At 33.8% G+C, this 108157-nt stretch overlaps 1 protein-coding gene across 5 annotated transcripts; it reads left to right on the top strand.

Annotated features, from left to right (window-relative positions):
* The first annotated feature begins 19664 nt into the window (after positions 1 to 19664).
* LOC140063656 (corticotropin-releasing factor receptor 1-like) lies at positions 19665 to 107900 on the top strand. 5 transcript variants are annotated; one of them, XM_072110096.1, is made up of 15 exons: positions 19665 to 19740; positions 64841 to 64905; positions 84560 to 84695; positions 85267 to 85401; positions 85615 to 85724; positions 86585 to 86667; positions 87434 to 87542; positions 91928 to 92093; positions 94795 to 94888; positions 95871 to 95918; positions 96444 to 96506; positions 98079 to 98151; positions 98354 to 98439; positions 98778 to 99078; positions 103715 to 107900. In XM_072110096.1, exons 3-15 carry the CDS (start codon positions 84587 to 84589, stop codon positions 104105 to 104107), a joined length of 1770 nt encoding a protein of 589 aa, XP_071966197.1. In that variant the 5' UTR covers positions 19665 to 19740; positions 64841 to 64905; positions 84560 to 84586; the 3' UTR covers positions 104108 to 107900. The 5 variants fall into 5 exon arrangements, 4 of the variants coding, with proteins under 4 accessions (XP_071966197.1, XP_071966196.1, XP_071966198.1 ...); XM_072110095.1 differs by lacking the exon at positions 19665 to 19740 and adding an exon at positions 48283 to 48356; XR_011847655.1 differs by lacking the exon at positions 19665 to 19740 and adding an exon at positions 48289 to 48538 and having other exon boundaries at positions 98778 to 100192; positions 103715 to 103777.
* Positions 107901 to 108157: the final 257 nt, after the last annotated feature.

The raw sequence follows: 108157 nt of genomic DNA, 5'->3' as shown, positions 1-108157 counted from the left end.
GGAAGAGGATTATTTTTGTGTTTGTTAAATATTTTGTTGAATTTCAAAACTACCGTACGTACCATAGTTGTTTATATTGCTGTTGTCCTACCTCGCATGCTTCACATGGTGTTTTTCTCCTCTCCAGAAGAGTTCCCAACTCGTAAAAACAAATTGCTATATGCCTATTCTCTCTAATGAGATACCGGGATAATTCATTATTATAATAAAAACAGTCAACAAAAAGTAGGGGTCACATAGTTGGAATAAGTGATAATATTAATAATTTAAAAAAATAAAATAAAACCATGCTAAAAGAAAAGAAATTAATATATTTACTTTAAGAATAAAATGCGAAGAGTTAAGAAATGCTGGTGGATGAATGGATTGACTTTCAACGTAATAATGTGACATATGAAAAGAAAGGCAAATACAATAACAAGGCCTGTCTCCTCTAAGTCATTTTATATCTATTCATGTTTTGATAAAGTAAATCATTAAGCTCTGTACACTCTCAAACTTTATGTGACAACAAAATATGATGTGCCATAGGCATATATGGTCATGATTATGTCATCTACCGTATTTGGGTATATCACTACAACAATTTAGGCACATCACACTTTTTGGTCGAACTAGTATGATAGTGTAGACAGAGCTTAGGAAAGTGATACTTATCTGCAAGTCAGTGATCCAAACAAATCATTTTGTGAAGAATTATCGAACGTCGTCTGTTCTAATAATTGAGACTGTGACTGTCTGTAGAAGCGCGCGTCGAATTCGTCTGCCTAGAGTAGAGATGGAAGGAAGATAACACCTGAATCGACCGTCATTAACTATACAGTATTAGTTGATGACACTTCAATTGTAAGAATGTTAATAACAAAATTGATCAACGTTGCTGCATCACACCACTATAACAATCAGAAGTTAGGTTAAGACACTCATTTTAATTGCTTTAAATGCAAAGTACAAATCAATATTGGCACACCGATATACTATTACTTATCACTCGATGAATCGTGAAGGAATTTTATATTATTAAAAAAAAAACAAAAACAGTTACATACCATAGGAGGCTTAATTAAATCCTGCTTATATATTTATGAACCCCGTCTTATAATATTTGTTTTGTTAAAATTATAATTACTATATTTTTAGGGACCACATTGGAATTAAGTTGTTTTACTTTAAACGACTTTATGTGTTTTCCCGTGCATCGTCAGACTTCATTAATCCCGCCATTTTTATTTGCTTTTTTGATGTATTTTAATATTTAAGGTGATTATATATATTATTGATGTATTTTTAATGTTATTTATTGAGATGCCAAATAAATGAAAGAAAGAAAAAAAAACGCATTTTTTGCTGTCGACATGCGAATTTGGTTAGTGTAGACCTTACGCTATACTTTAAAACATCGAACTCATTACTCGTTAATGTTGGAGTATTATATCAGGGAGTTGTAGAACTCCCTGATTATACTGTGTAATACTAAAATGCATGGTGTTTAAAAGGCTTTCAATTCAAACCGTGGAATGAATTTACATTTTAAACCTACACTTTCACTCTTTTTGTCTAATTGTTAAATTAAATCCGGCATAACAATGAATTGTCAGCCTCAAATGATATATTTCAATTAAAAAATGAAACTTAAACACACAAAAAACAACTTTAGGCACATCGGCTCAAGGTTGGCACGTCGGGTTTACGAAAAGGGCAGGTAAAAAAAATACATGACAGATATTTTCGTGCGTCCTTGTTTGTCAATACGTAATGTCGTTGACGATCGTTATTAATAGTCTTTAAATTTAATCTTAATTTTCTTCTAAATCATATCGCAAGAATACCTATACTGCATGTATATTTTATAATTTGCCATAGGCTAATTATTTACTTCAATTCTGCTGCTTCGCCAAACATTAAAATTTCCTAACAATATCTCGCTTTTAAACAAAAATATGATGTTAACGAACGGAGGATGAGATGTCTTTAAGCATACTTTAAGTTTAACGTACTGATTATTAAAATATGTTTTCGTCGAAATCTGATTTTTAATCGAAAATGCATAAAAATAGAATTTCTAGGAATATATAATTTTTTAATTTGATTTAGGTTTGTTTTCTCATCTAATTTAAAATGGCATAAAATGAATTCATCGCTTTAACACTAAAGCTAAACTACAGTACTTATATTAGCACACGTTGAGACTGAAGTATAAGTTTCTTACAATAAATAGTTTATAAATACAACCCTGTAGGATACAGTTACAAAACGGTTTAAAGAAAAACACAAAAAATAAAATGTCAACTATAGTTTAAATCAAGATATTACGATCACATTAGTATAGGCTTGAGAACAACATAATATTTGTTTATTTTATTCAATTATTTCAACAATGTTTAATGAGGCTGATTTTTAGGGACCCTCGAAACAAATTTAACAAATAAAATATAACAGTTGACAACAATCTGTGAGAATTAATTAAATATAACCGAACCCTTTTGTAACTTTTTGTATTATCTGTATTTTCTCATGTTTTACTTTTGAAGAATATCAAGGTTTAATATTGAGATCTAAACTGAGACTTGTTATTCTAAAGTCATAAAATCGTCATCATAACATGTAAGAAATTTAACACGTCATAACCATGTTTAAATGTGCAATAAACGCGTCAAAAACTATTTAAACGCGTTATAATTCATAGTATGAGTGGCAAATCACAAATGTGCTACAACGCTTTATGGGATTTCAAATCAGAATTCCGTTACAGATTTATTAAACATGCCAAAGTGAAGAATGGCCTTGATACTATTATTCATAGAAAATAATAGTCTAGTTTCAAAATAGATTTTATAAATTTATGTTGAATATATCTTGTTTATTTAATATAACTAGGCCTATGCCTCAGCGAAGACAAATCTACGTTGATACTGATTTAATGAATATTTATAGAATAATGAGTAAATATATTTCAAATATAACATTATTGATTTAATAAAATTGTCTCGTCTAAGTACGATGGCGATTCGGTTACATGTTTATCGAAAATAAAGCATATGCGGTTAGTGTATTTATTGTTTTGAATATAAATAATTTCAATGTTGATATGATATACCATACCTCGTAGTAAGGGTGGATGTACGCGTTGTTTCATCACATAAAAAACAAGCTATTAACCATCCAGGTGTCGTAATTTATAAAACAACCAGACAACCCAAGGAAAACAAACAAAAATCAACCATGAAAAACCACCAAGAATGTAATCTAACAACCAGGCAACCTGTGCAAGCAGACAGCAATCAACCAGATAGTAGTAGTCCGGTTGTTGGTCATTGGCTTCCTTGTTGCTAGATTAGGCTACCTGATTGGTTGGTTGTCTGGTTGATTACTGTCTGTCTAATTATGTTATCTGGTTGCATGTTGGTTGTCTGGTTGGTAGATTACCTGCTTGGTTGATTTTTGATTAATGTCTGTCTACATGCTTTGGCTTGTCTGGATGTTTGATGACACGGCCGTTCACCTGTATGTTGTCTTGCTTTTATAGATTACCTGCTGTATTGGTTGTTGATTACTGTCTGTCTACATGCTTTGGCTTGTCTGGTTGTTTGATTGCCTTGCTTTTATAGATTACCTGATTGGTTGGTTGATTGTTGATTACTGTCTGTCTACATGCTTTGGCTTGTCTGGTTGTTTGATTGCCTTGTTTTTATAGATTACCTGCTTGGTTGGTTGATTGTTGATTACTGTCTGTCTACATGCTTTGGCTTGTGTGGTTATTTGATTCCCTTGTTTTTATAGATTACCTGCTTGGTTGGTTGATTGTTGATTACTGTCTGTCTACATGCTTTGGCTTGTCTGGTTGTTTGATTGCCTTGTTTTTATAGATTACCTGCTTGGTTGGTTGATTGTTGATTACTGTCTGTCTACATGCTTTGGCTTGTCTGGTTGTTTGATTGCCTTGTTTTTATAGATTACCTGCTTGGTTGGCCGATTACTGTTTGTTTTCTTGCTTTTGGTTACCTGCTGGTTGTTGGATCACATCTTTGGTTGCCCGGTTCTTAAATTACTTGATGGTTGGTTGGTTGTCTGGTTGATTACTGTTTGTTTTCTTGCGTTGTGTTATCTGTTGGTTGTTGGGTTGGTTGCCTGGTTGTTAAATTACCTGCTTGGTTGGTTGTCTGGTTGATTGTTACTTATGGTGCCTAGTTCTTTGATTATCTGCTCGGTTGGTTGCCTGGTTGTTAGATTGCCACCAGACAAAACAAAACCAATTCTACCAACAAACTAACATTTAACCAAAGCATCTATACAGTATATAAATTATGGTTAATTCTGACATAGGCGAGAACAATGGAAAAACTTCGAGACAAATCTCCGCCTTGGATACCTACCTTATCTATCTCAGATGTACCACGAAACGTAGATTTGATAACATTAGTTTCCACTATTACAATATTGTTCCATATTTCTATCTTAGGAAGATATATAAAGGGTTTTTATAACAACATTTTTTTATTTCATTGGTAGATTTTTAACTCTACCCGCGGTAGAAGTACAAATTTCCGGGTTCACGGTAAGGTGTGTCAATTACCTTGCAACTTCCGGCATGGTAGGTTTCAATTAAGTTGGCCGTTGGTGGCGATAGCCATTTTAGTTTTTTGTTTATTTTCGGACCGCGCGTGTGAAGGTACAGTAGTACATTAATAAAGATCAAATTAAATATATTTATAAAAAAAAAAAGAGTATATTGTGGGGAATAAGTATATAAAATTACATCGCGAGAACTGAGATGATAACAGCTTTTGTTTGAAATCGAATGAAATAGCCGAGTTGTGACAGCACTTTATGTATACTGTGCGCTACCTGTGTCCCGTTAGGACCCCGGGATACTTCTGCCCATGTTGCAAGCAGTCTAAAACGTCTTCCTTCTTATGCTAACACGGCTCACTGTGTCGCGGAATAATGTATTAATTATACCAATTCGGACAGTATTTATTTGAATAGTACATTTCATCGGACTGTTATCTACAATTTAGCAAGCATAAACGTCGATTCTTTTATGAACCATGTTTTATATCGTTGATTTCTTTCTTTTTGGTCTTACATTTTTAACGTATCCCCTCTAATTTATAACACATTGATCCAAACAAAATCAAACAATCAAAACGATTAAAATAAAACACATCGAATGCATGAACTTAACATAACCGAAACCGCTATCTGAGTGAAACTGCATGACAATGGTATACATTAGATGATACATCCAATTATAGGGTGTTATTTTGACGCCCATAGGATACACTTTACCATCAACTCTTCTATGGAATCCCATTAGTGATAAGTTTCAAATGAACAGAGGGGTTATGGATTGTTCTCTAGGCGGCTAGCTAATCGACATTAGTCTGGCTACAAACCAAACCTGTCAGCTTGAAATAACACCATTACATTAAACACACAAATATATTATTGTTAATTCTTACCTTTAATTTAGGTTCATGAGTCTATAGGTGATGCTAGAGGAAACTGTAATTCATGTAATTTAGAATGTATTCTCGGGCCTAAGTGTCTCCTCAAGATACATATGGCATTTCTGAATCATTGAACGATTCTGAATAATTGTGGATGATATTTTGAACAAGTTTATGAATGACACTAGCGTAATTGATGCTTGTTTACCAATTCCTTGATTTATATTCTGATTTTGTACCCTTTCAGTGAAAGAAAAACCCTCAAACCAGCCAGTAGGCTTACTGTAGCAACTTTTTCCAGAGGCTTATACGCAAATTCCTTGATATAGTATCTCATGTGTTTCTCATGTGACGTCTGTATCCTTATACATGACTCATATGGAATTAGCATAATGGAAAATGTTGGAGTATACTTTACATAATTATTGAATTAGTAGAAATTACTAGTTTATTTTCCTATATTCCGTCTCATGTACATTTTGATCGCACCAGTGCAACTCATCTCGACGTCATTTGTAAGTGTAAAGCTCAGATTCGCTTTCAAAAGTTAATCTGATATGATCCGAATAGTACATTAATTGATTGTACTTTGTAATTCTATGAAGCTGGATAACGTATTTTTAATAATCCCATAATTAGATCAGATACATATTTTTTAGCTCATAGCCTGAAATGCTTAACATCAATGAGGTTGTCAATCGTCAAATGCTTAGTTGACTTTGAATAATTTAAAACAAAACGGCTTCTTTCTTCAGTCGGGGTTACACGGCGTAATACCCCTAAATTGTGTATTAGTATTTTTTTATTTATTCAATAAAAAAAATAAATTATGGGATGAAGTACCCTGAGTATTGCCATTCGTCAGACTTTTCTTAAAATATTGTTGATACATTAGAATAAAACTGTACGTTACTGTGTACTTAACATGTTATGTAAAATAAGTTTCCGCTTGTTTGAATATCATACAATACACAGCAAGAACAAAAATGAAGAAACCACCAGAAAGGCATCGTCAATGGAATAATCATGGTCTCTCCGATTCCTTAATATCGGAGAATCTCCGCCTCATTTTGATATGGATCTACAATGTTAGCAGGAAAATCAATTCATAGTAAAGACCTACAGAAGTAATACTTATTTTCGTCGAGTGGTTTCCGTTTTTTATTATTTAATTTTGCTAATTGGAAAACAATTATATTTTTGTAGTGATATTGGTTAATTGAACAAACTTACGTTTAACAGTAATGATAATATTAGGTTTTATGTATAGAATGTGAAGAAAAACACGTTCATGAATAATACATTATTGTTGGTAAAAGAAAATGCAGATGACTTTGAACATTGTATCCTAATACCCCGAGTTTGTAGAACTCTTGAAAGTTAATTCCGTTTCGGTGTCGTCAAACAGTAGAGATAGATTCATGATGATGTAATTGTTCACAAACCTCATCAATCCAACCTGAAACACGTTCCAAGTCTGTATGTATTTACCGTAATGTAATACCAAAATACATTTCTGAAAGATCAAACGTACACGCCATTGCTGATTAAACTCAGACAATCACGCACAGTATCAAATCGTCGACTCATAATTCAAATGTTAAACTCTACTTATTAATTTCTCTAGATTACCACAGTATTTTAGTCTGTCGTTTATCATCATAAATTTAGATAACACGTGACTTTCAACCGATTATCAACGTGATTTCATCAGGCGCTGTTTTTTGTCCTTTGTGCATGTAGACATTATTTACATATCTTTTTTTTTAATCGCTCTCTTGAAAAGATGTTTTAAAGACATTATTTGTTTGTTTATTGAATAAGATTTGTTCACCAATTTTTTTTATCTTGACGTTTTATACATTAGCTGTCTTTTCTATTCCAAAACTGATTGTTCTTGCTTTGTAAATACTGCAATGTGATAAAGTGAAATAATGGATGAACATTGCGCCACTTTTAACGTCAAGCAACAATTTTTATGTGATGGTAATAATAATAATACTGAAAATGGAAATAATATGCTGCAGTGTCCATTCACACTATGGCTATGAAAGAAAAAAAACTTACCGAAAACTAGCATTCTTCATCAAGTGGCATATAAAATAAGAGAAGAGAATTCCTTTACAAATAAAGTAGAATTTAAGTTATTTATTTAATTCATCACATTTGTGATTCATGAATATGGCTATACATGAGTTTAAGGTGGAACTGGTATATTCTAAGCTGGATTTTTTAGCAGCTGCTTTTTGAACCATACAATTATTCTAGTTAAAACACTAAACACGAATCAACAATAATAATGAATGAACAAGTGGAAGATAAACAAATTATTTGATAGAAAAAACATATTGATCAAGAATGTTTAATAATTATTCTGAACTTTCATTATATGTAGAGCGTTTCTGAGCTAGGATTTAACGTTATTGCTATTTTCTTGAACATTGTTAGTGATGGTTGATATATATATACTACGGTACTTTAACACTAATAACGCATCTAAAACGAATTACCTGCGTCTATGCGTTCATTATGTTTACATAAAACTAAACATCGTTTTATTAACATTACATTGCAAATAAACATCACAATACCATTGGAAAATGTTTACAAATAATATACTAATTACTGCGCATGGTTGACATATTGCAGTGGAAGCAACAATTAGGTCTATATATAGGCCTAAACGAGGGAAAGATTTTATCGAACTTAAACGGCTTAAACAGATTTCAAGCAATATATTTCTTTAAACGAGTCAATTTCGACTTCTCTGTATTTCAATACTTATTTGCTTACCATGAACCGCATCAATTCTTCTAAAACATTCTTACGAATTAAATGCTTTACATTCATGTTTTAAGCCGTATTTGTCTCAAAATAATGTTCTTACTAAGAACACCAGAGATTCTCTCAAGTACAAATATATTTATTTCAAGCAATATTTTGCTTTAAAAAGAAAGAATTTTCCGTGTTTTATTTTATAGAATTTTTAAAAGCAAATTTGTTAGCCGATTTTTATTTATAGAATTCTTGTTTTAAAGAAAATTAAAAAAAATATATATATATTATTAATAATATTGCTAAATACACAAATGTAAAATTCGAATTACTCTCTAGAAAACAATTCAACGTTTCAAAGTACGATGAATAATATAATATGCTACTATACCTACTAGCTCATTATCGGTCCTTATTAGGCATTATTGTTATAATATAAAATTGTTCCAGGTCTTACAAACTTTTCATATTTCCTATTTGCATGTCTATTTACTAGTATGACCAAATATGGAAAAAAAAAACCAAAAAAAAAACAACAAAAAAAACCCATACAAACATGTCAAGAAATTGCATATCGAATGGTCGAAATAATGATTGAGTGAATCACATTAAGATACAAGACGAATGCTGTCTGATTCACCCAGACCTACATAACCAGTCTGTATCGTTGACATTATCCCATTATCAGTTTAATAAACGTAGCGTATCATTTTACTGATAGACATTGAGCAATTACAATTGTTTGTAGTTATTTGTAAAACTGTTTTATTACCTCTTGGTTCCATAAACAACACACTTTAAGACATTATAACTACTGTAATACTTAGACTGTTAGTATTTCAAACATCATCGTTCTCCGTTATCTCATAATAAACCAATTATTTGACGTCAATGTTTAAACTCTATAAGGAGAGTCAAAATAGGTTTTATTGCGTAAGTTAGGATGAACAATCAATGATAACTGCTCTAAATGAAGGACGTTTTTAAGCAAAATAACATTAACGTATGGAATTCCTTTAGTTATAATGATCTACTGTATGTTGTCACAAACAATGATCGAAAAGCGTTTAGTATGCATAATAATGCATATAGTTATTATTTGTTTTAATGTTGCGCCTGCGATCCAATCCAGTTTGTCTATTTATTAATGATAATGATGGACATATCACAGTAAGATAATCATTAATTACAAGCAAAACTCTGTAAGTAAAGTGAATCGGCTTTGGCAAAGTCCAAGCCTTGTAGCTGCTTGCTACAGCCGTTAATGTAAAACAGTCCACCGCTAATGTAGTAAAACCTTCAGCTAATGAGTAAATACAAAACCAACACCAGATAAGGTAGAACGGTCAACAGCTAATTTAGAAACAAAAATTGTCTCACAGCATGACTACGCACTTACGAGAGGTGTTGGTCGTTTAATAGAGGTAGATTATGTGAGGCGTTTTCTTAATAGAGACGGTGGTCGTTACGAAAGGTGGTCGATTATGAGAAGCGGCCTCTTAAGAGAGGTGGTCGCTAACGAGTGTGGTTGCTCACAATGTATGGTCGTTCTGGGGAGGTGGTGGCTTACGAGATGGCCGATTTTTGAAAATCAGTCGCTTACGAGAGGTGGATAGACTGAATATGCATTTACACACATTAAGGCATAGGCTTGAAAATATATAAGTTGTTTCTACATTAGCACTTGTTATGAGTAAAAACTCGATTCATGCAAACTTGATGACCAGGCTTGGGCTAAATGAGTGTAAAGTGTCACTAATTGAAAGAGCAACGTTTGTGGCGATGTAATGTAACATCATCACACATAAACGTAAACACTAAATCCACGCTTAACACCTAAACTTATTGATTTAATTCGTTCGATAACTGTTTTTTTATTTATCAATAGCAATACAAATCAGTGGTGTTCACCATTCAAACTTGGTTAAGACGAACATTCTCCTGAATTTAATTAAAAATATGACTCACCCATTTTGAATTCTAAAACGTTATCTTGGGATTTCTAGTTTGTTTTCGACTAGGCGAATTTCGCGCGCATCACATTTGTGAGTTATGATTGGTCGTACACTTGTTCTTGTCAAAAATGTATATTAGTTGGAAAGTATGTACTGAAAATGTAACTTAACTATACGATTACATGTTATTGATACACTATTATAATAATCAACGTTTGTAAGGTTTGCATTTAAGAAATAGGACAGGTCATTGAGTTTGGCATTATCATAACCGACTATTATCTAACAGATTTGTTTCGCATACACGAATTCAAGTACAGTGCACCCAATGAACCAACTTTTAGAATTTATTTACATATACATCATATACAATATGAACGAATTTGTTTGTCCGTGCTGTTTAAATTCATTCATAACACACGAACTATAGGTCTACTCAGGTAAGAGTGAAAATAATTATTTCCACTATTCCTTGGCCTACTGTCATGTATCTTTTCAAGTGATCAAGGTATTACAATCTATATATATACACACATTTCTGGTATTTTGTAGTGTTACGTTCGTTTGTAACACCTATTTGTGCTTATCACGTTTGGTGTTGCCAGGTCCTAAACTGATATCAATATCAATATTAATATGGCGTTTCATACGTATATAATTAGCTCAAAAACTCATGTATTTTTCGGACAGGACAGGTGGACTAACATAACAAAACATAAAATTAGTCTTGCCAAATAGGCCTAAACTACGCGATATAAACATTTTGCATCAAACAATAACGATTATCCCAATTATTGTTAATTGTTTAGTTTATAATTTTAAGATTTTTCATGATTTTTTTAATGTTTTGTTTCGTTTCACATAATCTATCAATCGTGGGAGGCTGATTTTCTCTATGTAATATAATATAATATTCATTTATTATTTTGATTCATATAATTTTCGTTTTTTATCGCAACAAAATATTATGCATGATTTTGGCCTTCGATTTATAAAATAAAAATGAACAATGCATGGCCTCTGTTAAACACCAGACGCTTTAATAATTCTGTTCTCCTATAACTATAATCAACATAAGTGTTTTCCTCGTTTAAAAAAAAATAAAATTATGCTTTAAATGTTAAATGTCATTACATTTGCATCAAAATCAAGCAATTTTTTTTTTTGGCAATCAAATTCACATGAATCCAACTGAATTTTAATACCTCAACATTCTGATGTATATTTTATTTATCTTCATTCTCATGAGAAACATTCTTATGATTTTACAATTAGTTATCAAAGTCTTACCGAATACCTGATTGTTTAAAAAAAACTATTAATATTAAATGGCATCGGGTGATGTTAGTATTTTAATGTAACATACATTAGGCCTAATTTTTAATGTAAAAATCATATAACAAACATCACTAGATTTATAATATTATCTATTGTTAGTCCTAATGTAGGTCTAATGTACAATAATGCGAGCCCGGGCCATTATGTTGCAAGGTAGACACTTCATAAGGAGTTTAAAATTATCTGATATTCTATAATTGTGTATTCGCGACTTTCAAATGATCCTGTGTGTTATTTTCCAAAATTAAACCAGATTCCGACTGTAGATACAGTACGGTATACCGAGGCAATACGGGTTCTTTGAACAATCCTCAATCACTTCTTAAAACATTCATTTTTGCTTTATTATTTCTGCATTGATAGTTAATGGTCTTCATCATGCGTTGCTTTAATAAGATCTACTTTTAACTATTTAATAATTAACGTACTTATCTGTATTATCAAGTGCAAATATTTTGCATTACAAGACTTACCCCAGTCGGCGTTTCGATTTGGTTCATAGTAGTAAAGGTAAGAAACGCCATACGTGCCAAAATATGTATCTTTTTACTAATATTAAGTTTACACAATGGAACGAGTTGACAAAGATCCGTAACATTTAATATCTGTACACCAGTATTATTCGCACGCACTATGCAACTTATAAATAATTGAATAGGCCTATGTACCAAAATGGTCGATCTGACTTTGGTGGATAGGAACCAAATTACCCGGGTAAAACACGGTAAGTTTTGTATTTCAAACACATTTGTTTTCCAATATCTTTAATAGTGATGATCAATGAGACAATATGAGCCGAGATCGTAACACAAATTTGTGATTACAGTACTACAGCAATAACGTGAATCTTCTAATTAAATCTCATGTGGAAATAAAATTGCTGAATTAGGATCAAAATCATTAACTGGCAATTACAGGTAGCAGGAAACAAAGTGGAGTGTTGATTAGTAATCACGCAATTACAGTTAAACAGAAATCGAATCGCTTTATCTCTTCTCGCAAATGCGTTTTCCTCAAAAGTATCTCCTCCAATGAAGGACATTTTATTCAAAATAATGAACATACAGCACATAACAGTCACAATGCACACCAGGTGCGTAAGATTAGACCTAAAACGAAATTGACATTCAGGAGCAGGAAAGTGGAGTGTTAATTGGCAGATCGAATTGTTTTATCTCTTCTCGCAAACGCGTTTTTCCCCAACCAAATGATCTCTTCGAATAATGGACATTTTATTCAAAATGAACATACAGTACATACATCAACATAGTAATACACAGCAGGCACAATGCATGTCCGTAAGATTAGGCCTAAAACGAAATTGACTTGACTTGACTTAATGTTAAGCGTCGCGCCGATCTATTTTACTTTTTCAAATTCAGTTTCAAGGGCGCGCGTTTAAACAGACGTAGACCTAGGTTTTTATGAAAATATAAATAATAGTATTCGGATAAAAAGCAGGTGCTGTGTATTTCGATACTGAATGTTAAATATCGATAATTTTGCAAGGGTAAGCTTACCGTACATCGGGAAGGACGGATGATGTTATGAATATTGAGACAGATCTTCACAACAAGACGAGGCCGGTTATCCCAATGGTTGGGAATAATATCTTCATCAGACATCATTTTGACTGTGAGCTAGAACTTCATAGGCATACTGATAGTATGTAGTAGTAGTTGTTTTATGATGTCCTTGTTCCGGGTGTCACTAAATAGGTTAGGTAGGCCTATACAACCCGGTGTGTCTATTTATGATACCAAAATAGCTGTCTCCATATAAATAATATTACTATTATTCAACTTATAATATTATTAATATAATCATCAGAAGCCCAAGCTCTGTAATCATAGATTTTGCGTATTATTATAAAACACGTTCCTTCGTATCATTCGTTTAGTCCCGTTCATTAACGCGTTTCACACACACTTCCGTGGGCGTACACCCCGAAACGCATTAATCTAGTACAAAAACATCACACCACAATACTTGACGACGGGCGCGAGTTCTAAAAGTAAGGTTACACATTACTAATATACTTATTGTTCAACAACCAGGCCTAGCTAGGCCCTATAGAATAATTTTAGACTTGAGTGAGAAGATGGTTAGCCCCTAGCCTGATATTAATAAGAAACGGCCTGCCATTACTACCTACTAATAGTAGTAATACTAAAACTAGGCTAGCCTAGCCTAGCTAGTAGTAGCCCACACCAGGCCAGCCAGGCCCTCTGCAGGCATAGCCCCCTACTTAGACTAGGTCCTATAGCTAGCTATAGTAGTAATAGTACGCTAGGCCCTAGTAGTAGGCCTTTTGCTCCTCAGTGTCTCTCGAGCTTACCCATTAAAAAAAAACCTTCACCCGCTGGTGAGTGACCGACCTTGAAATGCTAATAATAATATATTATAGGGCCTAAACCCTAGCTAGTTATTAGGTGCAAAAAGTACAGTGGTAGCGCTGGCTGGGCCAGGCAGCCTCTCTCTAGTCTGGCTAAAGTAGGATATGTCTAGGCTAGGCCTAGTTATTGTATAGTAACAGTACAGTAGTGTAGATAGGTTAAATAGTATCCCTTACCAAATCTAGCCTAAAGCCTACATACTCCTATGACTGAGGCCTCCTATTCTATGATATTTGTTTAATAATAATGTTTTGCAGTAGACACTGGTTCATAATCTGTCTATTCTATAGGCATAGTATCAATAATATATTTGCAAGTCTGCCAACACGCCTTCCTTAAAAAAATACTCTCACTCACCGTAGAGATGGAACAGTCTACTCATTTTTCACGTTAGACTCAATGCCTTTTAGTATCCCCATTTTACACTTTCTCTGAGAAAAAATTAGAAACAAGTGTTTCTCAACTGATTTGTGTCATTTGGGGTCTATATATCCACCAAAAAAAAGTTCCAGCTCATCTGGCCTGGGGAAAGTCGCTATTTTGGATTTTTAAAATGGCCGCCATAAATTACATATTTTTGCTCATAACTCAGCTTCTACATCATGTATGGACTTGATTTTGGTGGTAAAGTATATGTTTGTAGGGTCAAGGAATCCAAATACAGCATTTTGAAGATTACTCAATGGCCGCCATTTTGTTTTTTAAAATGGCCGCCATAAAATACAGATTTTCTCATATCTCAGCTTCTACAAATTATATGGATGTGATTTTGGTGGCAAAGTGTATGTTTTGAGGGTCAAGGAATGCAAATAAATCATTTTTAAGTTCACTAAATGACCGCCATTTTGTTTTTCAACATGGCTGCCATAGCATTTACAGAATTTTCCACATATCTCAACTTCTATCATCATATCTGATTTGGTTGACTAGGCCTAAGTCTATGGTTACAGAATAAACATTTTCAAAATCTTATACCTTGCCATATTAGAGTTCAAAATGGCCGCCATATTGTATTGCACAGTATATAGTTTTTGGGTTTCGAAATACAAATACACTATTCTGAAATGTTTTTTTGTACAATTGCTATTTTTTATCTTTAAAAATGGAAATGGTCATGTAGTCCGTGGATTCATAACATATAGCATTAAAATCCATGTAATGTGAATATCTACAATAAAATGGCCACAATAAACATACAGCTTATTAATTGTCAGCTATCGAGCAATCGTCATCACTTTCCTCGTATGTTCCTTTACCATTAGAGCAGTGACCACTGCAATAACCACACGCAGCAACACATGCTATAGAGTACTTTCTACAGCTGCATTTGTTTGTGCTGCATAGGTTTCCTCCTTTGCAGTTACAGCATATTGATTTCAGTAAAGATTGAGGTGCAATATCATCGTCTGTCATGATTGGAGATAATTGTCATAAATCCTCCAGCCTCTTTCATCGGGTTTATAGCATTTGTATTCAAGAGCTTCCATGTAATAACTTGCTGATGAGAGTGCTTTATAGTAGTCTGTCTGGATTTAGTTTACCCTTTGCTGCCTGTCGCACAAATTAGTCATGTCTTGCCTTGGACAAGATATCTGGATTCAGACCATGTAATCACCGTAGCCTTAATACCATATATTTACTAACATTTTTTATGCTTGATAGCGGGTTGGTGAAAATCGATACAACAGTAGGAGGGAATTTCTTCTTGTAAATGTAGTTGGTTTAGTGTATCCACATATAGATGATACAGTGTCACATACAGACCATGCATAATTAAAAAGAAATTCATCAAGGTCAGCGATTAAACCAGTAATAGACGATATGTTAAAGATTCAGTTACTTATTTGAAAAAAGAGCTTTGGTTGGACAATGGTAGCATAAAAGAAGTAACACATCTGTATCTTCTGCAACTACAACCGCATTTGTATCAGAACAATTGGTTTGAGATATAGCTTCTTTAACCATTACCGTGTCTGCATCTTCATCAGCTTGGATGGTTTTAATACCACATCTTTCCATTTCCTGAGAGAGTAATGTTATGAAAGATGCTTCCTCTCGTTCTGATTAAACCTTGGTATCTAGAGTAATGTTCACATTACTGCTTGTTTTCTTCTGGAATGTTTTTCGATGATGCTCGTAGCCTTTGGTTTGCTAGGATATCCATCCCAAACAACTATACACCACCATTAAATTTCCTCTGGAAGGGGCCTATGTAGGACATCACAACATCAGAAAAGTAACCACTTTATTCCATGGTGCTTGGTGTAAGAACCAACCACCATCAACAATGTGAACAGATACGGCATCTATTGTGGTGGTGTTGGTAACATTCTCCTTCAGAATTCGACAAAATTTTGATTTTTCTGGCTTTCTCATAAATTTGTCCATCTTAAACAAAGCTTTTGGAACAGGTGTCAGTTCATATCCAAATGCCGTTTCGATGTCTCCGTCTCTTTCAGAGAGAACAATAAGTCTGTTGAAGAGAACCGTTTTTTTGAAAGAAATCTTCTTTGTTCCAACTTTTACATGAGTTTCAAGAGAACTTAGTAGTTTTACTTTCATAGGTGAGTGGCATCGTCCAAGCTTTCTTGGATGTCTTGGCCAATGTTCCAAGCTTGTTCACAACTGGTTTGTGTCGGTTATATTCAATCCAGTTGAGAGTGAAGCTATCACAAGAGGATCGCTTACCACTATAAATGGTCTTTCTGTAGACGTACTTTCCCGAAATCTTTGTTACTTCGTTTGTCTCTCTTTAACCGACCCTTTCATCCATCATCATTTCCAGATGCGTTAAGTGCGATAAGCTAGAAACCCACACTTTTTTACTGAATTCGTATGACGAAGTCTGCCACGTGTGAGACCGCCACTTTATTTGTCTTTTCGCATTAGGGTTCCTCTATTGTCATGTCTGAAAACTTGTCATCACTATAACACGTTGTGTGATATACATTCTTATGGAACATCTCATATGTATGTGGAAATTTGTGTTTCAGCTCAAGCATTTTCTGTAGATATAACATTCCACTCTTGGCATATTGTCCATGATCAGCTGCTGCAAATATGTAAAGCATAGATGATACTGTCTGAAGATAGAGCGTATTTCCTAACAAGTGATACCATCTCGTGATATAAAGCCCACAACTTAGATGTTCTTGATACCTGTTTGATCTTCCCGATTGTTCTATTTACTGTGTCTATATCTGGATTCAAAACATCTTCATCCTGTGTCATCATTGTATGATAAAACAGCTGAATCTGCTAAAAATGCGCTCTGAGAGCTTTTGAATATGCAGCTCCCTTTAAAATGTAAGTGACAGTATTTGGTTCATAAAGTAAGCAAAGCACATCTTCCAAACCCGAACCAGTCATTATATGTACAATACAACCCAGGATGCTCTTGAGAAGATTGAATCATCCAAGCCTGACAACAACTGGCAGGCATGACTTTTCTTAACTGTATTGTTTTAACCCACAGTGGTTGATTATGTGAAGAGCTATAAGATATACATTTACAGAGTGTAGTATACACTGTCGAATTATCATTTGGGTCATTTAGAATGATCGGCAGAAACTCTATTGTCGACTTCTCCACTGATCCAGTACTTACTTGTGCATAAATCCAGACCAGTTAGGATGACCAGTGCTGGTCTCCGACTCCGGTGTATTTGGTAACCATCCATTCACCACATAAGACGCTGCTTTAAATAGGATCTCTTTTGTCACAAAAAGCATATATGATGATAAAAGCTGAGATATGAACAAAATTCTGTAAATTTTATGGCAGCCATTTTGAAAAACAATATGGCGACCATAGAGTGAACTAATTTATTTGAATTCATTGACCCTCAAAACATACATTTTGCCACCAAAATCACATCCATTTATTTTGTAGAAGCTGAGATATGAGAAAATCTGTATTTCATGGCGGCCATTTTGAAAAACAAAATGGCGGCCATTGAGTGAACTTCAAAATGCTGTATTTGGATTCCTTGACCCTAAAAACATATACTTTACCACCAAAATCATGTCCATACACGATGTATAAGCTGAGTTATGAACAAAAATCTGTAATTTATGGCGGCCATTTTAAAAATCCAAAATGGCGACTTTCCCCAGGTCAGATGAGCTGGAACTTTTTTTTGGTGGATATATAGACCCCAAATGACACAAATCAGTTGAGAAACATTTGTTTCTAATTTTTTCCCAGATTGGCCCTTTTTAGACTTAATTTAGGGATACTATTTATAAAAAATCATTAAATACAATAATGTCGTATGTATAGGCCTATGCTGATACATCATTTTTTATAATCAACATTGCATCTGTTTTTCTCTATCTATTATAGCGACAGTCTGAAATTCCAAATCAATTTAGAATATACAACATTACATGTTCTCACGTTTTGCACGTACACGAAAATAGCGAAAGAGACTCAAAAGCAGTTAGCATGATAGATTAGCTCTAAACACACACAACAATACGATTTACTTTAAAAAAAACCAACACAACTTATTATTCTATTCTCTCTATTAATATTATATAAATTACAAATTCTTAATTGTGAATATTCTTTTAAGAGAAAGTCATGTTTTTTTTCCTGCTGTGATTTATTGTACGTTTTAAAACATGTTATATCTTATAATGACTCGGACGGGCCTAGACTCCTGTAGCTGGGTTTTGAAATTAAATGTTTCAGAGTGTACATATTAATTTTATGTCAAACAGTTAATACAACGAGTTACATGATATTGTAACATTAAAAGGTTAGTATAATATTGATGGTATGCATTCATTGTGCAAGGAGATACCGGTGATATTGTACGAAAGCCTAATCCTGCCACATGAGTAGGCCTATATTATCAATGCTCGATATATCCAACATAGCTATGTTTAAACTTTAAAATAGAAATTTTCGACATAGCTAGGAAGTTAAAAAAAAAGAAGAAAAAGGAAGAAACAATTAGACTTTATCTATAAAAAAAAACAAGGCCATATGCATGGCTGCAGTCGCGTTCTCGAATTTGAGTTACTGTTTACCGATCGATCGACCGACCAACCGACCGACATAGTGAGCTATAGAGTCGCGTTTGCACGCAAAAAAAAAAAAATACAGTGCACATTGGCCGCCGTCATTTTAGCCGCCAAGTACAGTTATAACGAACGCCTAAAGTCCCAGTGTCTAATAATAGGCCCTAGTGTTTAAAAAAAGAAGTAAATTTCATAACGACTGTTTGCTAAATTCAAATAAAAGGTTGTCTCTCATCTCAATCCTCGTCTGTAGCGTCTCAGAGATACAGTATAGATCCCCGGGCTAGGCCTACATTACTACCCGTCCCCACAGCTTGGACGCAATGCAAGTGATTTGGCCAATCACAAACAATGTATAATCCGAACTGTCAACTGGTCAACTAGCTTTTATTAGACACGTTGTATAAAGATTGGTGTCAGGATGGAGAGTGTGTACCGATAGTCCATACTAAATTTCTCACGCGCTTATCATGCGGCATAGAATAATTACAGTATTAAAAATCAAATACAAAGTAAACAGAATAGATTGTTTTTTTGTAGATTCTGTATCCACTGATGTGTGACAGATATATATTGGATGAATCGTAGAGAGCAGAAGTTCATTATTTGGAAAATAATATTTCGTTGTTGAAGGTCGATAAAGCAGAACAACTGATATTTAACAATATCATAGACTGAAGCTCGTTTCCGCGTGTGTGTCATCATTATCGTGTTCATCCGCCCGGGCACGGTTACTTCCCCTGGACAGCTTTTAATCCCTCTGTGCGGTCATGCCATTACAAGATTGATATAAACAAGGTAAGCCAACATTAATGTTTAACATTCCAATTAATGTAGTGTATAGTAATTAAAATGTGTGTTGATGGATTCACTTGAGAGATACCTGCACTGGATTTGTAATGTAGGCCTACTCATTCTACCAGTAGACCTACTAACTACACTATCTATTTAACTACAGTTAAACCACTCATGTTGGGACACCTGTATTCAGGGGCCACCCCTATAATTATAAATACTAATTATAAGGAGACAATTTACTGTGAAACGAACAAGGAGCAATATGTCTTAACATTATGGCGAACCCCCATTCAAGGAAACCTCTATTAAGAGGTTACGAGGCGTTCTACTGTATTCATGCTATATGTTTATCCACAATAATCCCGTGTTGTCGGATCCAACGCCGCAGCCCCCTTTAAATTATTGCCGTTCTTACAGCGGACAATCAATACATTATTTGGACGAAGCGTACAAGTGTGTAACGTGGAAACGGACGTTAGCATTTAGTGAACGTATTATTTTGCGTGATGCCATTGCATCTCAATTAAAAAGAAAAAAAAACCACATTATTATTTTTATACTTCAATTCCTAGCATTTCATTAGGAATATCGATATCAATATTATAATAATTATTTAAGACTGTTGTATATTTGTGGAATAGGCATTGCTTTTACAAATTTTGTTTAAAATATATGCTCAGAATGATAAAATTTTCTAATTTTATATGTTTAATACATTTTGAACAACTGCTGTCTTCTAACCATAAGTAGTGTAATAATAGTAATACGAAACGAATACACGGCTAATTGCCTGCTATTCTACTATACAGTATTAACTGAGTTAATCAAAATGACCACGGATGAAAGCTCTGGATTAATTATATACTGGTCAAAAGTGCTCACCCTATCTGTATTACATTTGTATGCGTTTGTGTATTCATTGCAGATGAAACGTTGTGTGATGATACACATCATGTGTGTTGGTGAATGTGTCTATTAAGTGTTGTTTAATTGTCAAATTCAATTACATGCATTATCTTTTTGATTGTTGTGTACTAATCGAATACAGCACATCAATGTATTGTGAGCTTATTGCTGTACCTCATTATACGCAATACATTATAATTATGTACGTGCATTATTAATATACTAATCGATGAATATTATACCGTACAGAATGCAGTATAACCTTTATAATCGGGAACTCGGATCGTGTCCCGTTGATAGAGGTATAACCTAAGGGTTCGTTTTCCCCTCGTTTGTCCCAGGTGACTATAAGTACAGTCTCCACTGTACCGGGGTGTCCCAAAAACGATAAATTTTATTTAATAACTATTTTTAAAGTGACAGTCCTCTCGAGTCGTGTTTGATGTTATTAATTTGTTTAAAAACTTAGAAATTCCATCGATCAAATGACCAATTGGTCAATAAACAATAAACAAAAAGTAGGCCTAATGACATCGTCGAAGTCTTTTTGCGTCACAGTAAGCCTGTTTGCGTCTACAGTATGTATTTTTGCGTCTAAAGTAAGGATGTTTGCGTCTCCATTAAAAAAAGAAGATATGTTTGCTTTTATACGTCTACATCGGATTGTTAAGTAACACTCCACTACTTTTCAATAGAAAAATAGTTATTTACAATGTAAATTTCTCATTGACCACAGTAAAATACTCGTTTGCATTTTCAGACCTCACAGACTCTAAAGCCCTGTCTCAAAAGAGTTGTTTGAATAAATACGAATATAAAAGTTTTTATTTCTTTTGATATTTCTTTCATTTCATGCTATACTTCTACAAAATGGTGAGTACATAATATTGTAATTCATACCGATGTCTTCAGTGCTTTATGAAACATAAATGAGACTGAGAGGCCGAAAATTAGTATTTATTCTACTTCGTCTTGTACTATAGTTTACTCTACTATTTTTTCATAAAAATATAGGCCTAAATATTTTATTGCAAATACCCCGAACAGTTACTTATATCTGAACGTTTCAATTTCATGTAAGAATTTCTCCAACTTTCTTCCCGTACCTGTCACATTGCCCTCCCCTCTTTTGGCGCGCTACACTAATTGGAGTACATAGGCCCTACACTATTATTGTATTTATTTTATTTTTAGTAACAATGCAAATTGAGTTTACTGACATTGCCAGAAATTAATCATCACATTTAAGTTGACCTGTTGTTAACAGTTGTGATATTACTCAAGTCACTCGTCAGTTTGCTTAATAGTGGAGTGATACAAACACATTGCCTTAATAATACGGTTTTGATGTAGTATAAAGTCAAAACCATTTCCAAAAATCCGGCTGTAAGTAGTATAGCATTTTCTCCCATCTAAGCCGAAGAGAATTTGCATTAGGCCTATATCATAATTCTCTGTATCGGTTTCCCAGTCAAACAAGTTATGGTTTATACACACCATAAAATGAAAATAGTGTAGGCCCTAATACACATCAGTAACGACAATATCATGGAGGCTACTGAGCAGTGTTTGAATTGACAACGTAGGCCGCCTAATTTTTTTTATATATTGAGTGAGATTTATTGTTATGCCTATACAACTCGCATAAAACACTTTTAAAACCATTTCAAGTTCATCAATTTATTTGAATAGAGTGCCTCTTTAACTTATGGGAATATTTTACGATAGACAGTTTTATTACGATAACATTTGTCTACTTTGTTGTAATATGTCAGCGTGAACTTTCCCATAATAATATCAGTTTTGATGTGTCATGAGATTTATAACTTAGCGTATGTCGATATAGAGTTAGAATATCACCTATATTCAATATATAAGACACATATACATTTTTGTAAACACAATTGTATCCTACAATGCGTTGACCTGTCTATTAAAATGCACAAACAAAAATTGGTATCGATATGATAAATATGACTATTAAAACGTTAACATAATATAAGGGTATATGTGCATGTGACATGTGTTGTAATTTGTATGATCGCCTGTGTTAGAGTGAACGAGGTTGCTGCGTGGTGGTGGTTGTAAAGGTGACGGCTTGGCGAGGGTGGAGATGTGGTGGTGCATAGTTGACAAGTGAGGGTGAGGTGGTGCTTGTGAGACATGCTGAAGGTGAATGATATGAGGTGGCGGTTGTGATGTATGCTGAGGGTAATATAGAGATGAGGTGGTGCTTGTGAGACATGCTAAGGGTGATGGATGAGGTGGCGGTTGTGATGTATGCTGAGGGTGATGGAGATGAGGTGTTGCTTGTGAGACATGCTGAGGGTGATGGAGATGAGGTGGTGCTTGTGAGCCACGCTGAGGGTGATGGAGATGAGGTGGTGCTTGTGAGACATGTTGAGGGTGATGGATATGAGGTGGCGGTTGTGATGTATGCTGAGGGTGATGGAGATAAGGTGTTGCTTGTGATACATGCTGAGGGTGATGGAGATGAGGTGGCGGTTGTGATGTAAGCTGAGGGTGATAGAGATGAGGTGGTGGTTGTAATGTAAGCTGAGGGTGATGGAGATGAGGTGGCGGTTGTGATGTATGCTGAGGGTGATGGAGATAAGGTGTTGCTTGTGAGACATGTTGAGGGTGATGGAGATGAGGTGGCGGTTGTGATGTAAGCTGAGGGTGATGGAGATGAGGTGGTGCTTTTGCGACATGCAGAGGGTGATGGAGATGAGGTGGCGGGTGTGATGTATGCTGAGGGTGATGGAGATGAGGTGGTGCTTGTGAGACATGCTGAGGGTAATGGAGATGATGTGGCGGTTATGAGACATACTGAGGGTGATGGAGATGAGGTGGTGCTTGTGAGACATGCTGAGGGTGATGGAGATGAGGTGGTGCTTGTGAGACATGCTGAGGGTGATGGAGATGAGGGGTTGCTTGTGAGACATGCTGAGGGTGAATGATATGAGGTGGCGGTTGTGATGTATGCCGAGGGTGATGGAGATGAGGTGGTGCTTGTGAGACATGCTGAGGGCGATGGAGACGAGGTGGTGGTTGTGATGTATGCCGAGGGTGATGGAGATGAGGTGGTGCTTGTGATGTATGATGAGGTTGATGGAGATGAGGTGGTGATCAAAACCATTTGGATACGCAAAATCAAAATGGCCTATTCGACATCAATTGTTAAACAATTTTATTTTATCTTTAAGATTAATGTATTCACATATCAAGTACTGTCACCCATTTCCTGTACTCTTCACACATTTGATACATCTAACCTTCTCACAACATATCGATTATACTGTGAATTAATCAACATCTTACTTTTTGTTATTGAACGTATATAATTTCTTTGAAACATATCTTACATAGTTTTTGCCTTTTCAAAAATATGTTGGCGATTAAAATAAAAGATAAAACGCATTGGATACTTTATCATTTAGTGACCTTGTTTCATTGACTAGTCCTAATGAAATGTTGTCTTTATTTTTCATCTGAGGAGATATTGAGTGTACTGATTTGCTCATTAGCTATGTTACATAAAACAATATTTTGATATATAAAATTAAAGAAACATCTAACAGTGTATAGTTATTAATGAGATAGTTACTTTAATGCCCGTTTATGATTGATAGCCATCGTCGATAATAGAAACATACACTTTTTTTTACATAAAGCAAAAGAAATTAGAAATGTTCATTCTAATAACTGGTTATGCTGGTTTATTTAAAAAAGCCAGTCAAGTGACGTCAGGATCAATCATTGCTCCTACAACTATGACGTCATAATTAGAGGTTTTGAAATATTATTTTCATCAAAGCTAGTAAGGGGGTTTTCCTATAGTTACAGATGAACACTTTTTAGATTGCTTTTGTTTATGTATATGACAAAATGCATAATCCATTCATTATCGATCGTTATAGACCTAGTGTAAATGGGCCTTTAGTGACGTCGAAACCGATGGCAGAATTTTTTACAGGACAGGTCTCGTATGATCATGTCTCTTGATAGGACTAAGCACCCGACAGTCTCCGTATATAAATCATTCGTCACAAGTTAAAACTGTCAGAGGAATAGTATTACATATACAGTAATACAATTGTGAATTTGCCGATGATAATCCTCATTACTTGTCAATGTACAATTAAGGGAAAAAATACAAAAACACTTTTCCATACCCATTTCCAATTTTACAACATTGATCCCAAGTGCCACTCCTTGTTCTTGAACTAATTACCTGTTTTCTAACCTCTCACATTATAAAGTGCTTAATGTATACATTGTACATAAAGTCTTACACTTTTCTGCTAGAACTTTACTTATGTAATGGTGTAGGCCAATATATATATATATATATACATACTGTATAAAGCAAACTCCGTGAAGTATTTTGGTATTATTATCCGGATGAGTATCAGTTTCAAAACAGTCATTCAATTATCCAGGTTAGTGTTATTTTGATAAGAACCCTGGGTTTGTGGAAGTTGTGTGAGTTAACCATCTCTTTAAATATAGGAAATTAAATTAGTTACGTGACCGGAGTTTAGTATTTATTTTCAACATGGATGAAAAACTTGAGAGAAGTTTAGTTACAAAATGTAATTCTAGCTAAATTAAATTAATAACAACTTGTTGATCTGATTAAATAACTATATTGTAAAGAAACATTACAGTAACATTAAAATAAATAAATAAACTAAAAACTAAACAAAATGATTACAGTACGATTACCAGAAGCAATGCGTTTCCGTTTGGTGAGTTAAAAATAGCACAATGTTAAAGTTGTGAACTTGGTCAATGTGTATACGGTTGTACTACAAATCGGAAGTAGGCCTAGACCATAACTATGGGAGTATTGGGAGACACATGTCAGTGCCTATCAGTACCAATGTGCACGAAGTTAAATTGACATATAAACCAGACTTTAATACAAACTTTAAAATAGTACTTGGCTCTATCTCTCTCTGTTGTGTATTTTTTTAAGCAGGTGGTTGAATATCTCTTTGTGTAGGCCTAGACTGCTTATAATACTTCCTAATCTCATGGACCCCGGTTCAAATCTTGTATTCACCATTTGCACTTTGACACAATAAACATCCTTGGTGAATTCGGTTACTGACATTCAAAGCAAATTAAACATCTTGACTAGGGATTCTTGTCTTACAGTAGGCGTGATGTTTTATTTTATTTTATGCCTAGCGTTAGGAAGGGTGTTTTGTTGCGGGAAGGGGAGGGGGAATTCGAAAAAAACAAGGCAAAATAGCACAGATATATTCTATTTATTTGAACACAATATATAACAAGAAATGCTGACGATGATGTTCGTCGGTATAAGAAGCTGATTTAACAATTATTAGAAAACTTTCACCTTAAACAGGAAAGCGAATGCGTGTGGTTGGATTACTTTTATTTATTATCGAATAAATTCTAGTTTTCATGACAAATATCTCTATAGCATCGGTCAGTGCAAGTTATTGCTGTCGGCGTTACGTATTCCTGCGTGCCGTCACGCCTCACCCAGGGGAACCACATTTTAAACACAGACATTTCTCGTATAATACTCTAGAGTAACAACATGAGTTCAGGGAAATTTTTGAAATGCATAGGCATGTACAATGCAAAACTGTGATATTGAAAATAAATTTGCAGCATTGATATAAGTATAATTACATATTGTATTCTTTTATAAGATGTCGACTGCGTGACTCTATCGTTTGAGATGGCTAAATAAATTGAAATATTGTATTTATTTGCTCTAGGGAATAGATGTTGATAACTAAGGTACATACACGATTCACTGGAAATCAGGTTCAACATTGACAACTTGCTAGAGTAGCTCAGCTCTTCGAACAAGAAGTTGAGTATTGATAAAATACTGTATTTTAATTATATTTTCGAATTATTTATAGGTGGAAAAATAATAAATTTAATCAGAATAACGTAAACTAGATTAACTCGTCACCGGGTCGAGTTAGGTGATCCACGCGAACGTAACGCTAAAATATAAACAAGAACATAACAAATGCATCTATTTTTAAGATGTTAGCTATAGACATTTTTTTTATCACATATCTTGTTTTAAACAAAATAGGCCTAATATCGATATTTTGTAGTATCAACATCTTTGAATTAAATAATTGCCGATTAAAATAGATATCACCGTTCTTTCAAAATTAATGGTTACCAGGATATATTAAATTATAATATATTTTCCGAAATTACACATTTGAGCTAATTAATTTGCATACTGTATATTTTGTAGTATGAGGTGTCATTTATTCACTAAGTGTTATACTAGAATACTCCCAACTACGATCGCCATAAAATAGAATTAACATAGTCTGTATCTCTGTTATCCAAACCTTCCATATTCATCAAAGTTGAATTCGCCTAATTCTACAGGCGTACGTATAGGCCTACTCATTCGTTAGGAAATCTGGATTAAATAATCCTCCATGACGCCAATATGATTAGTTTCCGCGCATTGATATATCGCCCTCTATAATTAAACTTTTTGAAAAGGTATTCATACAAGTGTCGCTGGAACATTTGTCATTTTTCAAAGCAACTATCGTTGTATAATTCTGTTTCGACACTACACAAGTTGTAATACAGGATTTATTTCATTCAAATGTGACAAAAATCTGTCCAAAACTGTGCCCCTTAACGTCATATTATTTTGGTACACTATTTACCTATATATGTAGAACGCCGCCAGTAACTTTGCTCATATTGATAGTTTATCAAACGATTTACTGCGATGATGCTATTTCTACTCCTTTCATTCATTTAAATAGTATCATTTAGCGTTTTTTCCTGTTGATATTTAAAACATTAGGCTTTTGGCTAACATTTACTGACACACGCCAATGGTATAATGACGTCGTTGGTCTGATTTTAAACTTTGATTGGCAATAAATGAAAGCTATTTTTTAGGCTAACTGATTATTACCTTATTCACGTTGATTTAAAAAAAAAATCACGAATCTGCCTATCTTCTGTAAATGAACACATTGACATGCTAATCAATATTAAGTTTTACATAGGCCTAATCATATAAATTATAATTTTAGACCTATTAAGGAGAAAAAGTATAACACACAGTATTCATGTCACTGTGCAATAAATAGTAGGAGTCCGCTCATTATGTATTTCTTGGTAGGTATAGTTAAAGTTGACGTCAGAACTCAGGCATGCGCCTAGCCATTGTAAAATCTTTTTTTGCTTGTTTTGTGGTTTTCCCTGTTTCATTTCTTATCAGATTAACAATGTTACAAATTTACTTTATTGTGTCATTCCATGCTTGAAATGTAATAAAAAAAATTAAATTATAGTAATGCTGGGGTTTATAGAAATATTTATAAAGGTCATTTACAGGTGTTAATTTAATTGGAAAGAATTACGGCGACAAATATCTTAAGACTGAAATAATTAGTACGCGAAGCGTCCAATGACCGTATTGTCGACGCAACAGACGATTTCAGTGAACATCAAATCGAACGCCGGTGATTTTTAACTTCAACGCGGTGAATTCGGAATTCGCTAAGTCTACGCCCGTGGATTTGCTTGCTTGACTTGCTCCATTGACAACTTATCACTATTATTAATATTATACCGGACCCTTAGTGATATCACTCAACATTTCTTTCAGTAATCTACCATCAGTTCACTCGATAAAGTTTCGTTATTGCTGTGCTGTTTTTCAAATAATCAATTCTTAAAAAAAAAAATTATATGGAAATTAAGGTTTTTGTAAAGATCAAAGTTTTGAATGTGTTTATTTAGAGTAACATGTTTCTTATTTTGTTTGAAGTGTGTAAGTTATCCAAAAATGCCTTAATGCTAAATATAATTCATAGTTATGTCATCACTTGTCGATCTTAATTTATAGGATTGAGTAGTAGAAACAATCAACGATGTATTACTAACCCAATTGTTATAACCTTTAGCCTACTTAACGCAACTTATATTTTACTCGTATATTATTATACGTTTTCATGAAACGCACGATTGGGTTTCTCATGTCACGTGATGTCTGAAACCCTAGTCGTTTTTGCTAGCAGCTTTTTGAGAATTTGAAACGATTCAATTCTAATTTAGGAGCAGATTAGTATGGCTGTCCTGGATTCGGTTTGAGAAACGAACGTTAGTTCAATGGGAAAATGAAAACGTATAAGAGAAAAAAATATAACATTAACAATTGGCATGATATTAATTCGCGCGACGTGCGAAAAGAGGTTAACTTAGAACTACGTTTAGAAAAGGAAAACTGGGAAAACAATCATTATCGTGTCCGATACGTATTTTTCCCAACGTGTTAAGGCAGAATCCTGTAAGAATGTAAATGCTTAATGTGTCTCTTTAATAGAGGTGTTTTCTTAATAACCGTCCCAAAGAAGGGGTTCTACAACAAATTAATGTCAGCATTATAGGTTTTTCAACCACAACCGAGTGAAGGCATATAATTATGTCCGCGTTGAATAGTACTTAATGCACCATTTATGCAATACCTTTTGAAAAGAAATGCACACCTGTAAGTGGACTCCCGGCTAAGTTTCTTCTGGTCATGAATTGGTAGGGTAAAACAACAGAAACCTCTGGCAAAAGCGATGTTTAAATACATTGAATAGTTGTTTCTAGCCTGTAGAAAGGCCCCTGTTGCATCTTCAAATCACCGTTCGACAGCGCGCGGGCCCCGCTGTTATTACTTTTAAAACTCCCAAATAATTGATTCAATACGGTATACCTTATCACCATGATGCATAGATATCCCCTGTCAAATCAAGAGGACTTTTAATATCATCTGCACGTTTGTCATCAAATTGAAATTTTCATATCCAGTCAATCACTGTGATATCAAAGTTATTAGCAACTGATAATATAACTTAACCATTAAAATGACTTTGGAATTAAAAACCAATTTTATATTAAACTTTTAGTAGAGTCATCCGTTAGTGAGGTAACGATAACTTTTGAAACACATAATAATAAGGTCTATAGTTGTTAGGCACTTGCACTAACAGTCATGAAGAAGGGGCACACTCCCTTCCCCATAATCATAAATGCTTTACAAACAATATTCAATTATAAGTGCATAGCTCAATAATCCTATTCGATATTTTATTTATGTACTTTTTTTTTCAAGGCACGTTAATCATTATAGAAAAAAATTCCATTACATTAAAATTTTAAAAATAACGCTGAAAAGCAAATCGAAAAAAAAAATTATGATATGATATCGGTATTGCTAATCAATTATTAAGTAAGTTGATAACATTCTAACTTGTCATGGCTATTATTAGACATGTTAGACATGTAAATGTATGATGTTTCCTGTTCCAAAGATACGACTAATTAAAACCATTTTAAATAGTTTGAATACGATAACGAATGACGGTTCAACTACCTTATGATGATTATAGACTGTATTATACAGTTTATATACGGTATTCGTTTATAAAACCTATAGGAAGTATGTTTGCTCAATTTTCTTAAGGTGATTAAGCACCTCCCATTTTTTACATTAGTTGTATAGTATGTATCACGTGCCATGGATTATTTGAATCCATCAGGTGGTACATGTTTTATTTTTATTTTATTTCATTCCAGACCAACAGTCACTAACACTACAGGCTGGTTAAAATAATAAAAATTACTTTCGATAAAAAAAAAATATTATACAGACAGTTCAGGATTGTGCTAAAAACTACAATGTATAACACGATGTTTGTGATTGTTTCGCGTTCATAACCAAACTTGTATGTGCCGTCTAATAACGGTTCTACCCGGCGGCCACATTCCGATCACCATATTTCTATATGGGCCTACGGTATATTGCTTGACATTTACAGTAGTTCATTTATAAAACAAATAATAAATGTTTTGTATTCGTGGAATGTATAGAAATTTTATTCGGTAAATTATAGACCTGTTACTCTTATAATTTTTCTCGTACATTCATTATTTGTGGTATCATCTTAAGAGAGTATTAGGCTCCTGTTTGGTGATCTGTACCATGCATGTAAATACATTTTAAAGGCAAATATTTTATAATATCGATATATGATTTCATTGATGTACGCACTCAGAACCCCTATTAAGGGGATACCTTCAGGACCCAACAAATTGTACCCTTAATAGAGGTGTCCCATAAATAAGGGTTGGCCAAGTGTTAACAAATATTGCTTCTTGTTCGTTTCATGAAAGCGTTCCCCCTAAATAGGGTTGTCCCATAGGAAGAGTGATGTTTTTATAGATTTGCACAAGAACTGGCGATTTGGTATGGAATAACACAATTCAACCGTAGTAAATACCGGTAAGCTTCCTTGTGATAAAGTTTCATAATGCTTCCTGAATAAAACTGCCTGCACGGCACGGCACGAATAAAACAAGATTTGTTAAAAAAAAACAACATAAATTATAATTTCACGAGTTAAAAAACAACGGATTTGTAGAAAATACGAGTAGCCTACCAGCCAACCTGTTTTATTAGCATGTTTTTTTACCATTAAACTAACCACCAATACAGTAACGAATAAGAATGGATTGGCAATTATATCCCATATTTTTTATAGTGGTAAGTTTGTATGTCATTATGTTGAATGATTGTTTGTCTTGTCTCTAAAAAAAAAAAAGCCTCATTCCTATTTCCAATACTTTTAAATAATAATTTCTCAAAATTAATACATTATCATTCATCATGTAAATATTCCATTTAATCCGTTCTACAGCAGCATTATGAATTAACGCAATTAAATCCACCTGTAATGTCTCACCTGTAAAATGTCTCCTTTCAAATACCGACCGGTAGTTTACAACATCCCGGGAAACATTAGTTGTCTTGGCAACAGCGTACGGCAGTATGTGACAACATCAGGTGACTTTCTGCTCTTGTCTACGAAATATTATTTCGATGACATTCCTTTGAGGCGCTGCCGTTTGATGACATTTATTATAGTTGACGTTTTTTATTTAATATGCTCCCAAAGGGCTTTTGTAGTCATAATTCACTTTTTGATATAACTTGTGTTTCAAAAGTTAAAAATATTTAGGCCTGCTAGGAAAAAATATATTATTCGTTATTCGGGATGAATATTTTCACCGTGTATCAGAATTTGTAATTCCTGTAAACCTAATACAACCCAATAATAAGTTGTTACAAATTGCGCCCGTTTCTGCATCTGTCACAGACAGTTTCTAACCGACTATCGCAAGTCATTTAGAATCGAGTCTAGTTACTGTATTTTATAATTTATCCGCAGACAAGGAGGTTATATTTTTCTTTTTGTACGATTGACGATTTCAGTCGCAAAACGTTAAGTGTAATATTTCACTTTAACGAATACCTTTTAAGATTGAGAATTGATTAATTAGCAAGATGAATTTAGCCTCGTAACACAAAAAAAGAGAGTTTGTAGGCTATAGAGGCCGGAATGTGTTCAGTCTATGGGGAAGATGTGTACACATTTACCGTGACGAGACGCGTACGTATAAGAACTTTTATTGGAATAGAAATTTAATTTACTGAACTGTAATGTTGTAGAGCTATAGAATCAGCGTAGACCGTGTTTCCACAGCCAACAATTAACCGGTAATTAACCGATAAAAATTAAATGATAGACTGCCTGCGGAAACGGGGTTTAACCGATTCTACTGAAGAAAAATTAACCTATAATTAACGCATTTAAATCGGATAATTGTCGGATAAATGCAATAATTTTAGCCTTTGATCTGGAGGACAAATTGTTGCGTTGTGATTGGGCATCTGGTTGGTTGCTTTGGTAATAACTGATCATGCGAAATGTATTGGTAAAAAAATTAACAGATAATTTTGTTTTCGCTGAGTATTCTTTTCTGTAAACCCGCTTGCTTCTATTAATTATGTTGTATTTGGTATTATATTCAGACGCGAAGCTGTAGTATTTATTTCTCACAATACGAAAATGTATCAATCTCTTTAAAAAAATGTATGTTCACGTACGAAGATGCATTCGTAGAAAAACGCTGTTTTCCACACTACAGGCTTACTAATCCGTACACTATAATGTTATACACCACGGAAAAGTTAGGCATATTTGTAGGCGTCAGAACTCAACCGAAGCAGGCCTATTTCAGTGGAATACCGTTCAGATTTGACCACTAGTGTCCTTTTAACCCCAGTTGATTGTACCATATACCCTGCACCAGTTCATGTTCTATTACATTAGAATGTTGTTTTCCGATACTGCGTTGTAAGGGACTGTAATTGAGTTGAAAGGGACAGACAGCTATAACGACAGTCTACTTCTTAATTATATATCGTTTTTTGAACCCTGTAGGCCTATATATTTACATATAGTATTTACTTTACGAGGCACTTTGTATAAAATAACTTGAATAAAATAATTCACATGAATTTGTTAACCCCTTTACGTATCAAACATTTTAAACTTAACATTTGGGTAAATATATTAACATTTAGTATGCTATCGTTTCTTAAGCTGCTTTCACATCTCGGCCGGATTTAGTCCGGCGCGCCTGAGAAAAATATAATAATAATGATAATGGGTGAAGCATAGGATTGTTACACCAAAATCGTACCATGAATCCGTACCGTACCCTGATTCGGATCAAGATCAATAAGCCATTTGTTTCCTGAAATCGTACGATTTTTTTTCTTTTGACCAATCAACAGTGAGCATGAATGACCTCGCTTGACACGTTCAACGCTCGCGATATTTTCCTCAGGTCGGCAGACCGAATCGTGATGTGAAGCAGCTTTAGGTCTTCAAAAAAGACCAATTCAATTGACAATTTTTTCATCAAATTTTTACTCTAAAATTCCTAAGCGAAACCAAAAAATGTTAATTCATTTTTGTAAAAATAAAATTTATGCAATCTCATAATTTTACAGGTTTAAATGTCTTTTGTTTGAAAGTAGCTCATCCGATAAATTAAATACCAAAGCATAAATTAATGATTAATTATCATGAATTAAAAACGTCAGTTGGAAAGGTTATAACCATTTAGATATGTAAAGTTAAGGTGTAAAATTCTGAATTTTATTAGAGTTTTGCGTGGTATTAACAAGCTCGATAATATACTTTCCATAACAGTTTTTAGTCGCGTGGACGCGACTCTATAGTTCACTATGTCGGTCGGTCGGTTGGTCGGTCTGTCGGTCTGGTATCACTATGCGTTTTATCGCTTTCTGACCTTATCTTGATATCAGTTTAATCTAGCTAAGTCAATTTTTCACAGTATATTCCTTATGGCCAGGAATCGATGTGGTTATGTTTTCACGGTGCGCAATAAAAAATTACGTGGTGTACGAAATCACGTTTGTAATCATATCTTCACAACCATGAATCACAATTAAATAAAATTTGGTACTCATAAATTTCAGGGCATAAATCATCATATGGCAATACAATTACGTGCGTAGCGCATGTAACGCATGCATACGCGCGCTTAAAATTTTCAAAATTTATTTTCGATGAAATAAGAGTAGGCCTACGTTTCAGGCAATTTTAAGCGTTTACAAAATCGCAGATTTTTGCGTTAAATGTTATTGCGCACTCTTTTTGCCCGATTTCTGTTTTCTTGACTTACTTTTTAACTCGAAATTACGTTATACGAGCACGTCAAAAGTGACAGGCTACGCACGTGTAAATTAAAAAAAATGTAAATGTTTTTAAACATTTCAACATTTTTAAACATGTTCAGTAATTTCGGTCAGTTGGTAGGTTGGTCGGTCGGTCGGTAAACACTAATGGGCACGCGACTGCAGCCATCTATATGGCCTTGTATAGGTTTTGTTTTTCAGGGAACATAAAACCGACTGACTATAATATAGACCATATTGTTGAATATGGCATTTTATGTCAATATGTTTTTTTTTCCGAGTGTAATAAATTACCATTCCCTAACATATAGAGTAACATAGTATTTACATGAACATTCTAGAATAAGATGTTTTGATTTAAGAAACCATGTATAATTAATAAGAACAATCAAGAACATTCCAGAAGTGCTATTAATAGAAACTGTAATCATGTAATAATGAGAAGTATAAAGAATGATCTAGAAGGATAGGAGCATCTTGTATATAAAGGGATGTAAACTATTGTAAGGTTGTTGGATTAGAGGTTGGATTAGAGGTTGGATTAGAGGTTGGATGTTATATTGTAAAGTCATTGTGAAGCTGTTGTTTAAAGTGCTTACTGGATTGTTAAAAGTTGAAGTTGATTGAAATTAAAGCTTTGTTTTTGAGTTATTTTACAACTTTGTGGATTTTGTGTGTATACTTTTATGTCACAAGGGAGTTCCTAAAGTATTTTCAACCGCTCGGAAACATACGTGAGAGGAGTTCGTGACATAATTTGGTGGCAGCGGTGTTCAGCCTAATTTGGTGGCAGCGGTTATTTCGATCTACTGTTCGACTTAACTGTGTTTTTATCTACAGTACTGTTGTGATATTTTGTGGTAGCAGTTTGATCTACTGTATTTTGCCATAGATTGGTGGCTGTTTAGGATCAACTGTACTTTTATTGATATTTTGAGGAAGCGGTACTTACGATACTGAGATATTTTACGGAAGCCGTGGTGCTACGTTTTGTTTAATCGTAAGTACACAAACATTGTTTTAAGAACAGTACATTATTTATTTGGAACAGTAGACTTGTGAACGTCTCGGTAACTACGATTAACTAGTAACAAGACCCTCATCCAGATTTAAAATGGCTGATAAACAATCAACAACAAGATCCGGTAAAGAATACAGCGGCGGCGATGAAACTGATTCGGATGTAGAATCAGTTCAATCAATACAACCTGAACAACAGGCAGAAGAGTCTGGACCAACCAGTGGACATAACCCTACAGGGGCTGACTCATTTTCAAAAAATTTTTTGTTGTTGATGCAGCAGCAAATGCAACAGCAGAATATTATGATGCAGCAGATGATGAAACAACAAGAACGTTTACGTCAAGAAGATAATGAAAGACGTCGGGAAGATATAGAGAAACAAGAACGTTTACGTCAAGAAGATAATGAAAGACGTCGGGAAGATATGGAGAAACAGCAAGCATTGGTAATGGCGTTAATGGATAAGCAAAAGGACAGTGAGGAGAAACGATTAAAAGATATAATGAGATTGAAGGAAGTTCAGATTGCAAAACTTTCTGATAGTGATGATATTGAAAATTATCTCACTACGTTTGAACGAATTGCTAACACCTATGAGTGGCGAAAAGAACACTGGGTAGTAAAACTGATACCACATTTGACAGGCAAAGCAAGAGCAGCCTATGCATCACTACCAGTGACAGAAAGTAACCAGTACGACATAGTGAAGAAAGCAATATTACAAAGGTATGACATAACTGAAGAGACATATAGACAAAGGTTTAGGTCAATTAAAAAGAAAAGTGAAGAAAGTTATAGAGAAATGTATGTTAGGTTAAAAGATTTATTTACTAAGTGGGCTAGGCCTGCTGATAAAAGCAAAGATGATTTAGCTGAAATTGTTATTTTAGAGCAATTGATAGATATTATGCCCACAGGGGTACAAATTTGGGTTAAAGAACATAAACCAGATTCTGGATTAAATGCTGCAGAATTAGCAGATAATTATTTTCAAGCTAGAAAAGGTATCGATTTTGAGAAAAAGTTTCAAAATAGAAAACACGAAAATAGAAACAACCAGGAGAAAACAGTGAAAGGCACTCCTGAAGTTGACAGTAATGGTAATAATAATCCCCCTGATAACTTTCATAAATCACAATCTGACGCTAGACAACCTCTCGTTTGTAGACGGTGCAAAAAAGTAGGCCACATAGAACGATTTTGTCGAAGTAAGGATGGCTTTTTGTCGACAAAGACAGATACTGTTTCAAAACCATGTACACCTTACGTTTGTAGAGGCCTAGTTGAAGGATGTGATTGTGAAATTTTGATAGACTCTGGATGTGATATGACACTTGTTCATTCTGATTTAGTAGCGGCTAAGAAAATTAATCGCGCGGAGCAAGCTAAAATTACATGCAGGTGCGTCCATGACCATGTCCAAGCCTATCCTACTGCATTCGTCAATATTAAGGTTAATAACGAAGACCATAATTTGTTGGTTGGCGTTTGCAGCGATTTACCAAGAGATGTAATTCTTGGTAGGGACTTTCCTAACTTTGGAGACTTATTAGGGAAGGGGAATAAGAATCATGATAGGCATAGTTTTGTTGCCACTAGAGATCATGCTAGAAAAGAAAAACTAAGGGAGGAAAACGAATTAAAGTCGGAAAAAGCTTCTGGGGTTATTTCACGTCAGTTAGATGATGTGGTTAATTTTCAAGAAGAATTTGGCCATTTAGATGGCCAACTACTCAGTGACAACCCTCCCAAGGAAAAAGTTCATAAAACCAGAAGTGAGAAACGAAAAGTTAGGAAAGAGTTTGCAAAAACAAAGGAAGCTCAATCTAGCCAAGATAGTGAATTAGACATTTTAGATATTGGCAGAGATAAAATTAAGGATTATCAGGTTAAGGATAGAACTTTAATTTCACTTCGAGAACAGATGTTAGTACAGAAAGATGATGACACTATAAAGATAGTCTGTAAGGATGGAATTTTATTTAGACAGGTTTTCACTAAACACCAGACAGAACCAATAGAGCAATTAGTAGTTCCATACCCTTGCCGTAATAGTGTTTTTGAAATTTTCACATGATATTTCATTGAAAGAGTATTGTAAAGCCTCAACGTATAAAACTAAATTTAAGGCCCCGATGATTTCTATGTCAGTAATTGTTAGTGAACCATTCCGACAAATTGACATGAATATTGTTGGTTCATTATTAGTAATTATTAATAATTATGTTCTATGTTATTATGGTGTAATTAAGTTTTATAGACTAGGAGTGGGTTAAGTTTTGACACGTCCGTGTATACTAGCCCCTCAAAACTCCAAGAAAGAGTTTTGAGCTCAGAAAGAGGGGGGAGTGTAATAAATTACCATTCCCTAACATATAGAGTAACATAGTATTTACATGAACATTCTAGAATAAGATGTTTTGATTTAAGAAACCATGTATAATTAATAAGAACAATCAAGAACATTCCAGAAGTGCTATTAATAGAAACTGTAATCATGTAATAATGAGAAGTATAAAGAATGATCTAGAAGGATAGGAGCATCTTGTATATAAAGGGATGTAAACTATTGTAAGGTTGTTGGATTAGAGGTTGGATTAGAGGTTGGATTAGAGGTTGGATGTTATATTGTAAAGTCATTGTGAAGCTGTTGTTTAAAGTGCTTACTGGATTGTTAAAAGTTGAAGTTGATTGAAATTAAAGCTTTGTTTTTGAGTTATTTTACAACTTTGTGGATTTTGTGTGTATACTTTTATGTCACAAGGGAGTTCCTAAAGTATTTTCAACCGCTCGGAAACATACGTGAGAGGAGTTCGTGACACCGAGAAGAAAACATATTTATTATAGTAAAACCATAATTTAGCCCAAATGGATAAGAAGTCAATGGGGTAAGTTTAGCTAAACTGTTTTAGTATTTATAGGCCTAAGCGAGGTTATTATTATTCTCTCTTTTTAAAAAAGTGAATAACTATATAATAATACAAATGGCCTATTCACATTTTATTTTATTCACATTTTAGTTGTTCATGTTTTATGCGGACAATACCTCTTTAAATAATTGATGTTATAATGATTTTAAATTAAGACCGCCTATTCGATCATTTTACGGTAAATTATCGATTTAATGATTTGTTTGTTGATCTTTTCTTTCCCTTTCGCTTACATAACTCGGCATTTATATTATTGTATTAATTATTAATGCTGCTTATATAAATGTATTGCTTATCACTGATATGCATACGAGCAACAATAACGGCGAAGAGCACTGTAATGTTACAGCAAAAGATAATATGATATACACATGGGAAACTGTACAGAAGATTTTTTGCAAAGTTTTGAGTTGTTTAAAAAAAAAAATTATTATGTCGATGCACTCGAAATATACAATCTAAAGTATGCATAGCTTTGATCTGTGTAGGCCTTTGATTTGTGTAGGCATGGAGAGCTGCTTAGGTTGGTGTATCGGCTCCTTATGTACGAGTCCATCACTCCAGATTCCGTTATATTTTTATGTAAACCATGTTTATTCTCGGGTCAGTGAAAATGGATATTAAAAATAAAATTGCTTTAAGATTACAAATAATAAATAAATATTGCACTAGTCAATCAGTCCACTGCTTGACAGTCATAAACATCATCACCGTATTGACTGTAGTGACTACTTGCTATTTAGCCCAATAGTAACCGATATAGTTTATGGTTTAATGTTTGAACTATATGTAGTAAATCCACGTTCTAAATTGATATAATATGTTTTTATTTATAGTACATGTCTATACGACATCGTTCAATGTTTCAATCCATCAGTGATTTGAAACAGTATACCGTTAAGTACACATGTTTAGTATATCATTGTACACTAACAGCTTATATCGATGACACATTTATGCTTTAACAAATGTTTGAAATAAAACAAGTAGGCCAGCCTTTGAAAAAAGTATGTGGTTTTACCGTTTTTGAGTGATACAGTGTTGACAAATGTCACAGCAGAAAATTATTTTTTTTCTTCATTTAGGCCTATTACCGTATTTATTTAAGAATTTTTTTGTTCAATCTGACGTGAAGGAATGTTATTGTTGATAAACAATTATGTATTTAATTTCTTTTATTTTATTACATCGAGTTATTTTGACGTCAAAAAATCACGTCTAGTTTATAATAAAAATGCTTTTACAATATAGTTGGGTATACCATCATAATACCCGTTTGGGGCGCTAGTTTCTCTATAATTATGCTTACTATAGTGCTTTCTCCTTTATGTTGCAAAATATTGCTGGTGTACTTCCAACGCAAGTTAAAATTTCAAAAAGTGTTACCAAACTTTTAAAAATGTACTCAACCTGATGACAGCTTTAAATGTTAAGAAGAGTATATAAAAAAGTTAACCATTTACATTGTAAGAGACGTTATGTATAGTTTCTCACTGCAAGATTGTTAAACAACTTGTTTTTTTTTAAATCTAACTTCACAAGAACACAAGGAATCTTTTGGAATCTATTCTAACCTGATCAGTTCAACCAACATTTACTGAAAAAAGCGTATGGAAAAGGCAAAGTGAATGTGATATTGCGACAACCCTCTAGCTCCATATCGCAATACCTTCAGACTACTGGTGCGACAACCCTCTAGCTCCATATCGCAATACATTCAGACTACTGGTGGTACAACCCTCTAGCTCCATATCGCAATACCTTCAGACTACTGGTGGTACAACCCCCTAGCTCCATATCGCAATACCTTCATACTACTGGTGCGGCAATCCTCTAGCTCCATATCGCAATACATTCAGACTACTGGTGGTACAACCCTCTAGCTCCATATCGCAATACCTTCAGACTACTGGTGGTACAACCCCCTAGCTCCATATCGCAATACCTTCAGACTACTGGTGGTACAACCCTCTAGCTCCATATCGCAATACCTTCAGACTACTGGTGGTACAACCCTCTAGCTCCATATCGCAATACCTTCAGACTACTGGTGGTACAACCCTCTAGCTCCAAATCGCAATACCTTCAGACTACTGGTGCGACAACCCTCTAGCTCCATATCGCAATACCTTCAGACTACTGGTGCGACAACCCTCTAGCTCCATATCGCAATACCTTCAGACTACTGGTGGTACAACCCCCTAGCTCCATATCGCAATACATTCAGACTACTGGTGCGACAACCCTCTAGCTCCATATCGCAATACCTTCAGACTACTGGTGGTACAACCCTCTAGCTCCATATCGCAATACCTTCAGACTACTGGTGGTACAACCCTCTAGCTCCATATCGCAATACCTTCAGACTACTGGTGCGACAACCCTCTAGCTCCATATCGCAATACCTTCAGACTACTGGTGGTACAACCCTCTAGCTCCATATCGCAATACCTTCAGACTACTGGTGCGACAACCCTCTAGCTCCATATCGCAATACCTTCAGACTACTGGTGGTACAACCCTCTAGCTCCATATCGCAATACCTTCAGACTACTGGTGGTACAACCCTCTAGCTCCATATCGCAATACCTTCAGACTACTGGTGGTACAACCCCCTAGCTCCATATCGCAATACCTTCATACTACTGGTGGTATGACCCTCTAGCTCCATATCGCAATACCTTCAGACTACTGGTGGTACAACCCTGTAGCTCCATATCGCAATACCTTCATACTACTGGTGGTACAACCCTCTAGCTCCATATCGCAATACCTTCAGACTACTGGTGGTACAACCCTCTAGCTCCATATCGCAATACCTTCAGACTACTGGTGCGACAACCCTCTAGCTCCATATCGCAATACCTTCAGACTACTGGTGGTACAACCCTCTAGCTCCATATCGCAATACCTTCAGATTACTGGTGCGACAACCCTCTAGCTCCATATCGCAATACCTTCAGACTACTGGTGGTACAACCCTCTAGCTCCATATCGCAATACCTTCAGACTACTGGTGGTACAACCCTCTAGCTCCATATCGCAATTCCTTCAGACTACTGGTGGTACAACCCCCTAGCTCCATATCGCAATACCTTCATACTACTGGTGGTATGACCCTCTAGCTCCATATCGCAATACCTTCAGACTACTGGTGGTACAACCCTGTAGCTCCATATCGCAATACCTTCATACTACTGGTGCGACAACCCTCTAGCTCCATATCGCAATACCTTCAGACTACTGGTGCGACAACCCTCTAGCTCCATATCTCAATACCTTCATACTACTGGTGCGACAACCCTCTAGCTCCATATATCGCAATACCTTCAGACTACTGGTGGTACAACACCCTAGCTCCATATCGCAATACCTTCAGACTACTGGTGGTACAACCCTCTAGCTCCATATCGCAATACCTTCAGACTACTGGTGCGACAACCCTCTAGCTCCATATCGCAATACCTTCAGACTACTGGTGGTACTGCAAAATAAGTTTACTATTATGTGCAGGGCTTGTAATTGTTTTTGTTGTATTCCTGAGGTGCGATATTTCTTTTCGTACATAAGTTGGGGACCCCTCATGAAACGTCACAAAATAAACATGAACATTCATAGTACACACATATCGTACACATTTTCCCGATTTTAGCTCGAGAAAGTGCCAAATTCATATGTATGGTAGCCTTTGCCACCAATTTGAAACTGTAAAACTGGTACACACAAAAATGACTTCTGTGAAACCTAAATGGAACCGAAAAACAGTAATAATGAAATGTAATATGTAATTCCTTGATAATAGTTAGTCAGTCATTCACCCAATAAAAGTGACGTCATTAATGTGATTGGATTTTGATGATTTATGTGATACAAGTTTAACCAAAATAACCCTATAATCGAATTGAATCTTGTATCGAGTCTTTATGGTGAAGCATGAGAAGCTAATTGAAGATGATTATGATATTTGATGCAGATGGGATGTGGTGGTTACCACACGATAATTTGAAGTCAACGTCATACTTTAAGCTAGATTCACACTTGTTTAGACAAACTCACGTGATGTTGCCCACGATAATTTGAAGTCAGCGTCATGCTTAAAGGCCCATTTACACTACGATAACGATCGACGATAAATATAATAAGCATGCTTTTTTGTTTGCATAAAACAAAAGAAATTAGAAAGATTTCGTTCTAGTACTATAGGAAAATCATTTATGCTGTCTTTGATGATGATAAATAAAAACAATAAAATAGTTGTATTGTCACGATATTATTGGTCTTACTTATCATGATGTCATTTGATTGGACGTGTAAAATATCATTTTCTTTAAAGGAAGCATAGATGGTTATTCTATAGTTCTACAATGAAAAGTGTTTTGTTTTTGGTGGAAAAATGCATATTTGTATATTTATCATTGATCGTTATCATGGGCCCTTAAGCTAGATTCACACTTGTTTAGACACTCATACTAAAACGGAACAAAGTGTAAATGATAGCTTCATAATATCAGTGCAAGATGACCAGAAATTGGAAGCACAACTTATGCTATAGGATACCTGTAGACGTAGACTAATATGCGCCTTTAGACAGTTATATTCGGAAGCTGAACAAAACTAGGAATTTGGACTGGGCATGCGCAAACCCCAACGCACGTCTGGGAGAAGAGAGTCTTTGCATAAATTAGTCTGCAAGTCACGTTCGATAATCAATTACTTCGTTTTGGCTGAACGTTGGCCGGGTATAATTACCGCCAGTGGTCAGTAGTGGTCAAAACCTTTCTTCCTCTATGGAAATAATTAAGCGAATGGTTTGTAAAGATGAAGAATTGTTTGACTAGTGAGTACTTTTGTCGGTGGCTGTACGACAAAGGTTCGTGAAAAAAAAAATTGTTTACTGGAATGTTTATGTGCTTGTGCAGGGTCAGAAGACTTTGGGGAGAATGAATGTCCTTTTTCCAGAATATTCACACTACAACTGTACTATGTTAATTTAGGATTATATTTTTGTTTTCTACAGAGGCCACGGACTACACAACACATTTATATTTATTTATTAATATTAATAATTAAATATTTCAGACTATATATGTTTACTTCTTTGTTAAACAAAAATAATTGATAACACATAGATATTTGTTTGAATTATTACTTAGATAGAATATCAATACAAAAAAAAAACATCATTTCATGAAGCAAGAAAAACAATAATTAAAACTAGACTCTGAAAAAGTCGAGCGGTGTTTTTTAAGAAATTATTTTTGGTGCCAGAAAGCATACCCGATTTGGCCATTGTGGATCAGTACCTGGAGTAACGACAGTTTTTACACTTATGTTTTATTTTATACAGTATTTGAAGCCAGGTCACCTCTGGTCACTCGTTCAAAACAATTGTTATTGTTATGATAATTATAATCGCCTTACTGACGATAATTAGAAAGCCTGCAGTTTATGTTAGGTCGATTCATCTGTTTACAAAATGCACACGTTTAGTTGATGTGTAGTGTTCATCATACAATTATTCATGAGTAAAACCACTGGGCACAATGAAATGTTCACAAACCCAGAAAATTGTTGTTTTCGTTAAATGCGACTTCAGTCTTCAACATTTACTTGCAATGCTAACGTTGGTATGTTTATCCATGGAGGTACTAATTCATCGGTACTATACCATGCGCGTATCGATTATTCCGGTAGATGAACATGTGTCGGAATTTGTATAATTGTTTTGTCTTATTCAAGACTATTGGTCTGACGTTCAATGAACCACATTATACACATTTGCATCAGACATTTAACCGAAACAAAATATTGTCATTGTCATGTTGTAATTTTTAGCAAAATATATTGTCTGCAACTGTGTTCACTTTCTGTTGTTGATGGTTTCTCTTCAGGCGTCATGTGATAACATGGACCAATTTCAACGGTGTTGAATACATGTTTATTGTGACCTTTCATTGTTAATGAACTGCATATTATTGTTGATTAATATTCCCAATACTGGTTGTCAACTCCTCGCACAACCAACTCACAATCATCGACCACATCATCAAATCTACAAAAGCAATGCAATATTAATGTTCACTATAGTACGCGTTTGTGATGCAGCTACTTTGGCTGTCACAACAAACAACTTTTGCACTGTAGGCCTAGGTCTAAAGTTTACCTCAATAATTACATTATTTTAGACAATTATATAATATAGTGTTTGTTCAGTGTTGCATTAAACAAAAAAAGTACAAAGGGTAACATTATTCGCTTAATTAAACGGGTATTCGTTTATTCATATATGTTCGAATGTCGCTGCCATTTAGTATACAGCACATTACAATTTCAATCTAAACAATGTTTTTTTATATGTTTTTTTGTTGTCAATAATTATGTCTAGTTGATCATGGACTGGAACAACATATGGTTTAATGCGTGTTGTACACTTTAATTTATTATTATTAGCAAATCCTCCGTGCATACATTTTTTTCTGCTTCGATGTCCATTATGGCCTCACGCTGTCCAGTGTATGGAAGGCCAAATAGGCAAGACACTGCGTTATCTAAACAACCAGAGTTAAAAGAGTGTGTTTTTAAAGCAATGTTGTCCTCCGTGGATGTTAATATTAATAAACTATTATACATTTTTTTTAGGATCAGTCAAATATATTAGGTTGTTTTATTCTCAATTTGTATTAAGTTTTACATAACCAGTGTACGATTCATACTGTATGCCTACACTATTTTCAATTCATTAATTGCTGTACTTACGCCTACTACTACAAAATAACCCATTGAACTAACACTAGGGACCCCATGCTTTAACCTTCGAATACCTCACAGTAATAGCTTGCCTTTATTATACTGCTGCGATAAATTATATTAAAATAATGTGTCAAAACCTAGGTTTAGCCTAACATTTGTTCATAAAATGTCGCAGCGTGATGTGAATGGCCTCAAGGAATATAAATATATACCTTAGTTTTCTTTTTGCAATATTCAATGCAATCGCAGGGGATTTCGATTCGAATATGCAGTCTGCGTTATATAAGCAAGTATAAAGAGTTGCTCCATCACCACCTTCTTAAACTATGATTATACGCTTTAGCTTAAAACATTGGCTGATTGTTTCGGTGTATACATCCATAATTTAATAAAGCTTCTGTATGTAATCCATATTTTATATCAGTAATTGGAATCAGTGCTGTTTACTCGTAGAGTCCATTCTCCAATCGATGCCCAGAAGCCAAAGCCAACGTCTGTAAGGATAACGAGGACTTGTCATCTATTAGTTTCGATTTTCATATCAACTGTTTATGTTAGACCTAGAACGACACGTAAATCTGTGTTTCAGTATTTTAAACTCCATAATATAAACATGAAGAAGCCTAAAATTCACACTGAATAATAGAAAAAGAATTATGATGTCGGGTCTGACAAGTAGGCTTACATAATAATGACAATCTGTTAAACAAATTTGAACATTATTATATTTACATCACGCTTGTTAGCATACTCGCAATGGAAACCGAGTACCTATCTTTCTCCATATTTATGTATTGTATGCATTACGTTCGAGTAATCATGCATAACCGAGTGTAACTAGCGCCATCACAGAAGAAGAAAAGAAAAAGTCACTAGAAATAAAACTCTTTTAAAACTAAAGTCACAATGTCATTAATAATGTAAGATGTCCATCTGCTTTACAGTTTTTTAGGTAAATATTTTTTGTTCGATAACATTTTTGGTCAAAGTGAATAATTATTATATTGCATTAAAATGGCATTAGAAATACAAATGTATCTTTTGAGGTATAAACTAAATACTATACGATAAACGTAAAACCAGAAGAAAAAAAGCGAAAGGTGGGTGTACGCTCAAAAAATAAATTAAAAAATAAAATAAAAACCGGCGTACAATTAGTAATACACTTTACAGAATGGCAGTGAATTTTAATTGAGTTGTTCAGCGAAATTGAATTTTAATGCAATTATTCTGTAGGCTTTATCGGATTAACGCCGATTTTATGAACAGAATTTCCAAACACCCTGGGACTTAACATTCGATTAATGTAAAACAGAGTTTGTAGTAATATAATGAATTTATAGAAATAACAGTTCTCGTAATTCAATTTGAATGTGACACCTAAAAGTAAGTTTTAATTTTTCTATTGACCTAATATTCATTTTTGTCGTATATAGTTAGCAGTCCGATTTCGGAGTTTTATTTATTTATTGCTTTTTTTTCGCACTGTGTGTATTTGTTACCAACAGCGAGGGATTAATCTTCTTCAAGGGGTTACAAATGTCATGATTACATTATTACCGCGGCCTAAATACCGTTATTGATTCCTATTATTACTCATTTTATGTTCCAGATTGTTTACTGTAAGGGGCACATAATAGACTAAAAATAGAAACCACACTAACACTACTGTACTACTCTAGGCAAAAAAAAAAACAACCTTGCATGGTTTTGCGAATTGTGCGACGACACAAACAAATGAAAGCTAAGTGGAGACCCACGGGATAACCCCCTGGATCTGGTTCCAAGGAGGCATGACATCCAAATACCACCCGTGTCTAATCTACAAATATACAGTACTATTTCCTTTCCGGGGGATCAGCTTATTGTGTAGGCCTAACTTGTTACCAGAATTACCGCTGGGATACCATTTTATAGACGAAAAACAGACTACAACCTAGACTAGGATATTCCAATATTGGTCTAATATATGATTGTTAAATGTTGATAACATATTTATATGCGTTTTACCTTTATTTCATTGGGTATAGCAAGTGAAAAATTTTTTTAAATTTATTTACTTATAATAATATTTGGCCTTAGTGGAATTGTGAAACTGCATTTTGCCAGAAGAAGAACCATGCTGTCTATTATCATGAAAAGGAAATAGCCATTCATTATTGTAGCGTGATTCAGTTTGACCAACGGAAAGAGTGACATTCATATTATAGAGTATTGTTATATACCACTTTGTTAAGATACGCATGCTCAATATTGAAAACACTGTTAAATATATTTGCACTGATGAAGGGCTAGTGTTGCCCGAAAGCTCTGCTAACTTTTCTGGCTGTTTTACTTCTCGTTTTGATATATATATAAATCCAAAGGCAAATTACTGAAAAAATGACAATGCTGTGGGTATCTATCAGTGGCTGGATCTCAATGGAGATACAAAAAAAAGCGAAAAGCTAAATCAAAACGATAAAGTTATATATATACAGATATTATCAACTATTTTTCCATTTCGTATCATTTTCATGGTCAAATTATTTCCTTCAAACGTAGATTTAGTATTTAGTTTTTCTATTGAACTGTTATCCATGATTACCGTTGGAAAGACGTCATCATTTTAAATTCAGTAAATTAAGTGACGTAGGTGACTTTATATAACTTATATAATGGAAACGTTTTTAAAAAGAAGATAATTACTATCTAAAATTCCTTGTAAGGTTTCTCAATATACTCTGTATTCAACTGTAGAAGTATGTACCACCAATGCCCTTCAAAAACTGTTTTATTTATTATATGAAAATATATTATTATTTGCTCATTTGTACGAAGACTCCAAGTGAACCAAGTGTAAAAAAAACCATTCAAACATTGTTTCAATTCAATTTTGTTCAGAAGCTGCGTCAGATGCACATCACCTTAATTTCAACATATTGTCTATGTTTGTGCGAACACAATCATTTGAATAAAACTGAATAAAACAATTGTGTTATAGGCCTATAACATGTATAATAAGTATTGCATTTGTATTTTGGGCAAAATAGGAGATCATATGAAACAAATATTATAAACTTCCACTAGAAGAATTATATGGCAGTTAAGTTGTATTTATGTCAATAGGATCCATGAAATCAATTTCAATTTACTGTGCACATGATTGGTTGGTTGTAAAAAGTCGTTGATTGGCCAAATCTACCATGGAAGTATCTACAGCTGTTGCGATACGTCCCTTAAAATGGCCTAGATAGAGTTCAAGGGTCATTACTTGTTGCCTAACCACGTGATAGTATACATGGGTAGTTAGATAGAATATTGTATTGTTTGTATCATATTTACGTAGTCGATCAGCAAGAGTACAGCTTGAGTATTGCACATATATGAATAGAGGAATTGTGAATAATAACTGTGTTTTAGTAGAAGTAAGTAACAGCAGCTGTTTTAAAAATACTCTTTTACAACGAGGACTGTTAACGTGTAGACTATTATTGGTAGTCTAATCTAATGCCTACTGCATTTTCTGAATGAATAATACGTTTACGGTTTAAGCTCAACTTGCGTACAACAAACAGGCAATAGGATTTATAGCCGGACGGACCTGTCTGTAAGTAAAGCCTCTTTGGTTAGGTCACTTTGTTTTGTACATTATTGCCCTAGACATTTCAAACTAACTGTCGAAATAACTGTTATTAACAACAGTTATCAAATCAACGAGTAGCCATGGCTGCGTCATACCCGAGTGCTTATACGTACCGTGCTTATAGTAGGTCAGTCATTGTTAGTTCGTACGGTGGGGCCTACACACACGATTGAGTTTTAATAATGAAAAAAGTAATATAGAGTGTCTAGTTTTTAAAATTAAAAACGAGTTGTGTACATATTGTGCTGTGTCTGTGTATTTACGTGAACGCACATGTCACATATTTGTATATATTGAATAGTAGGTTTATTTGTGACTTTGTTGGTAAGCCTATAGTACCTATTAATTGTGACCATGCATTGTGTTATACTACAGTCAATGTAGTTTAGTTTTGCAGGAAATATGATAATAAAATACATTTATAAACAATTATGTAAAAATATAATCATAGATTAGTTCTATTAGGACATTAGTGCTTAATTCGATTTCGTGCCCATATCATCGTATAATAATCAATAATGCAACGAAAGAAGCAAAGTGATGTGCTTTGTTTGTTGTAAAGTATACGGTAACGGTACCAGCATACTATACACAACGAACAGACTTACAACAACGTATCACAATATTATATAGCATTGAATAATGTCAAGGACGCGCGCGTACACAATATGTGATGCTTTCATCAGTTTTGACGCGCGCGAAAAAATAACGTAATGTTTTTCATCACATTATGGACGCGCGTTACATATTGGTCCACCAATTCCACGGGAGTTTTTATTCTATTGCTTTAAAAGAAATACTAATTTGGGGTTGTTAAGACTAACATAAGGGTGGCTGTAGCAAACATCTAAATAAATAGTTTTTCCATTATTTTCCATTAGTTCTTGCTCAATAAAGCTCGGTCCAGACTATCAAATTTTATGTCACAACGAAATGTGATGTGCCATGGACATGATGTCATATCACTACCATTCCTATTTGGGAATATCACTACCATATGTGGGCATATCACACGTACATTTTGTTGTAAAACTAGTTTGATAGTGTATACAGAGCTTAACGTTCACAATATTTTGACCCACTATATGCAAACCAAGTACAAAGTCGTTGCTATGCAAACACTGTAGACCGACAAGGTTGAACGTTTAAAGGTCTAGGTTTCGTTTGTTTTGAAGGCTGCAGGCCTACTTCAAATCCAATCCGTTATTATAATGTTAATATTAGAAACTACACAGAACCCCTTCTTTGAGAAACCTCTATTTAATGGATACCTCTACAATGGGGACACATTTTTCTTGTGAAGTTTACCATTACGACAAAATCCTATATTATTATAGAGCAGTTGGTTGGGTCCTGAAGCGTGGTTCCCACTAGCGACGCAACACAAGGACGTAACACAACGCGAGTGAATTGACCAATCACAAGCGATGGCTTATTCGCTTGTGATTGCTAACTGTCTATAACTTCGCTTGTCATTGGTTAAAACGCTTGCGTTGCGTTTACGTCCTTGCGTTACGTTCTAGTGGGAACCAAGCTTTAAGGTGTCCACTAATTGTCCTGTGTTCTACTGTATGTTATTTTATTTATTTTTTATTTTATGTCTTTAGGCACTGTGGCCAAGGATTACCAATAGTGAATTAATCACTGTCCTATCAGATAGGTGGTAATCCTCCTGATACAGGGGCTATTTTGTGAACCAGTTCACCGGGGTAACCCCCTACTCTTTTCGAATAATGAACTGGGTTCTTTAAAGTGCACACAGGTTATAACTGTGTACACTGGACCTACGGTTTATAGTCCTTATCCGAGAAGACTTGTTCCACCACCAGAACTTGGAGCGAGTCGGCCTCGAACCCTTGCCGATGTTGTTGGCTCTTTAGGTACGGTAAACGGCGCCCCTGCCTTAACCGCTCGGCCATTTGTTAATACAAATAAAACGGATAAACTAATCAGGAGATGATTACTGTTTTTAAATATTTCTAATAGTTTAGTGTGTAATACTTATCATAGATTAGAACCATTATTGTTTTACAACGATTTGTATAGTTTGTAGTTATAGTTGGTATTATTTGAAAACGGGTCAGGTTCTCCGTTTGTTCTTGTATTTTATGCTCGTTGTCTTGACACGTACGTGGAATGTAATATCAAACTTCCGTTTTACAACAAGGCCTACATACAGCCTACAGTAAAGTATCGTGGATTGTTCTATAGAAACACCAGTTTATTTATAATTTTAGACAGTACACATTTCATGTATTTTTGGATGATAGTTTTGGCCATTCTTTATTTATGGCAATTGACCTTGACTGGTCCTTCATGAGATGTTTAAAAATATGCTTGAAGGTCCTTTAGTTAAAATACAACCATTAGATTAGACATCGTTTCGTCTCTAACTCGTCACATTAAGTATCGTACATTCAAGAAAATTATGAAAAACAAAGAGTAATTATGTGAATGTAATTATTAAGATGAACGAATAAAAGTGGTAAGTTACACCACAAAAAAGGAAATAAACTCGCCACATTAAGTGGATGACATTAATTGGCAATTTATTAGTTCTTTTAATTAGTATTATTAGAGCGTTTATTGTATGTACTACTAAAATAATCATTGCACTCACTACTAATACTATAATCAATTTCCTATGTCAATGACATAACAAATTATTAGTGAATAAAAATGGTTATTGTATTTATAATTTATAAAGTCATTGGCATCTGGTTAACCTAATTGGTGTTTAATTTAATAGCTTGAAGATAAGAGACGTATACAATAGAATGATGTACGGTATGACTGTATCGTAGATAAAACAGCCTTAAATAGCATGATTAACAGGTTAAAGGTATGGCATATAAAATAGAAATCAATCAAAGATAATAATATTTACTTGGCATGTCATTTGATTGGAACTTCATTTTTAATATTTTACGTTGTTTGTTTCACAAAAAGATAAGCGCGCACATACTGTATGTAAACAGATTACTGTATCTGTAGGACCGCAAACTGTTTTATATTTCCACAATAACAAAAATAACATAATTAAACAGCACAGAAAATAAAACAAAAAAGAGCCCCAACTACCCCCCCCCCCCTCCCTCCCCCAACCGCACACAATTTTGTAGACACACCTATTTAGAACTCGGGAATCTACCTCGGGAACAACCCTCGGGAACATTTTTCTCGCTCCCGTAGGTATCCCCTTGAAAGGGGTTCTATGTACATGATTTTGAATACCTTTCCGTCATTAAAATAAGTGATTCACATTTAATAATTATTCATAACAATATGATAAGCATCATTATAAATATGAATTTCATTTGCTGTTGTCCGCATGTATTCATTTCAACTCAATACTTGCATAATGACCGAGGTCACAATAGAAATCCAAAACTAAAGAACAATAAACGAAACAGGTTCACAATACGGTTAATAAACTCGGACGTTAATAAATAATAGATTCTATCCATTTAAAATGCGTTCACTAGGCGTAATAATGACAATGGCATGAGCCTCCGATTAAATTAACGCCAGACGGATATAATAATGAACAACCCTTCTGTTATAATCATAATAATAGGCCTTACATCCAAAGCTAAATATTATCAGTAACAGTGTTAGACCAACGTCCAACCTAGAATCGTGGTAAAGTAAATCGAGTGATATATTTATTTATATACTATATTTGTTATTGTTTAAACTACCGATAGTGGTGATGGGAAGTAACCAGCAGTTAAATTCATTTGGTTAATAGAGAACTTCTACCTATACCACGGCCTACAAACTTACGCACCTATATAGCCTAATCCGCACACAAGTTGTGTCGAAAATTGAGCGAGAGGCCGAGATTGTCCTCACATGCCCTCAATTGACATAACGTATAGTTGCTAGGTCCTCTAGCTAGAGGCGCTTCCTATATAATGGTACATGCTATATAATTTTGTATTAGCTCATTAAATCGATTTTAGTAATATTAGGCCTACGCGTTCTGTCTCGTAAAACGTAGTATAAAACAAGTATAAGACAACAAAGTTAAATTCATTCATACTAACGGTACAACAATGCGAAAATATTTTGCATATCATCACTGATTCCATTCAACGGTAAACAGCCAGGAAACGATAAAATAAGTGGTTTTTTTAAAATAAAATTCATTACATTCTTCTTTCTGTTCCATTCCACGAGAAATCTATAAAACAAAACACCTCAAGCCAGCCCTACATGATATAAACTATAAGTTTGTATTCGTAGACAGATTGTGGATTGCAATATAAATACGGAGTGTTTATTTAGAGTTAAATTCATAAGTTATTCATTTTTTATATACATGTTCTGAAGTTGGTAATGATTCAGCACGAACAGCTCAGTAGACCAGTATAAGGCATAAATGCAAACAACAAGTGTGTTGATTATTGGCAGTTTAAACAAATTTAACCTCACCGAGGTCTAAGCACACTGTGCCCTCCGAAAAACGTTCTTGACATTTTCTGAAGTGTGGACACATTTGGTTGTTATTCCGATTATACTCAAACAAAATAAAGAAAGTTGACTCGTACTCGTGACGTACACTAATTTAATTCTATCATGTTCACAAATGCTTGAATGATTGCTCACGCGTCAGTTTGGTTCCACACGCGTCAGAGAGGATGCACACACGAAGGAATTATCTATATCGTTTTATACATGAATGACAATTGTGTATGTCGCGTTCCCTTAACTTTGTTTGTTTTACCTGGTCATTCTTAATTAATATAGACCAGGCACCTTTGTTAAACTAAAACAAAACAAACACACACACACACACATCGATTTTTCTTGACCATGAACCGATAAACTTTACTTAAGTTCTCCATGTTGCTTGCAGCCGCTCACAGAGTAGTGCCGAAAGGCGCGTATTATGGAAATGTATGCGTTGTGGTACCGGACCCGGTCCCACAAACTTCTAACCCGTTCTTGGTACCGGACCCGGTCCCACAAACTTCTAACCCGTTCGACAGTTCGTAATATTCAGAAATAAGTAGCCTGAAAGAATGCACAACAATTGAAATGGCAGGGGAAATCTCTAATGACCGAATCCTAAAATATGTATTTTCAAATATGCAAATTGGGGAAGAAGATTGGTATATAAATTATTCCGTTGATTAATAGGCTATACTTTGATTTTAAGGTTGGTTCCCACTCGGAGGCAAAACAACGGCTACTCAAAACGCATGAGTAGTTGTGATTAGTAAACTTAACTTGCGGTGCGCTTTACGTCCTTGCGTTATTTCTATCCGAGTGGGAAGCACGCTTTAGAACTTCATCGTCTCTCAACCACCTCTGATAGCCGTGTCGGCTTTTGATCCCTTTACATTAGTCCCACATGTCCCTATGTAAGCGTTTAATGGATGTCAAATCTCCCGTTCAAATAAATGTTTCAGTAAAAGATTGAAAGGTGTTAGAATAAATCTGGTACAAATGATGATTATATGTTGTGTAATAAAAACTGTCATATCGTCAGCTTATTATAAGGAACGGACCAGACGATATATCAAAAGCGTTAATACACGACGCAATATAAGCTAAGGTAATACATGTCACGTAATCGCAACGCTTATTTTGCTTACGTTTCCATTTTGCGCGCAATCCCATTTGTGGAACATATACATTGTTGACACAAAGCGTTCACAATCGCGTGAGACGTCAGCATAGGCCTAATCACATGACATTGCGTTGGCGTAAGCGTAATTTGACAGCGGACATATCTGTCTTTAGAATAGTTAGCCGCTATAATAAGTAAGATGTTTCATCACAGGGTCAGGTAAGCTACAATGACCTATGTGTAAATAAGAAATAATCATGAATACGATGCACTTGTTATAAACTAGAATTAAAATAGTTTTGCGTGGAATATGGAACGTGTGTAATATAACTGCAGCGTATACGCTATTCTTTCGAAATTGAGACTGAAATTGAACATCGTCCGAATTCAAGTACAGAAACACGTTTATCTGAAGAAGATTGGCAATACATACGAACATGTCCTCTTTAATTAATATACAATCTTCGCTGCCAAATAATATAATTAACAATGATACACACGCATTGACACTGGCTTTAGACGTCAGCCTGTCGTCAGTTTGCCAACCAAATCTAATAACATATATGTTAACAAAGAATCATAATTGCATTATTGAGCCTGGATAGAAAGAGGAGTATATTATCATTGTGAAACCATTGCTGATAGTTCAATTTCAATGATACACCTACTCAGTGTTAAAGCTTGTTGTAGCTTGTTTAGTGTGGAACAATAGCCACTCTTGTGACTAAAAGACCGAAACGTTAACTTTATTCACCCTTATACTTTTCCTTTCTTTTAAAACGTTTTATAAGTCATCTTTTAGCTTGGTTAATAGACCAAAACAAGTACCGTATACAGTACAGCCAACATAGGTAAAATGGATCCATTTTAATTTTGTATTGGCCTAACAATAGACCTATACGTTTGAAAGATATGTGTTAATAGACAATTACGTTGAATTGAGAAATATAGGCACGTTTTAATAGTTAATAATATTGTGTTGTACGTAAACACGTTCAACATTTTCCCATCCAAGGCCAAGATGTTATTTTGACCTGTATAGCCTTCATTTTCGTATACTTCTTATTGTCCTTATCTTGGCCTTTATTTATACAAATATGTTATTTGAACTTGAAACCAGCACCTACACGTTTCTAACCACAGGTGTTTTTATTGTTTGTAGTGGCTTGTGGTCGATCATTAAAACATGATTAGAACATGAATGTCATAGTATGTGGTAGTATAATGTATGTACAGTTATGTCCTGCGTACGTACATACTTTGCCGTCAGTTTTATATTCCGTAATCCGTCCGTGAGCTAGTGATGTTTTTACATTTTTTTTTGTGCATCACGTTACTGACCATGGGCGACCATTAACTCCAAACACCTTAAATTGTTGCGGCCCAGCTCGCCATATATTGTTATGCACGACGCGTATACAAGTCTCGCTATTTATTTCATAATCAACCATACTGTAGAGGAACAACAACCACCAACTTCAACGAAAAAGGACATAACACTTATACGTCGTGTATGTTTCCTCAGTTATCGTCTGTATAACTGTAATATTAGTTTGCTGTTTGCTATTGTATCAGGCAATCCACCGTGAGGTCTCGAACGCTTACTTGGTCAAGGTTGACTAACCGCCGGCGATTATACAATTTTCATGTATAAACATGTTCCTGACCCTTATATCAATGTGTTTACCTTTTCCTCGAATCATGTCATGTTTAATGCCCAATTAAACCCCAAAACCGAAACGATATCTAGAGAAAATCCATCCTATATTGTTTCTTTAAAAATAAAATCATTTGGGAGGGCCTGCTAGTGGCCTCGTGGACATCACAGCTTGAGTTTACGCGGCAAACCTTGTTGCAGGCTATCGTTCTTTCTTGTCAGTGTGAATCCGATAGTTAACTCTACAGGTGATTGTCAAACTAGTTGGTTTATATCAGTTTGTTTTGATTAACACTAAATTCATCCAATCTGGAGTATCATTAAATTGCTATCCATTGCTAACACAGAAACGCCAGACCGAACCCAATTAGTTTCTCTGAACTTGAAGTCACTGTTGACTAGAAATACATGATTTTACCCAGTATTGTAATTATTTTGCGTTTATTTATATAGCAAAATGGGTAAGTGCTCCTACTAGGTTGTACTACTAGCTGTTTTTGTTTTGTTGGGTTAGTTGTTGCCCTCTATGTGAGGTTGACGAACTTCATCCTCGAACTTTACTTTGGTATCGGACAAACATTATGTTTGGTTGGGCAGAATCAGATCAGATTCAGATCAGATTCAGACTCTTGGGTAGCGGCTCGTGTTCTCAGTGTGGGAATAAAGCCAAACACTGACCGCCATCGGGCCCCTGCGTGTAAAATCTACGTGTACAGTCACACTGGCTGTAAGACCCATAACTCGCCATCAGCAACTGTGTATTTCCTGTATATTCTCACTAATGCGTGAATCATTCAGTTTGAAAAATACACCAAGGTTTCCTCCAGTCCTGATCCGGCGGATTATTTAGCAAATACCAAGCTAAATGACTGCTGTAACCAAGCCTACACTAACTATCGGCTATATGCCCGTATTGTTGGACTCTACCAGCGTATTGAATCTACAGTAAGAACTAGGTTATTCTTTTTTTGTGCAACGGAGTACTAACCAGTAGAGGCTATAGGTACGTATGTATATTTTCCTTTACTGTAAGTGGGACTTAATTCGTTAGTGCACACTACGATCAAGTTATATTTTTAAGTGAACCACCAACCAATGACGTTTCCTCGCCCATAAAGCAACAGATAGAAGTGTTCAATTAAAGTACATATAAGATAGCATTTCAAATTAATGTGAAGATTATAAGTAATATGAAGGGCTTTCTATTGACATAATGAACTTTCTTTCTCATAATGGTACTCATATTAAGAGATCGAGTGTTTAAACGCCGTATGTTTATTATGAACTACTCATCAACCAATTTAAACAATATTGATTAACAATTTGCAGCTAATAACTTATTGCAGCATGTTACGCACTGCGTATGAGGTTTTTTTAATAGTTGCTACATTATTATCTCAACATTATTAAAGCTACCACCAAAGTCAAACACATTGATTTTTGTTCTAAAGAAAGCATTTGCATTTGTGGTAACATTGAAATTTTGCCGATGTGGCGTTCCATACTACTATCCATGGATTTTTGGCACACTACATGATATTGCAACAATTTGTAATCCGACATATGCCGTATTGTGCATTCTGTTTACCATAATCGTAATTTCTATCTCAAAGAAAATACTATTAAAAATGCTGGTATATACTGTATAGCAGGTATTACGTCTGGTGATATATTAAATCGTTAACTAATTTAGTAGGGCTAAATATAATTATAACCAATTATGCACGTGGTATTGTTATGGTATAATAATTTGGTTACAATGTTTTTGCAGCTTTATTATAGGCAATTCGAAATATTCGTCATTGTTTTCTTGTTGTAATGCTGAGATTAATAGAATTATTGTTGATTGATATTGCAAAATTGTGAAGGTCAAGTCCACAGTTTATTTAGTGTCAATGAAGAGTAATTGTATACGGTAGTAGTATGATTGATTAGTTGAATGTGATTTACCTTTTCTGGTAATAATTACTGGCAATAATTATCAATGTTAATTCAAAATGTCGCCTTTATAGACGAGTATTATCGATTAAATATAACATAGCGGTATGGTAGCGGTGCCGCGGTGTACCGTCTGCCATGTAAGTAGGGAAATCCCCGGATGAGTTTAGCTTGCACAATAATTAGTAGAATTTTATGATTTGATAAAGAGGCCCGCTTGAGGCCCACGGCTCTTAAATCCCAGAAAAAAAGTGACGCCACGAAGTGACAACCGCGTAAAGCTTGGTTTCCACTACAACGTAACGCAAGGACGTAAACGCAACGCAAGCGTTTTAACCAATGACAAGCGAAGTTATAGACAGTTAGCAAACACAAGCGAATAAGCCATCGCTTGTGATTGGTCAATTCATTTGCGTTGCGTTACGTCCTTGCGTTGCGTCGCTAGTTGGAACCACGCTTTAGTGACTTAATATAGCAATGCGTTTCGTGTATAACGTTGTATCAGAGAGCTTCACAAAACACATGATTTTTAGCTTATTCAACAAGACATTTTTATGTATCTTGTATATAGTTCAGCTATTAAAAGGTCTATAGTTTAATTGTAATCTTTTTGATTAATGAAACAATATTTATATGGCTAAACTTTATATAGTGTCTCTTTTCGTAAAAACACAAAATCCATTTCACGTGCGTAGTACTAGTACGGTATCTAGCAACGTTAATATCACTTCGTTGCGTTACCGGTCAAATACAATTACTAAAAAGGCATTATTCAGACTTCAGAGGGACCGGATGCGTCAATACATAATGAGTTCGGTTGACCTCAAAGATCGAAACAATTATCAGGATATGGTTATTATTGCACGTGCTTTGTCACATTCAAACTTGCAATTGCTCGTGTATCCTAAGATTTCAAGCATTTCAATAACAAGTCAAACGTATAGGGTCGATATTCTTTGTATTTGTATATGTTAGTGGTATTAATTGGCGTTTTCTAACAGATTAATGATATCGATGGATTTAAATAAAAATATAGTAATCCTGTAGTAACCCTGTTTAGCCTTACAAAATGTTCACTATTTGTGGTATTCTGTAAAAATATTAAGTTTGATGCATTGTGAAATAAAAACGAACGAACGAATATACCAGGTTTATGCACTGCACTAGGCAATACAGTATGCCATCAAACAGTACTGGGGCTTTACCAGGAAAGACTCTTCTCTGGGCTTAACAAAACATCATTTTTATTATCGTGATATAAACGTTTCGGTTTATGAGTATCATTTGTAAAGTAAATATGGGTTAAGATCGTAAATTAAACTGTGGCTTTGACACAACTCAAACTGTTATGTTAGTATAATAGGCCTAATGCGTACAAAGTATTTACATAATACGGTTTTTTCCATACTTTTACCTAAGTAGGCCCCTATTTAAAAATATTTTTATATTAGTTTTCTAACAATATGCACATCGCATACAATAGTACTGTACTGGTAATAAATAATATTTTAGATCAGTGACCTAACGCTCACGTATTCTTCGGCTCATGAAAACCAATATTAATTTGTAGTGATTATATCAAAAGTATAGTATAAGCTCAGTAGAAGCCTACAGTGAGACATGTTTGATTTTAAAATGTCCAAGATATATATCCCTTAAAAAAATAAGCTGTAGGTTTATTAACTCAATGTTTTATAAAACGTACAAACGTTTCCATATGTGGTGAAAATTGGGGATTTCAGACTCAGACGAATAATATGCAAACTTTCTCTCTCTCTATCCCCTAGATATCATTATTGACCAATTTTAATTACTTTTTTGCCCACTATAAGTTAATACTAAATAGCAATGTACAGTATTTGTAAATGCATTCCAGTTCCGTGCATTTAAATTTCACCATGATATATTTTATGTGACGTTTAATTACGATATTGTATGCTTAATTTGTTGTATTTCTCACCCTGTCTGACTTTAATATTAATTCGTGTTTGTTCTGAATTGAAACTGATATTGCCGAAGAATTAATTGTCTGCATTCCGTTATCATAGCAACGGAAACTATACCTCCTAGTTGAAATATAACTCGATATTAACTATACGGTCGTTCGGAGTGTCACTCACTTTAATTAATGTTTTAATAATGATCTCCTATCTCACTGCTGGAGGATTGAAGTGTACACAACATTGTTAGCGAAATTGGCCTAAATGTCATTAGATTGGCCTAAATGTCATTATGCCTACTAATTATAGCGTCCTAGTTTGCAGTTCAGGCCATATGTTTACCACTGTAAACTCTTATATATCGATAAGATGTTTACGGACCCTTGACTATCACAAGGCAACCCGAATCTCAGCTATTGGATGACTGTTATAGTTTGTTATCTATCCAGGGTCTTCTTACGAACTATACATTGATGGGACATCATACTCTTTTCTATCCTGCATAATACCGACCTGTATTTCTTCAACAGTGAAGCTGTATCTTTTTGCTGCAGATCCACAAAATGTCAGTGTTTCTCTTCCTATTGCTCTTTTTATATTAGTTGATCTCTGTGTTACCAGACACTAGTCTTCCCTTACATACATATATTTAAAAATGGGACCTACTTTATAGAATCATATTATTATTATTTTGCTCTACATTTTATAACTGGTATGTATTTTCTTAATATTCATGTATGCAGTTAGGCCTATGCTGCCATATGTTTTTTATGTAAATTTTTTGAATAAATATACCGAGATACAGGCTTATAATACAAACAAAAAGGGCAATATGCTTAAATATGGTAACATGACGTCATCGTGTCCATATAATATGGGTAAATCACATTTGTTGTCAAATAAAGTTTGATAAGTTTACGTAGTTGGTTTGTTTAGTATTTTTCCATGTGAAGTGTTTTGTCGACATTTAGAATAGAATAATGATTGTTTAAATTCATCGGCTTAAATATGGGATACATTGTTCAATTTTCTAATATTATTGTTGTTATTAAGCACCATGGCGTATGCACATGCTCTTAGTTCATCAGGCTAGTATTTTTATACAAATGACACTACATAAACCATCACTTAGTTAGGTTTCTTCATCGCTTATCAGGTCACAACGCGGTTAGCCTGATATCAAACATTTTTATAATAAAGTGAAGTTTTCTCTTACAGTTCAGCCCAGAGGGCGTTATTACGATTATTCATTGTATTCCGGTAGCATTTTTCACATTCTGTGCAGCAGTAAAAACTGAAATGAATATGCCTGTCTTGAAAAGCAATACTCATGTGTAATGTTTCAGACAGACTAAAGGTTAATGTTCCAATACTAGCATTTATTTTCTACATTCAGATTCTAATTACCTATTTTTATTTTTAGCTACATTCGATAGTCTTGAAGGAAACTGTATCTCCACATTCCTACCAGTTCATGATAGACCACGTAGTTTTTTTTATAAAGCTGTACATTGATGACCAGCATATTTATATTTAAAAAAGATGGAATTAAATTTTAAAAACAGCAGCTTAATACCATTAACGATTAGTCATAGACAATAATTGAATTGAACTAATATAATACAACACAAATGTAGAAATTTATTTTTTTTAAATTTATTTATTTAACAACATATTTAGAGATTATTTATACACAATCAAGTAGAAATATACTTGTTTTACATTGTGGTCCTGTCGACAAAACGGATAACAATTTAAATACTTATACAATTAATAATAATAATAATAACAATAAAAAATATAAACTGGGAGTTAAATGTTATGAAAAGAAATGCGACATAAAGGACAAAATCGTGGGTGAATGTTTTATCTGCTGGCAAGTCATTCCATATTTTTCCGCCTGCAACTTGAAAAGATGAATCCATTTTGCGACGGGTATAATGAGGTATAACAATATAGACACGAGGAACTTATGATCTTCAAGAGCTTTGTGTTTCAGTGCAAACAAAGAAATCGAAATATACCAAGTATTTTGTTTTGATCTAGATATGGACAATTTCATAATCCATATCATGGCTGTTTGTGATAATCTTATCTAAAAACACTTTCATTCTCCATTGTCTCATCATTTGATATATTTCATTTTGCTTTATCTGGGCAAACCAGACGATAATATTATACATACTTTATGGTATTATGTGCACTTCTACTTGACCGTCATCAACAAGGTCAAATCCATCGTGATTAGTCCGTACTGCATACGTAGGCCTACGCTATGCCCCACTACTTTGATGGTACATTTTCTAGGTTACTGTAATTGCTGATCCGATTCTGTCATTGCGTGCAGCATGCTCATTGGCTGAAAGTTGAAACCATATCGTTAGTAATAAACACGTGACGTGCGTAATGATGTTAGAACATTTCATATAATACTTTTTTTTCATCGATGATTTGATCCATGAACATAACTGTGCGCTTTTTAAACCATGAAATGTTATTGATGCTATTGATCTAAAATCTGTGTCGACCAAACATACACGATATATAACATGCATAAAGCATTATTGCCGGATCAACCGACTTCATTTTTTAGTGAAAATATATCGTGGTTTGTGTTCATCATGTTCATCAGTGTGATGTTTGGTATAGGACCAACGTTTATTAAAGCATTACATTATAAATAATATAGCACATTGGTATTTTTTTTTTTTTATTGTGACACGTGTTGATGATTTCGTCCTATATTTAATTTGTATGTTGGGTTGATCCATCTGCAATATTCCTTTAATGTAAAAATGACAGAGTTACCGGTCGTCAACTATTTCTCAAACTAAAACGCTATATTTATTATAATAGTATATATTGACATTGTAATTATATTACTCAGCATGTTCTCTCCACTGGGAAATTACAGTTTCAATGCATTGCTGTTTTCCCGATCATCCACAAATGATGTACAATCATTTAAAAAAAATGTCATCTACCTCCGTTACGCTTCACCAATAATAACTTTACACATAAAATGGTCACCATTTAATTGCAGAAATAAATATTGACTAGCTATAATAATGAACTAATCAATCAATTCAATAGCTGACATTTAATTGTATTAAGACGATATGCAATTTTGATATCGTATGGTTTAGTTCATTCGGTCACATACACGGCACATAGGCCTTATACTTATTTATCGTAGGATTTTGTTAATGATACTATAATCTAAGTTTTTCGAAACAAAGCTTTGTATTCGTTTCAGGTGGGATAGACCAAATCGTGTTGATAACTTACTTAAATCATTTAATATAGTAAGTGATACAATACAATAGGCTTATCCGCCGTTTTCTCACAAATATTTAATTTCTAATACCATAAAAACCATAAGTAACACTGACAATTTAAACAATTACACAAACGGCGTTTCATAGTTATTGTTGGCTGGAAAAAAATAAAAGTGGCCTGGTTTATTGTCGGCTGGCTTATTGTTGGCTAGCTTGACACAAGCCTTCCATGATTTTGTTATTATTCCCCAGCAGGACTGGACACAGAGTGGTTTCAGTCACGTGGTTTTAAATACTATGCTGCCCTCAACGTTTATATTTAGTTAGACTGTACGCCAATTTGTCCTTACGCCCATTTTTGTCCTTTCGGCAATGTTGTCCTTTCGGAAATTTTTGTCCTTACGCCAATTTTTGTCCTTACGCCAATTTAACCATATGACAATTTGTTCATATGGCAATGGGTTTGTGTGTCCGTACGGCAATATTTGTTTGTCACTCGAGAAATTTGTCTTTAACGCCATTAGTTTGCCTTACGGAATTGTTCGTACGGCAACGTTTGTCTATTTTATGATTTTCGAACGCGTAGCCAACATGGCTATCCTCGCGTCCCGAGTTCTGGTTTCTCGATCTGCATTCTGACGCGAGAGTTCCATCAAGAATTCCATGTGACTCGCACAATCCTCCAATCAAATGAAAAGAACCTATTCAGTTGTGTTATACTGTAATATACAGTCTGCTTAGAGATGAGATATAAGATTCGACAAACAAAGAAAGAATTATATTTTTCTCGAAGGACTATATTTACCGAAGCACAGCTGAGGGAAATGTATATTCTTGAGGGAAAAATATCATTCCCAATGGGATGTCAAATCTTACTATTCACCGATAGGGCCTACTGTTGGGCTGCTGGGCCGTCTAGCTAGCCTAACTAAACCTTCCTGTACCTTGCTAAGAATGACAGCATAAATGCAAATTCTTACTAATTAATGATTTCTGGGCCATAAAATATTCGCCTAGGCCTTGTACTTACATTTCCGTAAATACTTCTGCAGTATTTGTTAAGCGCTGTCTACACTTTCAAACTTTATGCGACAAATAACTGTGAACCAGCATTTATCATTTGTTTCCTTATCATTTGAATAAACACCACCGCATCATAATTATATCTGATTTTCTTATACTGATCACTGTAAGATCTGTGTATACTGTATCTTTTTTTTATGTGCTCGTTTAAACAAATATTATATTGAAATGATGAATATTTACTACACTACTAGACGTACTGCATCTTCTTTGTAAACACGTGTATGTTTTGCATTTTTATCTGTCAAATTCTTAATCAAACTAGTCTGAAACCAGCTGTCGGGTATCAGTAACAGATTCATTCAAAAACAGTATTAACATCGTGATTATGTGATTAGATTTATTCAAGACCGTTCTTAAACAGTTAATTCAGACCGACACATTCAGGAATAACTTCTCATACTTCGGCAGCTTGCATTATGCTCATCGTATATCTGATTTGTGAACATTTGGCTCTAGCAGATGCAGCATCGGGTTGCCGCAGACTATAGATAAAGGAGAAATAAATCAAAATGCACATTTATCTTATAAGATTGAAGGCTAGATGACAAGCATTTTCAATCGTTAAGTTCATGTTTGATATTTATAACAGCTTGCAACATTTTCTGCCATATGTTCACAAATGATTTTCTAACCTTTAAACACCTCACTGCATATCTGTTTTCACAATGCTTGAAATTAGCCTATAGTGTACACATCTTAAAATGCGCATGTCCAAGATGATTTCGCTTTGTCTATTTGGCTTTTCTTATACGGGAAGCATTTATACTCACCAGTATGTTTGTTTTGCAGGTTTATTCGATGTTTCTACATTAATGTGATTTATACCCAGTGATTTACAGTACTGTATTTACCAAGTAAGTGTTATAAGTTTTTTTTATATCAGTTTATTTGTCCATAAATCAAATATATGTCTGCCGTACAATGCAACTTAATTCTATTTGTGTTAATTTTGCTTTGCATCAAATGTGATACTCGATGTACAACACATGTATCTTATACATGTGACCAATTCTATAAACAAACGCAGATCGTCTGCTTTCCTATTAGGCCTACGTGTTAGTGTACTACATTTTAATTAGAGCCTAATGAATACTGTTTACCCGGTTACAGGTGAACAAAATGTTAACTGGGAGGGAAGTACTTTATTTAGCGGGGTATTTTGGTTTATAAACATGGTTTACACACATCGCGTCTTGACAACCAGTAGGAACAGGAAATAACACCGACCAATGATGCAATAGAGAGCTTTCGATTTGTTACGACCAAGGACAGACGACCAACCTAGGTCAGGTCAATCGATATGTATTCGGTCGTCTGGGCCTAGAAACAATCAAACCTGTGTCGAGGTACAAAAAGTATGTAGATGGAAATATTAATATATATGCGCTTTAGTGAACACCTTCGATTCGCGCAAAAGAATCGTCTAGTATAGTGGAAAACCGTGCGTAGCGTCTCATATCAAATTGAGTTCCCAATAGGACGGAACGCAATAAACTACACACCACATTGTTCACACTTTCGCATGTGGTTTTTCAACCGGACATAATGTGTGATAATACATTTCTTGTCCACGCGTAAGACTTTATGTTCCAGAATATATGCATGGTTTTGTAACACAACACAAACTATTTATGCGTGTGTGTTGACCGCCTTTCTCGATTGAATATTTCATTAAATAGACCAGTACTATATCTAATACAAAAGCATACGCGCAGATGGACGTTTGCGAATTTATGATACAAGCATTCTGTAGTGTTTCAATAACAAGACATGTGTCTACAGTGAGTTCAAATAATGGAACCATGTCCTGCAATGTTAAGTGTGCAGGGGTTGTGAACGCTTTTAGTATCATCAGCCATAAATACATGCATGCCTATTCACGTACATAGACATTCTGGTACCATTGTTTAATTAGTGATTACAGTAACCAAAAGGTACCCATAAGCTAAGATAAATCTGTTTATTCTGTATTAATTCACATTATAACGATTAGTGAGACATTTTGCAAATACGTAAAGTAAATTAATAATATATAAACATTTAAGGAAGAGCAAACAAAAACACAAATTATACTTGATTTAAACTCTAATTCGGCCCCACTTTATATTTTATATCCCACTATATTCTGAGTAAACATCACCTCTGCGCTATTTAATTTTGTTCTGGTGAAATGTCCCATCAAAATAAAAGCGCCGGAATATCACACACTTGCTTGCTCTATGGGAAATCATTGATAAGCGTATTGACCGAATACTTCCTTAGGCCTGATGACATTAAAAAAGGCGTAAGTGGTTATTGAATTGGAACCTAATCATAATGACATTTTAAGTACCAAAGACATTACTTTCTCGTATCTTATTCACATTTGCCTTTTCTTTTGTTGGTGTTTAAATTAGGCCTACAGTGAGGGGCATACTCTAATTATTTGTGAAGGTATAGGCACAATATTGTGTGAGTAAGCGGTGGATAATTTTTGATATGGCCTATAGCACGAACATAAACAAATATTAATATACATAATAAAAACACAAAACTAGAGATATTAATTATTATGTTCAATAGAACATTAACCCAGTCATAAGAATTAGGTGACCTTTGACTCAAGTATAATAATTTAATAATAATTATTACTATTGACATAGTTTGATTGAAATCAGTTCAGGGTAAAGCCTATTTCTATAATAATCAAATTGCGTATGCTAAAACATGGTTTAGACCACCCAATAGCAATTTTGAATTTGCGTTTCAATTTCAAATATCACATTTTCCATATTGTCCTATCTTGTGTTTTACCGTTGTCTTCATAAACATGATTAGGCTAACCCCCACCCCCTCCCCTTTATTGTACTCGTGAACAAGCCAAATACTGAGTGAAATTTCGTTATTCCGATAGCAGCCAATGGTTAAATATATATTGCTCCCTGATGAAAGAGTAATTTCAAAAATTGTTGTAATGACATTTTAATGTCCCATAATAGTTTGACCAACAAGTTATTTACGTGAACAATTGTAATTTAATGCTAAAAATTGTTTGGAAGTAAATTATTAATACTGCAAAATGGCCTATAGTCTTCTTTTTTTTTATCTAATCTTAATTGTTCATGTTTTTGGGGGACAATACGTCTAAACAATATTTTAATTTATTTTGTCTACATTTTTATTTGTTATTTTTGTGTAGGACACGATTAAAAGATTTTCTAATTTTGGATAATAACGTTTTAAATACAAATGTGATAATGCGATTATTGCAAGACAAATGAACTCATGTACGATGTAAGAACACGATTTGCGTGGATAAGAATAAGTAATTATAGCACACTTAACTCAATCACGGAGGAATTAGAACCACGTCCAATTATTCACAATTATTGAATCTATTGTTAGATGTAAATCAGTTAATTTAGCTCTTGCTTTCTCTTTTCTAATGTAGATGTAGTAATGTATTCGTGACTGGCGATGTAATTGAATGATGTATAACTATTTATTTGTGTGGATTTTGTTTACTTTAATTACGCCTACAATTTCGAGTAGATAATCGGCAGCCTTATTTGTATTATTAGTATTATTAAGTTAACAGATCAATTAGCTAATTCATACATTTAAAAAATAGTTTTCATAAATTATTTAAAAAAAATAACACTCCTATAACACAAGCAAAGCAATATTATATTATATTATTTTTCAAATGTTTTTAACATACCTAAAACATAATATCGAGCTAAGACAGTTTAAGTGGAGCTCCCCTTTAAGGCATTTTCCTGTATTTTCTTCCGCTTGACACTAACCTATTTCTGTGCAGACGGATGTTGGATACAGTTTAATGCTGCAATTCTTTGTTCTCTTCCCTTGTTATAATTTCTTATAGGCCTAACTTTGTTTGTGTTTTTTTTTTTTTTTTGAAATGTTATTAATCAAATTATTACATTTTTTTAATGAATTTAAATACGGATACGCATTTTTGGTTATACAAGTATTCTGGATGTTATTGGATTTAGGAAAAACTTAGTTAAATGGTCTTAGGTCGTGGGTTCGAGTCCCACCCGCTAATTACTTGGTTTGTTTCGATATCGCAAGTCTTCTCAATTTACTTTTGGAAGTTATAGTTTTTAACACATATACAATTTCTATGAGAGCTAATGCAGTATGTTTTGTCAGATATACCTTTTCTATTAAATTTAATGTCACGACCTAACCAGTGGATTTTTCTTTTAATGTTTATGATTTATTTGATACACAATTACGTTTATGATATTTCGCAATGTCAAAAATATTCCCTTAATACAAATCGGTATAGTGATACCCATCATATTTCATAAAAATATTTTCTCTTAGGCTGAAATGTACTCCCCAGATATTTCTTTGAGAAAAACATGTTTTCGGGTCAAGTATATTAGACAATCGATTATATATGCAGATGCCAAAAAAAGTATTACAGGAATAAATGCCTAGCCCTAATGTTACACCATGGAAGAGTAAAATTTAACTCTTCCCTAGTTTGTTTGATTGTTTTTGCCCTTTGAATTATTTTATTGTCTGGTTTTCTAAATCGAACACATTCAAGTTCATCATATCTTTGTAATATCAGTGCATCCTAGATTAATGTACTGTAGCCCTTTTTCTAGAAATTGTAAAATGTAAGACCAAGGTTAAATAGAAACAAAAATATATTTCAAATATCTTAGCCACGCCGACAGACCCATTATTAGTTAGTTTTTAGCAGAGAAGAGTAACATTTCAACGTCAAAAAATGAATATGCTTAGTAGGTCTATAGTATAATTTATAAATATGACTAGACAAAACAAAGTAGGCTGTATCAATACGTACTAAAGTAATTTATATTATAACGTTTGAACTATACGATTCGATTAGATAATCATAATATAATAATATACATACATTATATCTCTTTTATGATTAAATACAAACATATGGATTGTAATTTGTTGACCTTGACTATGATGTTCTTATCCTTACTTTGTTAACGCCTTCCTGTCTTGAAATCTTGGCAGTGGAATGAGGTTATTAATAGCATTGCATTCGATTAGGTCTACCATAGATAGTATGAGTCTACCAATGGTCTATTGTTAGGCTATTTATTGGTGTTCGATTTGCTTGTTGTAGGATATAATAAGTAGTACTGACCGGTCGCTAGTATAATAGGTACAGTACAGTACTAACTGGCAGAGCTACTGGTTTACTGGACTCTTTATGCGTTTAAATGACGTTTGGTTCTTTTAGTTTTACAATTTTACCCAGAATATTGATTTGTCAGCAATTTTTACCTGTAAAATTGACATTGTCCACGCCATAGTTTTGTCTGATATCATATTAGTACACATGAAACGCCATGAATACCAAACTATTTAGCCTTTTACCAATTTATATCGACTACAAGCTTCTTATTTGCACATATTATGTGCAGGCGGATTGATATAGGGTAACGTTAATTTAATAGAACGAGTAATGTATTCTGTTTAAAGAGAGCATTCGGCGTTGGCAACTAGGTCAGTGTAGTAGCTTTGATAATTGTACTAATAACATTGTCTATTTGCCCAGCCAAAAGATCTTCTATTTCCGGTATTGACTGGCCACCTGTTTCTATGATATGTCCAGAGAGATGATTTACCCATACATTCATAATTATTTAAAGAACATAACCTTGAGCATTATATATCATCATCATATGATGTCGTAAAGATGGATTTGCATGGGATGTTTAAACTAACTATATAATTGAGTTGTCTTAGGAAGATGGTTGTCGAATAGTCTGTTAATATTGCTGGCACTAATCTATAGCCTATTCTTGCTAAAACATAAACGGGTTTTTCTTGTTACTAATCAAATCACCCATACGTTGATATACAATCATAGGCCCTGTTCAGACCCATGGCGTTAGACCGTTTTAGCGTACGACGCTAAAAGAATGTGTGTCTGAACAGTTGGGGATTAGCGTACAACGCGTTGTACAACGGTTGTAGCGTTGTAGTGGAAAACGGTTGATAGTACAGTTTTAGCGTACGACGCTACTGTAAGTCAACGTTGTATCCAATCAGAACGTTTCCTGTTATGACGCGAAACAAGGTTTGACCTAGGCTGACATCTTGTATCGTCAATGTGTGAGATGGATTTCAATAACAAAAAGGCCAGAATAAATAAGGCCTAACTACACTACAAATACAACTGTTACAAAGGCTACAAACTATTATCAACTGATTACCATTATATTTTCTAACAAATGACATAAATACATGCACCTTGTATTTAAACATAGGGACTACGATCCCATCCGCTTTTAGGCCTAGCTAGGCCTAAAGCCATTCACGCATTTCATTCAAGCTAAAAACTAGCCTGGGACATCAAGTCACTCATTCATACAAGGGAGACTAGACTGGACAAGTTTAATGCTGAAAACCCCCTAACTCCTAAAAAAATCAGTAAACAAACAAGGGGAGCTGTTTCCCTTTTATTAGCAAGTTAAGGGTTATTTTCAACCGACTGGACCAAAGAATATATAATCTTTGACTGGACTGGATAGACTAATCACAATCATTTTTTTCTTCATCATTACGAGGCCTGCTTTATTTTCGTAACACAAGAGCCTGGGGAAAATGTTTTTTACTACAAAATAAAAACAATAGAAACAGAAATTTGGCTTTACTATATTTTTCTTAAATAAATGCTGAGGTATGTTTTATTTACGGCAAATTTTGTCATAATTGTAGGGCTGAGATCTAGGCCTGTATACAGTGGAAATAATGATGAAAACACGTGGGTAAGAGCACATGAATATGCAACTAGAAACAACTTGGATGACGTACTTTGTAACGATAATCGTACGCTATGGGTCTGAACACCTCGTTTTTTTCTCTGCGGTTTGTAACGTGACCTTGATAGTAACGTTGTACGCTAAAACGGTCTAACGCCATGGGTCTGAACAGGGCCTAATCGTGTTAACATGTGGTTCGTTTCCTAATGGCGCTCACTCATTGTTCCTAACCGATATTAAGGGGACCTTCGAGACCCAAACATATAGGTAGATCTACCCTAGTGCTTTGACTGCTAGGGTTAAAATATAATGTAATTATTTTACTCGTACAATTCTCTGTAAAGTATCCTCTATGGGTTTCCATAGAAGGGGTTCTTGTGTTAGATGAATGTAAGTAAACTGCATTGGTTCTCACTTGATGCAGATGTTATCATACAGCATTTATGTTAGTTTTCAGTGCTGGATATTTATCTACCCATTGTGCTATATGATTTTACTGACTTTTCTATTAACCGCATTTCTAAAATAATGATGTATTGTCTTTACTGTTATTATATCATCTATTGATTCTTGATTGTGGATCTTTACAATTAGTCCCACATGATTATTTAAAAAAAACATTGATCGTTTTATATTGGAGATTTGTTTTTAACAATTTGCTTTATGTCGCTTTTAATTCACCTTAACGAACACTTTTTGTTGGATACTTATAGCCTGCTGTTGGGATCCACTCTTTCGTGGCGATTTACTGGACTGAAAATCGACTAATTATCGATAACTCGAGTCTAATTGATTTATATGATTATTAATATACTGCATTAGTAGGTTGGAAGAGGTTTGCATTTATTGTCTGTCATTGCTGTTATTTCAAACCTTTAAACAAATGACCAGGACACATATCCAACTGTCGGGATATGTCATAAATTACTTGCTTACCATTTTTTCAATTAAGTATTCTGAATGATGAAATGAATGTTTACACCAAGATAACATAAGTCAACTTCTCTATCAGTGTTTAGATTGTCTGCACTCTACTTTACAGAAGTATTTACTTTTGATGAAACACATGAGGGCGCTGTAACAAACACCATAGCAGATCAATATATCAGCTCACTATGTCGGTCGGTTCGGTCGGTCGGTTGGTCGGTAAACACTAACTTGAGCACGCAACTGCAGCCATGTATATGGCCTTATTTTGACCTAAAATTCCCTAACTATAAACTTTGCCGACGAAATACGGTTAATTGGTTAACTAAAGTGATAGTCAAACAAGTACCCCACATTAACTGATAAAACTTTCAGATAAAATATTTAATAATGATAGTATAGAAATTGTACACCGTCATAATTAAATGTGATCAATTAAGTCTTCGATGGCTGGTCTTTGGTCTGGTCTAGAATGAAGGCAGAATCCACTTATATCCAATAGCGGCATTAATGCTTTGTTGGCGTCAATTCCTTCAATTATGACACCAAAACTGTAGATGTCTGAGGCAAAGGTCGGTGGTGTGTTGATGCTATACAGCTCTGGCGCATGTTCTGGATGATCTTGCATGGAAACATCGGCTTGGAAGAAACCTAACTGTGCTTCTGCGGTGCTAACTGACCCAAAGTCGACAATTTTTACTGAGGTACGAGAACCTTAGTTGTAAAGGAGAACATTACGGCTAGACAGATCACTGTGCATCAAACCATTCATCTGAAGTACTTCGATTCCTTCTGCGATGTCCAAAATATTGTGAAAGCAAAGCTTTCTTGGGATAATACCTTCATTATTCTAGCTTCAAGGGAAACTGCCAGCTTGTCGATGAACCGATTGAATTTGTTAGATTGTTGTGATAGCCTTAACAGCCACAAATTTGCCATTAAGAAAAACTTGGCCAGACGACCCAGAGCCAAGTACTACCTATACATTAAAAACATATAATCATTTAATATTAGCTTTGGTCATTAAAAAAAGTATGACGATATTATAAGACGTTTTCAAACACATGTACAGTATTAACATATATTTCGTAGGTACTTAAAAATTAAGAACCGTTTGATTTCAATTTAACCCACTTTTCACACAACACAAAGTAAACGAAGAGGTCGGAAGATACCATCAGTACTTGATAGAGTTGTACAACAAAGTCAACTTACTAGATGCAACTTCATTAGAGCCTGCTTCAACAGAAATTTATAATTCCCAGCAATGTTGTAACTGTATATATGAACTGTTTTATAAGTTGTTTTGTGACTGTGTAATTTGGTAGTAGTCACTCTCATACTGTAGGCCTACATTTAAAAGTAACACATCCAAATGCCAACTTCAAGTCAATGGCTACCAGATTTGAACCAGTACCAGTACCTAAAGATTATCCGATCAGATGCCAAACATTGAACATGGTTTTTAAGTTTTCCATCCATTATCTGGATTTCAATTGAAATGCATTTTATCCAGTGTTCCAAGTCTTGAAGTCTTGTTTGTTCAGGTGATTGCTACATATTGATGATTGATCGTAAGAGGTTAGTGAAGTGATGCTTGGGCTAGACAGACTTGAGTAATGTCCATTGGTAGTAAGTATTTTACTGTCACTCCGTCTGGTGTGTATCCAATTGCCGGTACATTATTGATAACGTCCAGGAAGCACCATTTTCTTATCCAGTTAAGAGCTATACCATTGGGTTGGCTCACCGTTTCTACGTCCAAAGATATTCCATCCAGAATAGGAGATCTCTTGCAAATCCACTTATTATATTATGCAATTGTCAATGTCAAATGGCAATTCTTGATTGTCATATGCGATGGCCGATGTTTGAGGTAGTGTTATGATAGAAAGTATATATATCATTTGAATAATTGTAATTCTGAAGGTAGGTTGAACGTTTCACCAGGCTTGAAAGGATGTTTGAGAATCATTTTTCGTATTCTCGTCATCGTTCACATTATGGAAACTGCACAGGACAGAGCCTGAAATGGCTGTCCGGCAGAAAAGAAATTAAAAAATTATTTATTATTTCTTCATTGTGTTTTGGTGGGGCAGGTGTCATCGGATGTTCATTATATACCTCGCCATACTTTATAATAACTTACCTATTCTTAAAACATTTGCTTGGTTTCCAGGCCTTAAATAGTTCTTTTTTTCACGACGTTCCGGGCATTTCTGAAACAAAAAAGGACATGTGTTAATATTAGTAGGCTTAAATTCAAGTTTACGAGATATACTGGCACGACCCGTGTTTCTTCGTCTATAATATATAGTAATAAATAATATAATTTTATTTTAATTGTTGCTTACCGTACCTATAGAGGTTTAAGTAGCAATTTTATAAAAGCAATTGGTATCACATAACTAGGACGGAAATTGCTACTCTATATTTAATGGAATGTGTCTACCGTAGGGTGTGGACCTTTGTACGTTATCACTTAACATCTGCCGATATAGTTGCAAACTTACACCATTATGAAATTATGTAGTTTCCATGTGTAAGAAGATTGTCGATGTTTCGATGGTGGTGATTACGTCATCAACAAATTCTGCCGCATTAACCTAATTTGAAAGACCTAACTAACTAAACAATTTCTATTAACGTTGGAAAATATGTTAGTGTTTCAAAACTATATGTGTTAATTGTTAATTTTGTTTAATTACTAATGTAAATGGCATACTGAAAGTCATAGTATACATGGAATCACATTACATATAATGTGTCATATATGTCATATAATTTCATATAATTACTCCACGTGCTTTGACCCTATTTCCGGTAAAATTGTTTTTACAAGAAGATACAGTACTTTATGCAACATAACGCAGTTTATGCGTTTGATAGCTGTATCATGATATACATACTAATGATTACAACATAAGATTTGAAACGAATATGTGTGATTATTTCAATGATTTGAAAAATAGCGTGAAACGATTTTTGTGTGATTTAATATTTCAAAGAAATAAACATTTGGATGCAGACACAAATCCAATGTTTTCACTTCCGGTGAAGGCACTATAAAGCGCCGATAAAAATAAATCAAAATGATAAAATGTATAAAAAAACAAAGATTGGCCTAATTGATGCGGCATTCCCAAGTGATCTACTTACTGAACTGTAATTAGAGTGAATTTAGATGGACAGTGTCACGTGTCACAGTCCAGATAGCGAGATGTGTTATGTGATGTCATGACGGTTAAATATTACGTTGTACTATTGTGTTACGTCACTAAGTTACAATGTGTGTGAACGCGTATTCAGTATTATTTCTTATTTCAAAGACGAGGCATACGACTTTCTGTTCGGATGCTAGCCGAGAATTGTGTTTAGATCCGCTAGCCAAAGTCTCTCACAACGGTCATCGACTTATCTACTGGATTTAAACACCAACATTGTCGCATACAAAACTTCACGCCATGAATGTATCGAAACAGTAATCTTTTGTAGAAGCAATTAACTATTTTGTTGATACATGTTTTGCACTGCGGCTGCCTTGTTAGTTTGGAATTTTAAGGAGATCAATTACGTAACAGATATATTCCAAGTTGGCTAGGACTAGAGACATTTAATCCACATCACTGGCTATGCGACTATTTAATGTAAGTAAATGAATGATTACTAAACATTAATTATACAAGCGTTATGTCATGGTTATTATTATGTTGCTTAAATATAAATGTGATTATTTTAGTGCTCTTACTAATTGTCGATGGTATATCCAACCGTGTTACTGAATATGTTATTGTAGCATTAATATTTTTATTAATAACTAAGTATTGCGCATACGTTATACAGCGTTATGGTGGCTGTTCAGCGGTTTTATTTTTAGGCCTACTATTTAGTATATGGTGTGACATTGCAATTGATATAATCGTTGATTAAATTACGTGCGCTGAATTGCGCCTCGTCCTTGCGTTGCGTCATGTAGGAACACCGGTTCCATTGACGACCTCGAATCGTACCTGCTACTTGGCTGTGTTTACCCTAAATTTGAACACGTCTTTAATTTTTAACGTGTTGCACGGGTCGAGGTCAACCCCACAAAAACCTTGCAGTTATACATTAAATCGTAATACCGTGTTATACCGTAGTTCATAATCCTAAGTTGTATATATACTCGCATGCATTACGGTATGAATTAATATGAGTTTATATTAAGGATTTTAATAAAGGATGATTTCGTTTAAAATTTAGCATATTCAGTTATTGATTTTTTAAATCTGCTTTTGAAATTAGAAAAAAAAAATGTTTTAGAATTAGGATAAAACTATGCTACATTTTGCCAAATTATGCCAACAGTTGATTAGCGTTAATGTTAAGTGCTAAATCGGTTAAAATATACAAAAAAAGGCACAATTATCTACTAGATTTGGTCAACATTTTCACAGTACATACTTTTATTTAACGAGAGGTCAAAACAATACCCTGATATGTGTACAGTAGGGCACAGTGTCCCCTATCCTAACACGCTATTACACGCATATTCGATTCAACACGCCTACGAAAAGTGTGTTGTAACATCGAAGTGATTCCGTGTAATGAGATTTTAATTGCAAAAAAGGCTACTTGGCTGAATCCTAAAATGTTGTGGATTCCCGGTTGCTGTTGGCGTGTTGGAAGTTGTCGTCTGTATCATCGTGGTCGTCTATTTGGGTTCATCGTTATTAGTATCGTCATCGTGGCTACTACACGTTTCTCTGTCCGTCCTGAGAAGCCCGTCGTGTTACAGATTCCCATTCGACGTCGCCGAATTCGATGTCGCCGAATACGATTCCCTCATTGTTGTGAGATGCATCCTCCAAACAACATCTTTGCAATCTCCTTTCGTCGACTTTATTTTAAAGTTGCATGTCAATAATCTTGATTCATTACATTTAATTATAGTATTTAATGATTAATTATCTCTTCTATCCAACGTTTGTCGTCGTTCTTCAATGTAATTTCAATTCATTATCATTCTTTATATGCAATGATAAAGCCGATTAAAAAAACAAGAAATTGATTATATATTCACACATTATTCATATTGAGTGTGTCAGCCAAATATTTGATTATATTTGAAGTCACAATCGCTAAGTTTTGATGAATGAAATCTCTCAAAATGATGATATACGAGCTATAATGACTTTGATTATTGCAGTAATAAAATTCGCATTTTGGTTTTATGAAGTGCTAACTTAACATACTGACTATGTACATGGTATGAGTTTGCTTGCATCGACCTACCAAGCGATCGTCGTGCACGGAGGCCCTGCAGCTTACACCTCTCCTTTATACAAACATGCTTACAATGTCGAAAACATCATTTTATATGTCCTGCACATGATGCTTTGTTGCAATGTTGACCTTACCATAACCCGTATGGTCACAGATGGAATTAGACCGGTTATGTGCCGTATTAAAAGTTATTGCTTTTCATTCTTAAATTATGCATAATAAATGTCGTGCATATTTCTGCGTTAACAAGATGGGAAGAAAAGATCGCTTCCGGGTATACCGTAATCATTGGTCCAAAGCATAGCTTTTTGTATATGAAAAATCGTATACATATGTTGTACGCAGTAATTTAGAATCAACACGAGAACAGAGCCGACACTCACAAAACAACATTCACATAATTTTGTTCTTTCAGTTCAGTGGTCTACAAAAAAACTTCCCACTTTCGGAATTTTTTTTTTAAAGGATGATGAACACCTTGTTTTTTTGTGATCTTGCATACAAATAGTTTTATTACAAATTATGAATTACATGGTCAGATGTTTTGCCCTACCAATTTGAGACCAATTACTCAAAACATTGACTGAAAAGCTACTCCAAAGTACTGTAGTTATAAACAATTATAAGTATATATGGTACCGTAACAAAGGCCTGTATGGGTATATTGAAACGTTGCATTTTTAGGGTGATCTTGATGAAACTATGCTAAACTAGTTACATTAGCCTGCTGTATCGGCGGTCGATATTTTTAGTATCTGCATGGCTCATTAAACTTCACAAATAATGATAGTGATGGATTTCGTGTTTCCACGCTTGGAAGAACAATTTGGCATGATATCTTTTCAGGAATACATTAATTATGCTTTATTTCACATGATTCAAAGTTAATTACAACATTTCGCAACTGTTGGTAGTTTAAGAGTCTTATTATATAGTTCCTTCGATGTACTTATAATGCATAATTCTATTTATAAGGAAGTCAGAATTAATTAGAATTTCTCCCAGGCCAATTGCCCTCTGTTCCCGTAGAAAAGATTGCTTTCACTGACTGAAATGAAACGTCCGTAGTTTCCACTATATTTGGTTGTCTTTCTATATTTGTTTCAAACAACTCACTGGTTTGTTCTGTTGCATAATCTTATGATCTGTGTATTAATGAAGATATAAATTGGAATGAACACATTGTGTTGTTTATCACAATTCAAACAAATGACATTTCACTGTTCGTCTATTATTATCTTAAAGTCTTTTCAAATATGTTTCTTGCTCATTGAATACACTGATAACAACTAAATTCTAATACGCTAATAAAAGAATAACATTAATGCTAATTTTGTTATTTTTTTTGTGACTAAAATTAATCATTCATTTTTTTTATTTTGTGAACAAATATATTTTTGTAAAATGTATTTCTTTTCCATTCTTGAATGGAGCTAAACATAAAAATGCTTTAATTTTGTGTATGTAACATAGCAAATTGCTTAGGGGATTTAGACCTACATTTAATTATAACCATTTACATACTAATGGATTTGTTCTTTGATAGTAAGAACGTTACGCAATTTACTGAAGTAAGTAGTTTAATTCTGTGCTTCATTGCCAATTGTTTTAGAACAAGTTCATTTGAAGTGCAGTATTATATTCAGCGCAATTTACATCGTATACTTTATTGGATTTGTTTTGAATGTTCTGTATCCGTAAGCAATTAATTGCTTGATGTAGCCAATATCAAACGTAATTTTATGATTACCGGTTTGCTTTGAAAACCTTATTACGGTATTTGTTTGGTTTTTCTGCGCATCGTTTCTGCGACGAATGTTCAACGAAACACCATGCAGAAAAAAAATTGATGATTTTCTTTTTTTTGTTATAATCATCATCAACAGGAAACATCGTTATCACAGTATAATGTAGAGATGAATTTCCACATCAATGTTGTACTTCATGTTTAGTCGAATACATTATTTAAACATGGCTTGAAAATGCACCTTGATTGTCAACAAATAACAATATAAACAGTAAAACACCATTTCGGTATTCATATTATATAACAAAAAAATTGAAAACTTTTAGAAGACATTGAAATGTACTACTTTTTGTGCATTTACTGCTCACTATCTCATTTCTTAACGCGATTTTGTTAGATAATGCAGTTACAAGTTTGGTTTTTTATATTTCGAGAGTAGCCAACACCAGTCATTGGATTAATTAAATATGTTTTTTAGATTACAGTATATAGGGGTTTGAAAACATTCGGTGTCAGTGTGTTTTAAAATATAAAACGAATAATGAATGCTTTTTATTCGTTAACTGTTGAGAATATTTATTGTCGTTGAAAATGTGCCTGACTTATCTAAATTGACTCGTTAAATAGAACAATCTTTCAACTCATAAACAGTCGTTATTTGTATACTATCTCCATTATCAGTGCATTCCATCATGTATTTCCTCGTATTAGCCTTGTTACAATGTGCAATAGTGCAGAAAGTAATTAGTTTTAATTGCGGGATTTAATTAACTCAATATATAACACAAGTGTAAACATTAATACTACTGACACAGTTTGTGAATCCAGTGTAGGCATGTCATTTGTGTACGCCAACTTACGAATGATCACCCCAGAGTCTAACATTTCCATTTCCTCTCGTCACTTAAATTAATTAAACTTCTGCTAATGAATAACTCACACACTATATGTTCAATTGTTTATCAGGAATATGCTTAGCATTTAACTGAATGCATTCACCTTTTACGGAATTATGCTTATTGAATTTTAGTATCGATCTTTAATTATTGATTCTGCGCTCAAGTTACTGGTAGTACATCATCAAATACTATCGGTATAACCCACCCCAGGGTGTATTATCTGCCGCGTGTACTTCGAATACAATTAACATTGAGAAGGCTCAGCTTGAGGTAGATTATGTATATCTTCACAAGCAATTGCGAATTATCTAAACTTGCCAACTATAAACAATGAGTATTATTATATTTAGCCATCAGGAGCTATTTTCTCATCACGTTTTGCACTTAGCTGTTAGCTGAATTTCTATAAACAAACTTTGAGTCGTGGTTTACTACTATTATATTTAGGAATTCATGGATGTATCCAAGTAGAGTAAGTAATTTTGCAAATTTGATAGGCTTGGTATTCTATAAAGCAAGAGTTAGACTTTTTTCCCCCCGATAAATTAGCAGAATCTCGGAAATGCATATCTAATGCGTGCATACAGTGTCACATGTAGCGTCACATGTGATGTGGGTATCGTAGGAAAGCCTATAACATAATAAAGGTGACGCATGTGATACAGTGTTACATAATTAATATTTTCTGGAGATACAGATAATACAGTGACTATGGTGGTACATATTGAAGTATTCGTCGTGGTTTGTTTTTCAAGCTCTCTCAACTCTTTCTGTTTAACATTACTACACGATTCCACACACCAATGTCACATACATTATGCTTTATATATTATTCTGAACATAGTTATCGGTAAAAAAAAAATACATTAATATCTGATAATACTACCAATGAGATACTATATAGTGCCTCTAAATGTTATATTATTAATCGACGTGGGAGATGCTCACTATCACCTTTTTTCAATAAAATTCAACTTTATTTCAGACAAACTGTCCATATGAAACATATAAATACATTAAAAAAGAAATACCAAGCATTATGTGACAGGCAACCTTCATGGAGAGAGGACCAAGAATTATCTATTTAGTGCCTCTCTCCACTTAAAATGCAGTTTAAAATCGAACAATTTATAATCATATACAGTTTAACATTTTGTTTTTTCTTTTCATTTGGTTGATTACCGTAGTACCGGTATTTCATTTGACTCTGACTAACGTTATACTGTACCAATTTAGTTTGTTTATTTATTTATTTATTTATTTGAACTTACACCTTTAAATCGGTGGCACTCAATCAATGACAATTGGTGCGTTCTTAAGTAAAAGTTACAAATTCACAAACTTAACTAAACAAATATGTAAAAAAAGAATTTATAAACATTAACTAAAGTCTCCCAACAAAATAACAATTTAAAACTTAAATTAACTGATAATATTCAGTAATACAGATCTTAATCTACTATAAAGATTGAACATGCTTAATTTCTGATCTTTTCTTCCAAGCTCTCTTGACATAAAGTTTACAAAATCTATCAAAAATCTACTCTACTTCATTAGGTATAGAGGAATAGCTGTTGATCCTAAAACATAATACAGTTTATTATCGATAGTTGAGTTTGAAAAATTCATTCCAGATATTATTATAATTAATTAATGCATGTTCAAGCTTATCCAACTCTTCCAATCTTAATATGTTTGTAAGAGCAGGACAGATAAACAGGAAGTGTCTTATAGTTTCCTCTTGATTAATGTTACAAATTGTACAAAAACCATTATTTTCTTCAGACCATCTAGAAACTCTGCTATCCAATGCTAATGTGTTTGAGCGAAGTTTAAAATTTAAGGATGCTCCTTCAAAATCTACTTCATCTAATAAATATACTTATATTTTTATTGTGTCCTTAAATAGGACAAAATCTGTGAGAGATGTCTTACTAGGCACCTAGGCCTTGTATAGGCCTAATTGATCAAAGTAATCGTGCAAAGGCGTACTACTAGCATACAACTCTTTTCAACATCATTCGAGATTGCCTAAAAGTGTTTTGTTTTCTGTCGGTGTGATCATTTAACCTTTTACGAATATGTCATTTTAATAACATTAACCGCTTTACTGCTGCTGTACCAATGTCATTCGTATAAAACCATTCATCTCTACGTACGTGATAGTATCCTCCACGGAGTGGTGATTGACTTACAATGGATCTAAATGTTTCTTTATTTCTATGTTTATATTGTCAATCGACAGCCAATATAGCATCTCGTTTTAACGTTGATCAAAAGCTATTAGGTCCAGACTACTGCGTTGAATCTTGTCTATCTGGCGGCAATTGCAAGACAAACTGTCTCATTTGCTGGTCAGGGCTACTATAGTCTACCGTACGTTTACTATATACTTAAATAGCCTATGTTGTATCTTATCATATTTAAACAACATCTGTGTTTAGTTACGTCATATGTATTGGCTTTGGACGTCATTATTTAGATATTGTCAGTTTTTGTAAATTGTTTAGGTATACCCAATACAATTAAGTATACCAATCTCAAACATCGTCAAAGGTAAACAATCATAAGAATTTACCCTATACTTTATGTCGCCTTATTAAATAACATTTTAAAACCAGGAATTCTGTACTTCCAGTGTGTCATATACAGGTTTATCGTCTGTACGTCTTTATTTTAGCTATACCGATGTAGACCTACGTTTTGTCTATAGTTCAACAATTAGGCTTACAATCTTCGAAACATGGACAACTTATTTTAGCGTATACAACAAAGCAAAGTAACTTATATTTTGTTTTTTGTGACATTATTACTCAACTCAATCGGGATTTTTTGTATTAGTTAATTGTTATATTGCTTTGATATTAATATTATCGTTTTTCTTCCTTTTTTTTAATTTATAGAGGCCTTTGTTAATAAAATTAAAGTTTAATAGGCCTATATTATGTTATGACCTGCAATGTATTTCGCATCTGGACAAACCAACAAACAAACAACCAACGAATGAATATGATCATTAACGTTGCAAAAATATGGTACAATCCATAACATAATTATCCTGCCGTGACCTTTTTCTTAATAACCCTATTTTACTTATTTATAATGAATCCCCGGAGATAAATAAGTCTTAGTTTCAAAAGTGGCAATAAACTGAAATATGTCGTGTTGGATTTGTTGTAAAGCAAGCGTTGTATTGTGTCTAATCAGATTAACCGTATAAACATGACGCTATGTTCTAAGAAACAGTTTCTTCTTTATCCAATGCACTCGATGCTTTCTATGTGCCAACAACCACAAACAAATTATCGCGTCCGATAATTGTGATTGTAAATTTTGGCGCATTTTAATTAACCACAACTTGTATGACCAATCAAGACGGGTTTCAGAAAGCCTCTCGGGAGGAGTGTGTGATAATCGCTTTCATGTGATTAGTATGCTATCTCAATGGTTAAGATATTGTTTTCTATGATTACTTTTAAATTGCATCTGCGTGTCACTAAAATAAAAGATTGGTCTTGAGGCAATGTTTGGTCGGTTATATTGTATTGTCTATGGCAAAATCAGTGTTGATGGTAATTTACACTGTTATGCCAATTTTTACATAAAAGCGGTAAACGAAACAAAATGAATAGAATATATTTTATTTAAATAATTATGACCATTTTACACTGTAAGGCCAAGCGGACGGGTGGTTAAACGGAAAAGAGCTGCTCAGTGTAGATAGTTTTCCGTCTATTACCAAACCAGAATCGAATATTGACTTTACTGATTGTGAACCAGTTTCAGCACTTAGATCAGATTTATTATGATGATATTGTAGTAATCGGATATATTTAATTGCAGTGTAAATGTTATGACATTCTATATCTATATACTGTGTCATACCATAACACAATGTTGCAATTTTAAACAAATTTAATTACACGACATCGAGAATGATAATCTGCGTCATGGAACGCACGTGATGAAAATCAATCAACAATGTTTATGTCATTCCTGGGTATTAAACAAGCTCCAAATAACAACAAGAACCATCTTCTCAATTAGTAGCTATAATTAGGTTAATGAAGGTTTACACTTTTTAATTAATTAGAATAAATCTTCTTCGATCCCAAAAGGTCTTTTTACACCTTCGCTATAAGACGAACTTTGACCTAGAACCTGAACATTGACCAATAACCAGAACCCGAATGAATACCATGCTTAACAGTTATACACCCAATCAAGATACCAATAATATTACACCTGTTTCTTAAAATATCAATATGCGTATGTTTATGTCATATCGTGTTTGCCATAACCGAAATTAGCGCTAAAGTAAATGTACCGGTATAGGATCCAGATGAAGGGCACAGCCTCCCCATGCTGAGATTGAATCTGCCCAAAGTACACCCGCCGTGTCCTGTTCACAGTCCGTTCGAAATCAATTATTCAAAATGATTGATTTGATTGAAACCAGTACAGAGATCATTTTTTTCACAGATAAACAAAAACCCGTACCTAATTAAACTTCACACACAAATGTGAAACTCGGTCCCTGCATTGATCTGTTTCTTGAAGAAATCTAATTTGATCTAATATTAAAAGAGGGCGATAGACTCGTCTGTTATTGGACGAAAGTTAATATTTACTGAACGGTACTATCGTTATCACTACACCAATCGACTGCAGAGCTGTCGAGGGAAAAAAGTCACTCTGAACACGCTCAGAAATATATGAGTTGACCATGTGTTATTCGTACAATTTCAAAAGCTCTCTATTGCAGGAGAAAGTTGAAATTACAATCTAACCAACATTTACGCATTTGTTAGTTTATAAGTACCATGCGTTAGTTCGCGTTGTCCTCTTATGTTTCGTAGACGTTGAACTATTATTTTAACGTGTATGTTTTGTTTAATTTCAGAATTTGTAGACATTAGATAGACACAAAATGGCAGCTGACTACGCCGACACGGTTCCATCCGATTATAGTTCTGATTACTCATCGTATCATAAGTTAGAAGTAGGTTGCAATGAAAGATACGAATACGAAGAAATGCGTAAGTAATCACTACCAATTGCTTTAGATATAACATCGTTCACATGTTCAGTTAATGTATAGTAGGCCTAGATTAATTATACGATATTGTATATAGAGCGGCATAGTGTAAACTGCCAAAATGGTGGTAATTAGTACCGTTAAAGACCATAGGTTTCACGATTCAAGTGTTCCAACTTGCGAGTTGGAGTACTGTACATGTAGATAGAGGACCGCCGTCTTTTGGATGGTACGCTGCTGGTCCCGTGTGCAACATGGCTCATGTGCACGTTTAAGAACGTAGTACGCTTTTGGAATTGAAAGAGTAAGGGATCGTCTCTTCTCCTGGTGTAATTCCCAATTCACAACCTGAAGGACCCTATTGGAAACAAGTCTGCGGACTTATATGCTATCCAGCAACGTTTCGAAATTCTTGAACTTGTATATTAAATTGTGGGGCTATAATTCATTCATTAATTTTCTTTATTTCGGATAGAACATCCATATACAAAAGAACAAAACAAACAAACATATCTTCACTGCATTTACTCCTGGACATTCTTAACGCAATAATAATGTTTTCTATTTTTTAGGGCTTAGGAATTCAGGGAAATCTTTTTGTCCAGCTACATTGCAGTGCTATATATGCTGGCCTCCAACCATTGCTGGCCAGACGGCTACTGCGTCGTGTCCCGTTGAACTCGATATAGCGTATGGACTAAACGGGGGTAAGAAATGTTGTTATTCATCACGATATAACATTTAGATGGATAATTCTATTTAAAATCAACAATAAGGAAACAACTAATGATCTTCCCCATCGTTGTGTTTACGTTATCTCTGTGTTTGTTTATTTATTTTATCATCGTCAATATTGTGATAACATTATCAATATTAATAATAATTAATGTTAATTTTAGTGTTTTTTATGTTTTATTCAGGAAATGCTGACAATGATTGTAATTCAGACGGAAACTGGACCGCATTAAGCAATGTGCAATGTGAACACATCTTATTGTCTGGTGACGTTTGTAGATGTCATCATTGCGATGTAAGTTCTGCAGGATTTTGTGTATGAAATACATGAGTGAGTAAGGTTCAAACGACTGTGGCAACAAAAAGGTCCAATATTGGATGATATGTTTCACCGATTTAACTTGGATCAATTGATCACAAATCTATTAACATGACTATGTTAAAGCTGATGACGGTAACAGTGATGTCATACGAGTTCTGTTTGGGATAGTGACCACTGATTGTTTTGATGCAATAATCTAATATCAACAATGCACTGACACATTAACAAATACTGTCTCCGAATATCGATAAACATTACAATCTCGTACTATTTAAGTTATACATTAATCGGTACAAACCATCGTTGATGAAAGAGAGAAATGTGAACCCACGTGACCTGTAATAGTAGGCCTTCCCTATATAAAGAATTATTAATATTGAAACATGCTTTGTTCAAGTTGGCTTAAATGCAATTCAGACGTCGTATGGATGAACGACACATGACATGAAGATTGCAATATGTTCATATAAGTGTCTTTATGGCACTGCTGTCCCATTATCTTATTGAAATTTTTAAATCATATGTCCCACTGCACATGGGATCCTCCACCTAGAACCAACCTAAAATCCGTGCCTAAGGGCTTCTTTGCTCAGGCACCTGAGATCCGGAACCAACTTTCTCGATCCATCCGTTACACTCCATCCCCGACACTCCATCCCCTTTTCAATTCAAATCTCTCCTGAAAACTCATTTATTTCAGTAGCTATTCTTTTCATGTTGCGCTGTGAGACTCATTACTATTCTCACAACGGTACTAGCTCTCGATTGTACACATTATTATAATGTAGGCTCTCAAATATACCATTTGTTTTTTTTTGTTCTTCTATTTCTAGGCTTTAAATTACATATCGATGGTAGGATACCCCGTGTCTCTCATCGCACTTGTGGTGGCTTTCTTTATGATAGTAGGAATAAGGTTAGTACTGTGACATTTAAAGAAATCGTTTTGTTAGGCCTACACCACCATGGCACGAGCCTCTTCAAAGTATGAGCCTTAGATAACACGAGGGAACTCAATTAAGATAATTATAGAAATAGTTTTGTTGACTTCCTTCTAATGTTTCTTCCAAATAATGAAATGAAAGTTCAAACATGCTTGTTCTTCATTTGTGTAAAGAGGCTTTATTTTTTTGTCTGTACCGCTTGTCCCTAATGAATAATTAGTTTTTTAGCCAATAACTTAATACCCTTACATCACCAACGTTTCTATTGACGTTGTTTTTCTTACGATTTATATTAAGTTATTTAATTATGGTATTTTAGTTTACAATATTCTGTTATAATTCTGTCATTATTACCAGACACAATGTTGCGGCGTTAATTTTCTGCCGCTTCTGTTGTAACATTAAGACCACGTATGCCTCTTTAACTTTAAGTAACTGTTAAACATTTTTTTAAAGAAAATAAAACAATTGTGCCGCGTATAATTAATAATTAAGAAGTATTGTGTTACACAAAATTATATGCTTGGTTACTTGTAGACTGAAGAGTATATACCATTTTCATAGAAACTAATGACCTTTAACCCTCACCATAACCAAAAGTAATATTGACAGCCCTTCTATTTCTACAATTGTATATACAATCCCGGATATTCCCTTTTATCCGCCTTGGTCAATACTGTATTTTGCAATGCTATTTTTTGATACGTAAATACTGTATTGTGTTGTAATTCTTTTCAGAGCTCTGCGAGTAAAGAGGAACAAGATCCACGCTAATCTACTGGCATCCTTTATTTGTTTATACACACTTTCTCTATTCTCAGTTATTTTGTATTTTTATGTTGATCCGGTAAGTCTCTAGTTATTTACTTACTTACTTGTGTTAGTATTCATTCATTCATTTATTTGATTTTTGTCCGTCTAGATTCCGGCTCAGTTGTATGTATGAGACGCCATGTATGCCAAAATGTGTTTCTTTTTACCAATTAAACCGAATCTGAATAATGAATTCCTTCTTACTTGAATGCAAAATTTGCGCCAGATACTGTAGTATCCAATAAATAAACTGTTTTATATATTCAAGTCAACAAAATATAGCAATTCATTAGTTGTAATACTATTATTCGAGGGTTAGGCCTAAGTAAACACTAACATTTTTTGCTGCGATATAAATCAGAAATAACGCGCACAATGTACCGTGATTTGCCATATCGCATCTCTATACCGTTGTGTACAAAATGCAGAGCGTGCATATAAATAATCTATTGAATAGAACGATTACCTTGTAATAAACAAAAATATCCAACGGCACGTGATGCGAAATTAACCAATCAAAGGTGAATGTTTTAATATGTGTCATCTTGAAGAATTCGTCGTCGTTTTGATATTTCTCACTTGACCCATGGGACATTTTAAATTTTCACTTTTGAGATTACAGCAATAAATTGTTATTCACAACACACAAAATTAAAAACGTGCATGTGCTTAATAGGACAAGAAAAAAGACCTGTAATGAAGAGGTAAATAATTAATAGGCATTTTAAGAAATCTGTTTTGCTTATGTGATTTATAACAACAATGCTAAGTATCCGATTGTCTGGTACGTGAGTATAATAAATATGATTAAAAAATATAGCTGAGACGATTTTTTTTAAATAGTTACAATATTTTATCCGTATAAACGTACGTTTGTTTAATTTAATCATACATGATTCGTTCGTGACAGGATTGAATGCCTGTTTAGTTTAGTAAAATCAACAGATACAGCTCTTCTTTAGGCAAAACATCTTAATGAATATCATTAGTATGGTGCGTTGTACTGCTTAGCGAATTGCTTTTTTTTTTTCATAACTCGACTATAATTGATTTAAAAAGTTATTCTGCGCACGCTCAGAAACAAATGAGCATGCGCGGAATACTCAACAACCTGTGGTGCGTCGTCACACGAATGTCACGAATACTCTCAGTGGAGTTACAAAAAAAAGCGTTAAAAGCTAAATCAAAACAATAAAGTAAAACAGCCAGAAAAGTTAGCAGAGCTTTCGGGCAACACTAGCCCTTTATCAGTGCAAGTCTATATAATATAAATATATAACTTAGCTCTGTCACAACATTTAATCCGATTGGTCAACATCGGCGTAAATAAACGTTGACGCGAAAGGAATATCAAGCTATAAGCAATTCAAATGGAAAGTCGTAGATTTCTGCCAATCTTTAATATTTCGTAGCAGACTGGTCGCGTTTTTAGAACTAAATGTGCACACACTTCTCAAAAAGCGTGCGTGTCGCATAAATAGCCTACCCGATTGTTAAAATAGGAGAATATAATCCACAGCACGATTTGAAATTAACCAAGAAATAGCAGGGACACTTTTGTGTTATAATACACACTGTATACAATTATCTCTCGGGAATATTCTTTAATACACAACCCTTTTTAGGAAAACGTAGGCCTAATTAGTACTAAAAACGTCCTAAGCAAACCTAACCTAACCCTAACATATTATTCATAATATAGGCCTAGCGTTTATTTGATATAATGTGTGATTTATTTCATTAGAAATTCAATATCACAATATACTACAAACAATATACAATGATACAATAATATTTTATTCATCAATCGAAATAACATTAATCTCGAACATTATTCTATCTATTATAATACAACAAGGTAAATTTAAAGTTTGAAGTTCATTTCACACATATTTGCAGTAGTCTTAAATCAAACGCTTTGTTTTATACTTCTCATTTGCGGGTTACTTAGGCTTGTGTATAATGTTGTTGACCACTACTCGCCCGGGACATACCGATGTATCGCTTTATTATACTGTAGCGTTTAGTTTTAACAAATTAAAACGCATTCATTAACGTGTCCATTCATCCATCCAATGTTTTTGATTTTCTCAGTGTTGCTATTCATCAAATACCAAACGTTAAAGCAATAAAATATCAAACGCTTTTGCCATAACAATACAATGAATATTATAACTAATAGTTCACATGAATTACTTTTTTTGTCTATTGGGATTCACATTCAATAAAACTAACGTAAATATGCCGAAAGCAAAGGTTAAAATGGTGATTACTTTCATAAGTTGAATGTATCAGCATAATGGAAACAATCTATTGCCTGCCTCAAGGAGCTAACGGTGCGTGTTTAGTGTGATAGCAAAAATGTGTTTTAAAATAAAATGTTATTATTTGAAGGTCACCGAATGGTTCAGGGTAGACCTACAGTTTCATTGCTCTCATCTGTAGATTAAATTTTACCTAGAAATACAATTTAACTAGATTTGATAAAAACTGATAATCGTACGACATTATGCAGAGCCTGTCGTATCGTGTCGTGTCTGCCGATGGCAACGCCTAACATTAACAATGACACATACACGTTAACATTAGCTTACAACTACAGTATACTAATGCATACACTGTTTTACGTTTTGATGATTTAGCTTTTTGCTTATTTTATTTTTTAGATCCAACCACTGATACCCACAACATTGCCATTTTTTCTTTATCTAATATTGTATAAAATATGTATTGTACAATTTTCAAATAAGTAACATAATACAAATTCCTAAACCAAAAAAACAAAAATTGTAATATCTTGCTACAAAAAAAGAAATTAATGGGTGAATACCCATTAGAAATCTAAAACTATACTGTAATTGGCATACAACATATGTGTTGGACAGTAGTTGCCTTTGAAGACACGGTACTGCATTTTGTTGATGGCGCTAAAAAAACTCTGTCATAAGCTTGTTCATGTATTCTACCTTTTACGTGATTACTCATGTATGTACTGTTGTATTGGTTACCTTACCATAGTATTATAAAATTTAAGTAGAAACATCGATACTCCTTTGAAATAATCTTACTCAGTTGAATGTGTTTGCCATTCACTGCCAAAAGGCCTAAATAAAATAAATTCCATTCCAACCACTAAATGTAGTAAACATTGTTCCGACTATTGGTTTTAGTTCTGCGGAAATATTTGCAAACGGACGCGCTGTTTTATTGTCGATTGCACTCTTTTAGATTACACCCTCGGCAATGTGAAATATTATAACTTTTAAAATCGCTTATCATTATTGTCCTCGTCGAAAAAATAAGTAGACACCTGAAGACTCAAATAACCCTCATCAGACTGGAATGCGTTTATATAGCAAAATGTGATTGTCTCATCATAATTTGTTTCCATTAGTAAAATCTATGTTACCTCTATACCTAAAAACTAAATAAATGGTCCCTCCCAAAAGTGATGTTATTTCAAAATGCAATGTTTACTGAAGATGCATAATATAAACCAATTTCACCACCTCAGATCTGTAAAAGAACTTCATGTGAAAAGAAACTGTGAACACGTGTTTTATGTAATGATAGCATTCCATCCTTCCCACTCTCACTTCTGTTAATTGAAGAAGAGTTTTTTTTAAATATTTTTTTACCATACATTTTCATTTTCATGAATACTAATAATATAACAAGAAGTTCGGTCTTTTATTATTTAAGCATTATCGTCAAAATTATTTTATTAAATTAATGTAAAAATTGATCTTAGTACAGAAAAATAATCATTATCCTCTTGTTACATATAATGATCTTTAACCTACAGGTGAACCTCAAACCTAGAATGTTAATAGATTCTTCGTATTATTTATTTCACATTTTAGGTATTAATAAATACAAGAGTAACGGAATATGTTCCAGCGGGATTACTTAATACTCGAGCGACTCTAGACTTACTTAAATAATTCTACACTAATGGTCGTTAATACCATGGAGAACTTAGCTCCATGTTAATGATAGTAATAATAATAATTGTCTTATATTGTGAGCTAGCAAAGTTTATGTCGAACAAATTAATACAAATAATTTTATTTAGGAACAATAATAAGCAATACTAACAACAAAAATAAATATAATTGTGTAAAAACCAAAGCAAAGCTTTAATTACTGGGTCATCTCATATATAAATCCAATTCATTCATGTATGTAACACACTGGTCTAGATCTAGACATTTAGATGTGTTTGTATTATTGGATCGAGCATGTGTTTATTAGTTTTCGTTTGAGATAATTTCAACTCAATATGAATTGTTCATTTCCCACTCCAAGCCATAACGAAATACTGCCCAATTTCCATCCTCTTATTATTGTTAAACATAATTTCTTCAGTATAATACAATAATACATATATATATATATATATTATATTCTATTTTGCAGGCACCCCCACTTTGTCAGATTATTACGATGTCTTTATCTTATTTCACCTTATGTAATTTCGTCTGGATGTCGGTAGAAGGGTTTTATCTGTACGCATTAGTGGTTCTAGCGTTTCGCCTTGAACCAGACAAAATAAGAATGTGGAAATACTGCCTTCTTGGCTGGGGTAAGACATTGTTTGTTTCTTCTCTAAATTCCCCATAAAGCCAATGCTTACACTAGCAAACTCGCAGTTTGCCTGTTTTATAAACTTGCCTAGTAAAAGTGTAAACGTTGTCAACATTATAGTTTGCAAAACTGCGAATTGATTGACTAAATAAAGGAAATGTACTGAATGCAGTTAGGCCTTAGGTCACAATTGTAAACAATTAATAGAAGTGATTTATTGATTGATGTTATATTTTAATTTAGGCATAACTAGTCTTATTACAAAATAAATGTGTAGTCATTTCCTTTCAATTGACTTCTATTTAATTTTTACTTTAAATAAATAACATAATGTTATTTTTAATAGTGGAATAATAATAATAATAACTATAGAGAGAACATTAATTCACAATTCAATGAGAATTATACTATCGCAATTCTTTACAGCAGTCAGTTTCGATTTTTATATTATTTATATTTCTCATCAGAAATTACTTATACGCGTCCTTAGAGAAACATTATAAAACAATAATGACTATATCGTAAATCACTATATCACTAAATAGTATGTGCGTTATAATCTACAATAATTATAGGCATACAATTACTCCATGTCATTATTACTTATATTTGATGTAAATCTTAAATATCCTATTTCTATCTCATACTAATATTAAGGGGAACAATAAGGTGTCCCTGAATACAGGTTCCTCAAAGAGGGAGAAGTTCTACTGCATTTAGTTTTGTATTTGTTTATACTTTAAATCTATAATATATAATGTTTATTTGGAAACGACACCTTTATATCGGTGAAACTCGTGTCTAAGAAGAATGAACAATCAAAACTTACAAGCGACAATAAATAAAAAATAATTAAATAACTAATTATGTAAACATTAAACAATATAAAAGAATACAACAACACAAATATTACGTATACCATCGAATTATGTTCGATATCATCGATCAATAATATGATGATTTTTCTCGTAACGTTTTACATAATAGTATAGGCCTAGGCCTATAACATGTTTCTATTATTTGTTTAAACAATAAAATTGTCATTGGTATCATTTTCATTAACAAAGATAAAATGTGCTGTTTCCGTTATGTTTAAAGACACACAGCTATGGGATAATCCCAAACATGACTGATGTTCAGTGGTCAAAGTTTGTCTTTACATTTATTTACGGACAAAATATATATACTGTATATTTAAAATATATAAAAACATAGCAAAAAGCAAGAAAGTATTTGAAAAACGAGTAAATTATGTTATTTTACCAATTCCGCACTCCTCGCTCTGGATATTTAAAAGCATTTTATGTATTGAAATACACATTTAATTAAACAGCACTTACTAAAAGGCATTTTTATTTAATCAATAATATGTATTACCTTTTATATTCATTTAAAAATGCCATTTTTTAATTCAAAAATATTCTCCAAAAGGTTTGTGATTGCGACTGCGTTAATGTATTTAGTGTCAACGTTGACTTCCTTTTAACCTATTGATAACACATTAGATTTTCTCTACGGAATGTATTTTTATCATCAATATTGTTGTGGATAATATTGGATTCACGCTCTTTAGTCACCTTAACGTTTTCACTTGATACTTTTAATATAACCGGTGGAACAGAGCATAATCCGTGTTGTAACAACGCGCATGTAGTTTGGTAAGATAAACGGCTCAAGTTATCGATTGTTTGTTTCACTTCGAGAATATAATTGATTGTAATCCCAGGATACCGTTTTCGAACACATTGCATTTTACAAAGAAAAATATATGATTATGCCTATGTATACTATGCGTATGCATGTACATTCAATATAACTCCTCATTTTGGACGATTCTATTCAGACACTTTCGTGAGGACACTTTCTTGTGAAATAAACGATAAGAAATATAAGTTTTGACACTACCTCCAACCCCTATTGTCCAACCCCTATAAAAAAAAATATATTAAGCTGTCCCCTGATAGGCATTCTATTCTACTACTATTGTGTTGTTGCAGTGTATAATATGTACGTTATTAGTGTTGCTTTAATATTTCTCAGTACCATTATTGAGTAATCCTAAACGTGGTAGGAAGGTGAGGCATCTTCCACACTTTCTTCGATCAATCCCACACAATAACATGATGTTGCGTGAATGTCACACAAACCTACGTAATTTCCCGCACTGTCTTCCATCAATCCCACATAATAATTTTGCGGAAACTTAACTTGCAAGTACAACAAACATTTACCCGGTTGTGCCGCATTTTCTTCAACATTATTATCATTGAGAAATTGACTTGCATGATTAAGACACTCTTTTAAGACACCCTGTTGAAGGGACACCTTCACTGGAAACGGTGAGGAAGAATAGTGTGTCATATAGATCCATGTTCCAACGACATGTACGGTACTTATTCTGGGCATACCCTTAGGCTTGATGTTCAACTGGACGAATATTTAATGTAGGTTAGTGTTCACCATAACTATACAGCGAACAGTCTTATTAAGAGGTGTTGATGTCCCGTTGATGGGTTCTATATAAATCAGAATAATAATGTATCGTACTATCTTCGATTACCAGTTAGTACTGTACACCAAACAAGCGAAATCGCCATTTTTTATGGAATAAGAAAAAACGAATTCCCTTAATTGACCTAAAGTATGAAACGATTTTGGCTGCTCTACTCTTATTTGCATTATTATATTTACTTTTTCAGGACCGCCTGCAATTCTCATTTTATGTCAGACTATGGCGTATGTTTTTCAAGAAAATAAGGAATCAACATCACAAGAACCCACGGAGTATCAAGAGTAAGGCATTCTTCATTTATTTCATTACATACATACACAACTATCACAACAATAGTAACATTCCAAAATTAAATTATTAAAGATGTATTGCCCCTGAAAAAATAATTCTGAAATATTTTTTAAATATGCAATTTAATGTCACATAATAGTAATCCAGTTTGACCAAAAATTGGAACGAAAAAAAATGTATTTACCTGAAAAAATTTTAAACCAAAAAATAGTCAGATTGGCTGCAAGCCAGTGGATTTCTGTTTGAATTTAACCATTTATTTTGTCATTTTATAAGTAAAAACATTATTATTCTAAGTCTGATTAAATTAATCTTCATTGTTCGTGTTTTTTAGGCACAATACATCTTTAAAATATGCACATTTAAAAAGGAAAAAGCATGAATTTTCATTCTTAAGCGTATCATAACAGCCGGTATAATTATATAAAAAAAACAACCTGCAGTATCGTGTCCGCCAACGAAAACATACCGTACCGTCAACAACGTCGAAATAACGCTTTTAAAAAGAGGTGCTGTATTGTGTCAGGAGACGATAATACGCGATACGGTATGCTGTATATTGTTTCTAGACCGTGTATAAGGCAAGAATAACATATCAATTAAAACATTGCTTGCGCAATCTAGCTTTTCATTTATTAAATCTATAATAATATAATGACCAATCTCATCTTGCTGAATGTTACTTGATTGGTTAGTTAGATAATTGTACGAATAAACACTAATCAAGTTAGTTTTGCAGTACGCAATGTGTTTCCATAAAAATATAAACGTATGGTTGAAAATATCGGTTGTTATGTGATCACTCTAAGAAGTCGGTAGACACCCTCAACCATTCTTCTTTTTTTTTAACGCATGTACTGCAAACCTAGTGATTTGTTGTTATTTCACAAATCAATTCATCGCTGCTGTTAGGAACAACATTTTAAAATATGTATAGCATATTCTTATTCATTGCATTGTTCTTTCTTGAAGCTACACACAACCCATCAATGCGACAGATCAACACGAAATGTCTCCGAGGTGAAGTATTGTCTTTTAAATAATATATGATTTGATAATCCGTTAACTATTTTCCGTAACAATACCTCTTGTGTCCCACATTCTAATAACAAATTACTGTTGTACACGAGATTGAACAAAAATCAACAAAGTTGGCATACTGTCATTCTAGAAATTCCAATAGTCGTATTATAGCCTAAACCTTTATGTTGCCTTCTTGTTTTAACATGTTATGTTACCTATATATAACGTAGGTCCTATTTACAGTAAATCTTTAGAAGAAAAACTGGGTGTTTTAATGCTCGTTATGGCCTGAATACGGTTTATTCTCATTTAAATATCGAAGCAAAAAGCTGGGGTCATCTATTTTGGAAGATAAGAATAGTACTAATAGTAGTAGCAGGAGCCTATGCCTCAGAAGTCTAAATGTTGAAATCGAAACAAAATATGAAGATGAGAACATTAGTTGAATGTTAAGCTTGAGCAACACACATGTCATGCACGCTTTCGTCATCTTCTATACTTCATTTATGCTTACTATTTCAGCTATAGTTATAGCTACTACAGCAACTATTCTCAGCATGGAGCTTATGATACCGATTCATCAAAGTAAGTAAATAATACAAACAATAAATATACGTCATCAATGTGTTGTTTAATTATTTAAAACTGTGTGTATGCCTACATGTAAAAGAAACTTTTTTTTCGAATACATAACAACATTTATTCAACATCAACAGACAGTTTACATTGTTTATGGTCAAGACACACAGAAGCCAAAGTGACTCAAGTGGCTTGTCGTTGTAGTCCCTAAGCATAAAATATAAAACATAGACGGACACATAACAATTACAATAAATGACAATTTTGATTAAAAAAAATATCTATAAAATATACAAATATAGAAATAAGGCTATAATCGAGAAAAAAACCTATTACAAAAGAAAATGTCTGTTTATGTGATAAAAGTTGTATTCCCACAAAGCAAAAACGTTATACGCAAGTTACGTGCTTCCTCTCCTCCCTCACCTCTTCAAAGTTTAATCTGGTATCTGGGTTCAGAAAGCGACCGAAAGCACATCAATTGACTTGTTAGGCCGTGTTACCGCAGCCACAAAATTTACCGATACGATAATTAACCGATAAACTGCTTGTGGAAACAGGGTTTAACCGATTCCACTCGAAAAAAATTAACCGATAGTTATCTCATTCAAATCGGATAATTGCGATATTTTTTAACCTTCTGCCTGAAGGAAAAATTGTTGCGTTGTGATTAGGCATCTGGTTGTTTGTTAGGGACTGATCATGCGCACTTTATTGTTTACAAAAATAACCGATAATTTAGTTTTGGCTGCGGAAACAATAGTCTTGTTTTGCGTGGTTGCGTCCTAGTTTCCTACCTTAGGAACCAAGTTCATATTTAGGACAAGAAACTTTATGACGTAACAGTTTTAATTAGTGTTCTTTCTATATTTGATATTCTATTTGATAAATTAAAGAAATAATGATTTATTATCAATTATTTTTGTTTAACAATCAGTAGTAAAAATGTTGTGTAATTCCTAAAAATCCTAAACTAAACTATTACTGATACATATTCCGTGGTAGAGGCGTCTCGTAGACTATCTTCTAACATACGTACTTTTAAGTTTGTGCATAGTCAGCCGACTTTCCAAATACCCATTTTTCCAAACATAGTAAACAGCTTCCGCGCGATTTCAGTTTCTTCCGTCCTCTTGAATAAAACTGCCTGAAGGTGCGGCGCGAAAAAAAAACAGTTTACCTTCATTTGTATAGACTTGCCCCAAGTCTGTATTTATTGTCTTTTTCTTTTATTTATTTGTTTTAATTTCGCGATTTTTGTCTGAAAATGGAGTACTCAAGTAATACACGTATGAAACGCCATATGTGCAAAAATATATATATGTTTACTAATATTAAGACAAAACTCCGTCTGGAGCCCAGACTATCATTTGTAATGCATTAGAAACAACTGACCAAAACCTTTACTTGGTTTCCGTAAATATTTTATGTCACCTTAAATACACATTCTCTGTTAGGACTGCATATGCTGCACCCACCCGGTTTTCATCCTACACATAGTTCCAATACATTTAACTACTGCTATATCTATGTTTAATCATGTGTTAATTGTTGCTTATGTAATCTTTCTTTATACAGTTGTTGGTGGACTGAACACATCCTTTGGCAGCAATACGCATTTATTATCACACCAATATTATTGTTATTGGCTGTAAGTTTCCTATATTTGAAATATAATTTATATTACTTTTTTTCATCATCATAACAATAATTTAACTTGCACAGATATTTTGTTAATAGCGCCTTAAATTTTAAATGTCAAGCATTTCTGAAACTATCGGAACACCTTCATGTATGTTCAATATTCATCGATATTTTGTTTGTTTTGTTACATTATTTTTTGTTCGCTTTAGATGAACGTCTTTTTCTTGGCGATGATTCTAAAAGTTCTTCTTCCAAAAATAAAAGCAACTGGACAAAATAATATTAGAAATCACTTGTGAGTATTATTTGCAATTAAAATCTGCTTCTAACATTATTATCACAAAACATAACACAATATTACACATACAAGCTATGTTTATGAGCTTGGTGAGAACATTTTCATGATTTCACAGATTGATTAAGTTAATTAATTACATTTTTTTTAAAGACTATGAAATTCTAAAAATTATGTTTGTGTTTACTATTATAATTATGAAAAAAAATTGTATTAATAATATGATGAACTTACAATAAGAAACATAAGAAAGTACATAATTAAAAACTACTACTACTACAAGAATCAGATATCACTTCCGTTAGAATATAATGTTTGTGTTATTTTTCTTTTCAAAGAAAAATGTTGAAGTCTGCCATTGTTCTGGTTGTTCTGCTGGGTACAGTTTACATAGTCTTCCTGATAGAACCACAGATCAAGAATGTCACTCCACTTGCCAAATACGTCATGTCCGTAATTAACACAACCCTCCAATGTACGCAAGGACTGGCAGTTGCCATTCTTTACGTATTTATGAACTCAGAAGTACAAACTAAAGTAAGCAATGAAGCGAGACGATTTTCTGACCGGCGGTTATCATCTATCAAAGGTTTTTCAATGAGACCAAACGGGAACGGGAACGGGAACATGAACGCATCAGTAAGAAGGATATAACGATATGTGTTGCCCGCTTCATCTTTCATTGCATAACCATAATTGCTGATATTAGCTTTGCGTTTTCTTTCGCTAACCCACCTTACTAACCCAGTAGATTATTTGTTTGGATCCAAAATGTATTGGATCTGTAACGCTTTCGTTATGTCGTTTTACTTGTATGTACTTACTGCGCATGCGGGTGTCAAATGACATACTTCATATAGTCACGCCAATAGAACGCACAAACACGCAAATTTAAAATCTTTCAATTGAAAGTTAAACTAAGCTCAATTACGCCATCTAAAATGATGTATAGCAATTATTTTTATTAATGCTTGTGTGTTCTGTTGGGTTGTTGCTTTTCATAATATTTTGGGGAATTTGTGAAACCATTAGCGAGGTTTCGCACCGTTACGAGTACGATAACTAAAGCCGCAAGACGGGCATAGACAAGCTTTTTAACCCTTTCAACGAATATAGGCCTATCAGTGCAAAATTTTCACTAACTACACACCGCAAGACTGGCAATGCCGAACGTAAAATCAAAGCAAATGAGAACTTTATAACAGACACACATTTTAGTTTATCAGTAGTCGTTTTGTACTTACGAATCCATGGGTTCATAAAAACAAATATACTCAAACTCTTAAAAGTTTAGAAAATGTACCGGCTTTTGTTATCGTATTCGTAATGTTGCTGTTATTTCACAGAGCTTAACATAAAATACATCAGCTTCATTTGTAGTAGTACCATGCATGCTCATCATTTGTTACGACTTTCCACTTTTTTATAAGCCGTTTGGCGATAATTCATCCATAATTGTAGATAATTAATGTGACAGATATAGGATATTATTAGTGCACTGTGTCCTCACCTGGTACTCACCATCAAAGCTGCGCCCAGTGTTTAAACAAAATGCTTTCGAGCAAAACAGTTACTTCGGCAGTGGAATATGGAAATATTGAGGATTATTCAATACATACTGAAGTGTGACAGTTAACAACAAGTTGATAGGAAAACTAGAAAACAACCTTGCACCGGATTTATTTATAGGAAACTTTACCATGATCTGTGTAAAATATTTCCATATTTTTATCCAGTGCGAATGAGGCCTTAGGTAATAAATTGATCAGTTATGTTCTAAACAGTTATTTATGATTTACGTCATTGAAATACATTTTTTTTCCATTATTGTATTGCATTTATTTAGTATTTCATGAAAATGATACTAACCATCAATTAAAATAAAAACTAACTTACTTATTGAATTTAACAAATCACAATGTTTTCCGTAATATTAAAGTTAACAATTTATCATAAAACCATTTTAAAGTGTTAATTTCACTTCAGCTTAATTTCTCGTTTTAGAGGAAGTTTTTGATTACTCTTTATCCTAAATATACACGAATAATTTGTGTGCGTTTTGCACAACAATATTGAAAAAAAAGAAACGGAAACAAGTACGTGATCAGTTAAATTTAGTTTAGTATTCATTGTACAGAAGTTAATCTCAGGCGAGACCAAAGATTATTGTAGAATATTATTATTAAGGCATGCATCATTCAGAAAGTCAGTCGTCATCACATTTTAAATGATTGTATTCATGTTTGAATCCCAACTTTGGATATTTGGATGTACAGTAGATTATTTTCAGATAGCAGTTTCATGATCTTTGCATGAGGAGGTTGTTGTATAAAGGTGTAATGCATCTTCGTGACGCATGTAACCAGGATGTGTTTGCCTATGTTTTGTTATAAATATAGAACATAACGGCTTGACCTTTGTTTGAACTCTGACTTTTGTGGCTGTTTACCCCTCCCATATGTTTCCCATCATTACCCAACGCTCATAAAAACTGTAAATTCCTATACCTATTCGAATAATACTATTTAAATTGATGTAATTTTTTTTAACCATAAAAACAACTTTTATTCGGTATTGCTACTAGTAGAAATATCGTTTCATATTGCAAATTCACTTTAGAGTAGTGTATATTTTCAATATTTCTTCAAACAAATAGGTGCACTAATGCTTATTTCTTTTTTTAATAATTACCTGAATTTGTAGATGTTTTAATTCAAAAAATAGCAAATACATTAAAACATAACAAAAAGCTTTAAATCATTTAAACCCATTATTAAAGGAATTTACGGTAACTCATTTCACTAAAATATTAGCAACAATGTTGTTATATCCACTTGGTGATGACAATGGTGTCCCAAGAAAGTCCATTTGTTCATTAATTGTTGCTTTTGTAAGATTACTAAGTTGTTAATAGGGTCCGTTCCTGTTCAGTTTGTTTATTTACTTGGGTCAGTTATCGCTCAGTTTAGTGAGTAGAAACAAACTTTCCCGGGTAAATAACTAAGTGTGAACGGGCTCTATGTGGTTAACTGGAAGTATCGTGTGTGACATACATGGAAACGCCAGCTAATGATGATGGGTGTGGAAGTGAAAAAAGAATTATTAATATCAACAATTTTTTTTTTATAGTTCAATTTTAATTACATCTGTTAAATTTGTTTTTTTAAACATTTATTTTCATTTTGTACTTGTATTCGTTAAGTATCATCTGCACAAATACCCGTAGAGTAACACTAGGTGAGTTTGCTAACACTCTGGGATGAAAAACTAACTTGTGTTTGGGAATTATAAGATATTTTATGCAGAGATTTTTCAAATATTGGAGATTTTAAATTTTCGTCACGAATTTGGTTATTGTAAACATACATTCTTCGCTGTTGTTGGTACCGATGATGATGTAACGGTATTCTTAGCAAAAAAAAAAAGTTTTTAGTTCAATCACAAATGTAGCTTTTTATTATTTTGGTGACAATTATCAGACTCGGCAAACTTTTCGTGAAATGCTGCTTTCACACAGATCCGAAATAACATTGCGTGGACTTCACGTACTTGCGTACGCGATTCGTGTGACTGAATTTCTATATTGAATATATGTGTTATTCGTGTGAATGTTCTCCAGTCTTACCGTGTTATACACATCTCGATTAGCCTACTCCATTTACGTTGTTAGAACATACACCATCACTTATTAATTCTAAAGCACTTATTCAAGATTTATTGTAATTAATGCATAACTATTAAAGAAAGACGACTATATTTCTTTTTCAAATAACAGATTTTTCGAATATGTGCCATACGTTTGAATCACGTCTACGTTAATCAGGTATAGATGTAAGTGGATTTGCACAGGTTTTCTTCGTATTTTTTCCCATTATTTTTAATCACAACGGTTCTAAATGTTTCAAAAAATTAAGACCTACGATATATTGCCCGTCCATATTAGTTGAAACCAATCAACATGATATACACACGCTTTGATCGTCACAATGAAATTGATTAAAAAAATGTAGGTAAATAATATATCTCACGTGACACTAATCTATTCCACTTGATGTGAATTACCTTTGATTCGAATCCGAAATGCTGCTGTCAGTTATATTATTGCCTGCACAAATTCTGCATTTATGTGTTTTATCGCATGCTCAAAATTAATATTGTCGATTACGTCAGCAAGTAACATTATTACGCTGTACTTATAATCTTCCAAGATCCACATGCGTTTAATTTTGTAATAGCGTTTTAATTGGTGCTATTTTGTAACTAAATTGTTTCTTTGTTAAATTGTTAACGTTTCGTTAAACGTATATCTTTTAACACATAAAAATAAACCGAACGTGTATGTTCACATTGCTTTCGCGATCGACGATTTCCTTAACATGCATGAAAAACTCTCTCTATCTGTAGTAATTCTATGTGGATCTCCAAATTCTGTTTCTGTTTCAGAAAAATATAAATTGCAGATTCCGTAATAAATATTTAGCATTTGTATGTATCATGTTAAAGCTACCGGTGTTCACAATGCAAAGCTTTTGTTCAAAAAAATTACATCGCATGTTTTTTCAGTCGCACGTGAATAATAACTATCATTCGGCAAATTGAAAATTATATGATTTTAAGATCAATCAAAATGCACAGTACTTAGTAATCTCACACATTTGTCGTTTAACATGTATTTACTTGAATCGATTACTGTATTGAGCGATATTTAAAGTGCAAGGTACATCCTGCAACATTTGTCAACAACATCCTAGCTTGTAATAGGAGGAATTATAATTTTTTGTTTGTTTTGTTCATTTTTGTTTTGTTTTTAGTTGGGCTACTAGACATTACTCCTATCAACAAATTAAATGTTTTGTTTTAAATAGGCAAATTGCTGATATTCAGAGGTCAACAGCCGCTATAAAACATTCGCCTATTTGTTTTATTTATTATTAGTATATGCCTACATATTAATAATTATAAGTTGGGAAAGATAACATATTTCGGGTCGAAGTTTGCACATTCATTGGTTTGTAATTATAATCATTTGTGGTTACATTTTCATTTTTCTGTTATTTATGTTAAACTCATAATTCTGCCATCCACACTGCACTGCTTTTTTTTCCCAGCTCATAGTTTGTCATTGTGGTTGATGATGCATGTGTGTGTATTTGTTGAAATTTCGTTTATATATCGTTTGATATTTGTTTTGTTCTTGTTGTTCAAGTTTGTAGCGTATAATTTGTTTTCGTTTTCCCCTTACATTGTTAATTATGGCATGAGACTATTTTTTCAGGTTAAATCCAAGTTGAATCGACGTCTGGAGCGGCTGAGGCTTGGGAAAGAAGCTAGAAAGAGAAGTTCGTATTTAAGTGATAAGACCCAAACATTCTCTGTAAGTGATTCTCAATCGTCGATTGACAAGCAGTCGAACGGTAGGACAACAAATGGTAGAACAGATCACGATTCAAATGGAAATGCACCGTCTGACCTAATAAATGACAATGAACATAATAGTGGTGATGATGACGTTTTCCAGGAAACGACACTTATTCAAATTGAAGAAAAAACAAACGACACTTCAAACGGATATGTTAAGTTAAAAGATATGGATGAAATTGATGATAACGATAAATCATTAGAAGAAACCGAACTTAGCAAAGCACTTTTAGTTGACGTTCATCTTTAGACAGGACTTAAGGCTACTCACTTTTAACTACTTCTAGAGGGCAGCACATAACTATTGTGAGTTCTCTATCTCTGGAATGCATAATCTTCCAACAAAACAATTCCTTTATTTTTAAGAAGAAAGTACAGTTTTAAGTGGTGAGAATCTTCTCTCGTGATGTATATTATCACATTTCTACAGGCTGAATATTTTATTCAGAACAAATATTGAAGAATTCATCTCAGAGATATGTTCGTCATATTATTGTTTTCCTTTAAAAATATTTTAAAATATACTTTTCAGGGATGGTCCTTTTATATCTATATATATTATATATATATATATACGATTTCTAAATTGTAAATACATTCATTAAGCTTCGTTTTCTTTTTCTTGTGTATGGATAGAATCAGATTCTGTATTGTACTTAAGATCTTTTTGAATATTTAAATATCCATTATTTTTTTATTCAAATAATTTCAACATTAAGTCACATTAATAATCACAAAATAGAATACTATAAGCCTGAACCAGCTGATGTAAGCAGAACTGATCGATGCATTGCAGAGCAGAATAAAAATGATCAAAGGCTGTGTGTATTGAAACACCCTTCTTACTTAGGCCTAGACCCTTTTTTGTATTAAGTGGGGCTTCACAGACGAAGCTCAATCCCCTAAACGATCTGCCGTGTTGTAATAAATAGAAAGGTCGGTCATTATCAAACGTTTGCTGGTGTTGTTTCATCTGTATTACATACATATAGGGCAACTTGTCCCGAAGGCTAAAGGCTACTTCAGCTACACCAATTTTGCTTGTCCTCAATTCGCATTTCCAAGTGATTTTGTAATCACACGTAATCCCTTTCGCTTATGTTTATACTACACACAAAACGGTGTTGAATCAATGTACATACGCTGACCCAAAGACGCTAATTTTAACTTAAACAGTTAAATTAAATACATGCTATTTCATGAGGAGTACCTCAATGTTGAGGTGCTTGACTCTGAAGATTTAGGTAGGATTCTCCTCATCGAACAGCATGTAGTGTATTAACATGTTCAAGCTATAACTCCGTATTTGACTATACAGTGTTTATATAATATATATATAAACAATATAATAATTACCATAATTATAAACATAAGTTACGTTGGCGTTCTAAAGTAAATCTCGTTATGCCTTGTAAACATTTGCTTTTTAAGTACCCATTAGTAATAGTAATTAAGGAATTAAATAAAAAAATGGTATTGAATAATTATAAACCTGTGTGTTAATATTTCAGTTCCTGTTGAGCTGTTAGTCAAATATTTGTAATTATCAATAGTGCTTTGGATTAATTGTTGTTTTTGTTGATTTAATATCGATTGATGATCAAAAATACTAAATTATAATTGATCAGTTATTGACCAGATGTAAGTAGAATACATGCGATGTGAAAAGTGTTAAGCCGATTTTCCACTAGGCGAATTTGTTCGCGCGAATCGAAGGCGTCAGCTAATACGCATGCGTAGAGAAGGATTTGGAAGACGTAAACATGAGTACACATGCGTACAAGCCGGCGCGTTCGATTCGCGCGAACAAATTCGCCTAGTGGAAAATCGGCTTTAGTAGTATACGGCGGCGGCAGTAAGAAAAAGGGAAAATCAAACTTAAAACATCTCCAAAAGTTGTTTTATATAAAACTACTAAAATATATATCAAGCAAATTTACAAACTAACAATACGATATTCGGCAAGGGTTTTGTTTCTTATTTTGATAATTAAAACCAGTAATTATTTTTCTGTCAATAATAAAGTTCAGATGCCTTACCATAATAATGGTATGTATTATAGTATATATTGTAGATATTGTAATGTTCGGTACCGCTTTGCAATGGAAATATCAATGTCGTTTTACTATAATTAGGTTTCAACAGGTTTTTGTTTTCGTTGTAGATTTACAAAACAATTACCAATGAGGTTGTATAATATAATACGTTCGTATTAGTACTATTAAGCATACACGTAATGACATTCATCAATATTAAAGACATCGTCATCGTCAATAACGAGTTTATTTAAATATAAAATACAATATTTACACAAATATAATCATCGCTACACTATTATATATTCTTTTTTAAGAATGGAATTTATTCATGATCTTGGGTTTAAAAAAATGCTATAAAACATGGGAAAATATCCATTTATTTATTTTATAACAAAAGCTCGAATGAATATATAGGCTTTACGCATAATATGTTTGTAGCTTATTCTGTATTTTGTTGTGTAGTTGAGCACATGACAAGAGGGTCGGATGCGAATGATAATATTTGTCAGGCGTCCTCAATCCAATTTAGACTAAACTAAACGCGTTTAAACTATATTCCTTACTTAGACGTGCGCATTTACTGTCGTTATTCACAGGCATTGCTATACTGTATTATTGTTTCCTCCATCATATTATCTTGCACAACGTAAATAACTTGTGTTTGAAACTATATTCATTCCTTTTTTTAATTACTAAAAAGTTTGTAATGAATTAACAAACAAAAAGCAATATTACTATACTTATTTAACATGTTATTTTTGTTCTCTGTTTGCTTCTTCTGTTAAAATATGTGCATGTTGCCTAAAATTAATACATAGCAAATGCATTAATTTATTAATTGAGTTAATTTTTTTTTAAACACCGTCCAAAGCCTGTGACGTCAAAATGAAAGGCGACATCGTTTTTATATAATTATGTTTTGTGTAATTATGGCAATCAAAAAGCGAAGCGAATAAAGCAAATCTAACCGCACACTCTCAGTTCAATTACACATCAGTTCGGTTATTCTGTCAAATAAATGTTTAGTTCATTAAAATAACACAACCATGATATACGGTTCAATTTGAATAAATGGCGAAAATGACTTTTATGTTGCACATTGACGTCACAGTCGTCTAAAGGTATATTTATTTCAATTTGGTAATATATAATATTGTTTTCAATAATTTGAAGCTGTTTTAAACTTAAAGAATGTTAAATAAGTGTTTCCCGATGTTTGTCCTTTTAACCCACCATTACGTAAGTAGTTTAACTTTGACCCTCCTATACAGTTCCTACGCTGCTGCAGAGAATGTAGTTTTCACAATTATGCACTATTCATCTGTACATTTTGCTTTCCTCTCGCAGCTCCCAAACAAAAACACAACTCTATTTTCGATTTATGTTTTCGTGTCAAGCTCTCGTCTTGTGCAATAAATGTAGGCCTATAATGGCATGTCAGTTACATTCAATTAATGTACAGTACAATTAAACAGTCATGTAGTTTAACGTTGGTAAGTTGTGACGTCACTATGTATTTAAACCTTTACAGTTCGAAGAATTTTTTGAAACAACATGTTTGGTTTGTTGTCTCAGGGAAGAGTTAAATTGTAAGAGTTAAAATGTAATTTAACTCTTCCCTGGTTGTCTAAAGTGAGTTGCATTTGCAGTAACATATTGTATTACATTAGATGTTTACAAATTAACTTTTTTACCATGGGTATAGGGCATTATAGGCCTATTAATAATAATGCAGTACATATCACAATTCTCGTACTATTTTCCTCGCGTGTGACACTCGAGGACTGCTCATTTTTGTATTATAAAATGGTTTGCTGCAAGCAATCGAGCTGGAAATTTACTCGGGGAAAAATATGCGCAGCCACATTGTATTATGGTTATGGTTGTTTGTTGGTTTGTTCGCCAAAATAATAATTGTCATGGTAAACGGGACGATAACGTGTTGTTAAATAAGGGATGTGCATGTTATGTGATTTGTTTGAATAAAAGGAATATTTTAAATAACACAGTTGAATTTTTTGTCATTTGCGGTGTTGTCATCGACGTAACCAATTTACCAAGTCGGAGAAATAAAGTGTTTTCATTTAAATGTTGTTGTTTTTTTACCATGAATATATATAGAGCATCATAGGCCTATTAATACTAATTACTGTATATTCAGTACTTTTTACAATTCTTATATTATCCTCGCACTTTGACACTAGAGGTCTAGGTCTGTTCACCCCTACCACGCAAAGAATGTTAAAGAGTCGCTAACCAAC

The sequence above is a fragment of the Antedon mediterranea genome, chromosome 1 (genome assembly GCF_964355755.1).
Source record: "Antedon mediterranea chromosome 1, ecAntMedi1.1, whole genome shotgun sequence".
Taxonomy (NCBI): Eukaryota; Metazoa; Echinodermata; class Crinoidea; order Comatulida; family Antedonidae; genus Antedon; species Antedon mediterranea.
Note: the sequence above shows the minus strand (reverse complement) of the source record. Positions and strands in the feature narration are given on the sequence as shown.

Coding starts and splice junctions, on each gene's coding strand:
- LOC140063656 (XM_072110096.1), top strand. CDS start 84,587: ATGGCAGCTGACTACGCCGACACGGTTCCATCCGATTATAGTTCTGAT. Junction 98,152..98,353: donor CAATATTATTGTTATTGGCT/GTAAGTTTCCTA, acceptor TGTTCGCTTTAG/ATGAACGTCTTTTTCTTGGC. Junction 98,440..98,777: donor AATAATATTAGAAATCACTT/GTGAGTATTATT, acceptor TTCTTTTCAAAG/AAAAATGTTGAAGTCTGCCA.